General features: G+C 40.3%; 2 long non-coding RNA genes across 6 annotated transcripts; both read left to right on the top strand.

Annotated features, from left to right (window-relative positions):
* The first annotated feature begins 30,460 nt into the window (after nucleotides 1–30,460).
* On the top strand, nucleotides 30,461–91,249 carry LOC122226288. Of its 5 annotated transcripts, XR_006205556.1 has the most exons (11): nucleotides 30,461–30,717; nucleotides 35,702–35,792; nucleotides 36,464–36,542; nucleotides 37,844–37,977; nucleotides 59,561–59,667; nucleotides 61,706–61,823; nucleotides 63,127–63,273; nucleotides 64,600–64,711; nucleotides 69,907–70,036; nucleotides 88,094–88,225; nucleotides 90,751–91,249. It is a non-coding gene; the product is annotated as an uncharacterized LOC122226288 (long non-coding RNA). The 5 variants fall into 5 exon arrangements; XR_006205555.1 differs by lacking the exon at nucleotides 59,561–59,667; XR_006205559.1 differs by lacking the exons at nucleotides 59,561–59,667; nucleotides 61,706–61,823.
* Nucleotides 91,250–102,360: 11,111 nt separating this feature from the next.
* On the top strand, nucleotides 102,361–126,838 carry LOC122226289. The gene is made up of 5 exons (XR_006205560.1): nucleotides 102,361–102,494; nucleotides 105,275–105,321; nucleotides 105,402–105,505; nucleotides 121,045–121,113; nucleotides 126,132–126,838. It is a non-coding gene; the product is annotated as an uncharacterized LOC122226289 (long non-coding RNA).
* The last annotated feature ends 17,341 nt before the right edge of the window (nucleotides 126,839–144,179 follow it).

Here is a 144,179-nt window from a genome sequence, read left to right as displayed (position 1 = left end):
TTGGCAAGTTCTTTATAGATTTTCAGTACTAACCCTTTGTTCAACATGTCATTTGCAAATATTTTCTCCCATTCTGTCAGTTGCCTTTTAGTTTTGGTGATTGTTTCCTTTGTTGTGCAGAAGCTTTTTATCTTGATGAGGTCCTACAGCAACTTCTTACTTGACATGTTTCCAGAGGCAAGGGAAATAAAAGCAAAAATATCTTTTATTTAAGGTAATATATCCAAAATGTTGTCATTTCAACATCTGATCAATGTAAAAATTATTAATGAAATATTTTACATTCTTTTTTGGTATTAAATCTTTAAAAAAATCCAGTGTGTACATCTCATTTCAGAGTAGCCATATTTCAAACGTTCAATAGCCACCTGTGGCTACTTAGGGCTACCTTACCAGACAGCATTACCAGTACCTTACCAGTACTAAGACATTGGCTTTCCAGTGTTACTTCAAGGACTGTCACTGTGAAACTTGCACAGACCTCGGGAGAGTTGAGAAATGTAAATTGAGTTTAGTGCATTTAAATGATGCTCCTTTAGAGAAAGCAGGAAAAGACCTCTCTGACCTCAGCCGTAGCAATCTCTTACTCGGCACATCCCCAAAGGCAAGGGAATTAAAAGCAAAAGTGAATTACTGGGACCTTATGAAGATAAAAAGCTTCTGCACAGCAAAGGAAACAACCAACAAAACTAAAAGGCAACCAACGGAATGGGAAAAGATATTTGCAAATGACACATCGGACAAAGGGCTAGTATCCAAAATCTATAAAGAGCTCATCAAACTCCACACCCGAAAAACAAATAACCCAGTGAAGAAATGGGCAGAAAACATGAATAGACACTTCTCTAAAGAAGACATCCGGATGGCCAACAGGCACATGAAAAGATGTTCAACGTCGCTCCTTATCAGGGAAATACAAATCAAAACCACACTCAGATACCACCTCACGCCAGTCAGAGTGGCCAAAATGAAGAAATCAGGAGACTATAGATGCTGGAGAGGATGTGGAGAAACAGGAACCCTCTTGCACTGTTGGTGGGAATGCAAATTGGTGCAGCCGCTCTGGAAAGCAGTGTGGAGGTTCCTCAGAAAATTAAAAATAGACCTACCCTATGACCCAGCAATAGCACTGCTAGGAATTTATCCAAGGGATACAGGAGTACTGATGCATAGGGGCACCTGTACCCCAATGTTTATAGCGGCACTCTCAACAATAGCCAAATTATGGAAAGAGCCTAAATGTCCATCAACTGATGAATGGATAAAGAAATTGTGGTTTATATACACAATGGAATACTACGTGGCAATGAGAAAAAATGAAATATGGCCTTTTGTAGCAACATGGATGGAACTGGAGAGTGTGATGCTAAGTGAAATAAGCCATACAGAGAAAGACAGATACCATATGGTTTCACTCTTATGTGGATCCTGAGAAACATAACAGAAACCCATGGGGGAGGGGAAGGAAAAAAAAAAAAAAAAAAAAGAGGTTAGAGTGGGAGAGAGCCAAAGCATAAGAGACTGTTAAAAACTGAGAACAAACTGAGGGTTGATGGGGGGTGGGAGGGAGGGCAGGGTGGGTGATGGGTATTGAGGAGGGCACCTTTTGGGATGAGCACTGGGTGTTGTATGGAAACCAATTTGACAGTAAATTTCATATATTAAAAAATAAAAAAAAATAAATAAATAAATGATGCTCCTTTATTCCGAGATTTCCTTTCCTCCTATTTGCCGTTGAAATGGCCTCTCTTCAGTCCTACTGAATTAGCAACTCTGCTAGGGGGGCCCACCGGATCTGCGTCTTAATAACCCTCGAGGTGTTTTGATGCATGCTAAAGTTTGAAAATCATTGCTTTAATGGAATGATGACAAAATAAAGGGTAGGTTTTAATTATTTTTTATAACTGTAATTGGCAAAACAAGAAATTGGCAACTTTATGATAGTCCCTCAATTAAAACATGTATTTTTTGTTAGTTCATGGAATCTGAAAGTCAGAAACCAATGTACTGGAGGTCAGTTAAATAATATTTTGTGCTGCTGTGGATAATAAATAGTTCAAAATTAGGAAGAGGCCAGGAAAATGATTGTGTATATAAGCATACAAATGAGTCCCAGAAAGTCAATGCTTGATTCTCATTAGTAACACCTTCATGCAATTACTGCTGGAAAATAAATACACTCACTAAACAACACTTACTAAGAAAATACACATTTCCTATGCAAAATAGTGAAATTAGAAGAAAAATCCCATAAATATTGATGATCTCATTCTCTCCTTCTCTAGTAATTAGTCAGTATTTGGCTTTTATTGCAACAAAAATTGTTCTACAAAAATTATAATATCTGATCCTTAAAAAATCAGGACACAAAACATTTACCAATTGTATATTTCCTTTTACAAACCTTACTAAATAAAGCATAGTGTTAGCATATTATATTTGGTTCCTGCAGCCAACTGAGGGCTGGGAGAATATTGAAATGAAATAGAGTAGGTGAAATATGAAAAATAATGGAAGGAATTAAGCATGAATAATTAGACAAGTAGAACCAAAAGAAAATCTAATAACCTTCAGAAACATGGACATATGCTCAGGAGACTCAGAATCTCAGACCTGGGCTCAGTTTCTGTCTCTATATTTGATGTTAATCATTCTATTCTAAGGCTCAATTTTCTTAAATATACATGAATTGCAATGGCATATTATATCAAGACTGTTGATTAGTGAACCAATGTGTTTTTTTTTTTTTTTTTTTTTGTAACCCAATGTTCTTAAAATTTTTTAGATCCCTGAGGAAAATGGGAAAATGGGCTTAAGAAGTCCAAAGCATTATTATTTCCCTTTTACAAGAAGTTCCTGTTAGGCCTAATCCAGAGGAAATTCAGGGATATAAAGAGAAAAGATGAGATAAAAATGACCGGTTCTATTGTTCTCTATGAATAAGGTACCTACCTCTACTTAATGCTAAAATTAGAAATCTCCTTTGTAGTTTGGAGGTCTAATAGGCCTCTGGGTTTGGTGCGTGGGTCTGTTTTTAGACTTTAAAGCTGAAGCCAAGTGGATCTTTATTCCTTTGGAGACCATAAAGCTGTGCTGTCCAGTGTGTAGTCACAAGCCACATGGGGCCGTTGAGCACTTGAAATGAGGCTAGTCCTAAAGCATAAGAGACTCTTAAAAACTGAGAACAAACTGAGGGTTGATGGGGGGTGGGAGGGAGGGGAGGGTGGGTGATGGGTATTGAGGAGGGCACCTTTTGGGATGAGCACTGGGTGTTGTATGGAAACCAATTTGACAATAAATTTCATATATTGAAAAAAATTAAAAAAAATTAAAAAAAAAAAGAAATGAGGCTAGTCCTGATAGAGATGTGTTTTAAGTGTAAAATACACACTGAATTTTGAAAATTTAGTATGAAAAAGAATGTCAAGTGTCTCATTAATAACTTTAAAAATATTGATCAGATGTTGAAATGAGGCTACTGCAAGTTTAAAATTACATCTTTGGCCTATGCTATATTTCTATTGGACAGCACTGCCATAGAATGATATTTCTTGAGTATTATGAGTGCTGTTAAGAATTTAAGGGATATGCCATAATTTTCTACCATGCTTTGAGTGACTGAAAACCTACACTGTTTAACTGAAACCTGTTACTAAATATAGAGGGGTTGTGCATAAGATAGAAAGCTCAGGTTGTGGGACTCCCTTTTACAGGTGTGAAAGAAAAAACTGAAATAATTATTCTTCTAATTCAGGAAAAAAATAGTTTTGTCTGAAAAATTCAGATAATCAAGGCAAATGTCAAATGTTTTTAATCTCATTTTTTACTATAAGATATAGTGGCATACAAAAGAATGTATGAAAATGTATGTGTACAGTTTAAATTCTTTTTTTTATATTTTATTTTATTTTGAGAGAGAGATAGAAAGCAAGTGGGGGAGGGGCCGAGAGAGTGGGAGACAGAATCCCAAGCAGGCTCTGTGCTGTCAGTGCAGAGCCCGACGTGGGGCTCAAACTCATGAACCGTGAGATCATGGCCCTGAGCTGAAGTCAAGAGTCAGACACTTAACCGACTAAGCCAACCCGGTGCCCACCCTTATCTGTGTACAGTTTGAAGAAAACTAGAACAGATTCCTCTATATCTAGCACCCAGTCTGAGAAATAGAACATTACCGTAACCTAGAAATACCCATGGTGTCCTGCTTCTCCTCTGGCAGTATCTGCAATTCTGACTTTGTTAATCCTTTCCTTGCTTTTCTTTGTGGTCACCACTGACTATTTATATGTTCCCTGAACATTATATTGTTGAGTTCATACCATTTAAAAATTTTACATAAGTAAAAACATACCATACAGATTCTTCTGTGTCTTGCTTCTTTAAACGTTTTATTTATTTTTGAGATCCATTCGTGAGGGTTTGTAGCTGTAGTAAACTAATTTTTATTGCTGTATGGCATTTGATTATAAAAGTGTACCACAACTTACTGATTTCGTCTGCTGAATATATTGAAGTTGTTTTCCAGTTTTCACTGCAATAAACAATGCTGTTGTACATATCCTTCTACATGTCTCCTACACACCTACAGATGTCTCTAGGATACACACTTCCGAGTGTGAACATGAGATCATAGAGTACATATGCATGCTTAATTTTACTAGGAAATGCCTAGCTATTTTCCAAAAGCATACCAATTTCCTTTCTTGCCAGCAGAGTATGAACATTCTTATTCTCATTCTTGTAAAGGGCTGGAACAGTTTTGGAACAGTCTTCCTGGTTTGAAATTCCATGATTTGCAAGGAAGGAACACCTTTTCTTGTGTTTATGGGCTATTTGTGCTCCATTATTCTATTTGGTTGTTTGTCATTCTTGCTGATTTGTAGAAATTTTAATATATATTTTGCATTATGATGCTTAATGTGTTACAGTTTTCTTCTCTCAGTTGGGCTTGTCTTTTCACCTTTTATAATGCTTTTCAATCAACAGAAGACATTAATTTCCATGCAGTGAGTATTTTCCTTTAGATTTTGAACTTTTTATGTCTAGTTTAAGACTTCTCCCTACTTGAGACCATAAAGATGTTTGACTACATTGTCTTCTAAAAGGTTTATAGAGTTATCGAGTTACCTTTCACATTTAAGTTTTTAACTTACCTGGAACTGATTTTTATTTATGTATGAAGTAGGAGTTTAATTGTTTCATACTGATAACAAACTGCTCCACCACTATTTACTGAAAAAAATCCATCATTTTGCACTGATCTGCACTAGCACCTCTGTCATATATTAAATGGCAGTTTATGTGCGGTTTGTTTCTGGACTCTTCATGCTGTTGCATTGGTCTAAGATTCTAACCCCCCTGGATTCTTAAAAATTATATGCCACATTGTATAGCTCTCATTCATTAAAGTCTTCTTTAGTATCTGTCAATAAAAATTTGCACTTTTTCCCTTAAAGATCTTGCACATCCATTGTTAGATTTATTTCTAAGCATGTTGTAGTTTTTTTTTATTTTTTATTTTTTATTTTTTTAAATTTTTTTTTTTCAACGTTTTTTATTTTTATTTTTGGGACAGAGAGAGACAGAGCATGAACGGGGGAGGGGCAGAGAGAGAGGGAGACACAGAATCGGAAACAGGCTCCAGGCTCCGAGCCATCAGCCCAGAGAGCCTGACGCGGGGCTCGAACTCACGGACCGCGAGATCGTGACCTGGCTGAAGTCGGACGCTTAACCGACTGCGCCACCCAGGCGCCCTGCATGTTGTAGTTTTGATGCTGTGAGAAATGACACATTTAAAATTTTTTTTCTGCCTATTACTGGTATATAGAAATACAATAGAATTTGCATAATGGTTTTACATTTAGCATATACACTGAATTTTTTATTTTTATAGCTTGTATTTGTAGACAGTCACATCATTTTCAAATAATGAGAGATTTGTTTTTTCTTTCTGAATCCTTATACCTTACTTCTTTTTCTTGCTTTATTGGTCTGGTCTGGACCTCCAATTTAATTTTGCACAGAAGTGGGGAAAGTAGGTAAACTTACCTTATTCGTGATCTTAAGTGGAATGCTTTGAAAAAAATTTTAAATTGAATATGTTGTTTGCTATAATTTTGAAGGTAGATATTCTGTATCAGATTAAGGGAATTCATTTTAATTCATGATTTACTAAACAATTTTACTATTTAGGAATATTGAATTTATCATGTGCATTTTATGCATTTGTTGAGATAGTCATAGTTTTCTCCTTCTATAGATTAATGTAGCCAATAACATTACTTATTTTTCCTTTTTTAATTCATTTTTATTCCTGAATAAAACCACTTGCTCATTTGTGTGTGTGTGTATTTTTTTTTATTATTAAATTTTTTTTTAAAACATTTATTATTGAGAGACAGAGACAGAGCATGAGCATGGGATGGGCAGAGAGAGAGGGAGACACAGAGTCCCAAGCAGGCTCCAGGCTCTGAGCTGTCAGCACAGAGCCTGACGTGGGGCTCCAACTCATGAACCGTGAGATCATGAGCTGAGCTGAAGTCGGACGCTCAACTGACTGAGCCACCCAGGCACCCCGAGAACCAACTTTTGATAAATCTTTCATTTTCTATCTACTTAGTTTTCTCCTAGCTTTATTATTTCCTTTCTTATCTTTTCTTTGTTGTTTTTTTTTTTCTGTCCTTTTACAAACTTTTTAAGATAGGCATAGTTTTCATTTTTTTTTAGATTAAAAAAATTTTTAAAGTAGGGGCTCCTGCAGCGGCTCAGTCAGTTAAGGGTCCAACGTCAACTCAGGTCATGATCTCACGGTTCGTGAGTTTGAGCCCCATGTCGGGCCCTGTGCTGACAGCTCAGAGCCTGGAGCCTCCTTCAGATTCTTTATCTCCCTCTCCCTCTGCCCTTCACCTGCTTGTGCTCTGTTTCTCTCTCCCTCAAAAATAAATAAACATTAAAATTTTTTTTTACTTAAAAAAAACTTTAAATGTTTTATTCGGTTTTTGAGAGAGAGAGACAGAGACAGAGACAGACAGAGCATGAACAGGAGAGGGGCAGAGAGGGAGACACAGAATCTGAAGCAGGCTTCAGGCTCCAGGCTCCAAGCTGTCAGCACAGAGCCCAACATGGGGCTCAAACTCACGAACTGTGAGATCATGACCTGAGCTGAAGTCAGATGCTCAACTGACTGAGCCACCCAGATGCCCCCCCACACAAAAAATTTTTTTAAGTAATCTTTATACCCAACTTGGGGTTCAAACTTACAACCCCGAGATCAAGAGTCGCATTCTCTATGGACTGAGCCAGACAGGTGCTCCAGTTTTCATTATTTTTTAGCTTTTCTTATTTTCTATTTTAAGTTTAAAGCTGCATATTTTCCTCTAAGTTTCTTTAGCTCCATAATATAATAATTTGTATGTTACCAATATTTTGATATGTAATATTTTGTTTGTTATTCAGTTCTAAAGGTTTTCTGATGCCATTGTAATTTCTTCTTTGATCCTTGAGTAATTTAAAAGGTTGTTTCTTAATTTCCAAACATATAGGAATTTTTATAATTATGTGTTTTTGGTTGCAAATCCATGGGTTGGGGAATGTCATCTGTATGATACTATTTGGGGGGGGGGGTAGATTTGTTGAAACTTTTTTGAAAACAGCATTTGACTAAAATGTTTCAAGAAAGTTTGGAAAGAATGTACATTATGAGCCCTTAAGTGTAGTTTTCATATGTATTCATTAGTTTAAATTTATTCATTGTGTTGCTTAAGTTTTCTATAAAACTACTGATTTTTATGTTAATATCTCAACAGTCAGTTGTTGAGAAAGTGTGTTGAAATCTTTCAGTATGGTGGAGGATTTGTCAATTTTCCTTGCTTTGTGTATTTCAGGGCTTTAACTAGTTGTAGGCAACTCAGAATTGATATCTTCCAAGTGAATCAAATTTCCGACCATTATATAATTTTTGTTTTTGTGTCTAAAAAGTTTGTCTATAAATGTTTTCATCCATGGAACTGGCTACATCAGATTTCTTTTGTTTGGTATTTACCTTGCATATCCTTCTGTATCTTTTTACTTTTATATTCTCAGTCTGTGTTTTTCAGCTTTAACCATTTCCCTTATAAATAGCATAAAGAAAGATCTAAAAAAGTTTAGCATCTTTGTCTTTTAACTGAAGTAATTAATCTGCTTATATTTGATGTAATTTCAGAATATTTAGATTTATTTTTATTGTCTTCTACATTTCCATTTGTCCTACCTTTTCTATACTAATGTTCTGTATCTGATAATTTAAGAATTTGAAGTGTTTTGGGTTTGATTGTGCTAACTTTTGTTTCTGTTGGCTCTTACTCATTGCTTTGACTCCTTGTTTAGTAATTTTGACACTTACATTCTTGAATTTTCCTTGGAAAATTATCCACTGAGATTATTTGTATCCTAGAGTGAAAGAGACAATTTCCTACAAAGGATTTTCATTTGCCTTTGTTAGACACCCTGGGGCATTACTAGTCCAGGACCACTTTGAATAAAATCGACAGGTTTTATTTAGGTTGCTTCAAAAGTGAAAATTTGTTGTGCAAACTTGTGGGAGGGTAGTTTGTGGTTATAAATTGTCAGGATATAATTTCCGCCACTCTACTCACTGCCAAGTTTTGAGACTGCTAGTTTTCCATGCAATCTTTTCAGAGGGGTGGTGGAAATGGGTAGTTTATTTTAGTTCCCTCTTTCACTGAGTTTCTGTGTTTGGGCCCCAGTTTTATGAGGGTTCTAATATAACACACTCCGACGTGGGTGGTCCCAGGGTTTTGTTTTCTGTTTCCAGAGCACAAAAATCTGTGCTCAAGTTCATTGGGTTCAGCAAATGCTGTGAGGGTAGAGTTGATTGAGTAATGCCTTTCTAGATATTCCTTATTCTTTTGCTTTCATATGGATGCATTCAAGATGTTCTTATATTATATCCAGCATTTTTAGTCACTTCCAGGGAGGGTTGGTACTGATACTTAGTCTGATATGTTGCCAGAAATTCAATTATCTTTTTTTTTTTTTTAATTTTTTTTTTCAACGTTTTTTATTTATTTTTGGGACAGAGAGAGACAGAGCATGAACCGGGGAGGGGCAGAGAGAGAGGGAGACACAGAATCGGAAACAGGCTCCAGGCTCCGACCCATCAGGCCAGAGCCCGACGCGGGGCTCGAACTCACAGACCGCGAGATCGTGACCTGGCTGAAGTCGGACGCTTAACCGACTGCGCCACCCAGGCGCCCCTCAATTATCTTTTTTGAGTTAGAATTATGCAGATAAATTCTCACTTTTGATAAAGGTTTGCTTATCAATTATGGATTTGTGGAGGGTCATCTTGGTAGGTAGAGTTTACATAATCATTGACTCCCTTCATTCCTTGAACTTCCAGGTATAGCTGGCAAGGGAAGGAAAGGCAAGGGCAATTTAAAAAGACATGATATATAATTCCATACAGTTTGAGAGGAAAGTGTGGAGAGGAAACTATCAACCCTCTGCTTAATAAATATTAAATCATTTATGCTAGTCCTTCACCCATGTTATCTCACTATGATACTCTTATAAGGCAGACATAATTATGGATCATTTTACAGATGACATGGCAGCTAATATTAGTGTTTACTATGTGTTAGGTCATTGCCAAGTAACTTACATGTATTTTTTTCAATTAGCACCATTTTATAGATGAGGAGACAGAGGTTTAGAGAATTACTTGCTCAGTGTTACTCAGCCATGAACCAAATACCCGGAAAGTCCTTTTAGATAATGGTATTTGTACTATTCAGAATCTCACCTGCTTTGCCTCCTCATGTCTTCAACAGAATAGCACTAAAGTATTAACAACAACTAATACCTATTATGCACCAGATACTCTTCTAATGGCTTTATGTGTATTACTCATTTATTCCTAATAACAAATCTGTAGAGTGGGTCTTATTATCATCTTCATTCTAAAAATAAGGAAATTGGAGTTTAGAGAGTTTAAGTAACTTGCTCAAGGTCATACAACTAATAAATGAGGAAGTGGATATTTGAGCTCAGGTGATCTGTGCCCATTGTCTGTGCTCTTGAGTACCATGCTAGACTGCCTCTCAAAATGTGACCCAAGACTTTGAGAATGGAAAGGAGATTTTACTTTCCAAGAACATCAGTATTTCTTTTTTTTTTTTAATTTTTTTTTTCAACGTTTTTTTATTTATTTTTGGGACAGAGAGAGACAGAGCATGAACGGGGGAGGGGCAGAGAGAGAGAGGGAGACACAGAATCGGAAACAGGCTCCAGGCTCCGAGCCATCAGCCCAGAGCCTGACGCAGGGCTTGAACTCACGGACCGCGAGATCGTGACCTGGCTGAAGTCGGACGCTTAACCGACTGCGCCACCCAGGCGCCCCAGAACATCAGTATTTCTTGCTAACAAGTAGCCCAAACATATTCACTGCAATCAGGGGGTGATTAAATAAGTGAGAGGATAAGGAAAAGACTGGTATCATGTTTTAGAACTCTTGATCTGACAGTGAATTATGGAATGGGAAGGCCATCTGCCACTGCCAAGATTGATAACCAGTGAGAAAACTGTTGTGTTGGGGAGAACAAGTGCACAGAAATGAAGAGATCATTGGAGAAAAACAGTTCTCCTGAGACCCACTGTCAATTTCTTCTTGTACTTGCATTTAGCCAATTGAAAATTATCCAGTGAAACAGGAAAGAGTTACTGGAACTCTGGGGTATGTTACCAATCTTAGAAGTAGCATTCATAAGCTACTCTTTCATCCACTGAGACTGAGGGCCCAAAGAATTACCAATGGGTTAAAATATTTTGCAATCTGTTTATGACACTGTTAAATATAAGTGGTTCTGTTTGCCTGGCTTAAATACTCATTTACTTTGTGAGAGTGAGCAACTGGGAATTTTAGCATTCATGCTTTCAATTATTTTGGTTAAATTTTATACCAAAGGAAGAAATATAATGACTTGCTCTAGATAAAAAATTTATTTCTCCCCAAATAATAAACCCAAAACTTGAACCATAGAAGCCTTTTCTAGAGGAAACTGAAAGAGTATTTTTTCTTCCATAGTTGGCACTTTCATTTAGCCTTCCAGTAGATGTGATTAATATATAGGGGGATCTCAACTTGAGCCTGAGCTGGGGTTTGACTATGTGTGGATATGTCTGGTAGATGCATGGGACAACACCTTAAGGCTATATGAAAGGGGGGTGGGGAGCTACCCAGGGGGAGAACTCATTTTAAAGAAAGGAGGAGCCAGGCACACCTGGCCCAGTGATAGAGTTAATCTGCTTCCTGTGGGGGAACATGTTGCCTATAAAAGTCAAAACACAAACAAAACCTAAAATTCTTTTTTTTCTTCCCCATTTCTATTTATTTCTCTATTACATTTTTATTTTAATTTCAGTATTGTTAACATACAGCATTATATTAGTTTCAGGTGTACAATATAGTGAAAAACCTAAAATTCTGTATGGCTCAGTCACACAAACATCACTATGTTGGAACTTTTGAACAGGTTGTAATGTCAGTGTTCATCAACATCACGCAGGTGTTGGGCATCATCTAGATCCCACTGCACATCTCTGGTTCCTCTGGTGGCAGAAGAGCAGCAGTGTGGTCTGGCAGAGAGTGCAAGCCTGGTGACATGGCAGTCGTGCCTGGTGACATAGTAGTCTTACCTGATGACGTGGCAGTCGTGCCTGGTGACCTGAAAGTACCCGGCAGATGCCAGAGAGGACCACAGCAGATTCTCAGATTATTCATGAGCATGCCTGAGTTCCAGAAGCACCTGACTTTGCGGAACACTTGTACTTCCAGAAGCACTTGAGAAATTGTATAGGTTGTTGAGGTCCTGTCGGGTGGACTCAAGGACCATAGAATTTGAGTTCTAATCATTTGTGTGATTCCGTTTATATTCACAGGTTGATGAGGCCTGGGGGAGCTCAGGTTGCAGTCTTATTTCACAAGAAAATTTTTCAGCACAACTAGAGGCCACCAAACAGATACAGTCATGCTGCTGAGCATATGGATGCCATAGGATTTGTTATCCTTAAAGAGCTTTCTAAAATAGGCAAAGGTGATCAAAAGCTACAAACTTCCAGTTATAAGATAAGCAAGTTCGGGATGTCATGTACAGCATGGTGACTATAGTCCACAATACAGTATTGTATAGTAGAAAGCTGATGTTTACTTAAAAAGAAAAAGGGGGCTCCTCGCTGGCTCAGTTGGTAGAACATCCAGCTCTTGATCTTGGGGTTGTAAGCTTGAGCCCCATGTCGGACATAGAGATTTCTTTAAAAAAAAAAAAAAAAAGAAGTTGTGAAGAGAGTAGACCTTAAAAATTCTCCTTATGAAAAAATATTTGTAACTATGTAAGGTGATAGATGTTAACTAAACTATGGTGGTAATTATTTTGCAATATATACATGTATCAAATCATTATGTTGCACACCTAAAACTAATACAGTGGCATATGTCAGTTATATCTCAATAGAACTAGAAAAAAAGGGCTTTCTAAGCATGCATTAATTGACACATCACTGATTGGAAGTGTGGCATTGTTATATATATTCTTAGGCTTTGTGAGAATAGAATCAGAATATAAGAGTAAGTTAAAGACTTTATGTTAATGATCCTGTAATATTTGGATTTTATTACTTTTCATCTCATGTTGGGTAGAGAAGGCTTTGAGGAAGAAGGGCTAATCGTCAACAGTCAGAAAAAGAATTAATGGGATGCCTGGGTTGCTCAGTGGGTTGAGAGTCCAACTCTTGATTTGGGCTCAGGTCATGATCCCAGAGTGGTGGAATTGAGCCCTGCATGGGCCTCTGTGCTGAGTGTGGAGCCTGCTTAATATTCTCTCTCTTTCTCTTTCTCTCTTTCTCTTTGCCACTCTCTTTAATTTGTGCTCTCTCTCTCTCTAAATAAAAAGAAAAAGAAAAAGAATCAGTAGTTTTAAAATTTCCACTGATGAAATAGTTCTTTCCTTTAAAAATTTTTTTTTATGTTTTATTTATTTTTGAGACAGAGAGAGAGAGAGAGACAGAGAGTGAGCAGGGGAGGGGCAGAGAGAGAGGGAGACACAGAATCCTAAGCAGGGTCCAGGCTCTGAGCTGTCAGCACAGAGCCTGACCTGGGGCTTGAACTCACAGACTGCGAGATCATGACCTGAGCCGAAGTTGGATGCTTGCTGACTGAACCATTAATTTACAACTTTCAGGTCACCTAACAATCCTGAAGTTTAAAAACAAATTAAGAGGGGTGACTGGGTGACTCAGTAGGTTAAGCATTGACCTCAGCTCAGCTCATGATATCACACTTTGTAAATTCAAGCCCTGCATCGGGCTCTGTGCTGACAGCTCAGAGCCTGGAGTCTGCTTTGGATTCTGTGTCTCCCCCTCTCTTGGCTCCTCCCCCACTTCCACTCCCTGTCTCTCTCTCAAAAACAAATCAACATTAAAAAAATAATTAAAAAAATAAAAACAAGTTAAGAAGACTAAGTGTGAGATCAGAAAAAACCATGAATGTGCTTGACTGCAAAAACATACCATGTGACATTTTTTTGTTAATCTCTCTCCATATTCTTTTTTTAAAAATTTTTTTATTTACCTTTGAGACAGAGAGAGAGAGAGAGAGCACAAGAGAGAGCGGGGGAGGGGCAGAGAGTGGGAGATGCAGAATCCGAAGCAGGCTCCAGGCTCTGAGCTGTCAGCACAGAGCCCGACACAGGTCTCAAACTCGAGAACCCCAAGATCGTGACCTGAACCGAAGTGGGAGCTTACTTGACTGAGCCACCCAGGTGCCCCCTCCATATTCTTATTGTACGTCCATTGCTACTGCAGAAACAAAAGCTCTATAGGTGTGGTATAAACTTTTCTTAGTTATTAGTTTTTGTTAGTGAAATTAGAACATGTCTGATTTCTATTTAATTTTACTTGATTTTATTTGAGCTTTACATAATTACCCAGAGAAATTCTTGTGAGAGTGGACAGGAAGCTCTGGGTGGTCCAGAGGTGACCATTTCTTCTGGGGGAAGCAGGGGGCAGGGAGAAAGGCCACAGTCAATTTTAATGAAGACTGTGGGCAGGATTGGGTTAATCCTAGCCCCATCAGACACTGTAAATTTTTATTTCATTACCATTTGGGTTAACGACTGAAATAATAGAAATAGAAATTTTATGACAAAATGAAATTTACCTGTTGACTATTTTGGTGGAAAATGGAGAATAGACTGCTAATTTAGGAGACTCTGTCTTCATTATTATAAATCATTACAGTAACTTTATAGTCCTATTAGCATTTATGAAGTAGTTACAATGCTAGGATCTATGGCATGATGATTTGAGAACTTGGTGTAAGTCAAGGATGGGTCTGAACTCCGTGCCCTTCAAAAAATGTCACAGCAATATTGTGTAGTTTTCCTCTATTGTTTTTCTTGTTTTGTACTAGTAATTGCAATTTTGAAATGTTCTTGTATTGCATTACCATACTGACAGTGCTGATTGAAAGCTATGTTGGGAGTTTTGGGAAAGGTTTGGTAGAGGGAATGTACCTTTTCACTTTTCTACTTTATTCCACACAGATTTTTTGGGAAAAGCTCAAGAAAATTACCTACTTGGGTTTCTTTTTTTTCTTAAAAAATTTTTTTAACGTTTATTCATTTTTGAAAGACAGAGACAGAGTGCGAGCAGGGGAAGGGCAGAGAGAGAGAGGGAGACACAGAATCTGAAGCAGGCTCCAGGCTCCAAGCTGTCAGCACAGAGCCTGATGTGGGGCTCGAACCCATGAACCCTGAGATCATGACCTGAGCCGAAGTTGGACACTTAACCGACTAAGCCATCCAGCCGTCCCCCTATTTGGGTTTCTTTAATGTCTATAATCCTCTTTATTTGAAAAGTCTATGAAATATCTATACAACTGTAAACTGTTATTTATCAAGCCTTTATGTCCTGAATTAGAAGGCACTTCTCGATCTTCTTTTTCTCTGTTCCTGCATTTTATAGTCTTCAGCACTTGCTCCTTTATTTAAACAAACAAAAAAAACCCAGTTAAACAAAAAAAATTTCCCCTAATTTTCAAAGTAATACATGCTTATTAACATAACGGTGAAACACATCACCCGTAGTGCCATTTCCCAGCGATAAGAGCGATGACTTTGATTTCTTTCTTTCTAGACCGGTGTGGATGTACAACTTTTGGTTTTGTTTCTAAATATTGGTATTGTAAGGGATCTATGAGCAGGTACTGGCTCCCAACCGGTTCAGTGTTGTTTTATTAGAAATGGGTCTTACCTCTTAAAAACTGAAAACAAACTGAGGGTTGATGGGGGGTGGGTGTTGTGTGTTGGGGAAGGCACCTGTTGGGATGAGCCCTGGGTGTTGTATGGAAACCAATTTGACAATAAATTTCATATTTAAGAAAAATAAATCTGTAAAAAAAAAAAAGAAATGGGTCTTACATTTCATTGGTTTATTTACTTCTAAGACCTACTCAAAGAAGTGGAGTCTAATTATTATAGGCTCGTCTCCTTTCTTATGCTTAGGAAGATAAACCTGAACCAATAATAGGAATCAAAACATTCCTTTAGCCAAGTCATGCTGATACATAAAAGTTTTCTGTAATTTATTTACTGAAAGCAGAGCATTATAAACTAAAACATGTTCATTATGACTAATGGTCTTTTCCTAAGGCAAGATAATCACAACAGTATTCTTAAGGAAATTCTCTATATAATTGGGGTCAAGCTCATATATAGTTTTGTGTCTGTGTTTTCACTCAACGTTGCATTACCAGCATTTTTCATGTCACTAAGTGTTTTACAAAAACATTATTTTTAATGGCTTCATGAAATTTCATTGGATTGGGGATACCATCATTTACTTAACTATTTCTCTATTTTTGGATATTTTGGTTGTTTCCATGTTTAGAAACTTTTTTGCTTTTATAACACTGTGGGGAAAATACTTGTGTATAAACCTTTGACCTTATTTAAGACTATTTCCTTGAGAATATGTGCTTTAAGGATCTAATAACTTCTTAATTGGTCTCCATAACTTCAGAGTCTATTCTCCTGCCTACTGCTGCAAGACGAATTTTCCTCAGACATCAGTCACGTCACCCATCCCATGCTCAGCCCTCAATGACTTCTTGTTGCCTTCAGGAAAAATTCTGTGGATTCTTCAGCTTGGAGATTGGAGTACTTGACAGTCTTGTTCCTTCCAATTTCTATAACCTATGTACCCTAAGTAACTAGGCTCTGTGGGATGATTCTGCTCTTCCACAGCGCCCACCATGAGGACTTTCACTAATTATTTTATTTTTTTTATTCTTAATGTTCATTTATTTTTGAGACAGAGAGACAGAGTGCAAGTAGGGAGGGGCAGAGAGAGGGAGACACAAAATCCGAAGTGGGCTCCAGGCTCCAAGCTGTCAGCACAGAGCCTGCAGAGCCTGACGAGGGGCTTAAAGCCACTAGCCGTTAGATCATGACCTGAGCTGAAGTCGGATGCTTAACCAACTGAGCCACCCAGGTGCCCCTCATTAATTATTTTTAACTCTCTCCCTCCCTCCCTGTCTCAACCAAACATAAATTATAACTCCGACAGCTCCAATAATGTATGGGTTACATTGCCTGTCACAAAATATTTATCCTCAAATCTCTCAGTGCTGTCCCCAAAGGTTCTCTTCTTCCAATAAATCTCCTGCCCCCATCCCCAGCTTTTCTGGTTTTGCTAGTACTCGTGTGTGTGTGCATGTCCATGTATAAATGCATTGTGTAAGGTCTGAAAGGGCACATATGCCAAACTTTACCTATGAGAAAAGGCTCTGGGATAGAATTTATTGACAGGATTAAGGGAAACTTTCACTTTTTACTCTGTATACTTCTGTATGGTTTTGAAAATTTTTACAAGTGTTCATTTATTTTTAACTTAAAAGCAATAAAATTGTATATATTTGTTTAAAAAAAAAACCTTGCATGGTTATAAGCTATAATGGAGGTAGGGTTTATGAAATTGCTTTCTAAAGTTTTAAAGCTCAGGGCAAGTGCTAATGTGGTTCCATCCCTAGCTTTGTTCTGATCACCTAGGAAGCACTCTGTGCACACTTCAACTCCTACCTATCTTTCAAAGCCCAGTTCAGTCTTCAGCAAAGCCTGCTGAAACCCACAGTTGTCTCTACAAACTTAAATTCCTATGACATCGACTTCCTTGATCTTCAGTCTGGGGCATATGATGATGGATAAAGAAAGGTATGTTTAGCAGTAATCTAAACCATGAAAAAATGGTTCAGCATAGCTCTCTCTTCATGTTAACTCTTTTCTACAATTTTTTTTTTTGTGCTTCATATATAAAGGTTATTTATTTTTGCTTTTTGTGTTTAGTGAGGGGCAATGATTGCAAGTGCACTGACTTCTATGTGATGTAAATGTCACAAGTGCTTCCGGGATTTCTTCATCCAGAATATGAAGGGATTGAATATTAGGGATCTTCCAATGTATCTCTGGTTCAAAAAGATTCTGTTAGATGATATGATCTAACATCATCTGTTAGATGATGTGATTCTGTTAGATGATATGATCTTACCTGATAACTGGCTTAATTTGAAAATGGTTACTTTCTCTTAAAAAATGTCATTTCAAATCTTTTTATATGAAGAGATTAAATAGGACAATTCAAAGTAGTAATCTATTTGATAGGGTGGGAAGGACATTGAAATGCAAAACACCTGCATTTGAATCCTAACTCCACCATTACTAAATTCTGTTATTTTATTTATTTATTTATTTATTTATTTATTTATTTATTTATTATTTTTAACATTTATTCACCTTTGAGAGACAGACAGAGCACAGTGGGGGAGGGGCAGAGGGAGAGGGAGACACAGAATCTAAAGCAAGCTTCAGGCTCTAAACTGTCAGCACAGAGCCCGATACGGGGCTTGAACCCACGAACTGTGACATCATGACTTGAGCCAAAGTTGGACACTTAACCGACTGAGCCACCCAGGTGCCCCAAAATTCTGTTATTTTATTTATTTATTTTTAACGTTTATTTATTTTTGAGACAGAGAGAGACAGAGCATGAACGGGGGAGGGTCAGAGAGAGAGGGAGACACAGAATCTGAAACAGGCTCTAGGCTCTGAGCTGTCAGCACAGAGCCCGACGCGGGGCTTGAACTCATGGACCGCGAGATCATGACCTGAGCTGAAGTCGGACGCTTAATCGACTGAGCCACCCAGGTGCCCCAAAATTCTGTTATTTTAGACAAATCACTTGACTTCTTTAATCTCAGTTTCCTTATTTATAAAAATGAGGATAATAATCTTTATCTCCCTTAACTATCCATGTGAATGTACCCAAGACAATTCCTGATACACAGTATGCTCTCAGGAAACATTAGTTTCCTTTCTTTTTTCATTAGTAACTTTGATGTGTGAAAGGTGCATCGGGCTCTGTGCTGACAGCTCAGAGCTGGAGCCTGCTTCAGATTCTGTGTCTCCCTCTGTCTGCCCCTCCCTGCTCACACTCCATCTGGCTTTCTCTCAAAAATAAACAAACATTTTTTAAAAAAGCAGCAAATGCTACTTTATATATTTATGTATCTACAAAGGAAATTCAAAGAGAATGAAGTAGGTGCTTTAAAACTGAGGTCTGGAGAGGTGCCTGGCTGGCTCAGTCAGAAGAGCAGGCGTCTCTTGATCTTGGGGTTGTGAGGTTGAGCCCCATTTTGGGTGTAGAGATTACTAAAAAAAATAAATAAACTTAAAAACCCTGAGATGTGGTAAGTATGAATATGTGCACAAAGTTTGTGTAACCCTCCTCCAACTGTGTGCTGGAATTGCAGAGCTGCAACAGGCCTGCATATTATTTTCTTTCTTATAGGACTTTAGTCACAGGAGGGTTAGAAAAGTTGAATGCCTCTTTGATGTCATTAAATGAGTTGCTTAAGTAAGTCATATCAAATATGATAGTACCTCAAATACTTTCAGGACTGACATCTGCTGGACACAGTAGACACAATGCCTGTGGCCCACGATAGTTTAGGGACCCATGATATTTCTTTTAATTTCTTTTAAAATCAGAAGAACAGAGGTGCCTGAGTGGCTCAGTCAGTTAAGCGTCCGACTGGCGCAGGTCATGATCTCGTGGTCTGTGAGTTTGAGCCCCACTTTCGGTTCTGTGCTGACAGCTCGGAGCCTGGAGCCTGCTTCGGATTCTGTGTCTTCCTGTCTCTCTGCCCCTTCCTTGCTCGTGTTCTGCTTTCTCAAAAATAAAAATAAACATTAAAAAAATAAAATCAGAAGAACAAAATGAGCTTTTAGGTCAAAAACTATTTTAATATATAACATTAATATATACATCTTTATACCAATCAATTGAAAAATGTAATAAGTATGTATGTGTGTGTGTATAATGAAGGAAGGAGACCACAAAAGTCATAACATAGTCCTGGATGCTGTAATGAAGTTTTAGATTTTCTCCCAGGAAACACATCTTCTGAACAGGCTGAGTAGTGTTTGTCTATGCCATTTTCATCCTTTCCTGAGCTGCACCAGGAGAGGAGTCTCATTGGGGTGCTCAGAGACCCATTCTACTGCATGGGTCTTTCCGTTTTTATTCCTGCCCCATATGAAGGTAGGAGATAAACCAAACAGAAAAACAAAACAATAAAAACAGGTATTTATCCCAAGCCTCAGATTCTCCTAATATGAGGTTAGAATCTTAAGAACAGAATCTTCCTTCTTATCCCAGGTTTACATAAATTTAATATATAAAGTCTATGAATATTAGTAAATTTGTAAAGGAAGTTTTTGGGAAAAAATTCAACAACAAACACACACATATACACCAAGATTGATAATCTAATTTTGGCTGAATAAAAGAACATATGAACTGCTTACAAATAAGATACATAGAGTAGGACTGACCTTCTGAGATATGGAAAAGCAGATACTGTGAGAAGGAAGCTGTGTGGCATAATATCTCCTGCAGAGGACTCATGTAATGTAGGACGTTGGGTCAGTAAATGAGCTGGCCTCAACTCTGCCTTTTAAGAGATCTTTTGGCAGTAGTCAGTGGTGTTGTAATAGTGTTGTATGTTGATAGAGGGTAGCTTCACTTGTGGTGAGCATAGCATAATGTATAGAGTTGTTGAATCACTATGTTGTACCACTGAAACTAACGTTATAATGTTGTGTATCAATGGTACTTCAACTGAAAAAAATCATTATGCTGAATAAAAGAAACCAGATGTAAAAAAAGAGAAAGAAAAGGAGAAGGAAAAGAAAAGAAAAGGAAAAGGAAAGAAAAGAAAAGGAAAGAAAAGAAAGGAAAAGAAAAGAAATCTTGTGTTATTAAAGAGTGGGGCAAAGTGGAGACCAGTCACTGTAATTCTGTTTTTTTTTTTCCCCAAATATTATATTTTGTTTTTTTTTTTTTTTTAAGGCTATTTACTTATTTTGAGAGAGAGAGTGCAAAGGGAGGAGGAGTAGAGAGAGAATCTTATGCAAGCTCCACACTGTCATCACAGAGCTTGATGCGGGGTTCAATCCCACAAACCATGAGATCATGACCTAAGCCAAGATCAAGAGTCAGACACTCAACCTACTAAGCCATCCAGGCATCCACTGTCATTGTAATTCTAAGCCAACTGTTCCTGACAGTGTGGATCTGCGAGTCTGTCTTAATTTGAAAGGCAGCCTTATGTAAAGGGGACTTTAAGGTGGTTGGAGAGGAAAAGTAGAAACTGTTTTCTCTCACCACTGGGTTTATGACCTTCGCTTTTAGATTGATCATTTTGGTTAATAATAATTCATGCTAATAATAAGCAACATATCAGGAGCACTTACTATGTGCCAGACACCGAGCTGAACACTTCACATGGATTGACTCTTTAATCCTCACTGCAATCCTATCGGGTAGAAACTATTACCATTCCCATTTTACAGAAAGAAAAGGAGCTTAAGGAGGTTGAATGACTTATTGGAGTTGTCACAGCCAGCCAAGGGCTCTGATTGGACAACTGGAAACTGCATTCTAACCTCTGCCATTACCAGCACGGAACCCGTCTTTGCAGACTATATAATCAAGATGCAAGAGTGTTAGAGTTACGGGCTGAATTGTGCTCCTTTCCAAATTCACATATTGAAGATGTAAAGATTTCTTCACATGCCTAGTACCTAAGAATGTGACTTTATTTGGAAATAGCATCTTTTAGAGGTAATCAAATGAAAATGAGATCATTATAGTGGACTCTAATCCAGTATGACTGTTGTCTTTATCAAAAAAGGAAATTTGGACAGAGAGACTTCCATAGACATAAGATGATGTGAAGAGACAGGGAGAAAACAGCCATCTGCCTCCCAAGGAAAAGATGCCAGGAACAGATCCTTCTCTCACAGCCCTTAGAAGGAAACAACCTGCTAACACCTTGATTTTGGTCTTCTAGTTTCCAGAAAAGGATGCAATAAATTTCTGTTGTTTAATCCACTCAGTCTTTGTGTGGTGCATTTTTATGGCAACCCTGGAAGGCTGGTACAGGGGCTAAGACATCTTTTGTATGGACCAGTCCTACAAGAAGATAAGGTCCCAATGCTATTTTGGAGGGCCTGAGCAGACTTCTTATTTTCCTTGTAGGTAGAGAATAATCAAATATAAGTAACAGATATTTTTTTCAAGAATTTTGAACAAACTGAAAATAAATGTAGTCCAAGGATTTGGGGTTAATGGTGTAAGACCCCCCTGAATGGCTAATTCATGGCAAGTTAAGACTTGGTACACAGTAGAATTAAGTTGTCTTCTGTGCTTTCAAATAAATGACTTCTTTAACATAAGACATTATTATCCAAAATGAATTTTCAACTCAATCCAAATACTTAATGATGGTGGTAACAATGGTAGAGTCATTTGTGCTTAAGGACATTTGGACACCCTTGGGACCGAAAGAAATTAGACTGAGCTGAAGTGTTTTAATCACAATTAAAGATGTATCCAATGACACTTGGTTCAGATTTCATCAGATGCACAGTTATTTTGACATAAACAATTTAGTGGAAAATATGGTAGGATAAGAAGAAAAAGTTTTTTTAATTTTTCCAGGCAGATGAATTTAAAAAATTTCTTTGTAAGAGACTTTCTGCATTATAACTCATTTGCTCATATTCTTTGTGTATAAATAATTTATTTGCATGCTAACAAAGAGAGTGATTTATTTTTCCTAAATTTCTCCCCCTTCTTTCGTAGCACTGGATATCGTGCTCGCACTACTCTGTTGAGAAAGTCAGTCGTTTGTGTAACTGCCTTCCTGGCACAGTGACTGCCTAGAGAGCTCGCTTGGTTTCTTAGTGTTTCCTTAGAAGCCCTTATTTGATATTTATTTAATTCTGCTAATCTAGAGGCGCTTCAGCAAGCAAAAGTTATCCAGAAGATCAGCTGTTTCTTTCTTTGATGAATGCTTATTGTTTGTAAATGAAATTCATAGGTGAAAACAAATCCTTAAAAAATTATATACTATTATTAGATAATGTTTTTTTTTCAAAGGAAACCAGTGATCAGGAGGTATTTTCTCTTTGGTTGTGACTTGAAGACAGTTCAGACATATTTAACTGTAATTTTGGTAGCCACATTTGAGTAGGAAATAGTATACAAGACATTTCATTGCATATGGTAAGTGTATCAGAAATCTCTTTTGTGCCACCTCAGATGCTTTGCCTGTCTTGCTGGAGCTCTGGACGTCTCTCACTGCAGTTGCTGGGTGGTAACTGACTTGGTATGGCTCCAGGATCTAATAGATGGGAGGGTGCTGATGGGTAATTTATCTTTCTACCCCTTGATGGACTGTTCTGAGGAAAGCTTTCTCTATAGCTTATCCTGGGAGACTGTCTCTTTGTGAAGGGGCTAATTTTGAAAGACAATATCTTGCATTTGCTTCCCAGTCTTACCTGCCTCAGCTCTCTTTTCCGTTATCACCCTCACCTGGGATTCCATCTCCTTATGAAGCTTAGAATTTAAGCCTCAACCAGGCTCAATTTTCCAGGGCATTTATTCCAGGACTGTAAAAGTTCTGTAAGTGTTTAGTAAATTGAAATGAAGAAAAAATAGAGTCTGGGCTAAATGGGGGCTTTTGTTTAATCATTTTCATCTTTCTGTGCTTCAGAAGCACTTGGTCTGCACCTCTTGACCCAGTCACCTTGTGGATTAGTAGGGGTGGTGCCTGGAAAAAAAACAACCAACATATTAAAGTCTATTTCACTGATAGTAAGGGGTCTACCAGATGAATTGAAGAGAAGTTGCATTTCCAAAAGCCTGTTTTAATAAGGGAAGAGGAAGGGCAAATGATTCAGAGTGAGAATAGTCCAGACTGGGGGCCTGAAGCCCATCTTTCCTCAGAAACACAGTGTACTTCTAGATAAGTCATGGTTGCCTTCTCTAGGTGCTTTCCCTGTTAGAAAAACCCCTATGTCATTTCTGGCCTTCATTCTTCCTTAAGAAGAAAACGGAAGTGTTTCTCCAGTGTCTTTTCAATTTCATTGAATTTATGATTGATGTGTATATGAGACTTGAAAGACTGAAAATGTGAAGCTTCTGTTAAAAGGTCAAAAGGAAATTATTATTATTGTTATTTACCACTCTCTTGCCTTTAGTAACTGGGAATTGTTAGAAATTTCATAGTAACTAAGGGAAAATTGTTTCAGACATTCAAGATGTTAAAAAAAAAAAAGATACACAGCCTCTGTTGTTAGATAATGTTTTTTTTTCAAAGGAAACCAGTGATCAGGAGGTATTTTCTCTTTGGTTGTGACTTGAAGACAGTTCAGACATATTTAACTGTAATTTTGGTAGCCACATTTGAGTAGGAAATAGTATACAAGACATTTCATTGCATATGGTAAGTGTATCAGAAATCTCTTTTGTGCCACCTCAGATGCTTTGCCTGTCTTGCTGGAGCTCTGGACGTCTCTCACTGCAGTTGCTGGGTGGTAACTGACTTGGTATGGCTCCAGGATCTAATAGATGGGAGGGTGCTGATGGGTACCCATGTTGGTACCCAGGGCCAAGACCTTTGTGCTCTTGGGAAGAAATGTAGACATTATTATTACTTTTATTGCCATAACTGTTATTAATAATGAAGAGGATTGTTACAGAAATGAAAGTAAGGAGGCACCAGCTATGCTGACCTGTATGAAACCTTTTGCAATTTAATGAAAAAAGACAAGAAGAGATAACATTTAGAGTATTATCTATTTTTGTGTGTGTGTATGAAATTGGGGTCAAGCAACTATATCTGCAGGTAACATCTTTAAGGACTATGTAATCGATCAAATCCATAGTAAATGAGGAAAGTTCTAATTTTGTATAATTTGGCAACTGAAAAGTATGAAAAGGAAAGCTGTGTTGGGAACTTTAAAAAACTCCTGAAAGGTCTGCTTTTATCAAGATACATGTTGGGGAGGTTTATTATAAATCAACTGATCAGACCATGACTCATCTTCAGGGATGTTACTGGAAGTGGCTGTTTGGATCTTACCATCACTGGAGGTAATGCTTGATCTTGTCACTGACCATAAAGATGTTTCAAAAGCAGTGACATAAGCTGCACTCAGTAGAACCCACCAAGGCCACTGCAGCAGCAGTGTATTTAAGTGTTTAGTCCAGCAAAGACATGATGTTCATCTTGTCTTTACTTCTGCTGTAAGGGCAGACATGAAGAAACATTCATTTTGGCTAACATAAAGTCATTACAAATGAGGCAAGAGAGCAGTGGAGTGTAAAGCAAGCCGTCAGTCCCTATTAGTGGGAAAATTAAGAGAAGTTGTGGTGCTTCATGTTTGTGGATGTGGAAGGAACAGGATTCACATGTGCATTCATCGCCGCCATTTGTAGACTGGCACGAATCCTGGACTGGCACGGCTGACCTGGGGTGGGCGTGGGGATTGTGCTTCCAGGCTGCATCAATGTGGGGGGGGGGGCTTCTAAATGCCATATGTGGGGCAGAGAAGGAGTGTAAGCAATAGGTAACACTAACAGGTTTTGGGTTCAGATAGAGGAGAAAAAAAGTAGAGGAAATAAAATGTAAAGGCTGATCATCCAACCCAGACTCCTCTTCAGTGAAGAAATCCCTTTCATTGTGTCCTGAAAAAAACCACAGTCAATAGTATAGCGCAGGGGACCCTAATGTCAGTCTGGGGATTGGCTGCATCAGAATTTTCTAGGGAGCTTTAGAAATACACCGCCCAGATGTTCTGATTCACTGAAGTAGGATTTGGGATTCTGTATTTCAAAAAAATCTCTCCAAGGGATCCTTCTAGCCAGTCATGTTTGGGAATTCCTGAACTTTATTTAAGCACCAACAGTAACGCTGAGCTCATTACTATTTCGTTCCTGGTTGACTGATGTGATTATAAGTTGTTATCTTATTTCAAACCCAAATCTGCATCTTCAAAATTTTCACCCATTTTTTTAAATTCTTCCTGGAATTCTGGGAGTAATTTAAAAGTCTTGGGTCAAGTTGGAGAACTTGAATTTGTGATGGACCTCGTCATCATAGATTTATGATCTTAACCAGCAGCAAGGTAATATGGGAGCAAAGAATATGAATGATGAATCGACTCAGATATGGGGATTGGAAGATCAGCGAACTGAAGAATTTTAGGATGCTGGAGAGGGTAAAGTTGAAATGACCATACATTACCGGGGGACTGTTGAGGCCTTCAGAGCAAGTGTGGACTGGGTATGGGGAGCTGCCAAAGGACTAAGAGGTCAAAGGGTAGACTCTGCTGATGGGGGAGATTCAGTATAGGCTGGGCTGGTAGTTAACTAGCCTGCCACTGATTTCCCAGGCCTGGATGCAGTAGGTTCTCAATAGGTGTTTGTTGACTGACTGACGATGGCAAAAGGCAGATAGAGTAGAGAGGTGAGGATGGAAGAAGAAAGTGAGGAGACTGTATCAGAAAATAATTGACTAGAAATCTTAGAGGTGAAAAGTTCTTAGCGGTGGGAAAACCCAAGTTGGGGCTAAAGTGTGATGGAGTTGAAAGTGACAGCAGTTGAGAAAGGTTGTGGTTGTCATCATGGGTGATTCTGTTACTGAGAATTATGGCCAAAGATTGGGGAGAGTAACTGTCACTCAGATGTGAGCAAAGTGTTTGGAGATGATACAGACATGAAATAGAAATGGCAAAGGGCATGAGAAATGGCAGAGAGCATGAAGTGTGAGGGCCTGGCTCTGTCTTACGGGTGAGTTTGGGCATGTCCCACATCCATTCTGGACCTCTGTATTCTTTTGAGTTAATAACATCTTTTCTACCTCTCGTTCAGAGTTGTTGGAAGCTTATATGAGATACAGTGATAGGTTTGTAAAAGTCACTTTGAAAGGTTAGATGATCTCAAAGGACTGTCCTAGTTTTGAGATCATGCAACATAACTATTCCAGTTAATACAACATATCGATGTTATGATATGTGACAAAATATGTATGTATGATAAAGCTACAATTGAACTTGAAAGAAAAATATCTAAAACTAGTACTCTAGCACAAGTAGCCAAACAACAATTAAGCTAAATGACTTCTATCTCTGAAATTAATAGGTCAAGTTTGAGGAAGATGATTCTAATATTTCTTTTTCTTTCATCAAGCACCTGCTGGCACTTTTTGAAAGATCCAGAAATCTACATGTTGGACATGAATCTTGGGCTGCTGTTGCTGTAAATGCACCTTCCACAACTTGATTTTCTGTAATATCCATTACTCAGGTAAAACTATGTTGCAACTAAATGCTGCTTTGATGCTGATACTTCATTTTCAAATTTATCACAATTAGTTATAATTCTATAACTCTAATTTATAAATTCTAGTGAGTAGGCAGTTTTCCATAATGTTTCTTTACATCTCTCTCTCTCTTTTTTAAAAGTAAGCTCTATGCCCAATATGGGGCTTGAACTCACGACCTCCAGATCAAGAGTCGCATGCTCTACCAACTGAGCCAGCCAGGTGCCCCTATGTATCTCTTGAACCATGGCTCCTCTTTTGACTTTGGAATATTCAAAACTCAGCACCCAATCTAAGAGGAAGATTGCAGTTAAAAAGATGAGTCTATACAGTTCTTACATTGGCTTTACTTTCTACATTATTGTTTCTGCTGTGGAGCACAATCTCAAAGTCTCACGTATATCCAAAGTTGGATTCAGGTATGGTTTCTATTAAGTGGTCTCTTGCCCCTCATTTCTAACACAGTATTTGCAGCTAGTCCTTTAGGACGTTCAAAAGCTTAAAATATGTTCTTTTGGTAAAAGAAGGAGATATTCCCAGATTCATAGTGTTCTTCCTTGAAGTGTACTTGAGAGAAACTGGAAGTCCATTTCCAGGAGCCTAGTCTGTGGCAGAGGCATTATTTATGGCCTAAGAACATCATAAATACTGTAGGTTCTTTATATAAACCTTTCCTGAGTGGTGTTGGTTCTAAGAAGTAGAGGCTAGAGGTGAAGAGAGGAAAAACATTCTTCTGAGAAGGATGAGGTCACTGTTCCAGCATTTGGAAGGGTTTTTATCAATTTACAACTAACGCATGTCTAATGATAATTACCATGCACATGTATTACTCTTAGCAAAATAAGATAAAAAACAAGGGGCTGCGAGTTATTCCAAATTCTCTTGCTAAAGAAATAACAAATACAGAAAACTCAGGGGAACCTTGTACCTAACAGATGAACCTATTTGGTTCAGCTAGATTTCCCAGAACAGAACTGGGAGAACTGTTTTCTTTGCTTTGAATTACAGAGATTGAAAGTGGAATGATGTACATGGTGGCTTGCAGGAAAGGAGACTAACAAATGGAGAGATGGTTTTAGAACAGTAGAATGGGAATATTTTATATTACTTTGGCATTTTTCCTGGGCCCCCCATTGCTGTTATATGACTGCACCATTTCCTTATTCTGTTTTGCTCAAAGTTTTGCCTACTATATATTATGGATTAAATAGTGTCTCCCAAAAAGGATTTGTTGAAGTCCTAACCCCCAGGTCCTCAGCATATTTGGAAATAGGTTCTTTGTAGAGGTAACTGAGTTAAAATGAGATCATTAGACTGGGCCCTAATCCAATATGACAAATGTCCCTATGTAAAAGAAATTTGGACACAGAGATAGGCATGCATGGAGGGAAGATGATGTAAATCCACACAGGAGAAAATGGCTATGTGAAGATGGGGGCAGAAATTGGAGTTAGGAAGCCATAAGCCAAGGAATGCCTGGGGCCACCAGAGACTAGGAGAGCCATGGAACAGATTCTTCCTCATAGCTCTTAGAAGGAACCAATCCTGTTGACACTTTGATTTTGGACTTGCAGCCTTCAGAACTATGAGATGATAGGCCACTCAGTTTATGGTACCTTGTTATGGCAGCCCTAGGTAATTAATACACTCTACTTACACCAAACCTAGGAACTTTTCATGTTTCCTCCAGTCCTTTGCTGTCTATTGAGAAGTAAAATTTCAGACTCCCTAAAATGTCCTTAACTCTATCCTCCACCCAGTTTCCTCTGCACAGCTGTAGATGAATGGCAGGTAAATATAGTCCTCGTTGGGAGGATTCTTACTTGTCCAGAAAGGTTGAACTGTGTAAGTGACATGAATTGTAATGCAGATTACTTCATGTCAGGACCAGTAAAACCTTGAACCTTAAGCATCTCCCAGATAAAGGAATATTGACAGATCTTAACTATGGAGATGGTGTTGTGATAATAACCAATTCAACACAGAATATTGCTTTTTTCCAAGGAAGATTCAAGTAGGGAGTCAATAACATGAACTTTCACATCAGCTAGTCCAAGATGAAATACTAGCATGGGCATCGATTAATCAAGATGGTCTTGTCCCTTGTGTTCTTGTCTTGGGAAAGAACTTAGTTCAGTATCTTTAAGATTTATTCACCTTGTATTTGCACTGATCACATTCATTGAACTGCAGACTGGAGCCAAGAACTATATTTTGAAGCTGAGCTGGTGATAGGCAGTCTGTCTCAGTCCTTGGAGTAAATCCAGCCATCTTAAATATTGAAGTGTTACTTTATGATGCCCTGGAGACATTTTCATCATGCCATATTCTTTGTGATCTGCTGAGACCAACCACTGAATTTGAATGCTTTTCCAAGATAGGTAGATTCTCTCAGTAAAAGTTACTTAAAAAGCTGGTGTGAATGACTGATAGAAAAATACCTATCTGGACATTTAAGAAATATAAATAAAATATACCTGGTGGAAAGAAAAAATTATTTTGACTTAACACGTGTATAATTATGTCCATACCCATATTTGTACACAGATTTTCTTTGAGTCCAGTTTATGCACCTATAGAGAAAGGACTGGAGCTTTAAAAACTCATTTGCATGTTCATGAGTACTTTACTTTATATCGTCATGGTCCTTTACCAGTTAGATACTGTTAATTACCACTGCTACTACTCCTAACATTAGCATTTAGTGGGTATTTACTGAGTAACAGGCAATGTGATAATTGCTCTTTCTACATAGTCCCTTTTAATACCTTTGACAACCCTATGAAGTATATCTCTTTGTCTCCATTTTACAGACTAGGAAACCAAGTCTTAGCAATATTAAGTAGCTTTGACAAGGTCACACGGTGAGTGATGATGCAGGGATTAGAGATCCAGATCTTTCTGATCCCAAAGCTTGTATTCTTATCCACTTTGCACTTCAATCTCAAGTGTACTGTTAAGTACAAAACCTCTTTTGGTAAAGGCTCAACTCTGACAGTCCACTTTCAATTGGCAGAGATCAGTTCAGAGCTGACATGTGTACAAGGAAGTAGCAGGATGCCTCAGGGACTGAGTAATGCAAAAGCAGCACCAATGGAGAGAAAAGCCATTCCTGGCACTAAACAGCCAGCAACAGCACCTTTAAATAAACGTAATGGACACCATATGCTAACTAACTTGGATGTAAATTAGACAATAAAAAAAAAATTTTAAAAGGAAAAAAAGAAAAAGGAAACGTAATGGGGACTCAGTCCCTTGTGTATACCTCATGTAGCCATAGCCAGTGACTGAGAATCTTGTGTAATGAGTGTACAATTCAGGAGGTGACCATCCAATGCAACACTACAAGGGACAGGAACATTCAGAGTGTGCAGAACAGGTAGAGGAAGGCTAGAAAACTTGGGTGACTGAGAAGAAGAAATGGGTGGGGTGGAAATGGAAATAACTCTTGGCCAAGAAAAGGAATTATAAGAAACCCGTATGTATTTTAAAACATGGCCATGAGTCCTTTGATGCCCTTCTTATGAAGACATAGGGGTCTATGCCTCTTCTGTTGAATTGGGACAGGCTTGTGACTGCTTTGGCCAAAAGAATATTATGGAAGTGATGCTATGTCACTTCTGAGGCTAGGTCACAAAAGACATGGAACTTCTACCTCTCACTCTTGAGCCCTGAGACTCTAGGCAAGAAGTCCTATTACCCTGAAGCTGCCATACTGGCAGGGTCATGTTCAGGTGCTCTGGCTGATAGTCCCAGTGTTACAGCCACTTGCCTTCCCCTATAAGGTGCCAGACATGTGATTGAGGCCATCTGTCAGCTGAATGCAGCAGCATGATCACCATCAACATCATGTGGAATAGGTGAATCACCCAGCTGAGCCCAGCCCAAATTCCTGATAGACAAAATCACCAACAACAGATAAGTGGAATCCCTAAGTATGAATTCATAGTTTGTTAACCATTTCTATTCATTGACCTGGCAGAATAATTGCATGTGGAACTTTGGGGCAGATGTCGAACGATAGAGGTCTCCATTGTGAGTGGGATTATGAGATCTCAGCATATATGCAGTTTTATGGAATGACACTGGTTATATGGGAAAGCAATCTGCCTGGAGAAGGAATGGATTGTGAAGATTGTGTCTCAAGTACCGGGCTAGATCTTTGTGGTTTGGATTCTAGTTTTAGGTCTCCTACTGACACACTGCCAGAACTTGGGCAAGTTCTACGGCCTTGTTAATACTTGCTAATAATACCTGCTGTACTTACCACCTAGGGAACGAAATGTGGCCTTGAGAAAAACATGAGCTAGTATGTGTGAAAGTAATTTAAAAAATAGGAAGCGCTACAAAAATGTATTACTTCTTTGTTCATTTGTAGATCTTCACTGATACTGCTGCTCAGCCTTATTACACTGTATTCCCTACTCCTTGTACCTAGAATAGTACAAAGCTCAGAATAAGTGCTTAATGAATATTTGTTGTAAGGCTTCTTAGACTTAATGCTAGATAAGGCAGACTGGAGAAAATTTAGTTGGACACTAGTGCAGATTTTTTTTTTGTAATGTTTGTGGTATAAAAAACATTAGAGATAAACCATTCCCATCCATCTTAATTTTCTAATGCACTCAATAGAATACCATATGTTTGAGCTTGACAAATATTAGTAAAAAGTCGGATGAGATCTGTCATCCAGAGGTTGTAGTAGGTATAATACTTACCAGTTCTGCCTTAAAGTAGAAAGAAGCATGGTAGGAGAGAAGGATAAAAGGAAGACATCAAGAGGTGCATCATCTCAATGGTTAATAAGACAGCATTGTCCAGATGTTTATGGCCTGGAAACCAACCTGCTAGAAGCACTGAGTGTCCTTTACTGACAGGGAAATGCCTGCATGCCCTGAAGGGTTACACAGGAAGTTCCCAGGCTGGTACTGCCCTAGTTCAGTTAAACAATCACTGTGAGCCTCTTCTGTTCCAGACCCTGCTCTGGCTGCTCAGGAGTATAGACATGCCAAAGATGCGATCCCTTCCCGTGGGAGGCTTATAGTCTGATGCGAGGACGCTGCCTTCAAGTTGTTTGCGAACTTAGTCTGTGAAATGTTTCAGACGCCCTCCTTCCTCTGCCCAACACTTTCTTCCTTTTAGGATTTGGGAAATCTACTTGTAACAACAGAAAGCCACGGTGAAGATGCACAGATGTGGAAAGCCCTCCATGTCATTTTCTTTTTTTTTTTTTTTTTAATTTTTTAATGTTTATTTATTTTTGAGAGAGAGAGAGAGAGAGAGAGAAAGTGGGAGAGGGGCAGAGAGAGAGGGAGACACAGAAACCAAAGCAGGCTCCAGGCTCTGAGTTTTCAGCACAGAGCCCAATGTGGGGCTTAAACCCACAAACTGTGAGATCATGACCTGAGCCAAAGTCCGGCACTTAACTGACTGAGCCACCCAGGTGCCCCCCATGTCATTTTCTTAATCATTTTTGGCACGCAGTTCTTCCTTTATAAGGTAGAGATCATAGTTTCTTTACTATGTCTGGAGTAATTAAAACAAAACACCCAGAATGCATCTAGAACTCTGCTGACAATGTCAGCCAGGTTAAAAATATCTTTTTCATAATCTCTCTTTTTCTTTCAAAGGTATTAAAGCATTCTGTCTGCCCACACATTCTGTAACTTGTGCATCTTGAAGGTATTTATTTTATTTTTTTAATTTTTTTTTCAACGTTTTTTATTTATTTTTGGGACAGAGAGAGACAGAGCATGAACGGGGGAGGGGCAGAGAGAGAGGGAGACACAGAATCGGAAACAGGCTCCAGGCTCCGAGCCATCAGCCCAGAGCCTGACGCGGGGCTCGAACTCACAGACCGCGAGATCGTGACCTGGCTGAAGTCGGACGCTTAACCGACTGCGCCACCCAGGCGCCCCGAAGGTATTTGGTTTTTATACTCCCTATTAAGATGCAAAATTTCTAAGTCCAAAGGAGGCAGTGTAAGTAGTGGAAATGAGAAGAAGCCTTAAGCCATATAGACCTGAGTTTAAATACCAAATCTTCTGCTTTGCTGCCTTGGGAAAGTTATTTAACCTCTGTGAGCTTCAGTTGTTTCATTCATAAAATATCTTGGACGGTTGTTATAAGGCATACAAGTAATGTATGCAAAATGGTAGCCAGTCAATGAATGGTGGTTGTTGTTCATGAGCCACTACATCAGCTAATCGAAACTACCCTAGGGTAGGTGCTCTGGGAGGGAAGAGTCAACCAGAATAGTAAAGAGGGAGTAAAAGGAAGGTAGGAAGGCCTTCAAAATATTTCCTGAATCACAGTTTATTTAGAGCAGGGTATCCATGAATTTGGATGGGGAAAAAAAACCAGAAGTCTTTATTTACACTAAGCTCTAATTGAAATGTAACATTTTCTTTTATTATATATATAGCCAACAAACGCCAGCAATATTGGCAATATCTGTGAATCATCACCAAATTATATATATTTTATAACATATTACAGTTGTTGCAGGTATTTCAAAATATCATTTACACTAATTACTACTTTATATATTTTTAAGTGTTTATTTTTAGAAAGAGAGAGAGAGAGAGAGTGAGCAGGGGAGGGGCAGAGAGAGAGGGGGAGAAAGAATCCCAAGCAGGCTCCACTCTATCAGTGCAGAGCTCGACACAGGGCTCAATCCCATGAACTGCAAGATCATGACCTGAGCCGAAATCAAGAGCCTGATGCTTGGCTGACTGATCCATCCATGCACCCCATGACTACTTTAAAATTATGATAGATATTATTCCAGGATAATATGCTGATCCTGCTATTTAATACATTAATTAAAAAGCACATATATTACTATGTCACAAAATTGCATTTAAAAATATTTTGATAACAGTCTTTTAAGATATTTATCTGCTTTTGCAATGTTACTCATTTGTTTTATGTATTCTGAGAAGAGGTCTATGTAATCACCTCCCAAAGAATTGAAATGGGGATCCTAAAGAGATATTTGCACTCCCATGTTAATTGCAGTACTATACACAATAGCCAAGATATGGAAATAACCAAAATGTCTATTGGTGGATGAATGGATAAAGAAAATGTGGTATATTTATGCAACAGAATATTATTCAGCCTTAAAAAAGAAGAAAATCCTGCCATTTGAATTGAATGGATGGGTGGATTGGGAGGGCATTATGCTAAGTGAAATAAGCCAGAAACAGACAAATACTATATGATCTCACATGAGGAATATGAAATAGGGTTACAGAAGCAGAGGGTAGAATGTTGGGTAACAGAGGCTGGCAGTGGAGGAGACGGAAATGGGAGATGGTGGTCAAAAGGCACAAAGTTTTGGTTATGCAAGATGAAGAAGTCCTTGAGATCTACTGCACAGCATAATGCCTATAGCTAACAGTCCTGTACATACATCATACATCAAAATTCACTAAGAGGGTAGACCTTATGTTACATGTTCTTTTTAAGTGTATAATGCAATACAAATGTTCTTTTTAAGTGTATTGTACATGTAAACAATTTTGTTAAAAGGTATATCTCATGTTAAGTGTTACCACAATGAACAAAAAAGTATACAGCCACACTGGGGGGGGGGGGGGGGAAGAAGGATTCACCAGATGACCAAAGGGGCATGGGATGAAAATTTTTTAAATTTTGTCTAGAGCAAAAGCCAACTGGCTAGTGTAGCTAATCAGAGCCATCAGGAGTTTATCTCCTTTTCTGAGGTTTGTTGATAACAATAGACATTCTCATCATTCCAGCCTTCCATAAACAAAGCAAAGGGAATTGGAGATATCTCTACCTCTGCTTCTACATGTATCTATCTTTATCTATACATCTAAGTACTTTTTTCTTATCTTTACATCCAACAGTGGTCACTGTGGACAAAAAAAAAAAAAAAAAAGAGAAATGTGTCACTGGAATGCATTACAAACAAAGTTAAAAAGAAAGGTTGCATTCTGGAAAACAGTGAGGAACTTCCTCAAAAACCTAAAAATAGTAGTACCATGTGATCCAGTAATTCCACTTCTGGGGGTTTCCTCAAAGAAACTGAAAGCACTATTTGAAAAGACATATGCACCCCTGTGTTCATTGCAGCATTATTCATGATAGTCAAGATATGAAAGCAACCTAGATGTCCATTGATGAATGACTGGATAAAGATGTGGTGTATTTACATGATGGAATATTACATAGCCATTAAAAATAAGAAAATCTTGCAATTTAGGATAACGTGAACGGACCTAGAGGGTGCTATGTTAAGTGAAATAAGTCAGACGAAGACAAATACTGCATGATTTCACTTATATGTGGAATCTAAAAAACAAAGCAAACAAACAAATAACAAAAACCAGAAACAGACTCATAAATACAGAGAATAAATGGGTGGTTTCCAGAGGGGGAGGGGATGAGGGAATGGGAAAATAGGTGAAGGGGATTAAGAGGTACAAACTTCCAGTTATAAAATAAATAAGTCATGGGGATGACAAGTACAACATAAGAAATATAGTGAATGATATTGTAAGAATTTTGTATGGCCACAAATGGTGACTAGACTATGGCTATCATTTTGTAATGTCTGTAAATGTTGAACCACTATGTTGTATGCCTAAAACTAATATTAAATGTCAACTGTACTAAAATTAAAAAAAAAGAGACTAAAAAGAAAAGTTGCTACTTTGTTTGGCCTTGAATATCATATCTATCTCTTTTGAGTAGGAAGGAAATATTAAATTAGTCCAACGGGGAGATGGGGAACAGAATGAGTTCATTATATTTTTATGAAACAGTTGAGATATCCAGTCTGTTCTTCCTGGTCCCCTCATCTGTAAGATGGTCGAATTATTTAGGAAATATTTTGGGGACTTTATGCCCGGCTCCCAGTTTCTCCCTCTTCTTTTCTGTTTTTTTCAGGTGTGTTTTAATTTGTGGGGGCTGAAAAGGATACTGAACACTAGTGACCAAGGACTCTCAAATGCTATGACTGAGAAGGCAGTAAAGTAAGGTAGGGAGAGTGAGGTATGGAACTGGGTGCAGAGAGAGGGGGAAAGAGAAGATACCAAGAAAATTCACGAGCACTCTGACCTGGAAAGAACCAGCTTGACTACTGGCATCAGTCTTGTTTTTTGCTCATATACTCCATGAAAGAATTCTGCAAGGTTCTTTTTGAGTTGACATCTAAAATTTTTTATCATAAATTTAAGTAGTTGGAAAGTACATATTAGATAATGTCCTGAATATCATATCTGTGATTAAAATATATTTTCATCAAAACTTTGGAGCTGCAGATTTAGCTCATTAACTTTATGGAGAGTGTCCATCACATAAATTAATTGGCAAAGCTAGTCCTTATTGTCAAACTGTTCTGCCAAATTGGACTTGCTTTATGTCAGAAAAAAAATCTCACTTCATTTTTTAATTCAGAGAAGGGTGTTAGCATGCAACTCTTTGAAATCTTGCTCCTGAATTCTGACTCTTAAGAAGTGAAGGAAGAGCATCTCACACTCATTACATGCCAAATAAACTATAGAACATATAAAGTTAAAAAAAAAAAAAAAAGAGTGGAGGAAGAAAAGAAGGAAGTGAGGGGAAGGAAGAAGGAACAAAAGAGGCTCACAATGAGTTTTTCTCCTGCTTTCAATATGTTTCTGAATCTTTCTTGCCTTTCTCTCAAAGGACTGTCCCTCAGAAGGAAGCCATGGATGTTCTGACACCCCAGGACAACGCACCTGAGTAGGACCGTGGTGGGCGAAGGGTATGCTTTCCTTGCAAAGTAGAAAGAGAACTACTGGAGGAAAAAAGTCCTTGTGGCATGATCTTAGACAAATTAATTTCAGAAAAGAGGACTGAAGATTTAGCAGTTGATTCCCCAAAGTTATCGCTTCCCTTGGAAAGTCTTCATGCACCAGGGCAAGTGTACCTGTACCTCAACTTAAACACCCCTGAACTAGTTCAGCTCCATCACACTTATTGCAATTTGCCCCCAGTTCGTCTTGATATTAATGGTGGAGACCAGAACAATCTACTGATCCTGAACTCTTTCCACCACTACATCTGCCACTGCCCCAGCGTGCCTATCAGAATCGATATGGGTGGGTTCAAGCACTGTCGTCCCCTCCAATTAACCAAAGTTAGTGAATGATGATGATGATGATGATGATGATGTTGATGGTGATGATTTTTCTCTGTAAACTCCACATGGTAAACCAGCCTTTTTGGTTTCACAAAACATGAATGCCCTGACTCTTTCTTTCTTTCTTAAAAAAAACAACAAAACACTGCCTTTGTTCTTGTGATCCCGCTGAGAAGGAGGGGGAACTTGACTTCCCATTTCCACGCAGTCCTTGTCATTGAGCAGCAGTGGGGAGTAACACCCCTTCGAAACACAGGAGTCGTTTATGTTTGGCACGCTCAGAGGGAGAAAAGCTGAACAGATAGATCTCTTCCTTCAAGCCGTGCCTCTACACCCCACTGGAGTGGGAAGGGGAGGTCCCATCAGTGTGGTTGTTGGGCCAATTGCATTTTCCCCCATAGGCATGAATTTGCATGGAAATTGCTGCTTTGTGTTGGCAGGACTCTTCTAAACATTTCACCCAAAGAATTATACCCACCTTGGGAGTTTGCCCTCTGGGTTGTATCTCTGTTGGACCAGGAAAGTGAAATTTCTCCACAAGAAAGGGCTTGCCTCAGGAATTAGCAGCAGAACACTCCAGCAGATTTCATCTGTCTACTGCGTTGTCTGTGTCCGCGGCCTGAATGCTGGGGTGGTGTGGGGGTCGTGGGGCTGAAAGGTGGGTTAGGGTTTTGATCTTGCCTTAGGGACTGGAGGAAGTATTAAAGTATTTCCCCAAATTGTCCCCAACGGGCAGGCAAAGGTCCAGAATATGCTCCAGAGTTGCTGGAGGAGTGAAGTGGGAGGACAGTAGGAAAGAAATCCAGGCAAAATTGTGCAGTGGCCGCCCAGTCTCTCTTCTCAGGTTCATCGTCCCTTCCTTGTGGGGACTCCCACTGACTTCATGGCCCCTATCTTTCCTCACTTGCCTCTTGCTTTTTCAGGAAAATTCCTGACACCTGGTATCTACCCCTCAGGATGGACTGATGTTTGCTGATGCTTTTCCCTGGGGAACAGTCTCCCGCACTTCCATGGTGGAATGAAAAACTTGGCCTGAGGTTTTAGCCATCGTGAACAGGTAGGGAAGTTTTTCATTTTAATTGTATTTTTTTTTTTTTTTTTACTAAATCTTCAGCATATAGGTGATCACCTACTCTCTCTTGATGCAAGATTGGCCCTGTTTTTGACATCTTCTTTCTGTGAAATGGCCAGAACTCAGGACGAATCCAGGAAATGTGGGATGAAAACACCTCTCAGTGTTGGCATAGAGTTGCATTGCTGAGGTGCTAGGTAAATATCTGCAGAATTCCCTCAGAGAGCTTCCAGTCACAGTCATGGTTCCTCAGACAGGTTAGAACCCCCAGAAAGTCCAAAGGGCCTTCTGGAACCGCTGTCAGCTGACTCCAAAGAGAGAGGACTGGAATGTTAGCATGTTTACGTTTGTGGAGAGGAACTAGGGGGCCTCTGGGAAGTGGTTGAACAGGAGAAGCTGAAGCGACCCTTTCACCTCAAGAATTTAAAGAGAAAAAGACCACATATGTATGAGGCAATATCAAATAGGAATAAAAAATAAATTCAAGTATGAACCTTTGAAATATTAATACATCTAAAGTGGCTTCAGGAGACAGAGGAGTCTACTAGGTGGTTTTTAATGCCAGGTTTAAAAATTTTTACTCATTTTGATTTTCCATAAATTGCTATGTTTGATCCGGGGGGTTGGGTCTTTTTATATAATCATGAAGTGGAATTTTGCTAAAAGGACAGCATTAGCGAAGGGAGCAAGGGTTTGGATGGAAGGATTAGGATGATGTGAGCCAGCACAGAGGAGGAGAAGGCAGAGAAAAAGCAGTAAGAGCATGTAAAGAAAGAAGAAGCTGACCTTGATTTTTGGGCACCACGCAGGGGTTGCAAACTGTCAGTCTTTAGGTCACACCTGCGTGTCAAGGGCACATGTAGTTTAAAAATAGGTAAAGATTGCCAATAACATTTCAAAACTGGCAGACTTCACATGAAAATCTGGGTTTCTGAGTTCTCTGGGAAAATCAGAGGAGCTGGCAACACAGACCACAATCCTATGTGGTAATAAGTGGGGTAAACTGAGAAGTGGCTGGCTCTTTCTGCTGGGAAGGAACGCTACAGTTTGCAGGTGTACTCCTGATTGTCACACTCCAGATCACCTCACTCATTTACATCACCTGCTCTGCCTGTGTGGCACTTAGTTTGTAAGCTCTGGACTCAGACTGTCTTGGCTGGGGGAAGAGAGACTGGGCATTGCCTGGCTTCCCGAGGGAATTGCTGGTCTCTGCTGATGTTCCTGTTGACTCCTCTGGTCAAAGTCATCAATGTAAAGGACATCGACACTGGCTGCTCTGCCTTGCTTTCATCACGACCTGCCAGGCCAGGCTACCTTTTTCAAGCATAGCTCTGTAATACAGAACCTTGGGCTGGAGTCTCTGGAAGGCTGAGCCTTTAAATGAGGGAGGGTGTGGGCATGGGCTGTGTTGCTATGCAGTATGTAAACCAATTTTGGAGTCAGCCTCTAGGGCACTGGGTGGCCTGAGTCAACACCTGTTATTATAACTCCCCAAGTACCTCCCTCTGCTCGACACCCCTCGCCACCTTCTTTACATCTTCTATACTCCTGTGGTGTTGCTTTTCTTTCCATGTTTAGTCCATTAAATTATCATAATTAGGGACAAACTAATAAAATGCTAATGGGTACAGAAAAATAAGCAAATGGTACGTAACATCAGAGTAAGCAGTGAATAGTAATAGAGTATAAATGTCAGGGGTACTCTCTGCATTGACTGGAGAGGAAAGGCAGGAAAGATGTTCTGTTGAGCATTAAAGGGATGGAGTTGTAGTCATTTAGAAAAACATCTTCAAAAAAGAGGTCATAGTACAGTTGAGTTGGTCAAGGGCTGCTGCTGATGTCTATGGATCTGAGAAGGCAAAGAGTGTGCATCACAGTGGGGTGTTAGAAAGCTAGGAAGACGTGTCATGACATCTTGGAGGGCCCATGTGGACAGCAGCCATGAGCTCTGTTGGACACGCTTAAGATCAGAAACTGGAGGGGCATCTGGGTGGCTCAGTTAGTTAAGCATCCAACTCTTGATTTCTGCTCAGATCATGATCTCATGGTCCAGGTTCATGAATTCGAGCCCCATGTTGGGCTCTACGCTGACAGTGCTGAGCCTGCTTGAGATTCTTTCTCTCCTTGTCTCTCTGCCCCTTCCCCCACCTCAAAATAAATAAATAAACTTTTAAAAAAAGATCAGAAACTGGAAATGGCGCTTTAGGGAAAGGACTTTTCCAACTTAAATACAAATACTAAATTAATAATTTTTATAATAATTAATGTACCAATGAGGCTGTGAGATGAATAATTTTTCTGAACTTTAAATAGTTCCAGAAGTGCTGTGAAAGGCAAATATGTAAATTATGTAGTATTCCAAGAGAATAATGCATCTGAGAAATGCGTCTGAGAATACACAGATATGAATGAGGTGAAAACTCAGACCCACATGCCTTGTTTACTGAGACATTTTATTTTCACATTCATGATGCTATGAATTCCATTATTTGGAATTGTTCTTTATCTGTTTACTGAGGTAGAGTTGACACAAATGTTACATTAGTTTCAGGACATTATTATTGTTTTAAATGAATATATTCCTGTTCCTCTGCATAGTAAGACGCATTGGTCCTCCCTTACAGCAGAGGCTCATAATGGGTCAGGAGGCATTTCAGGAACTAAGATTACCCTGTCCAGGACACCCGAATTCAAATCCTGTCTTTACAATTTACTAGCTGTTAATCTTGGGGGATATTTATCTAAACACTCTAACCTAATTTCTCAAATGAAGATAACAATACATAGTACTTTGGGCTGCTGTGGAGGTTAAAGATAAATGTATAAACCACACAGTTTAATGTATGGGACCTAGTTAGTCTCAATAAATACTGACTTTTTATTATAATGGTAACAATTTGTGTTGCTATTCCAGAAACTGCTTTTGGAGGGTCCCAGATTCTCTTATGAGCCTATCAAGCTGTGTAGCATGAGACGAAGTGAGACTATGAGCACAGATGTGATTGTTGCCACCAATTTAATATCTTTTGACATCATGTCACCTTTGCAAAGCATTCATGACACTTATGTTTACTGAAGAACCCTAGTGGGTAAAGGTAGTGAAGGGAAAAGCAGAGATGGATATTTAGCACCAGGACTGCGATATCAAACAAGAGAGAAGACAGAGGCTCTTTGCAGCTCTCTAGGTGTACCTGGTAGAGAAGGAAGGCAGGAGAGAGCTGAGGTGCTGGGGGCTCCATGGTGGGACCCTGCTGATTGTGCTGGGGGAGTGGCAGCCTTGAATCCCTTACTGTGGTCTGAACTTCTACAGCCTAGAAGCTAAATAAGCCTAATTAGGCAAGCAGGCAAGCAACTTTTGCAACTGGGGGAGCTGGAAGGGAACCCATTGGCTGGGGGAGCTTTAAAAGAAAGAGACCAGGGAAGTGGCAGTAGCCTTGGCCGTGGCCAGCACTAGCTGTTTACATGTTCTCTTCTCCAGCATCAGTGGTGACTAGGGAAGGGCAGCAGGAGGAAACAGTCTAGAGTAATGACACCTGCTGGAGTCAGTGGCACCTGACCGCCCCCCAGTGAGAACGGCTCCAGCCCAGGGGGAGGGAGGTGCCGAGGTGTGCTCTGTGCTGGTGAAGGAGACTTCCCCAGGCTCCTTTGAACAGAAATTTCTTCTAATGGTAGTAGATTTTCTTCTAACCAAATTTCTTTGTGATTCATGTGGCCAATATGCTGCAAGTGGGGGAGTTGGTGTAGCTTATTAGGCAGTCTAAATTTCCTCAGCTTTCTGAATGGTGCTTAAAACGTGAAAATGCTGACCTGACCCGCTAAAAGAATCAAGTACAAGTATTAGAATGGACATACTTTTGAGATTTGTCGGGTACTGAGAGCTGTATTGGCTGGTCACCCCTCTCCTACTTTCCCTGCCTCCGTCTCCTCTGCTTCACTATAAATGCGGTGATGATTCCCACTTGTGAGTTCAGACTAGCTCCAGTACCTGGTCCAACTGGAGGGTGGGGGAGGGGAAAGAATATAATCTAGATTATTAAGAAACTCCCTCCCACCGGAAGCAGGTGTATCTCCACGGACTCACATTGAGGGGTGCAAAGTGTGACTTCTGGGCTTCTGTGTCCTTCTCTCCCAGGGTGTGCTTGTATGTTCTCAGTTTGTCCCAGCAAATTCATTCGCCACGCGTGTGCATCCTGAGCTGTGCTCTGAGGGCTGTCTAGTGTATCCCCTCCCATCCCCTCTGCTGCATCTGGCCACGGAACAGAAGACAAGGATGTGTCTGTGTGCACCTGGGCTCACTCCCTGCCCGGCCTGCGTTGGCAGTGGCTCTGCTCCTCCTTCAGGGGGCGCACCTTCTGTTTGGTGGCCCTCTCTTATAGCCACCCCGACAGCTCTCTATGTCAAAACCCCCTGAGAGACAATTCCCACAGGCTCCTTGCCCTTGACCCAGCAGGCCCAGTGTTAACTCCTCCCTCAGCCTCACTTGGCAGCACAGTGGGTCCCCGGTCAGGTTTCTTTAACCCCGTCCCCTCCGTTGAAAATAGTCTCTTCATGAAACTCTCCATTTCCCTTTCTTGCGTGCATCTCTTTTCTTCCAGGACCACGACTATCCATCACCTGAGCCCTGGGAGCCCTAGGTGTGGTTCCCCTAGCCACAGGGTTATCTGCCTCCACCGTCCCTGTCAGTCCAGGGGCTAGCTACCTAGTTGCTCTTCTGTAAACCAAAGACTGCTTGCCTGACCTGTGTGCAGTCCCTCCCCCAGGGTGTTGGCTGCTTGTGCAGAACTGTACAGACAGATCTCCTACAGCTGCCGCTGAAGCCCTCAGACCCCTAACACTCTATTGCCATCTGCTTCTCTAGAGGTTCCCTGCCCTGCAGATCAGATCAGACAGCCTCACACCCATCTCAGTGCCCTCATCATAAGGGCTGAGACCACTGCACCCGCTCCTCCGTTGCATGCCTCCCCCCCCTCCCCCAGCCTAGTCTAGCCCCCAGTCTGTCTTCTTCCATCCAACTATTTCTCCTGCCCCCTGCCCTCCCTTGTCTTAGTGAACCTGTGTCACCAATGGCATGAACCCTTCTCCCCTGAGCTGTGAAGGAGAGCTGTCTTCCAGAGGCTTCCCACTGAAATAACACAGGCAGAGTAAGAGCTTTGCTGCTGCAAAAAGTGACCTCTGAAACTGCCCTTGAATTTGGAATGAAGATTTAAGAGGCAGAGTTGAAGAGTTAAACTGTCTTTCTCAAAAATCTGAAGCATTTTCCAGGGAGAATACGCATATCATATTTTACATCACCTTGATTTGGTATAATAGTATGTGTTTCTGAAAATATTTTCCTGAAGTTTATAGAATGAAATAAAAATGTATAATGAATATAAAAGTATAAATGTGTACATATAGTAGTCTTTTAGAGTATACTGTTAATGTATATTTTCTCCTTATCCAAGTATGATTGTATGATTATGTGCTTTTAGTCAATGAAAGCTATCAGGGCAAACTATACTGTACCTTCTCAGCTAAGGAGCATTAGCTCACCACACTGCATCTGTGGTCAGCAAGGAACCCTCCACCTCCCTAACTTGAGTGGAGGGTATTCAGCAATGCCTGTGTTTACTTTGTGCCACTTAATCTAAAGAATATGTTTAATCTCTAATTGATGATATAAAGCCACCAAGGGATAGTTCTGGACTTGCTGCAAAGAAACACAACATCCTGGGTGTTTGTGATTGGAGGAAATGTCAAGTAAGTGGTTGGGAATGAACAGTCAGTTAGGGATGGGTGAGAGGCCTTTGCCATCTTGAGGAAACTCAAAAACATTCCTGTAGCCTGGGAGGGTCATCCAAAAATGATAGCCATGGTAGCTGGAAGAAACAAGGTAAGAGACTTCTCATGACTTGAAGGGGGTTGAAGAGAACGAAGGGAGGGTCTGTCTGTGGATGGTGACATTGGTATGTTATTCCTTATTCTATAAAGAGACTATGCTCTAAGCACCAGGTCCAGCGACTCTGCCTGTTTCTAGCATGGTACCCAACCTCTGTGCTAAAAAGACTCTAGGAACCATTTCTTTTCTGCTCTTTGTAACAGTTACCCTGAATATATTCTGGTAAATGAAACAAAGGGAAGAAATGGACTTTCTATCTAGAGCTAGCTACAGCTATGCAAAAGAGGCCAAACAATGCTAGCTACAGCTTTGCAAAAGAGGCCAAAATAAGCAGCTGTCATGCATTTATCAAATTCAGGACTCTCTCAAGTATTAAATCAATCCCATCAAAACAGTTTTATTGCTGATGGATGAATGGATTGAAGTAGATGTATAGCTTTAAAAGGGCTTGCCATTTGGAGTAGGAAACTTGCTGTGAGGCCCAGTGGCTTGGTGCCACTCTCTCAGAGCCCAACAGTATTTACTGAGTAGGTTCCAATTCTGTTGCTCCTGGGCTTACTTTTCTGAATTGTGCTATTTTAAGAGTATTCTATTTTCCAAGGACTTCAGATCAAATTCAGAACATTTCCGTAATTCCGGTGCATTGTAAATAGCCACGGTCATTCACTCAAAATCATTTCATGTCTAGGCCAGTGCTTACCCCAGGTTAGTTTTTTGGTGACTATAGCAGAAGGAATAGTATCTGGGTCTAATTGTATCATAAATTATTTTACTGTTTCTCTAATTAGCAATTTGACTCTGTAAACATGGTGACACAGTGGAGTCTCTCATTGTAATTATTGGTGAAATTAAAAAAAAATTTTAGTGTTTATTTATTTTTGAGAGAGAGAGAGAGAGAAAGGCAGAGAGAGAAGGAGACACAGAATCCAAAGCAGGCTTCAGGCTCTGAGCTTCCAGCACAGAGCCCAACGCGGGGCTCAAACTCACGAACCGTGAGACCATGACCTGAGCCGAGGTCAGACGATTAACTGACTGAGCTACCCAGGTGCCCCTATTGCTGAAATTTAAATGGAAGGCCCTGTTTTATGTATAAAGATAAGCAAAGCGTAAGTTGTGTTTCTTTCCCGGAAACAATGATGAGTTTACATTGATGTACTTATTTTCTTTCACCTGTCTTCATGCTGTGTAGTAAGTGGCTGGGGTTTGTGAATTCATCTGGGACACAGTGGCTCAACTAAGTCTAGCAGCTTCAAAGAGCCAGGCTCTGTTCCCTTGATTTCTTGGGTCTCTAGGAGTGTTTGTATTTCCAAGGGACCGGCAAACTGAGTAGTGAACAACAAGTGGGCAACAAGAAACCAACTGTCACCTGTATGGTCATCTGTATGGAACAGCTTCTCGTTAGACCACTACACCTTCAGTATCTTTAAAAGGACATTCAAAGGACTTTTCTGAGGAACTTTAATGTGGGAATTAATTTGTGAGAATGAGCAGAATTCCCCAGTATGAGAAGAATTCTCATAGCACATTTGTTCATTACGGAAGTGTTTCTTTTATTAGCTCAAAGAAACCAAAAGATTTGACCTCCCTACACTTGCTAATCACAGAAGCATGTTATTCAGAGTTGAGAATACTACAAAGTACTTGTCAGCTCCCTGAAGATAGGTAGAAGTGAGTGAATTTAAACAGAACAAGACAAGGGAAAGGGCTTTCTCATTGGAGAAATTGGTGGACGTTGAAATGAGCTACTTTTAGAAGACTATGGAATTTTTTTGGTTTAAAGACCTTTAAAAATAGGCATAGATCCCTATCGGTCTGTAGTTTATTTGATTTATAGACATAAAGGAATGGACTAGAGCAGTGCTTTTTTTTAAAGTTTGTTTGTTTATTTTTAGAGAGAGAGTGTGAGCAGGGCAGGGGCAGAGAGAGAGACGGAAAGAGAGAATCCCAAGAAGGCTCCGCACTGTCAGCGCAGAGCGACACGGAGCTCCATCCGACAACCCACAAGATCATGACCTGAGCCAGAATCAAAAGTCAGATGCTTAACCAGCTGAGCCACCCAGGTGCCCCTAGAGCAGTACTTTTCAACTTGTGCTCAGTGAAAGGTTTCTCAGGGTTGGGTGGGAGAAGGTCAAGTGGAGGCTGGGATGAGCTGGTCAGACACAGGCACATGCCTCTTCTGTGAGGCATGTGCTACTAAACCCAGAAGAGATACAATCTTCATCTAGTTATTTAGTTCCAAACTTTAAAGTCAGGCAAGGGATGATCAGGAAGCAAATATTAATGGCTATAAAGCATTGAAAATTCACTTTGGAATGAGAGCATTTCTTCTTTAAATATTGTGGCTAAGAGAACTCTCACCGAGTTTTAGTGTATGTACATTAGAGATCTCATACAAAGAGGTCACTGTGTGTGGCTTATAGTAGGAACTAAATAAATGTTGAATGAATGGGTGCAGAGGAAAGCAGATATAGCAAAACACATTTAGCTTATTTATTACTTGAATATTATTGGTAGAAGAAACATTGAACATATTTGTTGTGTAGAAAAGGGGTCAACATATCTTTTGTTCTGTAAGTATTCAGTTTTGTGGGTCACTCTATCAATGTTACAACTACTCATTTCTGCCACTGTAGCATGAAAACAGCTACAGCTACAGGTAATATGTAACTGAATGGACATGACCGTGTTCCAATAAAACATTATTTGGAAAAATGAGCATCATGTCAGAATTGTTGGGGGGCCGTAGTTCGGTGATCACTAGTGTGGAGCACAGATATGATCAAACCTCTCAGCTTCAAGGTATTTTGTGGGTAATGAATAAAAATATTAGGTGTTAGGGGTGCCTCATTGGTTCAGTCAGTTAAGCGTCCAACTCTTGATTTTGGCTCAGGTCATGATCTCACAGTTAGACAGAGCCCTGAGTTGGACTCTGTGCTGATAGCATGGAGCCTGCTTGAGATTCTCTTTCTTACTTTCTCTGCCTCTCCCTGATTATTGTGTGTGTGTGTGTGTGTGTGTGTGTGTGTTTGTGTGTGTTTGTGTGTGTGCACGCACACATGCACTGGCTCTCTCTTTCAAAATAAGTAAATAAACTTAAAAAAAGAATATTAGGTGTGAGTATCATCAATAATAGTGGCTTATTGTTTGAATCAACATTTTGTGTAAATTTCTATTTCAGGATAGCCGAATAGAAAGCAACTGCATGTATATGTGGACAAATGTTCATTTCATTTTGCTATCATTCAGCAAACTATTTCTTTCTCCTATTTAAGCTCCTGTAAGGTGCCTCTAATAATAGAATATTAGAAAAAAATATGTATTTAACAGAATAAAAAGTCTTATTTATGAAAAGCTTTGTGTGCCATAGATGCAGAATTTTTAACCTGTGGAATTGATTCCTTTTCTTTCTTTAAACAAAAATTTTTAAGCTTATTTATTTTGAAAGAGAGAGCACAAGTGGGGTGGGGCAGAGAGAGAGGAAGAGAGAATCCCAAGCAGGCCTTGCACCATCAGTGCAGAGCCTGACACTGGGCTTGAACTCATGAACTGTGAGATCATGACCTGAGTGAAAACCAAGAACCAGATGCTCAACTGACTGAGCCACCCAGGCACCCCTAATTCCCTTTCCTTAACACTGATAAAACCTTTCTTTAGGAAGGACCCAGTAGTAATGGAACCAGATAAAGTCAGTGTATTAATGGTAGGCAATCCAACATGACCAAATGCAAGATGTTGAACACAGCAGAAACAAAAATGGCTGACTCATAAATCGGCATGGATTTTGTAAATGTCTCATGTACTACAAAGCGACTCTCTTTATGGAAACCCTGACATATTTATTCTCGTCCTCTCTCTGTCTCTATCTCTGTCTGTCTTTTCACACACACACACACACACACACACACACACACAGAATTTTGTATAATTACTGGCACTTTTAAAATATTTTATTATTATGGCATCTCAATACTTACATTGATTACAATAATTGCATTAGTTCAAATCATTTCAAATTTGAACTACTTTATAAGAAGATTAGGACATTAATTGTTTTGGAATTAGAACAGTAAAAGGAAGCAATCTTTATGCAGGGTGGATTTACAATATAATACTAATTATCTCATTAACCTTACCTGTAGAACCATTAACATGGTCAAAAAAAATCCAGGAAAGTATAATATTTCAGTGCACAACATTTGTTAGAAAAACAATTTATAGCTAACTTGGAATAAATATCATTATGCAAATTCCTTTTTAAAAAATATCTGATAAGTAGCAAGAAGATAATTAATACAAACTTGCATGGTTGTATCTAGAAAATATCTGGAAATTTAGCAAACTTGGTCCTGGGATTTGTGTGGCCCTAAGTAAATATTTTAGCCTTTACCTCAGATTTTCCACTTATAATGCAGGGTGTCATTTTTTAGAATCACAAATGTAAGATAATGAGAAATTAGGTGAATTTATCTGACAATAAGCTTTTATTTTTATTTTGTGTTATTTTTACTAATAATGTTCCTGAAATTCAGATGAAATGATTTGTTTATGGTCTCATAGCTCACCGGAGCTTTAGGGGTGCTGGGGGTGCTTTTCTATGCCAGTGTGGCCTGACTTTGACAAGAATGGGGATTTCTTGGTGAAAGCAGGTGGTCCAGGCTGGGGTGGTGAGATCATTTACTCAATAGTCTCATCCGGCTTCCCTCTGGCTCCACCATCCCTACAGTTCTCCCTGAATTCAGCCTTCTCTGGCAGAGCTGGAGAGACAGCGGGGAGGTTCTGTCATAGCTGTTCATGTGAGGCTGGTGCCTTGGAGTCCATCTCAGAGAAACAGAAGCCGTTTCTGGCTTCTGTTCTGTAAAACAAGATGACGGTAAATAGGACGTTCTGGGAAACTGACGGTTCTGTTTCTTCCTTGTGTCTGGCACTGTGCTACAGCTCTCGGTTCTCACCAATTATGCATGCCCTGCACATTTTTTTAAAGGCTTAGACAAGAGCACAGCAACTTATGTTGTTCTCTAAGATAATGCACTTTCTTGGAGTAAAATCACCAGATTTTGGGTGAAGAGACCCGGTCCCAATTGTGGTTCTTCTACCCCAGATCTTCTATTATTTGCAGCCTTGGGCTCATCGCCTGGCCTCTGAGCCTCGCCTGTAAGGAGGGGATACTGCTATCTACCTTAAGGTATAGTGGTAACGAGAAAGAGAAATCCCAGCTCCACCATTTCTTAGTGGCAAGTGATGGAGGGAAAGTTACTCAACCTCTCAGTGCCTTGGTTTTCTCATCTATAAAATGAGGATAATTACATAATATCTACCTCATAGGGTTGTTGTGAAGATTGAGTCACTACATGTGAAACACTTAGAGCAATGCCTAGCACATAGCAAGCATCAATATATGTTAGCTATTCCAATTACAGTTATAATATAAAACTGCTTTGAATAAAAGAACTAAATTAACATAAATAATTATTAGTGCCCAAATAAGAGTTGGCTTTAAATGCATTTCTCAGAGTGTGGGAATCCATCGATACTTGGTAGAAAGGACTTGTTCCAAATATTACATTCTCTCCATTTTCCTTTTTGTTTCTTTTTATTGTGGCTGATTTTTCTTCTCCTTATCTTCAATTTCTCTTCCATACTCTGGGAAATGAAAAGTGATCTTGAAGGGAGAAGATGAAATTCTTTCTACTCCTCAGAAAAAAGAGGCTATAAAACTGCAATATAATAATGCTAACAATAAAAATAATATGTAGTCAAATCTGCAAGCAGCAAAAACAAACTCAGCTCGGCTTTGTTCTTTGGTGTGGCTGATGAAAGCCTGCAAGTTTGTTCAGTGAGTTGTAGGAAGCAGAGCACAATTCAGGTTGTAAGGCATCCCTGCAGTCCAGTAAAATTGTTGAGACTGGGTGGGGGAGGGCTTTATCAAATGTTTCTCTCCCATGTATTTGTAAGTTTGAAATGACACAGACTTATTAGGTAAATAGATTAAAAATGTGTTCCACTGTGAATGATCTATTGTGTGGGACAAATATTCTGCACATAGACTATTAGGATACTAATCTGAAGAGTGGGTGTTGTAAAGGCAGACAATGGTAAGGATGTGGGTTATGTGTTATTGAGGCAACTGGGTGGTGACTAGGAGGCATTTGAGTAGATTTCCTTTAAGTTCCTCATGTGCTTCTGTCTGATTTACACAGCTGGCTCCTTGGAGGGGGACTCTGCAGGACACTGCTAGCTATCTATAAATAACGAATGGTTCTACAGAGAGAAGAGGACTCTGAGACCACCAGATAGTGGTTGATATCCACTGCCGCCTCTACCCCAACCTGTCTATTTCTGTCTCATCTATTTCTGTCTATCCATTATCTATCTATCTATCTAACCATCAATCATCTGTTATCTGTCTATCCATATATATCAATCAATTATCTATTATCTATCACATTTATCTATCCATCTATTAACTATTTATGCATCCATCCATCATATGAATTATGTATGTATGTATGCATGTATGTATGAATCTATCTATCTGTCTATCTCTCTCTCTCTCTATCTATTACCCTTCCACTCATCTTTCCATCTATGATCTCAGATTAAATTGAATTCAAAGACACTGTTGCAGCGCACCTGGGTGGCTCAGTCATTAAGCATCTGACTTCGGCTCAGGTCATGACCTCACAGTTCATGAGTTCGAGTCCCACATTGGGTGACCTGGAGCCTCGCTTCAGGTGGGCATGAGCCCCGCTTCAGGTAAGCATGAACCCCACATCAGATTAAACACGAACCCTGTTTCGAGTGAGCCCCACTTCTCTCTCTTTCTGCTCCTTGCATACTGGTGCCCTTTCTCTCTCTCAAAAAACAGGACAAAACAAAACAAAAAACCAAGACACTGTTGCAGGAATTGTCAAGAATCCACATTAAGTGAGGGGATACTAAGTGTCTTTTTTTTTTAATATGCAATTTATTGTCAAATTGGTTTCCATACAACACCCAGTGCTCATCCCAAAAGGTGCCCTCCTCAATACCCATCACCCACCCTCCTCTCCCTCCCACCCCCCATCAACTCTCAGTTTGTTCTCAGTTTTTAAGAGTCTCTTATGCTTTGGCTCTCTCCCTCTCTAACTTCCTTTTTTTTTTTCTTCCCCTCCCCCATGGACTTCTGTTAAATTTCTCAGGATACTAAGTGTCTTAATCCACATTAAGGACAAACTGTGAAATGGGTTTAGACAGTCTCAGTGGACTGGAATATCAATAGTTTAGTGGAGAAATCCCTCATCTGCAAATTGAGAAAGTCCTCATTAAAGCTATGTGACTTAGCTGATAAGAACAATTTCAGAAATTATACTGAGTTTGAGCAATAGTATACATATTTAAATTCCCCCAAGAATGTGTATATGCAGAGAAGAGCAACAATGGCCTATTGTACCCATAATCTGTGCATTAAGGAGCCCCTCAGTGCACGTTTACACAGCAGACCATGGCCTGACTTCAGTGGCAATGAGCTGTGGACTGAACACTCATTGAGGGCTCCCAGGCACTTTCCCTTGCTTGGTAGTAATAGTGCCAGTGGAACCGTTACATGTACTTAGGATCCTAGTGTAACAAGCAGGATGAAATGAATGCATTTCTGCCTTTACTGCTACAAAGTTGTTATTTTTTCCTTTAAAGACTCATTTCTATTGGCATTAACTAAACACAAGAATTCCCAGAAATCTAACTTGAAAATGAGAGTTGAAATCTATGTGAACAGTGTTATTCAGAATTGAGTCATGTTATAATATACTATATATCATGTATTGTCAAATATTGCTTTGGTCTGCAGACATAATTAATATAATCCAGCCATTAATAGTATGATATATGATCCAGGGACCTTAAATATAACAAAATGCAACTAATATTTATCTCTAATGTGCTATAATCTTTATTCACATCACAAAGCATTAACAAAGGGTATATTCTTTAATGCTACACTCCCAAGGGTTTATTTGGACTTTTTTTCTGGTTTAATTAGCTTATTCATTTTAATTAGAGTACAGTGCAACATTTACATGGTGTTTAATCTGAAAGCTAATCCTGTTTTCTTAAAAGATTAAGTACAGTAATAAATATAAAATAATGGTGGCTGTATCTCATAGGACTGGTACTTTGGCTACATGAACATCTTCTACTGGAAATTGAAGAAACATAGATTTTCTCTAGTATTCTTTCGTTAAGACATAAATGCCACAAGAATGGTTTTCGAACTAATTAAGAGCTTCCACAAAAGCCAGATTCCTACCCTGCCCCCTGACTCATGGATGGTCATACTTTTTGGATTTGAGGAGGAACTCCCATCTTACAGCCTGTATTCATGTGTTTAAGCTTTTCTTTCATGCCCCCGCTGAAATTCTCCCCTCTCATGCCCAGTGCATCAGTGCATCCTGATGAGGGAATCAGACCTTTTTATAGAGACAAGCATGTTTGGCACTGGCATTCTTCCCCAGCCCAGCTCCTGCCTTTGCCTTTGGCAAATTCGTCACCCATGTGCGCAACCTGTATAGTGAGCACCCTGTCCCTCAGTTCCTTGATCTCCACATCGATAATGACCTTCTCTTCCACTCGGAAGTCACTCATTTCCATGGTCACACTCTAGACTCGCCATGGCCATAGACTGCACTGCTTTGAAGTCCCTTACTCAAACGTGCTACTCTTCAACCCCTACTCCTTCTCTTTCCTGCTTCTGCTACAGCAGTACGTGGCTAAGACTTCTAGTCCATCAACTTCTCCACTTCCTCCTATCTTTAGTTTCTTCCCAATCTGCTTAAATTTCATGGTCATTTCAACCTCTTTCTTGCAAAGGCCGTTGGTCCCCTTGCCTGACTCATTCTGTAATAAAACTATATTGGATGACCCCAGTCATTCACTCACCTTCCCGGTGTCCATTCCCAAACAAAATCTTTCCCATCACTGTTCAAATGTGCGTTTGTAACCCCTGCTTAAAAGAGCTCTCCCTTAGCTTCACCTTCTCATCAATGGCCTCTTTCATAGTGAAGAGTCTGAGAAGACTTGTACATACATAATTATTTCACTTCCTCACTTCTTATCTGCTCTCTGTCCAGTTCCAATTTGGTTTCACCCTCACCTCCCCACCAAAATTCATCTTACTAAGGTTGTCAATCACTTTCATGTTATCAAATTTAATTGACACTTTTTAGTCTGCAGACCATCCTACCTTACAGCAGCATTTGTCAGAACTGTCAATTACTGCCATTTTGAAACACTTTTTCTTTTGGCTTCAGCAACACATTTAACTTCTACTCCCTCCTTTCTTTCCAACTCTATTTTGGGAGCTTCTCCTCTTCTTCTCTCCGAACTCTATGTAGAATATCTCAGAAATTGGTCCCGGGCTCTCTTTTTTTCTCAGATTCTTGAGAAATTTCATTCAAAAGATCCTAAAGATCAAAAGACCCATCTATTTGGAAAACACAAGTCCACAGAAAGACTTGTACATAAATGTTCGTAGCAGCTTCGTTCACAGTAGCCCCAAACTGGAAACAACCCCAAAGTCCATCAATGGGTAAATGGATAAACAAATGTGTTATTTATATAATGGAATACTACTCAGCAACAAAAAAGAATGAAAAACTGCCACACACACCATGGATGAGTCTCAAATGCATTATGCTAAGTAAAAGAAGGCTGAATAAAGAGTATATACTAGATGATTCCATTTATTTAAAATTTTAGAGAATGCAAGCTGATCTGTAGTGACAGAAAGCCAATCAGCATTGCTTGAGGCTGTGGGCAGAGGGAGGGATGGACTGCAAAAGAGCATAGGGAAACCTTTTGGGGTGATGGAAATGTTTTGTATCTTTATTGTGCAGTGGTTTCATAGAGGTATACAGTAGTCAAAACTCAGGAAATTGAGCACATTAAATAGGTGCAATTTGTTATAAGTTATACCTCAATAAGGTTGACTAAAATCTATCTGCTGACAAGGCTTGCATTTCTGTCTATAAACACAGATCTCTCTTATGAGCTTCAGACTGTGGATCCAAGTATTCATGTGATATCATAATTTTTATATTTCATAGGCATTTCAGACTCAAGTATAAACCTGAACCCCCAGGGTGCCTGGTTAGCTCAGTCAGTTAAGCGTTCAACTCATGATTTCAGCTCAGGTCATGATCTCACAGTTCACGAAATTGAGCCCTGTGTCATACTATCAGTGTGGAACCTGCTTGGGATTCTCTCTTTCCCTCACTCTCTGCCCTTCCCCTGCTCATGTGCTCTTTCTCTCTCCCAAAATTAATAAATGAACTTGGAAAAAAAGTAAAATAAAACTGAACTCTGGATTTATTCTCCCACAGGCTTCCCCACCAACACCTAGATAAATTGCTATCTTAAGGAGACCTCAAAATACAGTGGCTTAAATTAAATAGGATTTTATTTCTGTCTCCTAGGACAATCTAGAGATAGGGGAACCATTGCCTGTAGTGTGACTCTACCTTCCTAATCCCAAGACTCCATTTCCGGTTCTAAGCGTGCTCCAGTTCTCTTCCTGTCCCAGCCAGCAAGGGCAGGGAAAGGGTCAAAGAAACACTTGCACGTTTCTTTTTCAGAGGCATAACTTAGAAGTGTCAAATGGCCATACTTCACAACAAAGGAGGTTGGGAAACATTATCTTTATGAGATTATATATATGTTCAGCTAAAATTTTATTTCTGTGGTAGAGGGCAGAACTAATGTCAAGAAACAGCTTCTGGCTTCCTTGAGGGCATGTGGAGACCTGGGCAAATATGTTTTTGTGGGACTCCATCTATTTATGCAATTTGATTAAAAATGTGTTGCAAAATCCACGGCCTATGTGAAGTTAAGTGATTTGTTCATGGATATTTAGATATACAATGGGTATAGTATAGAAGAGATACTTACATATTTGTGTATTGTCTAATCAGTGTACATGTCTAAGCATCTCTTTATGTTCTTTATTGTTAATTGCGTTATTCCTGGCTGATTTCATATTTCCCATGCAATAAAAAAGTAGAAATACTGTTATTACAATGACATGGCTTTCCATAACTTTTTGCATTGAAATAGTATACATCTTATTGTTGCGGCAGTAACTAATACCATTTATTTTAATGCTGGTTATATCGCTACTCATGATATGACATCATCTACCTTGCCACCCTTGAATACTGCCTTCCAATGATCTCAGATTGTCCTGTGCTTCCTTGATGACTACAAATGTAAGTCTTACCCAGAGTATGTGGGAAAAGGCAGTTATTTTCTTGTAGTTTAAAATTTGTCATTCTTAAATTTATGGCATAAATGTGGAACAACACATCTTCCAACCATGCCTTTTCTTGAATTCTTCAGGTTGGAATCACTGCATTCATAGAATGTGATCTCTTACAGTGTTGACTGCATGTCTGTAGGGCACAGGGATGAAGGATCCATGGGCAGAGAGGAGCAGTCTATTTGCAAAAGGAATGTCCGTTCTTCATCCAGCACAGTTTAAGATTGACCTGAGACAGTATGGTATCACCACATCCATTGAGGGCAAGAGAAGGCATTGCCTGGAAGGGTGTATTGACATTGGGGAGCAATGGTCTTGAAAGCCCTCAGAGGGGATACACACTCCTCTGGCCTTGAGATGTCTTTTTTTCCTGCCCTCCTTGGTGCAGGCCCTGGGATGCAGGCTGCTTTCCTCTGCAAAAGCAACCAGCAGCTACATTTCACCCTGCTGTTCTTTTCTCCAGAAGATAGCTATAGAGTGAGATATGGTGTTCTTAACCTACTGACTCCCAGCTGACTTTGAGTTTAAGCATCCAGTACCCTTAATGAGAAAGGTATGGGATAACAAGAGGAAGGTGTAAGCTTTCAGAAAAAAGTTGCTGAGTTCTCATGGTCATGGTTCCTAGGATAGATACTGTTCCTTTAGAGTACTGTAACTGGAAGGACTTTTGGACTATTACTCTCAGTTTTAATTTCTTTTTTTTTTTTAATTAATTTATTTTGAGAGAGACAGAGACAGTGCGAGTGGGGGAGGGGCAGAGAGAGAGGAGACAGAGAATCCCAAGCAGGCTTCGTGCTGCCAGTACAGAGCCCAAAGCAGGGCTTGAACCCACGAAACTGTGAGATCATGACCTGAGATGAAACTAAGAGTCAGACTCAACAGACTGAAACACCCAGGCCCCCGTTAGTTTTAATTTCTAAAATTACTTACTCTTAATTTAATTTCTTTTTTTTTAAATATATGTTTATTTATTTTTTGAGAGAGAGAGACAGAACATGACAGGGGAGGGGCAGAGAGAGATGGAGACACAGAATCTGAAGGAGGCTCCAGGCTCTGAGGTGTCAGCACAGAGCCTGATGCAGGGCTCGAACTCATGAACTGTGAGATCATGGCTTGAGCTGAAGCCAGATGCTTAACTGACTGAGCCACTCAGATGCCCCTCTTAATTTAATTTCTAAAGGTGAAGTTTCTCAAATCACTCTAAATGCAGAAGGCTTCTTAGCTTCTTAGGAAGTACTGTCCAGGCCTGGCCAACCAGTCTAGGCAGAATCAAAGTTGTCGTTTTATCTCTAGTGAACAGAGGCCCATAACACCACCTGTCCCTATTTTCCATTGGTGGGTGGCCTTATATAGTTTTTTTTTAACTTTTAATTTTTTAATTAAAAAAATTGTAATTCCAGTACAGTTAACATACAGTGTTATGTTAGTTTCCGGTGTACAATATAGTGATTCAACAATTCCATACATCACCCAGTGCCCATCACAACAAGTGTACTCCTTAATCTCCGTCACCTATTTCATCCATTCCCCCCCCCCTCCCCCCCGCACCTCCCCTCTGGTAGCTGTCACTGCAATAAGACTGATGAAATCTATTATCTGTTACATTTTATAATCATCATGGGAGAGTGATGATTTACTCCAATTTTAAAGATGAGCAAAACGATATGCAGAAAGATTAAATAATTTTCCAAAGTGTTTCTACCTCTAAAGAACTCAGTGTTTGTATCTCAGTTGTTTTCTGAAAGGGAATAAAACACAGTGTATGCATCTGACTCTGATGTCACCTGAGAAACTGGTTTGGAGAAATTTTGATGAGCCAGTGCCAGATTGCTGTCTCATAGGGTACTTGTTCTTGGAGGTTGTAAGCTGCAAGAGGAAATATACCTCCTTAGGAGATTCAGCTGGACACAGCCTGGCCATCTGCTCTCTTGGCAGGGGCTGACATAGGCTGCCTTTATGAATAAGGGAGATGGAGCAGGGCATGTCACCGGCCAACAGTGCTGCTGGCACTGAGGCATGGAGGCAGACAAACTCCTAGTCTGGTTGACTGCTGTCAACATCTTAGAGTCCATGGAGTTGACCTACTGAAAATTGTAGGTCTGGAAGGAAAGGGATGAAGGGGAGTCTTGATTAGCAGTACAGCTCCAATGGTGGAAGGAGACCCTATTTTAGCCAAACGCCTCTGCTGGGTATCATGCTAGGTGCTGCGGTTAGAGCAATAAACAAGAGAGTATAGTGGGATAGCAAGACATTAAGTATACACTGATGCACATAATTATTTGATTACAATTGTGATAAACTCTATGATAAAAAGTAGAGTGTTCTTTGATAGCATATAGTGGGGAGGTCTGAGTCTGGGTGTGGGGTGGGTTTCAGGGAAGTCTTTCCTTGAGAAAGTGACATCTATAACAAACCCAATGGGTTGTTTGTAGCACACCTTATAGATTGTTTACCAAATATCCAATTTCTGTTTCCTCTTCTTTCCTTGAAGGACTACCATCCTCCATTTTAATTTTTATGTATCCAACTTCCTCTATCCAGCCATGTTCTTCAGGGAAGATGGCCTCAGAATATGGGTCTTGATTGATCTGAGTTAATAATGATTGTTTTGCCATTGATTAGTTTAGGTATGTGTTAAGTTAGGTATGTGCTAAATTTAGGTATGTGTTAAGTTAGAGCCTAGAGGCAACCCTTTCTTCCTCTGAATGTTGTCATGTCTGGTGACCTTGAGTGAAGCTTACTTGAGGACAAATCCCACTCACCAAAGGCAGAGCAAGAAGTTGGAAAGAATCTTGGTTCTTAGCTTTCTGAGCTCAATAAATCAACTGTGGAGCACCCCTAGCTTTAGATTTTTTGAAGTGTTTCTCAGTATGTGAACCAGCTGAGTTCGAGTTTCTGTTATTTACACCTCAAAAGATAACAAGAATTATCTAGGTGATGAGTGTGAGTGGGAAGACCACTCCAGACAGAAAAACAATGCGTGTATGCCCTGAAGTAAAAATGGAAAGTAGTTCCATGTGGCTGAAGAGCAGTGAGCGAGGAGGAGTGGAATAAGATGAAGCTGGAGAGTTGGCAGAGGTCAGATCATGCCACTGTCCTTCTTGGACATTACCTAATAATTTATATTTGAGCTCCTTACAGGCATATCCAGGTTTATAATTCTTTTTTTTAATGACTCCAACAGAATGCTGAATGAATCTTACTTTTACTTCTGTATAGTGGAGAGTGGGAATACTTATATACCTTGATGGTTTACAATATGAATGAAATTCACTTGTAATTGCTCAGTTCTCTAAATTACTTGGCTTATGTAACTATAGCTTGAAGTGGTTTCTATATTGTAGCTCCTGACCTGTTGTCTGGTGGGACTGCCTGAAGGTTACCCAGTCTCAGTGGCCTTGAATTGGATCTTCAACATATAAGCATTTGGGGCAATACTTCAGAGAGTAGTTACTCTGGTTGTGTTTGTTATTATGAAGCTGGAGATATTCAAATTCTTTGGTCTAGGGATCTGAGGGAGAATCTGGGAATTCTATCAAGTAATGATGAATAAGTCCATTGGCTCTTGCAGAAGAGTTCCCTTGTGATCTCAGCAGGTGGGAGAGGCTCAGAGGAGTAGTAGGTCCAAATATATATCTACTGAGGGTACAGGCTCTAAGAAGCTAAATTATTAGACAAGAAACCTGCCTGCTCAGCTCAAGCTTGCCCATCGTCTTTGACTTTTCTGCACTTGTGGGGTGTTTGCTTATTTCTTACCAGGCTCCTCTGGCTATCTGCTGGCAGGGGAGCCTTCTCTGGATGTTAGCCTATAAGATTTGGGCCCTGGATTCCAAAAGCTCGGGCTTTGGAAGCAGATGCCACCTAACAGCTGTGTGAACTTGAGCACATTATATTTACTCATCTATAAGATGGTAATGATGATAGAACTTAGCTCCTAGAAATGTTGTGAAAATCAAAGTAAGTAATCTATGATGAGGGCTTAGCACAGTGCAGATATTCAGTCTATGATATTAATTACTAAACTCACGATTGCTAGTCATTTCTACCATCAGTATTTGTGGGTTGGGTCCTGATCCTCCAATGAACACAGTATGGAGGACCTTATCACCTCTGCCATTGTCTCGGTTAATACAGTGCCACAATACAACGGTTTACTGAGCTATGTCTTAGGCCCTGTGAAGCAACAACAACAACAACAACAACAACAACAACAACAAATTCTACAGCTTTCAGTGTTCACAAGCCAGAAGGAATACTTTGGCTTCACCATTTATTTCTCACAGTAAGATCTAATCCAAGAATATGATTGTTATTGTGAGTCTGAATTTTAAAAACTAGGGCTGTAAAAATCTTTTAAAAAGTTTCCTGGTAAAAACAGTATTTTGATTTGCGCTCTTTGATAGATATGTTGAACCACCTAAATCTACAGATTCATTACAAGTGCCACTTCATATTCAGAGAGAGTGATTTTTTTCTCCCTTTATGTGGACCCCTCTGGGATGTCTCCAGCGTAAGTACCGCTCTGAGCAAACCATGCTTTGCAAAGTCAGTTATTTGTTTTACTTCTGCCAGAATATTGAAAGTTTGCCTGGCGAACATTCCCTGAAATCAAAATGACTTATTATCAGGCTTCCTTTGCTTTTGATCCTGCTGCAGGATGGTGTGTTTTCCTAATGATGCAGAATCTCTCGTTAAGTTCAGGAAACAGGATATAAGGATAAGTCAATTGACTCAATTTATGGACATAATAAAATGGTCCCTATTACCTTCAGCAGTCAAGGCAAGACAAGGTGAAACACAGTGTTGTAAAGTTATTATGACAAAATAGTTTAGTATTTACCTGACCAAATAAAGTGAAAATACTGCATTTATTTTTGAAGCGGCATTTCAGACATTATGACCGAAAATTAATAGTGGTAGACGATCATTTATCCTGTCGCACTGGGATATTGCAGAGTTCACTCAAAGCCAGGAATATCTGCTATTAAATCATGGCAAACTAAAAAAAAATTTTTTTGAAGTATTTCCTTGTGTCTGCTCTATGTCTACTGTTGGCCCCACTGAGCCAGTGTTAACAGCTAAGGCATTTCTTTTTCCATCTTGTAATATAATTAAAAACAAATTTAGAAGCAGAATAGATGTTTTGTATGTTAGAGCCCTGTTAGTTTTGGGGAAGGCATTGGCAATGCACACAGCTGTTCCTGACAATTATAAACTCAGAAAAGAAAAAAAGAGAGGACAGAAACCAAATTGACCAAATATGGTTGCTTTTATCTTCCAGTGGGAAGCAAGTCTTTGGGGTGGCCACAGGAAGAATAGATGTATATCAAGTATTTTTAATCTGCTTTACGTTAAAAAACGATGGACATAAGGCTTAAGGGGTATAGAAAGTTTTAAGTAAAGATACCCAAGGGGTACGTAGGATATTAGTAGCTTATGAAAATACTTGAGGTTTGGACTAAATTTCAGTTTACTTCTGGTTTTTAGTTAATTTCTAGACTCTGGAGTCTAAAGTAATTTTGTTTCTAAATTAAAATGGGACTGTGACTCTAAGTTGGGTAAGCAAGACTGTTGACATCGAGCAAACATGAAAAACTCCTAAGTTTTATTTTGAATTAGTAATAATCTGTTTGCATGGGTCTATTGTGAGTTGCAGAGTGACCAGCAATAAGATGCTTCAAGTCTTTGCTAGCTATCACTGGTATTAGGCCTATCCTTGACTATGAAATTGCACCTGGCCATGCTCTCTTCCTTCTCCCCCGCTCTCAATCCATCTTAGCCTGCATGGCTTTGTTTTTAAATTTTTAATTGTTCTATTTGTTCTATCTCCTTCTAACATTCTGCATAATTTATTTTTTATGTTTAGTATTAATTGTTTGCCTTCCCCCACCCCCCCCCTCCACTCTGCCATGTAAAGCCTGGGTCTTTTGTTTTGTTTTGTTTTTCAGTAGGCCGCACGCCCAACGTGAGGTTTGAACTCATGACCCTAAGATCAACAGTCACACCCTACTGACTTAGCCAGCCCTGTACTCCCAAGCCTAGATCTTTGATTTATTCACCAATTTATTTTGAGCATCCAGAGCAATGCCTGGAACATAGTAGGTGCTCAATAAATATTTTTGAGTGACTGAATCATATCCTTCTTTTGCCTAAAACATGATAATCATTTTCATTGGCTTTGTGATAAAGTGTAGCTTCTTTATGTGGCATGTACAATCGAGATCCAGTTTAAATGTCCAAATATATTTCTTTCCACTTTTCTCCTGAATGGTTCCAGCTGTACCAAACTATGGCCTACCTTGCTTGTGGGCTTTTGCACATGCTGATTCTTTTGCTTGGATTTCTCTTTGTCCTCTTCCTGAATAACTGATCAGGTTTTGGGGACTCAGTTTAGATTTTTTTTTTCCCTAAGAAGCCTTGCCAGGCCTTCCAAGTCTGGGTTAGGAGCCCCTCCTATATATTCTGCCCTTATCATAGCAGGTTTATATGATATTGATTGCCATGGACTAACCATCTTTCTTTTTTCTCCTTTAACTTGTCAACTCTAGGGAGCAAGAGCCAGACCTACCTTGTTCATAGTTTTCTTCATATGAAATGCATTGCTTAGCACCTTGTAGGAGCTTCATTGTATATATGTGGAATCAATGAATCAACATAAAAGGAAGGGTATGTAACTCAGACATCAGCTCTGACCATCCTACTCAGAAAGATCTGTGGAAGACTGGCTCAATGCCCTTGTCTCAGGCATTTTGACTGTTTCTCAGGGCTTATCACCTCCAGCCCCAATTTCCTTTTTGTCCCTTAATTTACGATGGTGCAGTGGTTAAGCATGTGGTCCTGCAGCTCCATCATCTAAGCTAAAATCCTACCCTTGCCATGCTGTGCTGATGATGAGATCAGAGGAATGCAAGAAGAAACTCATCCTCCCTGATCTTCCTTGGGTTGATCATCCTTTCAAGGATAGAATGAAGATTAGCTCTAGAAATGTATCACATTCAGCAGTTGACACCAGATTAAAAAAAAAAAAAAGTGTATCAAAAGGTTTCCCTTCGTTTGAGGAATTCAAGGCATTCTTGTGTTATGTGGGAGGAAATCATGCTTGATCCAATTTCCTGAATGTATTTGTGTGTGGCTCTAGTCTATCCCAAACGGAATATTGTTGACAGTAGAGAGGTATGGAAAGGGGTTCCTGTTATCAGTCAAATGAAGGTATTAAACACAGAAAAAAAGTCCTCCGTGTTATAGTTGAACCCTGTGTATCTTTTTAAAAAATGAACATTTCTGCATTTGTTTATTTATTTGAGAGTGAGAGATAGGGAGAGTGCACGAGCAAGGAAGAGGGGCAAAGGGAGAGAGAGAGAGAGAGGCTCTTAAGCAGGTTCCACATTCAGCGCGGAGCCCAATGTGGGGCTTGATCCCATGACCCTGGGATCATGACCTGAGACAAAGTCAAGAGTTGGACTCTCAACCGACTGAGCCACCCAGGTGCCCCAACATCTGCATTTAAATTATATTGTGTTTCTTTGTACTGTTAACAATTCATCAGAACTGGATTTTTTTCCTCATCTGAACATAAAATAAAAATTTAAAGAGTATTGGGATGCAAGCTTACATGCACGAACATACAGACATAGGCATACACAAAATTAAAATTGTGTTTGAGGGTATTAGAGTCATGTGCATTCCTGGTTAGACAGTTCCAATTCAGCTGGAGAAAAAAGAAAAGGTTTTGGTCTGTGACGGTTTTACTTTGCAAATTCAGAATGCTAAATGATATCAACACAAAAAGTCTTCTTTGAGCTCTTCTTTTTGTTATGTGAGAACAAATACATATTTTATGAAAAAATAAAAAATAATAAAAAGTATTGTGATGTCAAGCACTTTAACATACATAGCAGAGAAACCGATGTGGGTGTTTTGAGTTTCAGAGGACATTTAAATATGACTTTTCATACTTTGTTCTTTACAGATAAAACTTTGGCGTTGATAAAATAAGAGCAACAGCAAATCCCACCCCCGCCGTTTACTGGCCTGTTAACTTCTCTCTGCCTGAATTTCCTCAACTGCTAAGTAGGAAGGATCGTGATAATCACAGCATGTACCTCGAGATACCTTGGTAAGGATTCAATTCATTTGTACTTGGGAAGTACAGAGAGTCTAAGACATAGTAGGTCTCAGTAAGTCTTAGCCCTCCTGATCAACTACATACACAAGGCTGTTGCATTTAGCAGGGTCTGCAGTGAAGTTTGACAGGTCCCATGGTTACCTCACAGCAGAGAAATGAGGCATCCCTTTTGGGAAAAGTCCTCTCCTCCCTCCCGCCATCAGGATCTCTCCCCAGTGCACTCTCCAGCAGAGAGCTCTGGCCTTTGGCTCTCTTGCCAGCCCTTCCCTTCCTCCCCTGTGCCTTTGCTTTTCCACGGTCCACACCTCTGCATTTCTCTGTGCCATGGCGGCTGGAAATGCCCCCTTCTTCCCTCTGTCTCTTGCAGCAAACGTAAGCTCTCCTCTGCCTCAGGCGGACTTCCAGACTGGATCGACACCCTCTATGTGCTCATTCCAATGACTGGGCCGTCTCCAGCGTTAGCAGATGCTCATTCTTCCTTGAACACGGCCATTTTCCTTCAGAGGCAGCTGTGGTTTTAAATGGCAGATTGCTTTTCTTCATTACAAGTAGAAGGAAAAAATAACGATAAATACCTTAATGGGTGTGTGTGTGTGTGTGTGTGTGTGTGTGTGTGACAAGTAATCACATTGTTTGTGAAGCAGAAAACACTAACCAGTCCCAAGCTTTTGCTTTTAAGTCAATGCAGTACCCTTTTGTGTGAACAGGCCTGGTGGAGGCCTTTTACTCTAGAGAAGCATCCTTTTGCTTTCCTCTCAGAAGTCCTGCCTAAGTGCTGTGTTGGAAGCAGCCACATTAGCAGCGTTGAGCTGCTGCAACATTGTAAATGCCAGCAAATAAAAGTGTCAGCAGCCTGGCTGTGGGAGGCTGGCAGGGCCCGGAGTTTAGTGCTGTTCTGTCCAGATCGGCCTTTCAAAGGGGGCTGGTTCATATCCAGCCCACACGAGTAGTGATTCAAAGTTATTTCCTACTGATGGCTCTTCCTGACCCCAGGAAAAGGTGTTTGGAGTTCTCCAGCCGCAGCCCACCAGGCAGGAGGAGAGCCTAGTCAGCTTGAACCGCCCTCTCTCTGCAAGAGACGGCTCCATTCTAGTTAATTGGTGGCATTTCGAGTGGTTGGTGGAAGCTTCCCTACCCCCGCCTATACTGATAACAGAATTTTTGTATCACTTCTGATGGGACCCATAATCACAGGAAAAATATAAGCAGACTTGTTTTCTTTTCACCACTGGATGTATTTATTTACAAAGAGGGACTTTAAACCACCAGAGACACATATCACTTATGGGTAGTAAAACTCTTCCCCGTGATTCACAGATTTCTCGGGCTGTGCTTCCTGCAACATGGAGGGTCTGTAACAGCACAGTGCTCATAAGGGAACTTCAGCCATGTCTGTCTTGGGCCATCGCACAGATGATTCCTGCATTTGGTGAGTTGGCAAAAGCAAATAGTGTTTTAGGCCTACGGGTACATTTTACATTTGCATTTGAGAGGAAAATGCAGCTTTGGGCCTTGGAATTGACTGTGTAAAAGAAAATGCTTGTTGTGTGTAGTGAATATTCAGTGGCCTGGCTTTCAAAGCTCGTCTGTCCACCGACAGCAGGATCCTGGCTGTCTAGCCAGGAAGGTTTCTCCAAGGTGAGGTCTTAGGAGAGGAGGAAAACAGAGCCCCCTGTTGCCTAACACTCTTTGTAATGGGCATGTTAAAGTCTTGGGAAACCACAGCCAGCCATTTCAAACATGTTTTGAAGGCATGGGAAAATGCCACAGATCATTAATAAATGAAGGAAACAAGCATGATGTCAAATATACAAGTATGATCTTAAACCCTGTGAAACAATGGGTGTTAGACATACACCAAAATGCCCATAGTTGGTGGCAAGCTTGGGCATCTATTTCAGTCTTGTGTCTATTAATAATATCCAGTGATTTCCAGGCTTTCCATAGTGAGCATATATCACTTTTTAAATCTGCATAAAATAAGTGTTTATTTAAAAAATAAAGTGTAACACCCTACTCCCATCAGTGATGGTTTTAAAGGTTTTAATTTTACAATGAGGCAAAATCTATTATTACTCTCTTTTATTATTCTCTGTTGGAAGGTAAAATGGCCCCAGCCTACTTTATCCATCTCTTGTGATTACTGTGTCTATGTTCACCTCGAAAATAATGACGTTTTACCTATGCCCTGGGTTAGTGTATTTGTGATAGATGCTAACTTTCGGGGGGCAAGTCAGAACCACTTGGTTTTAGCTTTGATGTGAAAACTTTCACGTTTTCATTTTAGAGCAAAGTGATAAAATTCTGTAAACTAAAATTGCAGCACACACACATACAGCACATATATCTACATATAAACATTTGCCAGCGACGGGGCACATGGGTGGCTCAGTCGGTTAGGTGTCCCGACTTTGGCCTAGGTCATGATCTTGCCGTTCCTGAGTTCGAGCCCCGCATCAGTCTCTGGCTGACAGTGTGGAGTCTGCTTGGGATTCTCCCTCTCTTTCTCTTTCTGCCCCTCCCCTGCTCTCTTTTTCTCTCTCTCTCTCAAAAATAAATAAATAAACCTAAAAAAAGAAGTTGCATAATGGTGGAAGGTAGACTATGATAAGTTAAAGATGAATATTGTAGGGGCGCCTGGGTGGCTTAGTCAGTTGGGTGTCCAACTTCAGCTCAGGTCATGATCTCACAGTCTGTGAGTGGGAGCCCTGCATCTGGCCCTGTGCTGACAGCTTGGAGCCTGGAGCCTGCTTTGGATTCTCTGTCTCCCTATCTCTCTGCCCCTCCCCCATTCATGCTCTGTCTCTCTTTCTCTGTCAAAAATAAACATTAAAAAAATTTAAAAATTTGCCACTGTTATTATTGTTATAATAAAATCTTATTTTAAAAAGTAATCAGGTAATTAGATAGCCTAAGTTGCCAAGCTTTTATTTCATTTCATTTCATTTTCTTTATTTTTTTGCCAAGATTTGGTTTTTGATATTTGACTATTATAGGGAGAAAAGGAAAATTTCTTTATGGGATAGCTCCAATCTATTTCCTTTCTTTATTAAAGTAACAGTGGCATATATGTTTTTAATGGGTGTTTTACAAGATATAACCTTAGGTTATATCTATTCTGCCTATTCTCATGAGCCTTTCATATTTACATTTATGTTCTCAAATAGAAATTCTAGAAGTGTATTTTGAGGAATAAATAGTTCCATGACGTATTTTTGATAAAAGGATTCTGTGCCTCAAAAGTTTTAGAAACACTATGTACTATGTCACTTTCAACTCTATTCTCAACTCATAGACTCACATTAAATGTTTTTGAAATGTTCTGCAACTAAGAAATCCCTTAAACTCTGTTTAAAACAGTATTTCTCAAATGTATCCAACCAGGATATTCAGAAGTACTGCTTTCAAAGCACTACATGAGCCCACATCATCAAAGAAATATTAACTGACTTTCTTTTGCTGTTCTGAAAAAGAAGCAGGAGAAAAGACAAATAAAATGAGCAGAATTTTCTATAAAAATAACTCAAGAAGGGTTTTATGCTTAAGTCATAATCCTCTGCCCCTAGCCCTTTGATTAACTGCAGAGTCCCTCAGCTTCTCAAGGGACTGTAGCAGCCATTGCTTAAATTCAGGTCACAGAAACACTAGAAGCCAGAGTGTAGTTCTTTCTGGCCATCTCTGATAATTTTGATTTATCCCCTAACTTTAGGGTAATGATTGTAGTAGCTGCATGTTGATCTATTTGGTGTAGACTGTTACCATGACCACCACCCAGCTCCCGCCCCCAACCCCAACACCATCCTTTCAGCTTCATGTCTTTCTTGTTTCTTGACCCCAAAGTGACTGCATGAGTGCTAGAAGTCTCCTTTTGACACCTCTTGTCCTCCCAACCCTATTACGTGGGTTGGCCAATGGATCTGCATTCTAACAGGTACATGCATGGTCTGCAAAAGAATGGCTTTAAGCTTCTTAGCGGCAAAACTTTGAAAGTATCGTGCCTTTGAGAATGTCCATGAAGTCTTCCGGGCCTAGTTTGTCTGTGATATTTATAGTTTTCAAGGGCTGTGGCTATGTTTGTTTGTGCAGTGCCTAATGTATCGGAATCTTTCATTATTATCTCTTGGTGCTTTTGAAATTAGTTTTTGCACTTATTGAAGGATGGGCAAATCCGTAAACAAAGAGAAGTGGTTGGGATGTCATAGCTGTTTTATAAAAGGTATCCATGACAAGGCTAATTGATTCAGGGGACTTCATTTTCAATAAAGGAACAGAGATTAGTTTACTGTCGATCTTAATTATTCCATCCATCAACCATTTGTTGCCCGGGGCAACTGGCATCATCTTTGCTGCTTGCTAATTTTAGCTCATTTTACTTAGTGAGGCTTGGTTCTTTTGTTTCGTTTTTGTGGATTTGGATGAGGAAAGAAGGACCTGACATTTCTATGGGTGAAATTCTAAGCTGTGCTATGCTGAATTCACCAACAGACATTTCTGTTTTTAAGCACTTGATTGAAATTCATATACTGTAGGTGTTTGTGGATGTATGTGCAGATGTACAGATGAACCCATAAATAAACGTAAATAACATGAACCTGTAAGTGAACATCATCTAACCTACTTGCAAACAAGCCAAAAGTGAAGAGAAAACATAATTACCATCGCCAGAGGATATTTGGTCAAAGTCTCAAAAGAGTACTGAAGTTCTGGCTCTTGGAATTTAAATCTGCCTAGTGTTCTCTAGTTATTATTTTTAAATTAGTTTTTGGTTTTGTTCTGCTGAACCCCAAGTACTATTTCACCTTCCTGCACATCTCCCCAATGGATTCTGTTCCTTCATGTACCCTTGCTCTGTCTGCCTCTGCATTGCACTCTCTTTCTGGACTGCTTTGAATATGTGCAATTTGGATAGAAGGGCATTCTACCTGGATCCATAATGGAAAGAAGAGAAGCAAAAGACAGGAATTTGCACAGATAAGACAAAATAAAATGCTTTTAGAAAAAGAGCAATTTTGGGCGCCTGGGTGGCTCAGTTAGTTAAGTGACCAACTTTGGCTCAGGTCATGATCTCATGCTTCATGAGTTCGAGCCCTGCGTCAGGCTCTGTGCTGAGAGCTCAGAGCCTGGAGTCTTCTTCGGATTCTGTGTCTCTGTCTCTTTCTGCCCACCCCTCCTCATGCTCTGTCTGTCTCTCTCTCAAAAATAAATATTTAAAAAAAGAAAAAAAAAAAAAAAAGAACAACTACACGGCTAAAAATGCTGTGCACATATATTGTGAATGCAACATCATAAAACTTGTTTAAATACTGCATTTAGATTTTCATTTGTCCGGAAGGTAACTTGACTTATTTGGAGTTTTATGTTGGGGCTCAGTCACAACTGCTTGGTACCTGCTATTCCTTCTCATTGTTTTACATTCTCATCATATGACTATACTGGGTAAATGCAATCATACCTATGCAGTTTTCTAGGATAACCAGATGAAATTCATAACAACCTAATCCAACACATTTAACTGATTACTCTTCCCTTTTTTGCAGCATAGCAGTTAGCATAATAGTCCCCAGGTCACATAAACAGCTCCTGTCTTTGTCAGATATCCTGTTTGCAAGGAACAGAAATCCACTTAAGGAAGGTTAAGTCAAAGTAGTGCTGATTAAAATGGTATAGCGTTAATCTCATGGAACCCAGTTATGGGAAACGTAGCTGGGCTTTTTGGGAACTAGAAAGCCATCAGGAAGCCACTCTCAATCTTTCTGGTTCTCTATTTGGGCCTAAATATTTTTGCATCTATGCTTTCCTTTTATGCTATTCTCTTCTGTGGTGGACAAGCTTTCTTAGCAAGACTCTCAGGTTTTTCTCCTTCAAAATTTATGCATGCACAGAGTCTGGCCACCACTTGTGATGATCTCATGATTTCAGGCCTAAGACCATCAAATGGACTCTCACTGACTTTTCATTTCTCCTCTTCAAAAAAATTTTTTTAATGTTTATTTATTTTTGAGAGAGAGAAAGAGAGAGAGCGTGAGTGGAGGAGGGGGGAGGGACAAAGAAGGAGACAAAGAATCTGAAGCAGGCTCCAGGCTCTGAGCTGTCGGCACAGAGCCCAACGCGGAGCTGGAACTCAGGAACTGTGAGATCATGACCTGAGCCGAAGTCTAGACACTTAACTGACTGAGCTACCCTGGCGTCCCTATTTCTCCTCTTCAAATGAGGGATAATTATTGATCTGTTCCAGCAGACTAATGCTTCATGAAGGCAGGAGTCATAACTGTTTTGCTCATCAGTGTATTCTCATTGCCTAGCACAGTTTATGACATGTGAACTGGTGAGTAAATCTTAACTCCAATATCTGGATCTCCTGATGTTGTCTCCTATATTTTCATCTGTTGTCTCCTATATTTTCTGTTGTCTTCGATATTTTCATCTCTTGGGTTGACTAAATGGTCTCCTATTGAGTGCTGAACATGGCATATGAAAAATTGAAGAGATCGTTTGGAGTCCTGGATATTATCATCCCCCAGAGAGGATATACTTTCGCTGCTGATGCTTGGACAAAACTAACAGGATAGAGGCTAATTACCTTAATCCAATTTGAGATTGAGCTAATTCAAATTTGTGTTTCAGTCTTTACAGAGACTATTTCTAGTTATTGGTTCACAACCTCCTCGGAAGCTTCCTGGGTATAATCTGAAACCAGCTCCCTTATGCTGAGGGCAGAGAGAGGGGGAAGAAAGAAGCAGACCACTCCAGACTGGTAGGTGGCAGGTTCAAATAAGAAGAGAACTTATGAGGCTCGTCTCGGTGGCTGCAAGAGGAGTGCATCTCCACACCTCTCTGCCCAATCTGAAAAGTTTATGCCGAAGCCTTAACTGGGTTCTGTCATGTAGACTATCCAGATGGTCTCAACACCACATCACTGTCTCAAGGCTGTATCCTTGGGGAAGCTTCTGAGAATGGGGAAGGCAGCAGTGGGTACATTCCAAGGACCAGGGTGGGGGGTAAGGAGCCTCTGAATGCCCAGATCCAGCTCAGGGGACATGTGGTGGGCATGTGCTCTTGATGATCTCCCCCAGTACTAGTAAGCTCTTACTCTTAGGGTGTCATCCTTCAGTGATTCCAGTGGAAAGTTTAGGGGTGTTTCCAGGACCTTATTCTTGGTGGGCCCGGAACTCTGATGTGGGTGTGTGTGTGTGTGTGTATGTGTGTGTGTCAGTAGCAGAAAACTGAAAGCAGAAAGCTCTTCTCAGCTTTCCAGTCTCTTGGCCACTATTTAAAATGTCTCACGGAGAAAAGTGTTATTGAATGTCAGGCTAATGTGTGCGTGCTTTCTTTTCCTGCTCTCTAGGATCTTAGATCTCAGGTCTTGCTACCTTGGTGGCTATTTTACTTTAATTTTTTTGGTTTAATATTTTATTTTATTTTTATTTTATTTTATTTTATTTTATTTTATTTTATTTTATTTTATTTTATGTCTTAATTTTTTGAGACAGAGAGAGAGAGTGGGAGCAAGCACATACAAGCAGGGGAGGAGCAGAGAGAGAGGAAGAAAGAGAATCCCAAGCAGGATCTGCACTGTTAGCGTGGAGCCTGATGCAGAGCTAGATCCCATGGACCATGGGATAAGGACCTGACTAGAAGAAATCAAGAGTCAGAGGCTCAACTGATTGGGCCACCCAGGTGCCCCATGGTTTGGTATTTTAACTTGTTTGGCTGTTCTTGGTGAGAGGGTTGGTTAGATACAAGTCTGTTCTATCATAGCCAGAAGTGGGAAGCAAATATTGAGTAAATGAATAATATATCCTAGAGAAGGAATCTGATGGGCCTATCTTGGATTAGAAGTTTCCATTCATTTAATCAACTGTGGCCAGAGGGGAGCGATAATGTAGGACTCAGAGAGCACCATTGCTCCCAGCCAGCCGGCTGACCCAGGGAGGAGTGGGACAGGGCACTTATTGTCAAAGATGTCTGCCTCAGTGATCATCATCATCATCATCATCACTCTTATTAATTAATGCCTCATTTTTTACACTTTATGATTTATAAAACTCTGCAATCTGGATTTTCTCCTCTGCTTTCATTACTCTAGGGTCTGTCATTAGTATCTATGTTAACATTCACTCTAATACTCTACAGCATGTATCTTCCCTCATTTTTACCACTGTCATCAACAACCCACCTAAAACTGAGTGTTATGGATCTTATAAGACCAGTTTTCCATTGTTCCCAGCATTGTCTCTTTCCTCTTGCCTCTCCCACCCCCAAACTTCCTGATGCCCCAGGGCTGGGATAGCCCGTGTTTGGTCATTATACCACTTCTCTCTCTGTCCTCTTCAACACTTTCCACTCCTTGTGTGCTGAGCTCCTGAACAGCTAATATGTGTTTCTGTGCCTCAAGCCAAGTGTCCAAGAGGGCTGGAGGGTTTGAGGACAATGCATGATAACTGAATAGCAGGGCAGAAAGAAGGACCAATAACAATATAAGTTTCAATATAAATTTAGTAAGAGGCCCCACCAGTTACCTCTCTTACCTAGAATATATTGCTTGGGGTTTCCTGAACAAAGACTCTAAATAAAAATACCTAGGCGAACTTGTGGGTTGACGGGAACATATCCATTTTTGCTTGACTGACAGGTTAGAAACAAGCAATAACTCTGGGGAAGAGGTGCTTCATTGGGGGAAAAGAGGAGGAAGGCAATGAGTAAAAAAAAACCAACTTTTTGTTTTTGTTTGTTTGTTTTCTATTTTGCATCATCAGTTTTGGTTTGGCTTATCTGAGTCTGGACAAATTGAAGCTATATTCCACAATACTTTTTTTCCTATATGGCTTCTTAAATTGGTCACTTAAACATAGCAACAACATTATCATTATCATAAGAACTAACACCTACTGAGAACTTACCATGTTCTCAATGTGCATTATCACTCAATTCTTACTACAACTTTATGACGTAGGCATTATCACTGACATGTTTATAGATGACCAATCTGATGTTAGAAAGGGTGAGTAATTTTCCCAAAATTACATAAAGCTTAGAAAGTGACCAATATTTGAATTCTGGGGCCCTGACTTCAGAACCCTCATTTTGCTGCACTATGTACATATAATACAGATTTAAATGTTTACTTTTTTGAATTTCCACATAGTAAGAAAAATACATGGGAGAGTACAATTTTCTGTAGGAAAGGGACTATACAGTAAAAGGTTAAATTAGTATTTCTGCCTTTGAGTATTTACTAAACTGCTGTAACAAAATGTAATGTTCAGTCAAAATAGATGATAGATGCCAATCTCTATTTCATACAATAACCTACGGGAAGGCAGGGGTCCAGTATCATCTGGGGATTGAGACTCTATTCTCCTGTTACTTCTGTTCCCAAAGTGTTGCTCATGTCTGCCTGGTTGAAGCTGGCATCATGTCCACATCCTAGCAATGGGAAGGGGAGAGAGAAGGGTGTATATTCAGACTTCTTAAAATGCCAAGAGCTGGAAGTTGCACACATCCCTTCTGCTCATGTCCTGTTTGTAAGAACTTAGTCACGTGACTACACACAGCTGCAAAGGAGGCTGAGAGATATAGTCTCTATCTGGTTGGGTTTGTGCCTGGCCAGAACCTAATAGGGCATCTACCTCTAAAAGGGAGAAGGAGAAGATAAATACTGGGGGACAGTCTGGCTGATTTCTCTGACTGATTTCCAAACTAGTAACACAAATGATGATATATTTATGAGTTTGGAATTTTTAAAGTTAGCTGGCATTGGTTATAAGTGATTCTTTTCGGGGTGCCAGGGTGGCTCATTCGGTTAAGTGTCTGACATCAGCTCAGGTCATGATCTCGCGGTTGGTGAGTTCAAGCCCCACGTCGGGCTCTGTGCTGACAGCTCGGAGCCTGGAGCCTACTTCAGATTCTGTGTCTCCATCTCTCTCTGCCCTTCTGCTCACGCTCTGTCTCTCAAAAATAAATAAATGTTAAAAAAAAACTTAAAAAAAATAAGTGATTCTTTTCCTTATTTTAGATAAGACTATCCAGTCTTGGATACAATCAAGATAATCTGTATAATACTCTAACTCAAAGCAAATTCCATAGTCTAAATTATATTAAAACCAGAAGAGATTACAGGCCATTGTTTTACTGCAAAAGAGATTATAAATACCATTAAGATAAGCTTCACTTTATAACTAAAGGATATTTATGGGCGCACTTGTATAGGGCAACTGACTAGATATTTGGAAACAGCTTACAGGGATTAATTATAAACATGCTATCCCTTCTCTATTTGATTTGTAAAATAAGATTGATGGGTGTACACGCAGAACAAAAGGGGATTTAATAACAGAGATCAGCCTCACACCAAGTAGGCGGTCTGATTTAAAACAAACACAGCACATCAACAAGCTCATGACTCTTAAGCCTCTAGGCTTGATTAGCATCTTTGGGTAAATTAAGATTTCTTAAGCCCCCTGTGGGGGCCCAGTCACCTGAGTGACTCACAGCCCAGGCAAGATGATGACATCTAGGACTGCAGTTTTTATTTCCAAAGAATGTTTGCTTTGGAAATTTCTGTGCGTGGGTGTTTATGAAAATTCACCATTTTCACATATCCCACGTATCATGTAAAAGGAAATGCCCTTTTGGGTGCAGTGAGCCCACGAGTTACTGCCGCTTCCCATTATTTGGTGTAGCTTGATCTCTGAAGTCAGGGCTTGTTTGTTTTGGAGTTGCACATTCTCTTTTTTCTCACACAGTTTCATGGTCTTGCTTGCTTGAAGCGATCGTTAGTTTTAGTTCATGGACCAGGAAGGAGCTTCTCCAGGGATGGGCACTCAAATCATAGAACATGAAGCTATAAACATCTCCCATAGCACAGTCCAGCAATGGATGGACAGACGAGAGAACTGAGCCCTGGGAGGTTAGGGGCTTCATCATGGTTTCCTGGCTACCGCGGGACATTTGGGTCCAGGACCTATGTCCCTAGACTCCTAACCTAGTGCTCTTTGATGACCATTGGCATTTATTAATTGTGAATCTTAGGCAATTTGGGAATTTAATAAAAGTTCTCTGAAGTCCTATCTCTTTGTTTAAAATCCATTTTAGAGTCTAACAATGTTTGGATTCTCTAGCAAATTAGGCATTTCCTGGCACAGGTAGAGTCTGTCCCAAGGGCCAGGAAGGTCTCACCTTGACCTACTAAGATTTTGTCCAAATCTTATCTATATCCAGTCGTTGTAATTGTGTGTATGTATGTTCAGCACATTAATTTGTTAATGCTAAGCATTAGAATATCCTCAGTTTTTGGAACTATTTTGCATAATAATTTTGTTTTAATAAAATAGGAGTCTGGACAATTGAATGCTGTGGGGGGGGTCTCATGATTTTATATATATATATATATATATTTTTACATTTGTTCATTTTTGAGAGACAGAGAGAGACAGAGCATGAGCTGGGGAGGGGCAGACAGAGAGGGAGGCACAGAACCTGAAGCCGGCTCCAGGTTCTGAGCTGTCAGCACAGAGCCCGATGCGGGGCTCGAATACACAAACCGTGGGATCATGACCTGAGCTGAAGTCAGACGCTTAACTGACTAAGCCATCCAGGCGCCCAGGGGTCTTAAGCTTTTTAAGAGATGTTTGGGGTGTTGCCATGTGTAGGCACAGAGTTAAAGCTGAGCAAACATTCGTTGAACTGAGTTTGAGTTGAGTTTGAATCAGAGAATTAAAGCTCTACTTGATTGCTTTGCTGTTGATTTCATTTCTGGTGAAAATCAGCAGAGTCTAGCAGAAAGGGCATAGGAGCTGATGTGAGGACATTGACACCCAGCACTGACTCTGTTTGTGAGTTGTGTGGCCCTCAGGCAGTCATTTACGCTTCCAAACCTCAGTTTTCTCATCTGCGATGTGGGGAGAAGATCACTTCATAGCAGGGCTGTGAGGCAAGGTTATGTCTTCAAGTGAGATGATATTTGTGAAAGTCTTTTAACTTGGGAGGCACTATTCAAATGTGAAGCACATTGGTTTTTGTTATTGTTGTAGTAGCTTTATTGCTGTATCAGTTCATTTGTAGTTGATTTCCAGTTTAGTGGCGGTGTTCTCGTATGTTAGGTTTTTGCATGCTAGATGGAAACAGTGTCGGGCTGATTATAAGGAAGTGTTTGGCCCATACATTCAGATGGGGACCTGAGAACCAGACATCCAGCAGCACACCAGCAGATCCAGAATATCTTTGTCAATTGATGGGATACCTTCTTTGGGTACCCCCCAACCTGCTGGGGGAGGCCACTCAGCAGCTTCAGATCTCCCCAGGAAGTAAGCAAGGATGAGCTGTATCTGACCAGCAACACACTCCTCTGGTCTCTAGGGTATTTGTTCTCTGCAAATCGCCTTCATCTCCTGAAGTCTACAAGGCCATAGTAAGATGGCCAAGAAGGCAAATACTGTCTTTGAGCAGTCACAGGAAGTCTCTGAGCAGTCACAGGGACTTCCCTGTCTTCTGCACATGCATGACATTGCCAGTATGAAACCCTCATCTTGCCTTGGTTTTGTCTTATTGTCTTCTTCCTCCTCTCCTCTCCTTCTCATCCTCCCCTTCCACTTCCCCTTCCCCTTTCTCGCCTTCTTTTTCTCCTTTTTCTTCTCTTCCTCCCCCTTTTCTCCTCCTCCTCCTCCCCTTCTTCCCCCTCCCCCTCCTCCTCTTCCTCCTCTTTCTCCTCCTCCTTCTCTTCCTCCCCCTCCCCCTCCTCCTCTTCCTCTTCTTCTTCTTCTTCTTCTTCTTCTTCTTCTTCTTCCCTTCCTCCCCCTCCTCTTCTCCTTCCTCCTTCTCCTTCTTCTTCTCCTCCTCTGCCTCTTCTTCCTTCTTTGCTTTCTTCTGGCAATGAAATCCTACAAACACAAAAATCTGGGAACTTTTGTCCCAGACATAAAATGCTGCTTCCAATAGTTATTCACTTCCTTCTTGGAGCTGTACCTTTGTGAGGATTTTTATGTTGCTTCTGCTGATCAAGATGGGGAGAAAATCTTAGCAGAGGCCTGGCAAGGAAACTGCACATGCAGAAGTTTGTAGGTCATTAAGTCCTTGGAAATCCAAGTACCTGAGGGATTCATTTTGTGAGGCACTGAGACAGGAGAGGGCAAAGGGTCAAACAGGTTGGCCTTGTAAGCCAATGGCAGGAGTTTGCGGGTGTCCCAGTGGGCAGTAGGGAGCCACAGAAGTGTGTTAAGCAAAAGAATGACATGACAAGATCAGGTTTGTATTTGACCCCCCTACTCCTTCTTGGAACCTTTGCTTGGAGGGCCACAGAGCTCCTGTGTCTCTGCATGTGGGAACCAGAGAAGTGATATCTGAAGGCTTATGTTCCAGAAGAATAGACTAGTGGAAAAGAAGGGTAAGTGATTTCCTCCATAGGGAGAAATAATAAAGAGGTACATTATTTTTGGCTTTATGGCAGCAGAGAAGATTAAGTACTCTGAAGTCAGAAGTGCTTGTTGTCAGGGCCTGGTGTGAGGGGGCCATGCCCAAAAGTCTTCCACAACCTTACCATGGTCACATACATGCTGCTCCCACTGACTGGGGCCTACACACTGTTTGAACAAGTTCAATTTTTTTTTTTTTAATTTAAGAGAGAGAGAGAGCAGGGGAGAGGGCAGAGGGAGAGAGAGGGGGTGAGTAGAGAGAGCAGGAGAGAGGGCAGAGGGAGAGAGAGAGAGAGAGAGAGAGAGAGAGAGAGAGAGAATCTTTAGTAGGTTCCACGCTCACTGTGCAGCCCAACATGGGGCTGGATCCCATGACCCTGGGATCATGACCTGAGCCGAAATCAAGAGTCTGGATGTTCAACTGACTGAGCCAGCCAGGTGCCCCAGAACAAGTTCGACTCTGATCAGCCCTGACCAGATCCATCTCCAGCCAGCCTGTACTTTCTCTGGTTTGGAAGGAATGGAGCACAGCAAGCTAACTTCCATTGGAGCAAAGTTGTCCCTAAAATCAAAGGAAATTATACTAAGGTGGCATGGTTACCAAGAGAAATCACTGTGTGATCAGAAGTTGTCCTACCTCGTAGGTCAACATTCTTGGCCTCTCAAGACAGACACAGCTTTGGGCACAGAATAGAGTTTGCTGGTTTACATGTGGGCATGTTGGTAATTCTGTAACAAACCTGAGTCACCAAGACCCATCCTGAAAATTATCATGTGAACAGGCTCTGTGTAATTCGAGGCACAAACTCCACAAGAAATGGGGTGATTTGAACTACTCTTTGACAAACTTATTTAATACAATTAGGATATTTTGGCAAACTATACCATGAGGAATTAACATCTTAACCTACAAATTGGAGTAGGACTGGAAGGAGCCAAAGATGTCCTTGAATGATTTTACAATTTTGCCCGGGTCTGGCCCTGGTCTCTTCTATCCTGAGAACAATTGGGAAGCAGCTTTCCTTTTGGAAAACCAGACATGAGGTAGGGGTGTGCGTGCATGCGTGTGTGTGTGTGTGTGTGTCCCTTTTCCTCTCTGACTGATTTCACCCAGAACACAGGGACTGCTTTCGTCACACACAGTTAGTAAAAAGACAGAGCAGTGCCTAGTCTGCAGGGCTGGCCGATTGGTGTGCTGTACTGTCTCAAGAATTGCTTTCAATTTTCATTTCTTCAAAGAGCAGCCTAGGACCCAAAGTGAGAGTGACAGAGAGACCGGGAACTTCTCTCGCTTTCGGGGGTGTCCACTGGCAACAGAATGACCTGCCTTTTAAGCAAATCAGCTAATGCTTTGACATGATAGGCTGGCATCTGTGAGGGATGCATGGAGGACATTCTCATATTGATGGAAGATGAGCTCAGAAGGCTGCTAAAGTCCCCTCTAATTGTAGGGTTCTGCACTCTGGGGAAAGAGGGGGGCAGGGAGATGAGATGGGAGGGAGGGGGGAGGAGAAGGATGAGGAGGGAGAGGGAGAGAGAAACAATTGCTTCCTGTCCTAACTGTAAATATGCCAGTTGAAGTGTAGAGAGATTATCATTGCAACTATTGTGTGAAGCCTGACTTAATTTCCTTTTGATTTTTTCTTTCCCCCTCCCTCTATTTTGTCCTTTTCTTCTCTCAGTTTGCTGCTGGTACTGCTTCTCTTTTTACTTCTCATTTTCCTTTCAGAAGAAACTGGTAAATAGAAGTTTTTCCCAATCTAGTACAATGCTACTGGGAAAAAAAAATCAAGAGTTTATTTTATCTGGGGATTTTGGAAACACTGACTCTAATAGAAACCATGAGAATGTGTGGCAGAACAGAATTGTAAAACGTTCAGTCAGTTACACAAGTATTTTAAAACGGATGGTTCTGAGGGGTGATTTGATTAGGTAAATTACCCTTGTAAAAGAGTAACTTAATCTGTGAGACACTCCCCCAGCAGAAAATTCATACTGCCCTGGTTTAAAATAATTTCTTCACAAATTGCACTTAAAAATAATTGGAAATTTTAAAAAAGCAAATCTAATTTTTCAATAAAAAATCAACTTTTAAAATTCCTCCCTGGTGGTCCAGTATTATTAAATATTCTTCTGGATTTTTTTTATCTTGCTTTATTGGAAGGAGAAAAACAATTATCTGTAAACGTAATTTTTAATGCATGGTAATAAAAATAAATGGCATAGTTCTGCCGCAGTTCACCTAAATCTTCTTCCCTGGTGGTCTAGTGGTATTAAATAATCGGTACCACATGTATTCATCATTTGCTGACAGCAAAAGAAAAACTTTGGCATTTTATTGTCTAAAGAAACAGGCATGATGTTATTTAGGCTTCTGGGGTGACTTTGCTGATGGTCTGTGAAGAAAACATTTTCCTTGCTGGTTGGGGCTGTGCTTTTTGTTAATTTACATGGCAATTAGTACAGAACCAGAGACAGGCACTCTTTACAAGGTTGACTTGAGTTCCTCTTGCAGGTTGCCCTGAGAATTTTCTAGCTTTTTTTCTGCATTAACTGGGGCAATGAAAATGTATTATATATGGTTAACTCTGTGTTAGGTGGTAAACTATTGCAATTGGGTAGAGCCAGAAAATGGGTGTTGGAAAAGGTACAGTTTTATTTGCACTGGTGTTGAAGGTGAATTGTTAGCAATCAATCTCAGGAGAACACCTCAACTCTGGTTCCTTGCACCTACTCCCTTAACTTGGATGAGGCTGAATTCATTGCTCCTTATTTCAGACTTGAAAATTGATTAATATTTCTGTAGTGTGTATCAGAAACGATGCCTTGTTTGCTTTTATGAAAAAAGGTAGACTTATAAAAGCTAAGGTAAGAAAGTAAAGTCAGTGCCCTTCCTGGTATATGTAATAAATCCGGTGGTTGTCTGGAGCACCAGAAAACACATTGGTTGTCTGAAGTTCCCAGGTGTGATCTGTGCGTCAGGTTTTAGAAGGTACGATGAAAGACAAAGCGATCTCATTTGCACATCTATTCATTTATACATATTTATTGCAAAAGCAATAACGTGACTTCTCCCTTAGAAATACGTACCTTACATAACTGAAGTGATCGGTAAAAAGTAGAGGCATGATGGTTATGGATATTGCTAGGTGTAATGAGGCAATTTTGTTCCCCGATGCATCAATAGAGAGAAAATGGAGGTCCCACACCAGTGTGTCTTCTATTGTTATTTCTGATGAGGCAGCACCATGTCAGAGCAATAAACTTCCAGACAGTGTTGAGTTCAAATCCTACCACCATGCCTCATTAGCTGTGTTGTATCAAACAACTTAATTAAAATGCTTAAGCCTTAACCTCTTCACTTATAAAATAAGAACACCTTACTGGGCTCTATAAGGATTGAGTGATCTCTTAGGACAATGGCTAGCACATGGTAAGTGTTCAGTATTTTCTAGCTTAAAAAAAGAAAAAGAAATTTACAGAGTGAATTACCACTTTTCATGTTTTGGGGGGAATTTGTTCCCTTGAATTAAAAAAATTCTTCTCCGGGGGCGCCTGTGTGGCTCAGTCGGTTAAGCGTCCGACTTCAGCTCAGGTCATGATCTCACGGTCTATGAGTTCAAGCCCCGTATCGGGCTCTGTGCTGACAGCTCAGAGCCTGGAGCCTGCTTCGGATTCTGTGTCTCCCTCTCTCTCTGACCCTCCCCCATTCATGCTCTGTCTCTCTCTGTCTCAAAAATAAATAAACATTAAAAAAAAATTAAAAAAAAATTCTTCTCCAAAACTACTCAATCTTGGGTCATTCCACAAAAATGAGATCTTTTTTAAAAGGGAGATAACAACCTTATAAATTCATAACCCTATATGGCTCCAAATCTAGAAAAAGCATCACTCCCCAAGCCCATTTTCCTTAGAAGCTCCCCAAACTGCCTTCAGAGCTGTTTTATTTGGACTGCCTTAAGCCCTAGAAAGGGCAGAATGTGAACATTCGATGTTGTCCCAAATGTCCAGAACTTGCCATACTCCAAAGAGTCTATAAACAAGAAGTACTTGTTAGATTGTCATGAGATGCAACTTTGATTTCACTGTTTCAGGAAGGTATGATGATAACTCAAGGAATTCAAACCAAAGTTGCACAACAGATTTCACTTTACCAGAGTCTCAACACTTTCCCGTCCCTGAATTGGACATGGTATGTGTGGGGGTGCATCTTCTCGAGAAGTCCAAGCACGTGAGCCGTAGACATTTTCTCTCCTCAAAGGGTTTCTCCCACACCAGCGGTATAAAACAATTAATTTTGACTCTGATAGAAATCTCCAGTTTGTAATTGAAAACATGTGTGCTGGGATTGTGGCGTTGTTGCTGCCAAGCTGTGTGTGGCAGGAGTGAATCTCCGCTGAGCTCCAAAACATTCCTGATTTTATGACAAGTCTCTCCATTGGAGTCCTTATTAGTAGGTTTTATGTAGGTGGCTTTTTCGTGATCGGCTGGAGAGGAGAAAACTTTTTGTAAAAGCTTGGAAAGCTGCATTAAAGCCTTGGAGGAAACAGGTTTTAATTTTGTGGTGTTTTGATTTTAGATGATACTTGATGCTGTGGTTTTACCTTTCAACGTCTCCCTTCATCGATGCTAGCAGCATCCCTGCACTTGTGGGGGAAACTCCCTCACAATGTAGCAATTACTGATTTATGTTCCAGTGATGAGAATGTGTTTTATTGTGGTCATAATATTTGTTCAATTTAACTACTATGTACTGGAAAGTATCATAAAAACTTTTCCTCTGATCAAATGTTATGAGACAAAGGATCATAAGCTGCTGTTGATCCATGCACTGTACTCCCATGGTATCTGTGTTCATGCCACTGTGAAGAGAGGACAGGCTACAGTCCTGTAAATTTCTGTGTCCTCCTACCCAATCTTAAAGTCAATCCCCAATATAGGTCGTTTGAGCATTTCTGATACGTTCTTGTCATCAGTCGGGCCCCTTTTCAAGACTATCATCTATTCCTTTATAAAAAAGTTGAGAAAGAATCTTCATTTCTCATGGCCAGATCTCAAATTCCCATTAATCTTTCCCCAGACAGTCTCTTTTGGAAGTTGTGAATTCCACTGTGTTTTGCTGTTAACATTTGAACCTTAGGCTCCTACATAGTCTATGATCATTGCTAAAGAAAAGGAAAACACAAAAAAGACCCTTCTTATCTTTTATTTCGATCTATTATTATTAGGGGCAATGTGGAACCTCTACTAAGTAGGCAGGGCTATTTCCCTGATGCGAGGTCACCACACAAGTTCTAGGGAAAGGGCTTTATATCTGTCCTCTGTACTGCTACTGACAGAGGAGTCTTCCCTGGTTGGTCTTCTCCAGCAGTTCTCCGTACCCTTCGGAGTCAAGTCTATACACCCTCAGTGATCTAGCCCCTGGTTATGTCTTTATGCCCATCTCTAGGAATGCCCCACCTCACTCTCACCCTCTGTTTTACCCACTACTCTATCCTTCAGTCATAGGAAACGACTTGGATTCTCCAGTGGATTTACCATGTCATGTTCTTCGAGGCCAGCATCTTCTATGAAGTCTTTCCTGCTGCCCCAATGGGGCATGGAAATGTCATAGCATTTCCATAGCATTCAGTGTGGACCAATGGAGCTGGACAGGTGAGGGAATATACTAGATAGTGCAATGGAACCACCACAAGAGGATTCTAGATGCTGATTCTGATCCATTGCAATGTGAAATCAAACAAGAAATGATTTTTTCATGGCTCTTTACATCTCCTGATAGGATGAAAAGAACATTTTTTTGTCTATGCTTTGTTCCCTCTTTCACTGAGGACAGTGCTGACGCCAGCCTGTTTCTCAGCAGACTCTGCCAGAGGAAGTCCCAGGACTGAAGGAGAAGAGTAGAAACTATTTTAATGTGTAGTTGTTGGACAGCCCTTTGTTCCTTTTCCTCTGCAAAATGTGGTGACTTGTGTGGTGGGTATAGCGGAGGACTCCTTCATCGTTTAGCCCCAGGTAAAGGGAGAAGCAGAGATGCAGACAGGGATGGGACATGGTCAGCGGCTGGGGTTCCTCCCAGGGAATAATCTGTATTCATCTTTTGAGACCATGTTGGTATTTCGATTCATAAGTGGAAGAGTTTACAAATTCGACCCCGCTATAGATTTTAAATGCCATTTTTATTGAAACACTAATAATTCATTATACTTTAAAAATGAATCATTGAACTTCTGATAACTTAATTTGTAATCATTAGGTCTGATAGTCATGGAGGGATTAGGGAAGGGAGTAGGAAGATAGGTTGAGGCAGGGTGGCACTGTGGTAAATCAGTGGGCTCTGGAGACCGGCTGTGTGGCCCTAGGCAAGTTACTTAGTCTCTCTGTGGCTCAGTCTTCTCATCTGTGAAAATGGGGAATAATAAAAGTACCTACCTTACAGAGTTGTTACTGGGAATCATTGTGTCAGTAGTAAAGTGCGCATGTCAGCGCCTGACGCATAGCTTATATCTCCTGAGTACTTGCTATGATATGTTGGTCACTTATTTCTTTTAAAATAGAAGCTGTCAGCTTCGAATACCTCTAAAGAGATAGCAGCCTCGCCTGTTTACTTGCCTTTCTCCCCACTAGACTCTGAGTTCCTTTAGCCATCTTCGTATCCCTAGCCCTTAGCCTGCAGGAGACACCCATAATTATTTCTTGAATGAATTAATGAGCAAATGGTAGTGAGCTACTGCTTCTTCTTTCTTTCTCCTTCATCATGGAAGAATGAAAAAGGAGCGTGAATTCTGCCACGGTGTATGATTACTCTCTGGGGTTGTCTGACCACAGCAATTAAGAATTCACAAAGATGATTAATCTTACACAGCTGTGCTAGTAAAATAACTTTGATAGGCTCATTGAACGGGAATTTCCCTAAAGGGTCATAGAAGCCATCTCCCTGCTTTTGGGCAGGTGGTTCTAATATAATGCAGAAATGTTAGCTGTGTACTATTTCTAATAAATCTCCAAAAGAGAGAATTACTTATCTTCCTTGATGCTAATATATAATAATTTAGTGGCCTATATCTCTTATATAGGAACTGCATTGGGTAGTTTTAAAGGCATTAAAGATTTAGGTGAGGTACAATGAAAATGGATGTCAGATTTTGGAATGAATTCTCATTCAAGTGGCTGTTTTTCCTACATTAGAGATTCTTTGAAAATAAAGTGACTAAGTATCAATACTATGTGGCCTACTTGGCATTGTATCTAATGAGAGGTCCGTTGATACACCAAGTGATTTTCCTTTGTGAGGTCTTTATCAAGTGCCTTCTGTGTAGTAGGCATCTGCTTGGGGCCGGGATATAGTAGTGCATACTGTACACATGGTCCCTGTCCTCTTGGAGCTTGTACTCTAATGGTAAAGTTAGAGTCTGAGCAAGCAATTAAGAGGGCACTGAGTGTTTTTAAAGAAGATCTTGGTCTCTCGCGGTCCGTGAGTTCGAGCCCCGCGTCAGGCTCCGGGCTGATGGCTCGGAGCCTGGAGCCTGTTTCCGATTCTGTGTCTCCCTCTCTCTCTGCCCCTCCCCCGTTCATGCTCTGTCTCTCTCTGTCCCAAAAATAAATAAAAAAAAAAAAAAAAAACGTTGAAAAAAAAAAAAGAAAAAAAAAATTTTTTTAAAAAAAAGAAGATCTTGGTCAAGGGATCTTTCTGGGGGAGTGACCTTTAAGGAATGAAAAAGGTAGAAATTCACTCAGACGAGGATGGAGAAGTAGGTAGGGGCTAGATCATGCCAGGACTTACAGGTCACGTGTGGTGACTTTGAACCATGTCAGCTTACCTAAGCTGTATCATGTTTCCCAGAAATCCTTTCCTTGTATCGCTCTGGCTTAGTGTAGGTCATAAGAGACATGTAGCAGACTTGGAGGGCAGAAGTGAAGCATAAGCCACACTTTTCGTGTTCTGAAGGTTGGTGCAGGGCTCCATGTGCTATGGCAGGTTGTGTGTTGAGATCTGCCAGCTCACCCCACTGGTGTGGGGCAGCCCCCACCAGATCTCTTCCTTCAGCTTCCTCAAGCGCTGGCCAAGTACGTGTTCAGCTCCATGGCTAAAGTTGAGGTTGGGGTTGGTGAGTGACACATGGGTTCCAGTTTGTCCTCGCAGTTTCCAGTTGTCCTGAGATCCCAGTTCATCCTCAACGTTTCCAATGTGTCCTTGCTCTTGTCCACATCTGGCTGGCCTTCTGATCACCAGTCTGGTTGATCTATGATAACTGCTGGCTCAGAACTGGAAGCAGAGGCAATGGTTAACACAGACTGCTCCATCAGCTCCCACAATTGTGTAGTGTCTACACCCTGTGATGAATCTCTTTCTTTATCATGGTGATTCTTCTTGTTTGATCACATGCCGACTGATACATCATAAGAAGGATTTTGGTGTTTATCCCAAGAGCAATGGTGACTATTGAAAGGTTCTAAGCTGGATCAGAATTTTTTCTATTCTTTCTGCAGCATGAAGACTGGCTTAGAGCGGGGGTGGTTAGGACAAGGACAGATATGAGGAGATCTATGGATAGAGAATGCCAATGTTAGCCAATAAACAAGTTTGTTTGTTAGTTTGTTTTTTTCTCTCCGTGGCCCAGAATTAGGTTACTTCTCCAGCTCTTTCACAATTTGGTAAGTCCCCATGGCTGGGTCTTGAACAAGGAATGAAAATGGATGAGATGTTTGCCTTTTCAATGCTTGGCAACTCTTTATGCTCTCTCTCTTCCCCGATCTGCTAGCCAGAAGCAGAAGACCCAGTAGAGGACTCAAAAGCCCTAGAAGATGGTGGAGCCATAGGATAGCAAGAGTCTGGGTCCCTGGACAACAGTTTGCAACAGGAGGTCCAGCACCAACTCTCATTGAACTTTGCTGGTTGGAGAAATACATTTTTATTGTGTTCAATCACCCAGATTTTGCGCTTGTTTGCTAAAGTAGCAAGCATTATTTAACCTAAGTAATATAGAATGTGGACAATAGATAATCATGGAATAAGGTACTGGCAATGGAAATAGAGATATTTAGAAGGTAGAATTAGTAGTTCCTGGTGGTCGATTAGATGGAGTGGTGTTAGAGAAGGACACGTTAATCATTAGACAAGAATGTGTCCAGCGTTCCTAGGTTGAATAGCAGGGTGAATACAGTGAACTAAGTGAACTTGATATTGGCTTGACCAATAGCTTGTAATGTCTCATGATCCATATGGCATTTTGTGTTGTTTTTTCCTTCTACTTCTTAAAGCATCTCTAAGATTATATTACAAAGTCTTATCTCTATCAATTTCTAATTTTTAGATATAGGGGTCAGCCTGCAAAAGAGGAAAGGTGGTTATCATCGATCTTGCTAGGTCATCTTCCTCATTTTTGTCCTCATCCGGGCCTCTTAATGAAAGACAAAGGTGATATAAAATGAACATCCCCAGGCACATTTTTTTGTGTGGGTTTTCATGGATTGCAGTTGCCAAGAGGTGCTGAGGCTGCTTCTCAGGGAAAGATGATTGCTAGCCTCTACTGTCCAACCAATATTCATGTCTTGGAGGATATTGACAATTAAAATGGACAACAGTGATTCTTCATTTCCTTTGGCTTTGGATATCGGCCCCTTGGAGGGGTGTTAATACCTATGGCCAAATGGGAATTTATTGATATCAGTTTTTATAAGTCACCTACCAAATTTGGGTGCAAACCAGTAATCCAGAGGTGGGAGACATAATACGCCATCATTAGTCTCTAGATCCACAATCTTCATTTCCTCTGCTTGCCTTCCTTTCCTTTCTCTGGATAACAATGAATTGTTAGGCTGGTCTAAGTGTGCTGATTTGTTCACTCATTCATTCAACCAGTAATCTGTTCCAGGTAATGAACAGAGTACTGGGGATGCAAACCCCAACAGGTCGGAGGTCCTATGTTACAGGAGTTATATTTTAGTGAAATTATAGAAAAATGATTAGGCAGTTTTAGTCCAGAGTGGTAAGTTCTATGGAAACGTGTAGGAAGGAAACCAAACCCAATCTTAAGGAATCAGGAAGGCTTCCAGAGGAGTGGCAGAGAAGGGGTCATGAGGGGAGCGGAGGAAGGAAGGAAACGCTTTTACTAAGGGGAAGTGTGTTGGACGGGAGCAATTTCTTGATCTTACACTGGTGATCTTTGCGAGGCACTGTCCACCACAAGAGAGAGGATTCCTTAGAGCTGCTCTACACTGTTCACAGAAGACTCTGTTTCAAGGAAACTGGGAGATAGGGAATGTCTTCAGCTTGTTCCTCCTTTGGGATTTGTTTGGGGTGTGAGTCTTCCAATATTTTAATCTAAATTTGTCTCTGGTTGTGTGTACACATCTTCCTACTTCTTTTACTCCTTCTAATATCGTCAGACTGCAGAAAAAGACCCCGATGAACTAGATAGGGTAAGGTCCTGGGACTGGATTCAAACATACATTATTTTCATTCTTCTACAAGTGCCTGGTTATGATGTGAGGGAGACAATGCTTAAAAACACAAAGGTAAATGGACCTACAATTTTAGGCACCAACATACAGGGGCAAATGTGCCTGAAAATGATAGTTCAAGAAACATGGCTCCTGATGTATGTATGCAGCTGTGATTGGCAAGAACATGATTGTCAATGTGGGAAAAAGCTGAAGTAACCTGGAATACACAATATATAAAACTTCCCTGGGATCTCCAAGGAATGCTCAGGTGATTCAGATGCAGAGGTCCACGGAACACGATTTTAGAAAATGGTGCTCTAAAGAAAATCAGCTTAAAACGAGAGGTTTAATTTCTTTTTTTCCCCAAAGCTCCATGGAATTGTTTTCCATTCGTTTTTGGCTCTTCCTGAAGACATTTCCACATGATGACATAGGGAGAGCACATTTGCAAATCACATTCAGGGTGGTGAGAGATAATGAAATTGAAGTGTCAGCAGTTTGCAAAAGGAAGCTTTCTTTTTTTTCCCCTCCCAAGCCCTGTTATTACCTTATTCGATTTGCACTTTATTTTGAAGCACATATATAGAAATAAGCAAATTATTAATTCAAGCTTGTCTTCAATTTTGTGCTTGGCCTGCAAACCTCTAACATCTCCCCTAGTTCCCCAGGCGGACTGCTGAAGGCTTGGTGATAGGCTGAGGCGGGCATATTCATTATTCAATATGAGCTGCAAGCAATTTGATATTTCATGTGAGCATGTGGCAGAGCTGAGGGCGGGGGGGGGGGGGAAGTGTCATTCAGGGGAACATGGTCTAGGCTACTACCATTTTCATGTTTAGCTGAAGGCTTAACATTAGCTGTGCTCACATGTTTCAAGGATAAGGATAATTCCATCGAGAATCATGGCTGCAACCAGGTGTTTTTGTCTCTGTGACATGTCCTATTTCTCTGTGCAGGGAGCACTTCTTGAGCCAGGCCATATGCTCAGCATCACGGGAGCTTCATGTGTTCCGTCTGGAGCACTGGGAATAATGAGATCCTGAACCGCAAAGGGCAGAGTCCCTGGAAAGCAGCCATACTTGGTGGAGGTGGGGAATGCTCATGGTCCCCAGTTCCTGAAGCCTGGGAAGCAGTTCTATATGATGTCTGCATTGTCTGTCCACACCTCCATTCCCAGGGTGGGCATACACACTGCTTGAAGGAGTCCTGGGCCTTCTTAGTCCCCCGTATAGGAGAATTGGGCCCTGCAGTCTTCCTTCTGCACACATCAAAAAATGTCTTTTCTTTTGCTTAAGAAGGTTACCACCATGCTTTAAGATCATAGAGATTTAGAATGGAAAGATCATTAGAGTTCACTTTTTTTTAATGTTTATTTATTTATTTTGAGAGAGAGAGAGAGAGAGCAAGTGGGGGAGGGGCAGAGAGAGAGGGAGACACAGAATCAGAAGGAGGCTCTGTGACTCGATCTTACCAACTGTGAAATCACGACCTAAGCCAAAATCAAGTCGGATGCTTAACTGACTGAGCTACTCAGGCACCCCAAATTCACTTGTTTTAATGCCCTCATTTTTACCTATGTGCAATCTTGATATTAGAGAGATTAGGTGATTTGTCTGGGGACACACAGCTAGTTAGATATAACCTGGGGACCAGACCCCAGATATCTGGAATCTCAGTTGAGTGCTCTTTCTACTAAGACACCAAATACTTAGAACAGCGCCTAGAACGCAGAGGGAACTAAATTTATGTGTGCCGAGATGAAAGTGTTTTTTGAAAACTGTAACGTTCTCCTGAAATGTTCGGTCCAGCACATGTTCATTTTCAAAACCTTTCCACCATGTCGACAAAAGTTCTGAAAAATGCCCGCTGGGCTATCTGAGAGAGCTGGTCTGCAGCTTTTGGAGTTCTGGAGACTGGATGCACACCCCTCCACCACCCAACCCCCTTTCCCTGGTGTTTCGTGGCGGGATGGCTCAGTCTGCCATGGCTGATCTGTTAACTGAGTAGTATCAATGGTCACTTTGGGATGAGCACAGTCTGTGTGTTTGGAATAAATAATGAGTAAAATGGTATTGGGTTATCAGGGACAATAATAATGAAAAAGCCTGGGCTGCCCTCACCCCATTTAGGCACTAAGTGGCTTCCTTAAGCAACAGACCTGCAGCTGATGGTCTCGGCGGCCTCCTTGTGGCCGACTAACGTGTCCGGTTAGTTGACAGACGAGGACACTCAGGGCACAGAGCACAACTGAGGAGTATGGGAGACGACAGGTTTCAGCTGAGGTGCTGGGCAAATGAGCACAAGGCCCCGTTAGGGCACCTTGTGAAGTTAGAAGTGAAGTTAGAGACATGAAGAGGGAGAAATAGGAACATCAGGGCAATGTGAAGAAGCTACTGACATCTCATTCTGTATTTGCTTTCGCTTTAGTTTGTACACACACATGCGTGTACACACTGTTGAGTTTATGGTCACACTCCAGGTGTGACTTTAAAGTAGTAGTTTTCCCATGTGATCTGGGAAACCTGGAGGTCCTGAGACCTTTCCAGGGAGTCTGTCAGATCAGAACTACTTTCATCGTAATATTAGGATATTACCGGTCTTTCTCACTTTCATTTTCTCAGAGTGTTTTCCAGAACGCACAACATATGACACACAGCAGATTAAATGTGGGAGGAGGTATGAAAATCTGGTAGTTTGCTATTAGCCCATGTATTGAAGGGATTTGCAAAGATGCAAAACCATGCCATTATTCTTACTACATTTTGTTTTGCTCTGAAAATGTAGTCATTTTTATTTAAAAGTATGTTATTTATATTAACATGTAGTGGGTTTATTATCATTCTGAAACGAATCAACAAACATTTTAGACATTTCTCAGTTTTAATTTCTAATATGGTAAACATCAATGGCTAGAACTCACATAAACAAAAGTTCTCTGGAGTCCTCTGCAATTGTAATAGTCTTTTTTAAAAAATGTTTATCTTGAGAGAGAGAGAGAACATGTGCTCGAGTGGAGGAGGGGCAGAGAGAAAGGGGGAGAGAGAGAATCCCAAGCAGGCTCCACACTGTCAGTACAGAGCCCCAAACGTGGGACTCCATTTCACAAACCATGAGCTCATGGCCTGAGATGAAATCAATAGTTGGACATTTAATCGACTGAGCCACCTAGGTGCCCCTTGAAGCCTTGTTTTTGATCCATAATGTGTGATCCTTCTCGATAACCTACATTGCTAATCAAACCGGGCTTCAAGTGACTTTGGATTCTTTGTGCAATCAAAATCCATCGTTCGAGGTACCAACATCTGCAACCGATGAGGTTATATCAAAAGGATATGCCTGAGTTCAGAATGCAGATCCTCAGTATCATGGAAATTAAGTAGCTTTCAACGATTCTGCTTCAAGGGAGATATGTGTATTAAGAATGTTTAAGTCCTGGCATTTTTGTTAAAACTTGATCTCTTATTACTTTATAGTTTTATCTCACAAAGCTCAAAACCATACTACACATACACCAAGTTGCTATCAAGCAGAGTGCTTATTTGTATACTAAAATAAGACCTTATGTGTTGTCAAATACCTTTTTGATTGGGTAATGTCTTTATTTTGTTTTCAGTGCTCTGTGCTAATCCTCAGAAACGGATACGTACAAGTGAATGCCTTGCTCCACTGAGGTCTCACATCCTCCCATCCCCCACCATGGAGCAGGAAGCCTGTTGGTGCTACTTTTAAAAGGGTGCATTATTTTTGTGTGTGTTCACAGGAACCTGTCTAGTGATTATATTTTAGAACAATTTGCACATTTTCTAGGAAAGAAAAAAATTGGTGTAGTGTTTTGCAAAGCTCTTAGGAAAGAGACATCTCAGCGTTTCCCATTAGAATCACCTTTCACTAGGCTGTGTGGCATCCTTTGCAGGTGAATCGCTCAGGGCAGTTTTGGTGGTGCACACAACAGGACTGAAGGGTTAAAAGGCAAATCAGAACTCTGATCGGTGGAGGTTTACCTTTTCTGTCCTCTAGAGATACGGGGTATTGATCTAGTTCTGCTGCAAAGCTCTTTGCTTTATCACTGAATTTTAAACAGAAAGCATCTTGAAGTGCAGAGGCTGGTGAATTACTAGGAGCAGAGGTATTTTCACAAACATCAAGGATAGGCAGGCTTTGGAGTATTATCTAATGTTAGTGCTTTTTTTTTTTTTTTTTTTTAAATGGGAAACTGCATTGGTTGATAGATTATAAACTGCCTCTCCCACCTATTTACCCCACTTCTCTTGACTTTTCCACTTCTCCATTCCAATCTCTGGTACTTGTGACTTACTTAATGTGTTCCTTTCTGGAGACTCTGGGGAATAATCTCTTTCCTTGACTTTCCCAGCTCTTAGAGACTGCCCACATTCCTGGACTTGTGGCCCTCTCCTTCATTTTCTTTTCTTTTTTTTTTAATTAATTTTTAATGTTTATTTATTTTTGCAAGTGGGGGAAGGGCAGAGAGAGAGGAGACAGAGGATCCCATGTGGGCTTTAACAGCAGGGAGCCCAATACGGTGCTGGAAACCATGAACTGTGAGTCCACAATCTGAGCTGAAGTCGAAGGTTCAACCAACTGAGATGCTCAGGTGCACCCACCCCTGCCCCCCTTCATTTTCAGTCACAATGTTGCATCTCTCAGCTCATCTTCTCTGATCATACTCCCTCTCACTGACTAGGGACAGGTCTTCTGCTTTTGGGGACTTGTGATCACATTGAGCCCACTTGAATAATTCAGGATAATCTCATCTCAAGGCCCTTAACTTTAATCACATCTGCAAAGTCCTTTATGCCAAGTAGGATAACATGTCCATGGGCCCAGGGGATAAGGGTATGGACATCTGTGATGGGCCATTATTCTGCCTACCACACACATGGAACCTGGCTGAGTGTGCCAGCATCCCTATGAACGAAAAGCATCTCTTCTCAGAGAGATGCCCCTGTGTCCAAATGAACCAAATGTCATGCTGAATTAGTGACTTTACTCAGTAAGTATTTATTAAGCCCGTTGAACACTCAGTATTTGTTGAGATTAGCATTCCTTTCCTAAAGTAATGTTATATATTTCTTTTAAAAAGTTTTTTTAATGTTTATTTATTTTTGAGAGAGAGAGAGAGAGAGAGAGAGAGAGAGAGAGAGAGGGGGGGGAGGGGCAGAGAGAAAGGGAGACACAGAATCCAAAGCAGGCTCCAGGCTCTGAGCCGTCAGCACAGAGCCCGACGCGGGGCTTGAACCCAAGAACCGTAAGATCATGACCTAAGCTGAAGTCGGACGCTTAACTGACTGAGCCACCCAGGCGCCCCAAACTATATATTTCTTTAGCCCAGTTTTAGGTTTACAGAAAAATTGAAGAGAAAGTACAGAGAGTTCCCATATATTCCCTCTCCTCTGATTTTCCCTTAGTATTGGCATCTTGCACTGGTGTGGCCCATTTCTTACAACTGACGAATCAGTACTGATACATTAACTAAAGTGCATAGCTTACATTAGGCTTCGCTTTATGTTGTGTAGTTTAGAGGTTTTGCCAAATGTATAATGTCCTATATCAGCCATTTCAGTATCATACAGAATAGTTTCACTGCCCCCAAAACTGTTTCATCTGTTTCATCTGTTCCTTCTGTCCCCCTGTCCTCCAGCTCTTGATAGCCACTGATCCTTTTACTTTGTAGAATACCTGGGCCTTTTTCAGAGTGTCATACAGTTGGAGTCATAGTATGTAGCCTCTTCAGACTGGCTTCTTTCACTGCATAATATACATCTAAGTTTCCTCCATGTCTTTTCGTGACTTGACAGCTCATTTCATTTCATCACTGAATAATATCTACTTGTACAGATGCACTGCAGTTTATTTACTTTTCACCTAATGACAGAACATCTTGGTTGCTTTCGATTGTTGGCAATCAATAAGACTACAATTAATATCTGCATGCAGGTTTTGGTGGGGACATAGTTTTTATCTCATTCAGGTAAATATCTAGGAATGCAATCACTGGATCATATAGTAAGACTATATGGAGCCTTGTAAGAAACTGCCAAAAGATCAGTGTCTGTCTTTGTTTCTTTCTTTGTTTCTTTCTTTGTTTCTTTCTTTGTTTCTTTCTTTCTTTCTTTCTTTCTTTCTTTCAAATATTTTTAATGTTTATTTATTTTTGAGAGACAGAGAGAGACAGCACGAGCTGGGAAGGGGCAGAGAGAAAGACACAGAATCAGAAGCAGGCTCCAGGCTCTGAGCTGTCAGCACAGAGCCTGAGGCAGGGCTTAAACCCACAGACTGTGAGATCATGACCTGAGCCAAAGTCAGACACTTAACCAACTGAGCCCACCCAGGCGCCCCATCAGTGTTTTCAATTTGGAACTTCAGAGTAATTGAGGAAGGTTGAGCTGGCAGTGTCCTGGGCCTGCTTCTAAAACCTAGACCAGAGAAGTACTGTTTTTATGAACTTTACATATTGAAGTTCTGAGTAAGATGCATTTACAAAAGAATGATGCAGCTGGAAAGTAATTTGAACGCTTTTGAAAATCTGATGTGCCATTACAGATGTCCTTTCCTCCCACCTTCTCCTCCACTGTTCACCTTGCTTGGGAGCCCCAAAGGTGACTTGTATTATAACAGGGCGTAGTTAGATCCCTCCTTACAGAATCAGTGACTTTGAGGGTCACACTGCCAGGTCTGATCACACTGGTGAGAAGGCACACAAACTTTCTCTCCTGGAGAAAGATAACACTGCAGTCTGGAAACGATGAAATTATTGTCCTAACAATAACATATGAGAGTGCTCTGCAGAAGAACATAACTCCCTAAGGGCTTACAGCTATGCAGCTATTTGTCTAGATAAATACACACACCACATGCCACCTACTCGTGTACACTCCACTGATGACTGATATGCACAGCCTTAATGGACTCTTTTATGCTGCTACGGAGACTGTGTCTTAGTAGTTGGCAGGGTGACCGCAGCGTGGGTTTGAATTCCAGTTCTACCACTAACTTCCTGTATGACTTTAGGAAAATGATTTATCCTCTGTAAGCCTCAGTTTCCCCATCCATAAAATGGAAGTAATAGTAGTATCTACCTTGTAGGGTTGTTGTGTGGATATGATGAGACGATGTGTGTAAAGCCCAGTTCCTAGCACCATAGTAAGTCTTCAGTAAGTGCTGGATATACAGAAACCACTATTCTTCTTAAACCCCTACTTTTTGGTAGGAGAGGCCATTCCCCACCCCCACCCCCGCCCCTCCCAGTGAAATCCCAGAGGCAGAATTAAGTAAGGATGGTGTTTAGTACCCTTCATTTATCCCCCTCAAGAATCCCTTTCATCCTGGCAATTGGGTCTATTTAATTCCCATCCTCCACCTGCCCCACCTTCCCAGCTCAGTCTGTCCAATATTTTAGTTCTATCCCTGACTCCAGGCAGATGGTTTTAAGGAGTCTGAGGACATGTGCTCATTGATCTGGTGTGGTCGGCTTTTGCATCTGGTCTCATTCTGAGCGGACGGCTCAGCTTTTCTGTGGCTGAGTCCTGACATGTGTGCCTCTTCATCATTGATATATATTTTCTTCCCAGCATTTTATTTCCTGAGTAGATTTCTGCCTCTGAACTCAAGTTCTCTCCATATTTGAATCATCAAAAACTCACCCCCTGCTAACCACCTCCACTCCCGACCCCGCACTGAATGCCTGTCATTCAGCTGGAAGCTGATTGCCTCCCCTGCCTTGTCCCAGATTACACCACTTGGCACTTGTGCTGGTAGTTCTTTGTGCCTCTCGGCCTGGGCCGGACAAGGCTTCAGCTTCACTTTGCAAGATGTCATCCCTCTTAGCTCAGCTCCATTTTTGCGGCTCCCAGACTTTGCTGTCTCTTGCAATGTACATGCCGGGCAGTGACTCTGACCCTTTCTCAGTCTGACATATCCCACTGTGGTCAGAGGCCTGGATCTGTTACTAGGACCTGAGCTACTGGCTATAGACCCCGGTGTTACAGAAAGGCATACCCTGATATATCTTGGAAATTGGTCCAAGATGTAAATTGTGATGTAAGGAGCAAATTATTCAGGTCTTTGGCAAGAAACAGATGGCGTATTCAAGATGGATAACTGAGGAGAGATTAATAAATGGACTATTTAAGTGTGGGGGTAGGGTTTATAAAAAGCAATATAGTGCAGAACTGCTGGGTTAATCCCAGGAGAGAGCTATGCCACCACTATGCCTTGGTGGAGGAAGGGGAAAAGTGGTAACCAGAACTGGGAGGGAGACAGAGTGTGCATCATGGGGAGAGGGCTACTTGGCAAGGACTGGGGTCTTCAACTGAGGCAGGCAGCCCACCCAAAGCCACCATGCTGGGAAGCAGTCAATAAAATAAATACCTTTATATCATTCTCCCCTTCCCTCTGACCTGCTGATATTCCCATTGGCCGAACCCGCCTGGAAGCCTGAGAGCAAGGAAGCTCATTGATCCAGTTCACACAGGTTACCCAGAGTTGTGAGGACAGTGGGACCTGGCGAGGCAAACAGAAACAAGGGGTCACCAAGCTATGCATGATATCTGGCCGTGTATGGCTGTGTTCTTTGTGTACGTGGAGCCCAATTATGTCATTGTAGTGTTAAGGACATTCTACACCTTCTCAGTGACCTTATGGTTTACACTGTCTATGACCACTGACTACAACTCAGGCAGAGTTGTATGAGGTTATAGATCTAGGACTTTCACGATAATAGCAATGCTGTTTTGAACCTATATTTTTTTGTGATGGGTCACAAGAAATGACACCTTAGAAATGATGCACTGAGGATGGAAAGAGAATCTATTGTTTTATTTATGATTATTAAGTAAATTCCATGGGCTGAGTCACAGTACTCCAAAAAAAAAAGCTCATTTCTTCAACCTCCATAATTCATAATTTTATGCTCTTGTAGAAGTATAAAATCTCTATTAATAAATTCTAGAATGTGCTGCTTGAAAAAGAATCAAATGGGTCCAAAAAAATCTAGGATGTCAAGATAGGCAAAAGGAGGTTATTCACACCAATAAATGTTTCTCACCTCTCAAAGTGATTGAGTATATGTTCCTTTAAAGTAGCAGAATCACAACAATTGAACATGAAATATGATGATTCAAGGATGCACCTTGAGTAAAGAAAAGTAAATTAATATTAATAATACTTGTAATGGAGGTGCCTGGGTGTCTTAGTCAGTTAACATACAACTCTTGATTTTGGCTCAGGTCAGGATCTCATGGTTGGTGAGATCAAGCCCCAAGTCATCGAGCCTGCTTGGGATTCTCTTTCTTCTTCTCTCTCTCCCCTCCCCTGCTTTGTCTCTGTCTCTGTCTCTGTCTCTCTTTCAAAATAAATAAACAATAAAAATAATAATACTTGTAATAATAAGTAATATTTAGAAGTAGCAATAACTTCATCGATTCTGTGGTTGGAAGGGTCCTTGAGGATATGTGGTACATCTACTCAGCTAACTCCTGAATCCTCTCTTCTGTACCCTCCTAAAGGGTTATACAAGGTTTTACAACCACCTTGGTCTATGTAGACGTCCACTGACATTATTTCCTCAACCAACAACAGTTGTCATGGTTCAGATAAACATAATCTTAATCTATCATAATAATGTGGCTAATTGCATTATAACTGTCTATTATTGAAACAGAAATTTACTAGTGGTTTTAAAATAATCAATCAGATTTGAACTGAGCCCTCATCTGCATCAAATCGTTCTAACTGGGGGCAAATGACAGGGTCGAGATGAAATTAAGATAAATTCTGAAAGAGACCTGGAGAGAGGGAGGGGCCTAACATCTCTTTGTGGATAGGCAGGGACCTGGATACTTGGATGCCCATTGTACAGATGCCATGAAAGGCCCCCTAAGGGTGAGTATGATGCTCAAGGTTGTAGAGTTGCTGAGTTGGAACTTGAACTCAGAGTGCCCTTCTCTAAGTCAGGATTCTAAAGGGACTGTGAAGAGAATGTGAAGAGAGAATCTTCCCCTGGCTGGGTTGGGAGTGTACTTTGCAGAGTGTCCTTCTGCTACTTGGCGTTAATGTGAGGGCTCTACTTAATACAGGGAAAATGGAAGCGATCATTGCTCAACATCGGTCTGGTGGGGAAAGTGGGTGATGGGCATTGAGGAGGGCACCTGTTGGGATGAGCACTGGGTGTTGTATGGAAACCAATTTGACAATAAATTATATATAAAAAATAAATAAAATCTGTGACCTGATATGGGGGAAAGAAAAAAACAACACATGTCAGACTGGGTTTAAGGGACGGCCAGGGTTCATTCTCATTTCAAGGGAAGGAAAGGAAAGACCTTTATATGCACCTATAAATCCTGCCTTTTACAATTGCCTAATGGAATGAAGAAGTTAAAAGTAACCAATGCCATTTTCTTACTGGATACAATTAGCTGATCAAATATGTCATCTTGCAGATTCAGCTGATTGAATTGAAGCTAGCATCCTGTTTAGCAAAATAAAATCGTGGTGAATGTAACTGATTCTTTTCTTCCGTTTTTGTGAATATCATGGCTTTCGCCTTTTCTAGTAATTAATCCTCTCAAGCTCCCATTTTAACTTGTCAAAAGTAGGCCCAGTTTTGGAGAAGGAGCTTAGTTAGTAGATCATTTGATGATCCCCAGCAGACAAGCTGCTGCTCATCTGTGGCCTGGGCAGGGGTGCCTGGATGGCTCCACTGTTTGAGCATCCAACTCTTGATTTCAGCTCAGGTCATGATCTCATGGTTTGTGGGTTCAAGCCCCACACTAGACTCTGCTTTTACAGCATAGAGTCTGCTTGGGATTCTCTCTCCCTCTGTCTCTGGTCCTTCCTTGCTCTCTCTGTTTCTTTCTCTCAGAAAAAAAAAAAAAAAAATTGCTAGGGCAGATTACTCGACTGCCCTCTGCCCTCTAGAATTTCCAGTGTTCTGTGGAACACATCCAAGAATCTGTATTTTTAACAAGTTCTCCAGATAATTTTGAAAGTCCTCTAGGTTTGGGGGCTAATGATCAAAGATTATGTTTCTAGAGACTTGAAATTCTAAGTATAATTTTCTCCCTAGCCTTTAACAGTCCTCTGAAAAAACGTAAAAATCCTGGCTAAGTTAATACTGAAGGCTTTTCATCTTGTAGGGGTGAGCTGTGGGGCTGGGGAGGTGAGGCAGCTGAGAGAGAGTGGGGGTAGGAGGCAGAGGACGATGGTGGTGGTAAGGCCTGAGGAATGAAGACTCAGGAATCAAAGGGTCTGGAGTGGGGGTGGGTGGGGGAGAATAAAAGAGAGACTTGGTGTGTTGGACAAACGTGTTCAGGGCCAGCTCTGGGTGAATGAACACAGCTCGTAACCTTTGCTCTCCTACTTCCTTTGAGATGAAGATGATAATAGTAAGTGGGGTAGAGGGTTGTTATGTTTTCAGAATTTATATGGTATTGTGGTTTTTATCCTCTTCTCAACCCAAGAAACCACACGAAATTGAGCAGTTACGTAAACTAACCAGTAGGTCTGAGTACTGAACACAGTTTTAGAATTTATTAGATGTGAAAATATCTGACTTCGCCGTGAGGGGGCCACTTCGGCAAGTAGATGGTGGAAAGCTGAATGTTCCGGTTTGTTAGTCCTGTATTTTTCTTAAGGCTGAAGAAAGTAAATACACAATAATTGAGCATCTTCTGCGGACCTACGGGGAGTAGAGTCCTCACGTGATGTGTGGTGGGAGAAGTGGAGTCCTGGGTTCCTGTGGAACTCCTCAGTGCCACCCGAGCTGGGGCTGTGAAGATGAATGTCGCCCCAGCACTGCCCATCCACCTGTGTGTGGCCAACAGCCCCAAAGCCCAACAACGAGCACTTCAGTCAATTGAAAAATACTGTCATTTGAAAAGAACTACTGGTACTTCTTGCTCAAGAATTAGAAAGAAAAAGGACCCCATTTTCACAAGTAGTTCAGCAATTTTTAGGTTGTCTGAGATTTTCTCCCCAAGCTTTAAGGCATTAGCTTCTCCTTGAATCGTGCCTTTTCCCTTTTTCTTAAGACTATGACATGTTAAACTGTGATTTACTCATCTCTGTAATTAGATGCAGTGATTAGAATCCTCTTTATCTTACTCTGCAGTTTTCCTTTATGGGGAATTATGAAAGAATAATAGGTAAAAAGTTCAGAATGGGGGAAAGAATAAACAGAATGCTGAATGGTAAAAGGAGACAGAATGCTGAATGGATAATAAAATATTTAGTGCTTTTCAATTAACTGTTCTCACGATTAGTACACTAGTATATTATATCATAAAAATCATGTCTATTAATTTTTTGCAGCCATTATCTTGACTGTGATTTACTCCCCTCAAATCATTAACAATGCCATTAAAAAGGTGGATGGAGATGAACGTCCTGGATAGAGTTCAGGGATGTAATGGGATTATTGTTCAGGGTCATGGAGAGATTGAAGACCAGCGAATAGAAGGAAGGGGGTCAGAGAGTGTGGAGTTGGTGAGGGGAGAGAGTAGAGGAAGAAGGTGCAGAGCCCCAGGGTTTGAGAGACAGCCGCCCACTTGGTGCCAGAGTTGGGGAGGAGTGCCTTAGATGAGGCGATGTTGTCATCACCCCTGGAAGATGCAGGCTGAGGGAGCCCAGTGACTGGAAGAGCATGGGCTTTCCTTCCTGTGGAATTTCACACGCACAGAGAGGAGAAGATAAATATGTGTGTGTACAAGAGTCCCCAGGGTCCCATCGGAGGCAATGGAGCGTTCTTGTTCCAGGTTATGCCGGTGGTTTGAGAGCAGCATTTCCATCCAGCCAAAGAAAGGGCCATGACTCTTCATAAATAGTTCTCTTCTTGGGAAAATGAGATAAGCTGTAGAATCAGAAAAGTGTTAGTCAAGTAGACCAGGGAAGACTGAGGCTCTGTGGACTTGTACTACAGCTGTGCATTTTGAGAAGTTTGCTCGTGGGAACACCTGTCCATTGTTTTCTTTACCTGCCTGGGTGTCTACCTTCAAGTAATCAGTTAATCAATATTCAGTTTATCAGTCTGTTCTTGGTTCTGCATCTTTAGAGTCTTGAAATATCTTTTGGCTATATTTAAAGATAGGAATTTTATTACTATAAAATACAATGTTTTCAAGATTTTATTCTTTTTTAGTTCACACCCCCTCCTGCCCACCCCCCCCCCCAAACTTATCACTAGCACCTTGGACAATCACAAGGCCTTTGTGAATATAGAATCTATTTTAATTCAGGGTCTGAAATTCTAATTTTCTATCTGGGCTGCTTGGAGTGTACATTGGAGATGGGCCAGAGTCTCCTTTATATTTATATCGTGTGAGTCAGTGGTAGAGGCCAGAGTCAGAAGCCTCTGGTTTTTAAATTTTAAATGTTTTTTTTCCAAGTGGTTTGACCACAAGACATGTCCTCCTAAAGCAAGTTAATCTGTCATAATTTCATAAGCAGGAAATTGGGACTGACTAGTCAATCAGACAGCATTTTTAGTAGCTTAGTAGTATACTTATGAGTTAATATCATTTAGAAGTTGTTCATTATAACTAGGAAACAACATTTCTCTAACAGCCATGGAAGGTAGTATAGCTGGTCATGGTCTGATCTTGAAAGATGTCACTGAAACCTCACGAAATCTTGAAAACAAAGTTTAATAACAATATTTTATTTTATATATATATATATATATATATATATATATATATATATATATATCTTAATGTTTATTTTTTGAGAGAGCGCAACTGGAGGAGGGGCAGAGAGGGGGGGATAGAGCATCTGAAGTGGGCTCCACACGGACAGGCTGACAGCAGCCAGCCAGATGTGGGGCTCAAACTCATGAATCGTGAGATTATGACCCAAGCCAAAGTCAGATGCTCAACCTACTGAGCCACCGGGTGCCCTGATTATGACAGTTTAGATCCCAGAGTTCAGGTCTCACATTTTTTTAGATTACTGTCTTCTTAATTCCCATTATGAGATTTTATGTATAAATATATAATAATTTGTTATATATTTAAATGTATAATTTATATTTTATGATAGATAAAATTATATCATAAACAATATATATTTTGTAAATGTTATAGATAAATATAAAAAAATATTTATATTTATAGATAAATATAAATAAATATAGATAAATAGATAAATATAAATATAAATATAGATAAAATTATATCATAAACAATATATATTTTGTAAATGTTATAGATAAATATATCCTATATGAGTAGGATATATTATCCACTGTGTGTGTGTATGTATATATATATATATATTTTATACATACATATATATATTTTTTATATATACATATATATATATATATATATATATATATATATATATATATATATGAACAAGCTCATAATAAAAACCTGTGTGTCAAATTTCTAGATATATAAGCCTTAGTGAGACCTAGCACCTTTTTACTAGAACTAGGCACTCTGGGATCATCTTTATCACCTCCTCCCCTGTTCTCTGCTCCCTCCTCTTTTTTTTCTTTTTTTTTCTTCTCTTTTCTCCTTCCCCCTCCACTTCCTGCTTCTTTTTTTCTCTGGTGCAATTAAAACAAATCTCAAGAGCTAACTCTGCACCTCAGAGCTTCCCTGGCATTACTGAATGTTGCATGGCCAGCTCAAAAATCTAACGCATCATTCCAACTAGTGTAACTTCCCAAACATGCGGCTACATGCTCCAAGGCAATGCTTAGCTGTTGTTAGCGTGCTGCCTCTGAACATTAAGTATGCCAAATCCATGGTGTCTGTAGCTGTGAGGACGTGCCCAGAGATGCTACCAGTAGTCTGCTGTGATAAGCAGTCTTATTATATACTCTTGGCCCATAATGGTGACAGGTGACATTTTGCCTAAACAGTGTCAGGGGTAATCCATCACTGGTTACCCCTAATCACTATGTGCCTTTCTATGGGGATCATGTCCTTTCAATACCATTCAGAACGTGCCTTAGCTAATGTAATTTCTGGCTCTGAGATATATCAGGGGAGACAAAGTCTAGATCACTCACCATCGGAAACCAGAGGAGCGTATTTTGCATTAGCAAAACGTGGATGCTTACGTAGCTGTCACCTAACATAGGTCTCCAGTGTGGTCCCATTTACATGTCTACTATAATTGCTCTATGTTCTCATATTCTCAGCTTTAAATCATCAATAAAAAATGAATTAAATAACACTGTTTTCTTTTAGCCCGGGGTGCACTGCCCAAATCACCCCTCAGAACAAACACTGCCCTTCACCCTGCTGTCCAGACTTTTGGCCCCTGACCCATCACAGACAAGTCCCTCAACAGGAATTGCCCTTGACTGAAGGCAGTTTCCTTACTGAGGTTAGTCCCCAACTCTGGAGGTGGGGAGGGTGAGGGAAGCTCACATTCAACGATGGGTGGCTAGAGAGGGTTCAAAGGTCTGGCCCCCTCACCTCCACTGGGATGACTCTGTAAGTTTATCCCAGTCACAGAGCTTCCTATAGGACCAGCTGATGCCCTGTGTGTCTTGAGGCTGCGCTTGCAAAGCAAGCACACACTAATACTATTTGTTGGGGTCACGTGGCAGGAGGCTTATGGAAATTACAGAGGACCCCTCAGCCCTGAGCCGTCTTTGAAATGGCCATGCTTGTGATATGGGAAGATATTATTTTTATAGAAATTGGGAACTGAACCAAGTTTCTTATTACCACAGCATCTGCAGGTTGTTCTTTATCGGAAGCCACCAGTCCCTTCCCAACCACCTGAAAACACTTATCTGAGGCTATTTTCATGGCGTAACTGGTCCTGGTGGTAGAGTTAGTGCTACCATTTCTACCGTCATTACCATCCTGTTCTCCCACCCCAGGGGGACGGAGCCCCAGAGTAACTGAAATGGGCCTTTCTCTGAGAGGTTGGTGATTTCTTCGGCAGCCTGCCTGGCTTGTGACATGGGAGCTTTCAGCATGGCGAGGAAGGGGAGAGGAGGGGCTGGAGGTGGCAGGTACAGATAGGTAGTCTGCCAGGAGCGGAGTTCAGAGATTTAGATCTTAGCCCGGCGTTGCTGCGTGGGCCTTGGCAAGCACTCCTCATTTTATCACACAGCACTCTACCTCCGTTTCTATAACCTCCTGCAGCCTTCCTCCCAAGCAGCGTGGGAAGACAAAAACAGCTGTGCACGTTAGCAGCTTCAGCTGTTCCCACAGCAGCGCTACGCTGCAATATCCCAGGGGTCATCAAATATTTAGGAGGATGTTGCAGACCTTTGTATCGTGGCCAGAAATGCCATGTGCTCAGGTCTGGATTCCACTGGGTTCTTGTTCGCGTTAGCAGAAACTCGTGATGAAAAGGAAATGGCTCTTTTACCAAATTGTACCGCACTATAAGATCAACTGTGTCTTCATGCTCACCAGATACAGCTACAGCTTTTCAGTTTCTTGTTAGAGAAAATAACTAAGCGAGAACAATACTGGAATCAGAGTCTGTCCCAGATGCAAAACACTTTAGAATATTTATTTCTCATTATAATCTATTCATTAAATGTCATAGCCTGGCCCTCTGGGGAGAGTCACATACTACAACCCGTACTGGAGACGAGGTTGTGTATTTAAAGTCGGCCTTGGCTGATAAACGTGGAAAACTACAAGCTGCCTGAAAATTCCCTGGTGATGGTTGATGCTGGAGAATGCAGCTGGGGATGCTGAGAAGTATGTGCTATTACAGCAAAGTGTGGTCTAAATTTCCACTAAATATTTCCTTTCATATGTGTGACTTCTTTGGGGGAGAGATATATAGCTCTTGTAATCAGGGACTAGAATACCCACTTTGGTAAAATTTGTTCTCAATTTAAAGTTGTTTTCTTTTTTTCTTAACACAGCTAAAATGGCTTTAGAGTTTTGTCTTTTTCTGGATGACTGCAAAGCCAATTTTTAGAGACCTGCATTGTAGCTTAATATTATGTCATTGGTTCAGTGTCAGCCAATGGGAAGATTAAGTGGATTTCCATATCCATAATGGCCATCTTCAGTCCAGTTCTAGTCAACATTTCCTTAATGACTGGAATGATGGAATAGGAATCTGTTCATTAATTTTGCCAATAAAAACAACTGGTGGGTGGCTTGTGTTTTAGACAGCCAGTCTTGAACTGTATTAAACAAAGAAGAAATGGATGATTAAAAACCATAGAAGTTTAGAGAGTGGTTACTAGGTAGTATTAGGGAGAACCACTAAATTGCATAGCACAAAAGGGTACCTAGTTCCTGGGACATAGGCATTGTAGGCAATGACCTGAAAGCCATAACAGACCCCAAACCATAGCAAATGGAAAATCAAGATGTATATCTTGAAATAACCAAGTTAGCGTCTACAATTCCAACACTGGGTCTTTTGACTGCTTCCTGGTTATGAAACATTTACTCTGCACTGGAGGTGGTGAAAATGGATCCCTTTGCAATTTTGATGAAGGCTGGTGTTGACTTTACAAAATCCAGATTGCAAAAAGCCCTGGTGTAATGGTTTCAGTGGGAAGAAAGGACCTAACTAGATATATGGATTTAGAGTAGAAAGCTGTCAACGCTCTCAATTGAGTCAAAAGATTCAGTTCCTGGCTCAGATTTGATTTAACTGGCTAAGTGACCTTGAACAAGTCCCCCAACATCTTGGGTCCTCTATTTCTTAGCCTGGAAATGAGGAGTTGCATTAGTACAGAGATTCTCAATCTGTGGTCCTTAGAGAGTAACGGGAGACTGAACCATTTTCAGTGCTTAGAAGACCTAAAGAAATAGTCTATTTCCTAATAAGGAGGCCATATAGACTATTATTTAATTAACCCTGATGATAGATGAAAACTTTTGAAACATGAGTACACATAGGAAAAATAATAAAAGTCTTTTTCTTGGTAATCAAAAGGCAGGAAGCATTTCAGTCTCTAAACTAAGGCTTATGATGACCCTGGTTCCCAATATAACTGAGAAACCCTGAAGACACTGCATTTGTATTGCATGAAGAGGGAGCCAGGGAAACATCTCTCGGGGGCAGGCTGGCTTTGGGTGCAAGATTAGAAGGAAGGCAGGGGGTATCACTAATACTAGCTATGTGACAGCCACTTATCTAAATGCATTATTTCATTTAATCCTCAAAACCAGGTACTGTTAATATCCCACCTTGAAGATGAGGAATCTGAAGCACAAAGGTAACACTTACTAAACTCTTTAAATGGTAGTTATTATTACTAACCATCTGGATTGTTCCCAGTGGCCATTAATCCCACAGAAATGAGAGGGGCTGGATAAAGAGAAGAAAAAAAAGGCTTCTCATCTTCAGGCTTCTTCAAGGAGAAAATTTATGGTCTCTGGACTAGAGGACCTATGTTCCAGGTAAGCCTCTGTGTGATCTTGGGTGAGTCATTTTACCTTTCTGAATCCTAATTTCACACCATACTGCAAGATTATTGGGAAGACATAGAATAATGTATCTGCAAGTGCTTTTGGAACCTAGGAGGTGATACACACGTGGGAGAATGAGGGATACCTGCCTCAGTGGAACTGCTCCCCAGTAGCATCAGTCATTCACTTAACAAACATTCATGGTATGCTCATTATGTGAAAGTAGAAGATTAGGTAACCCTTATCTCCTGTGTTGAGATGAAAAAGTGGTTAGTGGTTCTGTAGCTCTATTCCTTGCCCAGGTATTCTTGCTATGATATAATATCTTTAGATAGCAATGTGTACCAAATTTGCAGTAACCCAGTGTCCTGCAGTTAGTTCATGGTCTTAGTTGGCGAGTGTCAACATTTCCCTGCTTATACCCCATTACCTCCCAATGATGTGTGTTGTCATTGCTGCTTAGTGTTCAGCATCAATTTGTGACCTGCGGCCGATTTTATTCCATTCTTAGAGCTTATCATTCCCCTCCAGAAAATGAGATCAAATACTTCACATGACTGAGATCAAGACCAGTAAAAAGGTTTTGATGTCTCCCCGGGAGGTGGGGTGGGCAGAGTCATTTGTCTATGCAGTTTCCTGTTCGTGCACAACCACCAGACGGGTGCGGAGAGGCATGCATTCATCTTGATAGGTGGATGTTGTTTCTGGTTGTGTGATAAGAGTGGATAGGATGGGAAGGCAAACCGTTCTCAGCCTTACACATGGAGAACATGGTCTGGTTTCAAATGAAATGCCCTCAGCTTTCTGCTGTGATAAATTATATCCATATAATGTCACCATCTCTCAGGTCATAGGTGATAAACTAATCAATGCTGTCTCAGTAGTGGAAACTCTATATTGAGCTCGGAATCCAGAAGTCTCTTGCTGGAAATAGAAAACCTTATTAAGGGCTCTTTTTCTACAGTAGGCCATGGATAGCTGGTATGTCATGCCAGACTGGCATGTCCAAGATCGGCTGGAGAGCGGGCTCTGGAGATGCTGGGATGTGATCATTCAGGGACAAAAAGGTTTAGTTTTAAAAAGGAGAACTCAGAGTGCCTGGGTGGCTCAGTCGGTTAACCATCCGACTCTTGATTTCGGCTAAGGTCATGATCTCACGGTTCTTGGGTTCAAGCCCCACATAGGGCTCTGTGCTGACAGAGTGGAGCCTGCTTGGGATTCTCTGTCTCTCCCTCTCTCTCTCTACCCCTCCCCTGCTCATTCTCTCTCTCTCTCTCTCTCTCAAAATAAATAAATAAACTTAAAAAAATATAAAAAGGAGAACTGAAAATAGAGACCACAAAGATCCAATGACTTTGAACATAAGTGCCTTTAAATTGAATGTAAATGTTAAAAGAAAATACAAATAAATATTCACCATTGAGTGGTTTACAAAGAGTGAACTCTTAACTGGGTGGGTTGAGAGGGAGCTGAGAACACACAACGTGAGTATTTTTGTATTTTAACCTTTATGTTCATGATAGCATCTTGTGATTTTCTTTTAAATATATATTTTATTGCGGATCTTAAGTACTTAGCTTACTTACTAAGTAGTTAACTAGAAGTATTTCTTTTATTTTTTTGCATTTTTTATTGAAGTGTGGTTGATATATGTTATTATATTGGTTTCAGGTGTACAATATAGTGATTTCACAATTATGTACATTACAAAATACTCACCACGATAAGTATAGTTACCATTGTCACCATACAGTGTTATTATAATATTATTGATTATATTCTCCATGCTGTACTTTTCATTTTTGTGACGTATTTATTTGTAACTGGAAGTTTTTACCCCTTGATCCCCTTCACCTATTTTGCCTATCCTACCATCCTCCTGCCCTCTGGCAACCACCAGTTTGTTCTCTGTATGTATGAATCTATTCCTGTTTGTTTGTTTGTTCAGTTGTTTTTTAGAATCCACGTATAAGTGGAATCATATGGTAGTTGTCTTCTTCTTTCTGACTTATTTTACTTGACATAGTACCCTCTAGGTCCACCCATGTTGTTACAAATGACAAGACTTCATTTCTTTTTTATGGCTAAGTAGTAATACTCCATTATACATATATACCACGTCTTCTTTATCCCTTCATTTATCCGTGGACACTTAGGTTGCTTTCATATCTTGGTTATAGCAAATAATGCTAACACTTATCTTTTCAAATTAGCGTTTTTGTTTTCTTTGGGTAAAAACCTCATAGTAGGGTTATAGGATGATATGGCATTTCTATTTTTAATTTTTTGAGCAAACTCCATACTGTTTTCCACAGTGGCTGCCCCAATTTACATTCCCACCAACAGCGCATAGGGTTCATTTTTCTACATCCTTGCCAATATTTGTTATCTTCTGATTTTTTGATAATAGCAAAAATACTGCTATTGCCTATTAATATCCATGGAACTTAGAGAAACATTCTATTCTCTACTCCTTTCAATATCCATAGCATCGTGTATGTGTCCTATTATGAAACTTTAAAATTTTGTAATTATTTCCATGGTTGTCATATTTCTTAGTGGAGAATGTATCTTTTAAAAAGGTTTTTTTTTAAATGTTTATTTATGTTAGAGAGAGAGCGAGAGGGAGAGGGAGAGCACCAGAGAGAGAGGGAGACAGAATCCAAAGCAGGCTCTAGGCTCTGAGCTGTTAGCACAGAGCTCGAGGCAGGGCTTGAACTCAAGAACTGTGAGATCATGACCCCCACTGAGCTGCCCAGGGGCCGCTAGTGGAGAATGTATCTTAATGCACGTGTGAGAGTTTTGGATCTATATGAGAGACCCAATTTTGCATTATGGTTCTGACAAGATGCAGGACCTTGGGCAACTCACTTTACCTTTCCCCAAGCCTCTGTCTCTTCTGATAAAAAGTGGGTAATAATATGTATCTCCAACTCTTGAAAGAAAGAAATAATACAGTATCTGTTAAAGCACCTGGCACAGGGCCCAAAAGATATTGTTTCTTTTTTACATCTATTTTTCTTAGCTTCTTAAGTTGTAGAACCAAGTTTTGTGTTTCCTGTAATTCATCATAGAATATTTATTGGGTACTCAAAAATACTATTAAATGAGAGAATCTATTCTATGTTAATACCAAAGACATAAAAATGTCACTTTCTTGCCTTTTTAACTTACCTTTATTCTGGGGCAGTTGATTATTTTCCCTTGATAATTCTGTTTTACAACTTATATCTCTCTTCTGCACAAAGTAACATTTGATAGGTACTGCTACAGGGAGGATTAGTTGCTCGTCCAGTTATGAATCTCATTTAAGTTTATACTGCCTTGTTACTTTGGCTCAAGCCAATTCCAAATCTGTAGAGAAAGAGTAATGCTATATATATACATCCTTTAGCAAAATTGTTCTTTATGACAATTATATTCTTGATGGGAAGATAGGCAAAAATATTTGCCCAATGAATGACTAAGTTTATGCAGTAAGTTCCTGTGAGAGCCCTGTTCCATTTTCCCAGGCTTCGTTGTTCTCGGTAACCATTGTCTCTTGCCATTAACAATCTCTTTAAATGATGTATGGGGGCTGGGGAAAAAAAGGAATAGGGCATGAAAATATTCTGAAGAATTTTTTCAGAAAGAGTTAGGCTAACAGGCCAAGAACCTTGGCATTAGTTTGGCTCTTAAAGGTCTAAAGAAGAGATGCACATCAGCAAACATCATGGGTGAGAAATTAATCATAAGGCTATGTGGGAGTGCTGAGCAGCTCCAGGAACCCTCTGGGCACTTATACAGTTGCTTCGTATCCCAGTGGTAATGTCACCGGAGTTCAGCAGGACTTTCCCTAGTCTTGGGAACCTGCTTCCTTCTCAATCATCTGACATTTATCCTGCCTAAGAAGTGGGCTCTGATTGGATATGTTTGCCATTATACAACAGCTTTCCTGGAGGGCACAGTTTTCTAGAAGTTGTCCGGAGTTGTTTGGTGTCTCCAGTGTCTGCCATATTCTCTGACTTGAGAATAATCACTTTGGAAATGGGAATAGGGATTTGGGAGCCTTGTAGGTGGTTGGAGCCATGAAAAGGGAATAGTATGAACAGAGGCAAAAATTGCTGCATGGAGCATGTTTGGGGGGACATCAAACAGTTCATGTTGGTTAGTGAAGTGTTTCTCAGTTAGGGGTCTGTGAACTTCTAAGGGGCCATGAAGGTGTTGTTAGGGAAGCTGTGAGTTCTCTTTATGCATTAATATAACTTTAGTTTAATTGCAATAATAGCCCTAAAATAATGAACATAAGCATGTATTTGACCAGCGATGTGGCCACCTTATATATAATCTGCACTGAGCAGTGTATACCATATTCATGGTGGTGTGAGTTTAATTAGAACATCATGATTGAACACACAAAATTGATGTTATTTGAATTTTATTGGTTTTGTAAGATTATTTGCATTTAATTCATAAATAATTTTTGGTTTGTAGTGGTTTAAAAGCTAAGAGAATGGGGTGCCTGGGTTGCTCAGTGGGTTGAGCATCCAACTTCAGCTCAGGTCATGATCTCATGGTTTGTGAGTTTGAGCCCTGTATTGGGCTTGCAGCTGTCAGTGCGGAACCTGCTTCAGATCCTCTGTCTGTCTTTCTCTCTCTCTCTCTCTGCACCTCTCCCACTCATACACTCTCTCTCTCTCTCACACACACACACACACACACACAAAACATTAAAAAACTTAATTTAAAAAAGTAAAATCTATGAGCATAAGGAGGTTTTTTATTTTTACTTTTTACTAAGTTTTTGTTCACATTTGATAACATTGTAATGAAATGATTTAATTCAACACTGGGCACCTGAAAGAATATATTAAATGGGTCCATGTTCATTAAGAGTGCACTTATCATGATGAGCACTGGGTGATGGATGTATGGAATTGTTGAATATAGTACAATATAGTGATATTGTACACCTGAAACTAATTAACACTGTATGTTCAGTATACTGGAATTTTAAAAAGGGTCCATATTTTACTCATATTTGAGAAACAATTGGCTAGAGTAGGAGTTGGCAAACTCTGTGAAGAGTCGGATAGTAAATATTTTAGGATTTGCAGACCAAGAGGCAGAACTGAGGGCATTATATTGGTGCTTATATAATAAAAAAGCAAATTTCCAGATTAAAAAAATTTTTTTAATTAAACAAAATTTAAGTTTATTTATTTGGAGAGAGAGAGAATGAGAGAGCATGAGTGGGGTAGGGGCAGAGAGAGACAGAGGGAGAGAGAATTCCAAGCAGGCTCCACACTGTTGGTGCAGAGCCAATGTGAGGCTCAAACTCATGAACCATGAGATCATGACCTAAGCTGAAATCAAGAGTCGGATGCTTAACCTACTGAGCCACCCTCATGCCCCTCCACAGGGTTTTTTTTTTTTTTTTAATTGATGAAATACAAACACCAATGCTGTTGCTACTGCTGCTGATAATGATGGTAATAATATCTGAATACATTTTATTTTTTTTTTATTTTTTTATTTTTTGGTAATACAGGCCTACTAATGAAAAGAATGAAATTTCTCTTTTGGGGAGGATAACATCTCATTTAATTGGGGTCCAAAGTTAGTGTTCCCTGTCATCAAATAGATTATAAACATTCATCTGTAAAAACAATTGTGAGCTTGCATGTTGTACAGAAACAGCCAGCAGGCCAGATTTGACCTATGGGCCAAGTTTGTTGACATCTGAGTAAAGTATAAGGTATGTGTTGTGGGTGGAGAAATTTAGTCAACCTCTCCACACTTATTTTGTCTTCTGGAAGCTCTTCTATAAACTGGGGGCATTAAAAGTAGCAACCTTTATGGGATATTGTAAAGATTAAGTGTGATGATTCATAAGAAGTACGTTGATCCCTGTCTTATCATCATCCTTACATTTCAGAGAATATTTTATACTTACTTTGGAAAGTAATATAGGTCACTGGAGGATTTTGAACAGGAAATAAGCAACACTGGAGCTGCACTTTGGAAGAGTCATCTGGCAACAGCATGAGGGATGGATCAAGGCTGGGGCGAGGAGGACAGCGAGGACATCAAGGAGGACAGCGAGGAGGCAGCTAAAATAGCTCTCAATCCTATCATGGCTTCTTGATACTTTTATCCATGTCGGTTTTATCTACCCCAAGTGAGGGGCTGTGGGGGGAAGAAACTAATTGTGGTAGACAGAGTAATGGTTCCAAAGATGCCCTTACTGTAATCTATGAAACCTGTGAATATGTTACCTTACATGGAAAAAGAGACTTTACTGATGTGATTAAAGTTAAGTACCTTGAGATGGGGAGAATGTCCTGGATTATTAGGCCCAGTCTAGACACATGAGTCCTTAAAATCAGAGAAACTTTCCTTGCTGTAGAAAACCAGAGGTAGCAATGTGAGAAAGTCTTGGCCCACCATTGCTGGCTTTGAAGATGGAGGAAGGGGACCATGAGCCAAGGAAGGTAAGCAGCTTCTAGATGCCAGAAAAGGCAAGGAAATGCATTTTCCCTAAGAGCTCCCTAGAAAGGAATATAGTCCTGCCAATACCTTGATGTTAACCCTGTGGGATTTGTGTTGGATATCTGAACTATAGAACTATAAGATAATAAATAAATTTATGTTGTTTAAGCCACTGACTTTGTGGTAAGTTGTTATGGCAGCAATAGAAAACTAATACACCAATACTATCCAGTTACACATGATAATAAGAAAGTACAATGAAAGACAATTCCAGTAAGTCTAAATATTTTAATATAATTTATTGTCAAATTGGCTTACATACAACACCCAGTGCTCATCCCAGCAAGTGCCCTCTTCAATGCCTATCACCCATTTTCCCCTCTCCCCCTCTCCCCCACTCTCCCATCCACCCTCAGTTTGTTCTCTGTATTTAAGAGTCTCTTGTGGTTTGCCTCCCTCCCTCTCTGTTTGTAATTATTTATTTCCTCTTCCCTTCCCCCATGGTCTTCTGTTAAGTTTCTCAAGATCCACATATGAGTGAAAACACATGATATCTGTCCTTCTCTGACTGACTCAAATAAGTCTAAATATTATGTTGCATTCCAAGCACTTTCCTTCTTTTGGAACATAAAGATTATTTTTTTTATGAAGATAGTTTTTCTTGACCCCAGTGAATAAATGACAAACCAATATTTAAGAATATTTGTTTGAAAGGCACCAAATATTGGCATACATGAGATCTCAGCTTGGAAACATGTGGAGGTCTACCTAAGGTTGATTCAATAAATTCTACCAGTACTTCATGAGTACTTTATTCCAGGTGGGGCTTTCAAAAATGGTTATTTTATAGTCCCTGCTAACAAACTAGTGATCCATGAATGAATATGAGTAAGGATATGAACCAGGTATTACAAACTGAATTCCTAAATGTTCCTAGGAAGTGTGGATGGTGCTATAGCAGCTGACATTCTTGCAGATGACCCCAGTGCTTGGTCTTGAAGGATGAGCAGGAGTGATTGGAGGAGGAAAGATCCAAGGGTAGTCAAGCAGGGGTACTCAGTGCATAGTGGGATGAGTTTGCAGAGTCCTAGGCAGTCTTGGAGAGCTCTGACAATGAGCTGGCCATCTTGGAGCTTTCTCTTTCTCCTTTAGCCGTCACAGTTCTGTGGAGTTGAGTGAAAAAGAGGAGAGACGTCTGGGCAAAAGGTCTTATTCTCTAAATCTTGCATCTTGACTTAACAAGCTGCTTGGCCTGTCCCGCACTCTTTTCTTCCCACATTGGTCCATTCGACATTTAGAAAAATTGGAAAAAAACTATTATCTGTAGAATAGCAGCAAACGTGTTTTTCCCCCTGTCCTGTAGAGAGAAGGAATATTTAATTAGTCTACCTGTGGACCTAATAAACAACGGGGAGTTATCTCAAGAGGGGGGAGAATTGAGGATAGAGTAAACTGAATGATACTTATACATATTCCACAAACTGACTGACAGAGTTAGGCCCGAGATGGTGTGGAGGTATGTCAGCACTTGGGGGAAATAGGGAAATTAATGAGGCAGAGATGGAAGGACAGATCATCTGGATGGGGGATGGTGAGGGCCTTCGTTAACCTTGAAATTTGCTTCAGGGGAAGGCATGTCCTGGAGGTTTCTTACCCAAGACTGTGAATCCCAGACTTTGAGCGGTGGAGAAATTGCTAACCATGATAACTCATTCATTGTTGCATCTCTTAGCTGAATCGGTACTCATAACTCATAAAGCTGCCTCATAGCAGTTTGCACATAAGTCAGACACATAGCTCACAAGATAGCTTCTGGTGCTTTCAGGTTTCTGCAGGGTCTGGTTGGAGTCTACCTGGTTCCTGAGCAAATCCTACTTTAGTAACAACAAAATTCGATTAATCATCATCGTCGTCATCGTCATCATCATCATCGGTAGCAGCAGCAACAGACACCCAACATTTCTCAAACAAAGAATAGTTTACAAATACGTTCATGTGTGGGGAACCATTTGCTCTTCTTCAACTGCCTTCTACGGCCAGGCGGGGTATGTAAGAATGTTATCAGGACACTGAGCCACTACCTGGTGTAGATCAATGCAAACTGTGATGTCGTGTTCACTATACCCTTAAATGAAACCTATACCTGAGGAATCCTTTCTCGAGATGGGCTCAGATATTATGGATATGAGAGGAAGTCTGCTGGCCTGGAGCATGAAAACAGCAAGAATTGAAATATATAAGCAGAGAGAAGAATTCTGTACGTTAGTGTTATGTTTCTGAGTTTCTCCTGGGACGAGGGTGATTCATTATATAAACAGGGATGAGATCACATGGGCCGATCAGGATCTACAATAAATCTTGAGACAACTCTGGGAAGGGTACTCTGTGGTGTTAGCAATCAAATGTGAGGAGACCACACCATCCCCTTCTTAAGTATCAACGGCAACAAAGTGAAAGCACACAGGTGTCTGATTTGTTCTTTCTAATTCGCTATGATGACTTGGGGAAGTGTGGCTGCCAAGTGCCGGCTCCTAGTGTGCATAAAGGCAGTGATTTCATGAGAACTATCAAAAGATTAAAAAATGCAAAGACGAAGGATGACAAGAAAGATGAACTGAACTAAAGTAATTAGGTAAGTATCTGTGAGTAACAGAAGCCTCAGGATGGTTGTCCCGAGTTTTTGCTGTAAAGTACTTGTCTGCAATATTTTAAGGACTTAGTAGAATTTTATTTTAAAGCCATGACATTAGCACAGTTAAGCCAATCAATGTTTTTTAATAGCCTTTTAAAGGTGCCTTTTTAATTGTGCTCTGTGGGAGGGAAAGGCACATGGAGACTGGAAAAACATCTAAAAATGGCTTAGTCAGATCTTTCAAAACTATTTGCAAGTGCAAATTTCTGGCTTGGTTTGATTGCTGTAGAAGTGGGGTTAAAGTGCGAGATCTAAAGGGCTTATTCCCCAGCGAAAAAACAAAGACTTAGCTCTTGTGTACATTCATTCGGCTTGGCCCCAGAGCAAAAATATTTAGAATCTGCACCATTTTCCCTTTAGAGATGCAAGAGAGTTGCGGTTTCTCTTAGAGGAGAAATAGCTCTACGCGGAATTTTTCCTGCCCACATTGGGGCCCAGGAGGGCCAGAGAACACTCATGTTGCTCCTTCTAGCAGTCCTCTGACCTCCTGAATGTTTGCCAGTGATCGCTTCAGTTTTTTATAGTTAGAATGTGCCTAACATCTGGATGAATAGCAAAAAGTACTGTTAACTTTCCAACTTGCTATTTGGCGCAATGCCCACGTTATTGGCAGAACCATCATAGTTCATTCCCCTTTCTTCATAGCTTAGTTTTGTGTGATGCTTTGTTGTTTAAAAAATGCTTTCATATATATTATCCTGTTGGGAGCCCATGATAGTCATGTGATACAAGGAAGCTATTATTAGTTTCTGTTTTATAAATGTAGAAACTAAAGCTTGGAAATATGGAGAGGTCTATCCAAGGTCGGTTAAACAAATTCAACCAGCATTTCATGAGTACTGTAGAATGCTTTATATATCCCAGAGGGCTTTCAAAAATGATTATTTTATAGTTCCTGCAAACAAACTAGAAGCCACATATCTACCATATCTCACTTCTTCTCCAGTGCTATTTCTATGAAATTACATTGTCTCTTGCATGGCATGTGGACTTCTCTGAAGAATTTACTTAAAAAAATTTTTTTTAATTTTTTCGTTTATTTCCTTGAGTTTTACTGAGATATAATTGATATACAGCACTGTAAAAGTTTAGCATGTATACCATAATGACTTGACTTACATATATTGTGTAATGATTACATTAGCAAGATATAAAAAAAGAAAAAGAAAAAAATGGATTTTTCCTTGTGATGATAACTCAGAATTTACTTTCTTAATAATTTTCACATATACCATATTGATAATTATATTAAATTTATTTTATTTTTTTAATTTAAATTTTTTAAAATTTCCGTCCAAGTTAGTTAGCATATAGTGCAACAATGATTTCAGAAGTAGATTCCTTAATGCCCCTACCCATTTAGCCCACCCCCTCTCCCACAACCCCTCCAGTAAACCCTCTGAACCCTCTGTTTGTTCTTCATATTTAAGAGTCTCTTATGTTTTGTCCCCATCCCTGTTTTTATATTATTTTTGCTTCCCTTCCCTTATGTTCATCTGTTTTGTATCTTAAATTCCTCATATGAGTCAAGTCATATGATATTTGTCTTTCTCTGACTAATTTCGCTTAGCATAATACCCTCTAGTTCCACCCACATAGTTGCAAATGCAAGATTTCATTCTTTTTGATTGCCGAGTAATACTCTATTGTATATATACCACATCTTCTTTACCCATTCATCCATCGATGGACATTTGGGCTCTTCCCATACTTTGGCTATTGTTGATAGTGCTGCTATAAACATTGGGGTGCATGTGCCCCTTCGAATCAGCATTTTTGTATCCTTTAGATAAACACCTAGTAGTGCAATTGCTGGGTTGTAAGGTAGTTCTATTTTTAATTTTTTGAGGACCCTCCATACTGTTTGGAGGGAATGCAAGCTGGCTGCCCCAGTTTGCATTCCCACCAACAGTGCAAAAGGGTTCCCCTTTCTCTGCATCCTTGCCAACATCTGTTGCTTCCTGAGTTGTTAATGTTAGCCATTCTGACAGGTGTCAGGTGGTATCTCATTGTAGTTTTGATTTGTATTTCCCTGATGATGAGTGATGTTGAGCATTTTTTCATGTGTTGGATGGCCATCTGGATGTCTTCTTTGGAGAAGTGTCTATTCATGTCTTTTGCCCATTTCTTCACTGGATGATTTGTTTTTTGGGCGTTGAGTTTGATAAGTTCTTTATAGATTTTGGATACTAGCTCTTTATCTGATATGTTGTTTGCAAATATCTTCTCTCATTCTGTCGTTTGCCTTTTAGTTTTGCTGATTGTTTCCTTCGCTGTGCAGAAGTTTTTATTTTGATGAGGTCCCAATAGTTCATTTTTGCTTTTGTTTCCCTTGCCTCCAGACACGTGTTGAGTAAGAAGTTGCTGCGGCTAATGTCAAAGAGGTTTTTGCCTGCTTTCTCTGCAAGGGTTTTTTTGATGGCTTCCTGTTTTACAGTTAGGTCTTTCATCCATTTTGAGTTTATTTTTGTGTATGGTGTACAAAAGTGGTCCGGGTTATTTTTCTGCATGTCACTGTCCAGTTTTCCCAGTACCACTTGCTGAAGAGACTGTCTTTATTCCATTGGATATTCTTTCCTGCTTTGTCAAAGATTAGTTGGCCATACATTTGTGTGTCCATTTCTGGGCTCTCTATTCTGCTCCATTGATTTGAGTGTCTGTTTTTGTGCCAGTACCATACTGTCTTGATGATTACAGCTTTGTAATACAGCTTGAAGTCTGACTTCTTTAAAATTTTTCAATCCAAGTATTTGTTGATTTGGAGTTGCGACATAATGACAGAGTGTGGTATAGATAATTTGGGGAAATGAATTAACCAATAGAAAAGATTATCTGGTCTTGCTTTTTTTTTTTTTGGATTAGTTTTAGAAAGAAGAGTGATTTGGGGTATTTGTTTTTCTGTGCATTTCACTGCAGTGTTCATCACAGTACTACGTGCTGCTGCATTGACCCGCTATGATCAGTTCCAACAAGAGGCCACGAATATACGTACAAAATGGAAGAAACTGAACAAGGTGGAGAGATGGGTTGGAGAAGAGGGGAAGTGCCTCTGGGCCACCATGGCTATCTGTGACCAGGCAGGCACTACACCAGTACATTTTAATGCCTTTGTATTTGGCCTTACACTTGGCTAGTCCTATTAGTAAGTGACATGCTTGATGGTTTGTTGTTTTCCTTAATTTCCTAAAGAAAAGGTCTCTGAAAACTCTAAACTTTTCTGAGTGAAACTAAAAGAAACAGTCCCCTCACTCCCCCATCACACTCCCACCCACCCGCCCTGCCTGCATTTCTCAGTTTTGACTGAGGGTCCTGGATGAAAAGTTTGTATGACGCAGAAAGTAGGGGGATTATCAGGGATGGTGCTGTATTGAAACCAAGGAAAGGATGTATTCTAGGGCAGAACAATGTGGAGTAGTCTCACAGAGCTGAATTGGCACACTAGCTCTGCTGTGAGATCCTGAAGCACTTAAACCTTGTGAGACTCATTTTCCTTACAGTAACATTGATCTAATTATGCCTATTTTAATTGGCTGTTTAAAGGTTTACATGAAATAACATATCTGTGAAGGGTCAAGAGGACTGTGTGGTATACAGCAGGTACTCAGTCATGGTAGCAGCTACTTCTACTACTCTTGTCACCCGCACTGCCACTAGAGCCATCAGGTTGGAGAAAGCAAGAAACCAGGTTAGCTCTTGTCTGCCACTTTTCCATTCTCTTGGATCCTATTATTGGGGATAGAAAGGGCAAGAGTTCTCTCAACAAAACCAGTTAGAAACCCATGACTCCATTGTTTTAGCTAAAGAAGTCAGTCCTGCAAAGATTTTACCAATAGTATTTTAAAACTGCTTTGGTCTGGGAGGCTACACCAGGCACTAGAATTCTGATTCTAGGTATGTTCCCAACTGCAATTCAACTGTTCAGCCACTGTGATGACATGTCTTAGTTTTCTGAACTTCAGTTTGCCTTTTGCTAAATGAGACTGGAACTAGATCTCAATCCAATCAAATTGGTAGAAATGTTTGAATTACAAAGGCCAAATAGCAAAGGATTTCTTGTGTATTTCTTCTGCTCTCTTGTCTCCCACTTTTGCCACAAACACACACATTCCATCGCTCTTTTTACAATAAAGGTTTTGATACAATGAAGACACAATTGGGGAGCCCATGCGTCCATTTGTTCACTTACTCAAGGACCCTTTCTGAGCACTTATTACACGTCAGGCATTGACCTATTTAGGGAAGTGCTTGGGCTCCCCCAGGCATTGTAATGGAGGGTGCATGAATCACAGCTTCATATATGATCTGGCAGCATAAGAACTTTGTAAGTGGAAACAGTGGGTCAGGAAGCAAGGAGGCAAAGTCAGTCTCTGCACAATGAGAGACTGAGCTTGGAATGGTGCACTGTGATCTGGGAACCTCATTATTAGCAAGTTGGAGACACACTGGAGAGTGTTCAGAGAAAAGCCACAAGGATGATAAACGGGCGGAAAGACTGATTTATGAAGACTTACACAACAAAATATGTATTCTTGGATCAACAAAGACTTCAGAAGAAAGTGATCACTATCAACAACTCTCTGAAGGTTGTGAATTCCCCAGAGGCACCCCAGAGGTGTTTGCCTGATATGTGAAATGTGACAAGGAATCAGAAGATGGCAAATTTAACCTGTGGATCAGGGAAAAACGAGAAATATAAATCTATCCAGGCCTTATTGATGGGAAGTAGCTTCCAAGGGCAATATCCTTAATCTGTTTTATCTCCTATATACATTTATGCAGTTGTAATTATGCAAATCATTTGTTGTTTCTTTATGTTCAGGGGTTTTATGTGTGTTTCCTATTTACACACACCTTCCCTGAAGATGTCAAGAATGAAATATTTGATTTTTTTTTTTTGTAACCTTCCACTTCAAAGGCTTAAAGATAAAAGCAGTTGAGTTATGGACAAATTGTTTTTTTAAACCAAAGTTTGCATGCTTAACCTTTGTTGAAAGTCGTTGTCATAATGTGAATTTTATTCCTATGAAAAGCCAGATGGGTGACTCTTTACAAAACTATCCCTCAGTGACCTGATCAACAGTTTTACGCACACGCACACACACACACACACACACACGCATACACATGATACACCATAAAGCTTTCAAAGGATATAAAATCAATTTAAGGGCAGAATCCAATCCCATGCAATTTTATGTATTCGGGACTCCTGTGAGCACAGCAATTTTAGCTATGGGATAGAGGTGCAATACTTCAAGAAAACAGCCCAAGTGAGACCTGGACCTAAGGTTTGGGCCACAGAAACCCTCTAAAGAGCTGGGTCCTATGGACTGGCAGGGCTATTTGCTCTCAGCATTGCTCACGTCAGTGTCAGGACATGGAACTGGGTCCAATAGAAGACTAACATTACATCTATTAAAATACTTTTTGGTCTCACAACCCTGGTTTCCACTGATGATCCAACTGGTTCCTGGGTGGTGAGTCTATGTCTGGATCAGGGCTGGGGTCGAGCACACAGCCAAGCTAAAACTGTGGGCTTGGTCCATCTCCCTGGCCACCACAGTGGTTGGCTCAGGGGCAGGCCTGCGACCTGAGCTGGGACTCAAGGACATTTTCTAAGATGGTACAGCCCAGATCTTCTCTTCATGGCCAGGGCAGCATGAAGATATGAAAGCTGGAACTGCTGGGGTAAATTTTGCTGTCGTGATGGGGGCCGGCCCGAGAAGGAGGCCTGTGCACGGACCCATGCAAAGCCAGAGGAAAATCACGGGGGTAGAGCCAGAGTCCTGCTGACAAAATCCTATCTGGCTGCCTATATCTGCTCTTTTCAGTTATTAGCATTAATAAATGCCCTTTCATTGTTAACTGCTTTTGACCTGGGCTTTGGTGCCTTGTGGCATAAAGAATCCCAATTACTATTTGAATAAGGGACCAGGTTGTATGGTAGAGGTCATGATTTCTAAGTGTGGAGGAGAGAAGGTCCATGTGAGCTGGGAGATAGTTACAGCCGTCGTTGCAGGGTGGGGAGGAGGGAATAGAAGGCAGGAGGTAACTAACAGTTGAGTGTCTCCTAGGTTCCAGACATTGGGACTAGTCCTCACAGTCCACACCCACAACCAAACTGTTCTTTTTGTCTCCTTATCCTATTTTGTAAGTGAGAAAACTAAGGCTTGGACTAGTGGAGCAACTTGTTCCAGTCAAGTGGGGGAGACATAAAGATTTGATGAACCTGTGCTCTTCTCACGGCTCCTCACTCTTTCAAGCCTACAGCTTGGGTTCCGGATACCTGTGTGTCAGTCCCAGTTCTAGGTGTTCAGCCTTGGACAAGTCACCCATGTTCTCTGTGCCTTCGTTTCCTCCCACGTAGCATGGTGATGATGATGCCCGCCTCTCAGAAGCATTCTGGAGCTTCATGTGTGGGAAGCCCTTGTGAGAGGTGAGTGTGAGGCATTATTCTTACTGGGGAAAGCTTCAGGGAGGAAATAACACCTAGCCTGGGGACAGTAGTAGGGGTGGGTTTCTGTGGGGAGTTAGCAGGGGAAGGATGAACCGAACAGATCGGCTGAGGCAAAGGCGTGGAACACAACTGAACTTTGGTCATTTGTGCAAAAGAAAAGAAACCACGCCAGCAGCTCCTGATGTGAAGCTTTGGGGAATAAGTTCCAGGGCAGTGTTTCTTTATTTGTTTGTTTATTTGTTCATTTATCTTTCCAGTTATTCAAGGAGAAATATACTCTCATAACTCCATTAACTTTCTTCCTCTTGCCTAAGTGCTAGTAGTCTACTGAAGTCACTCAATATGTGTAATTTCCCTAGCTTCTGTATCCCATGTGGCTTTCCTTCTCTCCTTGACACTTTCATCCTTATTTAATTATATAGATATTTATATATCAATAAATATTAATAAATATATCTCATTATGTGTATTTGTACATAAACATATATTTAATTAAAAATAAAAAAATATTTTAACCTTTTGATCTCCTTCACTGATTTCTCTTACCTCCCATCTCTGACAACCATCAATTTTTTTTTTCTGTGAGTTTATTTATTTTTATTTTTTTATATTCCACATCTAGTGGAGATCATACAGTATTGGTCTTTGTCTGACTTATTTAACTTAGCATAATGCCCTTAAGATCCATGCATGTTGTCACAAATGGCAAGATTTCATTCTTTTTTAATGGCTGAATAATATTTCATTGTGTGTGCATATATATACACACACACATAACATATATACCCATATGTATATATACACACATATATACATATATACTATATATACATACTATATATACATACATGTGTGTAGATAGACATATATGTCTATAGATAGATACACATTAAATTTTCCTTATCCATTCATCCTTTGATGGCCACTTAGGTTGTTACATATCTTGGCTATTGTAAATAATGCTGCAGTGAACATGGGGCTGTGTATATCTTTTCAAGTTAGTGTTTTCATTTTCTCCAGATAAATGCCCAGAAGTGGAATTGCTGGATCACATGGTAGTTGTATTTTTAATATTTTGAGGAACTTCCATACTGTTTACCATTGTGACTATGCTAATTTACATTCTCACCAACAGTACACAAAGGTTCCCTTTTTTCCACATTCTTGCCAACACTTGTTATCGCTTGTCTTTTTGATTCTAACTGGTGTGAGGTGACATCTTATTATGGTTTTGATTTGCATTTCCCTGATGACTGACGATGTTGAGCATCTTTTCATGTGTCTGTTGGCCTTCTGTATGTCTCCTTTGGAAAAATGTCTAATCAGATCTTATGCTCATTTAAAAAAATTTTTTTTAACATATATTTATTTTTGAGAGAGAGAGAGAGAGAGAGAGAGCGAGAGAGCACATGCAGGGGAGAAGGAGAGAGAGAGGGAAACACAGAATCCCAAGCAGGCTCTAGGCTCTGAGCTGTCATCACAGAGCATGATGCAGGGCTCAAGCTCACAAACCATGAGATCATGACCTGAGCTGAAGTCGGATGCTTAACCGACTGAACCACCCAGGCACCCCTCTTCTGCTCATTTTTAAATTGCATTGTTTGTTTTTTGCTATTGAGATGTATGAGTTCTTTAGATATTTTGGATATTAACCCCTTACCAGATATATGACTTGGAGATAATTTCTCCCATTTAATAGGTTGCCTTTTTATTTTGTTGGTGGTTTCTTTTGCTGTGCAGAAACTTTTTTGTTTGATGTAGTCTCACTATTTACTCTTGCTTTTGTTGCTTCGACTTTTGGTGTCAGATTAAAAAAATCATCTTCAAGACCTATGTCAAGGAGCTTCTGCCTATGTTTTTTTCTGGGAGTTTATGGTTTCAGGTCTTACATTCAAGTCTTTAATCCATTTTGAGTTAACTCTTTTGTGCGTATGTTATAAGATAGTAATTGGTTTCATTCTTTTGTCTATGGCCGTCCAGTTTTCTCAACACCATTTATTGAAGAGACTGTATTTCCCCATTGTGTATTCTTGGCTCCTTTGTTGTAAATTAATTGACCATGTATGCATGAGTTTATTTCTGGGCTCTCTATACTGCTCCATTGATCTAAGTGTCTGTTATGCCAATATCATAATGTTTTAATTATTATAGCTCTGTAATAGGATTTGAAATAAGGGAACATGATGCCTGAAGCTTTCTTCTTTCTCAAGGCTGCTTTGGTTATTCAGGGTCTTTATCTTTATCTCATATGTACTATATATTTTTATATTTTATTTATTTAAATTAAAAAAAATGTTTATTTACTTTTGAGAGAGAGACAGAGTGCAAGCAGGGGAGGGGCAGGGAGAGAGGAAGACACAGAATCCAAAGCAGGCTCCAGGCTCTGAGCTGTCAGCACAGCTGACATGAACCATGAGATCATGACCTGAACCAGAGTCAAACACTTAACTGACCGAGCCACCCAGGCGTCCCTATATTTTATTTATTTAGTTTGTCCCTCTGTTTCTTCCATTGGACTATAAGCTCCCCAAGGGCAAGGATTCCCCCTACCCCAACCCATTTTGTTTGCAGTTATATCCCAGTACCTTGAACAGTGTCTGGCACATAGTAGATATGCAATAAATATTTGTTGAATCAAAGAACCATTTTTATATCTATCCTATCTGTGGTGGGCCATACATGGATATCATCTGAAAGAGAATCCTCCTTTCCACTGATCTTCTCACACAAAGAGTTTAAGAATTGTCAAGAAACATTTCTCTCCTCATCCTGTCAGTCCATCTAGCTCCATCTTAGAAGAGGATGCGTCTCCTTTTTATGGATCCTCTTTCACTTCTCCTCACAATCCCATTGACCTATTTCTAACCCTCTGTCTTTTCCTGCCCGGGTGCTTTCATCTTGGAGGGTTTCTATCAGTGTTTTTGAGGTCCTGTCCTTCTATCTTTCAAAGTCTTCAGAGTGTCACATCTACAAGACAAACTTTCCCCCCTGCTAATGCTGATCTTCTTCTCTTGGAGCCTAACTTTGATGTACCAACGTATTCTCAAAGTCTCTTTTTCTTGGCTCCTTTCAAAGGCAACTTCCTTTCAAGGAGAGGATGAAGAAGACCAGGAAAGAAGGGACAAAATGAAAAAAAGAACACTTCACCCTGTCTTACATGTATTCCCAATTCCTTAATTAAGAGAGGAGATAAAAATTGAACTCTTGATTTGTCTTAATTGGGCTGAGAAAGCATATCTGGCAACAGACCTATTATTGGAATCACTAATTTTATTTCTCTCACTTTTACCTTCCTTTTGATTTAATGATACCTATACTAAATAATGGACAGAGATACACTGGAATATTTCTACTGGTGCAATGGCTAAAATATTACATCAAACAAACAAAATACCTATTTATATCTACTCTGCTCATATTTCTTATACTAGGTAAAACCTTGTTAATTTTACTGATTTATTTTTACTAGGTGACTCACAGGTTCGCATCAAGTCTTTTTTAATTAAAATATCTATTTTGGGCAAATGAAAACATACAATCAAGAAGGTGGTCTTAATTGAAGAATAGCTGAAAGTAAATCAGTAAAGCAGCAAACTCACTGTTTTGTGTATTTATTTATTCCAATCCCTTACAATTTCAGTTGGAAATTTCAAAGAACCATAGAGTAAGAGATGGGCAATGCTATTAAGTCACAGTATCTATTCTTTGCCAGGATTCTCTCTTTTTTTAAAAAAATATAATTTATTGTGAAGTTAGCTAGCATGCAGTGTGTACAGTGTGCTGTTGGTTTCGGGAGTAGATTCCCGTGATCCATTGCTTTCATACAACACCCAGTGCTCATCCCAACAGGTGCTCTCCTCAATGCCCATCACCCATTTTCCCCTCTCCTCCCCCTCCAATCAACCCTCAGTTTGTTCTCTGTATTTAAGAGTCTCTTATGGTTTGCCTCCCTTTCTGTTTGTAACTATTTTTTCCCCTTCCCTTCTCCTATGGTCTTCTGTTAAATTTCTCAAATTCTACATGAGTGAAAACATATGATATCTGTCTTTCTCTGACTGACTTATTTCACTTAGCGTAATACCCTCCAGTTCCATCCACATTGTTGCAAATGGCAAGATTTCATTCTTTCTCATTGCCAAGTAGTATTCCATTGTATATATAAACCACATCTTTATCCATTCATCAGTTGATGAACATGGGCTCTTTCCATAATTTGGCTATTGTTGATAGCATGCAGCTCCTGTCTTGATGCCTTTTCTGCTCTGGATAAAGTTAACAGATAGTTCCTATGTGGCATTTAGGCTAGATCCTTCCATGTGGGAGTGGAAAAACACCCATTTCTAGGCATCTGCTTTGTGGCCAAGGTGTTCTGACTTGGCGATTCTTCCTGGGGGCCAAGGTTGCCGGTGTGGTTTCAGGGTTCCCTTGGTGAAAGAGAGCCTGGTGTCACGCTTTGGTCAGCAATAAACCACCATGTGATAAACAAGGTGATGTGATGATTCTGTTCACTCCTTGGTGCTGCCAAACCTGGGGCAAATCTCACCAGTGCAGGCTTCCTGGAAGACATTTAGTGTTTCCTGCTTCTGGCTGGAAACCCGGAGGATGCCAACAATGAAAAATAACAGGGTGAAGAGACGTGCTCAGTTGACATGTGATGGTGATTTTAGGAGAAGATATTTCATCTGGGGGTTGATTTTGGTTTTAAATTGACCATTAATCTTGCTTTATGACTTTTAGAAAGAAAAGGGATATTTTTCGATCATATTTTTATTCATGTGTGCTTCATGCCATTGTATTGATTTCCAGTTGGAAGTTTAATTGTTAAGGATATCCTTTCTTTCCTATTTGCCACATTGTGCCAGTATTAATTCTTAAACTTCAGGAAAAGATGTCTGTAAAAGCAGAAGACTGAACTCAGATGCAAAGCAGGGTCTTTGAAGATCAACTGGAGTACAGAGTTTAAAATGCTAATTTAATTATTATTATTTGTATTTCAGGAGAATCAAATGCCAAGCAGCAAAGGCCAAGAAGGTCAAAGTGATATATTCAAGTTCAAAAAGCGGGAGGCTGCAAGAATGGTGGGGTCATGGTGCTTTCAGGCAGAGAAATACCAACGAGCCCGATGTTTTATTTGTTTGTTTGCTTTTGTTTTGTTTTGTTTTGTTTTGTTTTGTTTTGCTTTGAGTAACAAGTCAACCAAAAATGTGGTGGTTTACAACAAAAATAGTTATTATTTCACAGTTTCAATGGGTCAGGAATGTGGGCTTGCCTTAGCTGGGTCCTGTTTTAGGGACTCTCCCAGGCTGTAGTAAAGGTGTGGTACAGGTACCTCAAGTCTCAAGTGCAAAAGGATCTGCCTCCAAGCTCACTCATGTGGGTGTTGGTAAGATTCAGTTCCTCATAGGTGGCTGCATTGAGGACCTCAGTTCCTTGCTGGCTGTTGGCCGGAGGCCCTTTCTGAGTTCCTTGTCCCATGGGCCTCTCCATAGGGCAGCTCACAACATGGCAGCTGGTTTCTATAAGAGAGAGCAAGCAAGAGTGAGCAAGATGGAAGCTGCAATCTTTTAAAACCTAATTTCAGAAGTGACATCCTATCCCTTTTGTTTGTTGAAAGCAAGGCACTTGATCCAGCTCACACTCAAGGGGAGGGACATACACAGGGTTCTGGAATATCGGAAGGTAAGGATCATTGCCGCCATCTTAGAATTCTGCCCTATACTTAGCATATGCTACATAATAATGAAAAATAAAGAAGAGTACAATTCCAATGGGATATTTGAGAAATTATGTTTAGGTATATTTTATCTATTTGCATATTTATATTTTTGTGTCAATATGTGCATACAAAGTATACAATGTGATCATATACTTAGGTAGAGCCAGCCAGGTTTTCTTTTTTTTTTAATTTTATTTTTTCTTTTTTAAAATTTACATCCAAATTAGTTAGCATATAGTGAAACAATGATTTCAGAAGTAGATTCCTTAATGCCCCTTACCCATTTAGCCCATCCCCCCTCCCACAACCCCTCCTGTAACCCTCAGTTTGTTCTCCATACTTATGAGTCTCTTCTGTTTTGTCCCCCTCCCTGTTTTTATATTATTTTTGTTTCCCTTCCCTTATGTTCATCTGTTCTGTGTCTTAAAGTCCTCATATGAGTGAAGTCATATGGTTTTTGTCTTTCTCTGACTAATTTCACTGAGCATAATACCTCCAGTTCCATTCATGTAGTTGCAAATGGCAAGATTTCATTCTTTTTGATTGCCGCCTAATACTCCATTGTACATATATACTACATCTTCTTTATACATTCATCCATCAATGGCCATTTGTGCTCTTTCCATACTTTGGCTACTGTTGATAGTGCTGCTATAAACATGGGGGTGCATGTGTCCCTGCGAAACAGCACACCTGTATCCTGTGGATAAATGCCTAGTAGTGCAATTGCTGGGTCGTAGGGTAGTTTATTTTTAGCTTTTTGAGGAACCTCCATACTGTTTTCCAGAGTGGCTGCACCAGCTTGCATTCCCTACAACAATGCAAAAGTGATCCTCTTTCTTCGCAACCTTGCTAACATCTATTGTTGCCTGAGTTGTTAATGTTAGCCATTCTGACAGGTGTGAGATGGTATCTCATTGTGGTTTTGATTTGTATCTCCCTGATGATGAGTGATGTTGAGCATTTTTTCATGTGTTGGCCATCTGGATGTCTTCTTTGGAGAAGTGTCTATTCATGTCTTTTGCCCATTTCTTCACTGGTTGGTTTGTTTTTTGGGTGTTGAGTTTGATCAGTTCTTTATAGATTTTGGATACTAACCCTTTATCTGATATGTCATTTGCAAATATCTTCTCGCATTCTGTTGGTTGCCTTTTAGTTTTGCTGATTGTTTCCTTCGCTGTGCAGAAGCTTTTTATTTTGCTGAAGTCCCAGTAGTTCATTTTTCCTTTTGTTTCCCTTGCCTCCAGAGATGTGTTGAATAAGAAGTTGCTACGGCCAAGATCAAAGAGGTTTTTGCCTGCTTTCTCCTCGAGGATTTTGATGGCTTCCTGTCTTACATTGAGGTCTTTCTTCCATTTTGAGTTTATTTTTGTGTATGCCATAAGAAACGGTCCAGGTTCATTCTTCTGCATATCACTGTCCAGTTTTCCCAGCACCACTTGCTGAAGAGACTGTCTTTATTCCATTGGATACTCTTTCCTGCTTTGTCAAAGATTAGTTGGCCATACGTTTGTGGGTCCATTTCTTGGCTCTGTATTCTGTTCCATTGATCTGAGTGTCTGTTCTTGTGCCAGTACCATACTGTGTTGATGATTACAGCTTTGTAGTATAGCTTGAAGTCTGGGATTGTGATGCCTCCTGGTTTGGTTTTCTTTTTCAAGATTGCTTTGGCTATTCAGGGTCTTTTCTGGTTCCATACAAATTTTAGAATTATTTGTTCTAGCTCTGTGAAGAATGCTGGTGTTAGTTTGATAGGTATTGCATTGAATATGTAGATTGCTTTGGGTAGTATTGACATTTTAACAATATTTGTTCTTCCTATCCAGGAGCATGGAATCTTTTTCCATTTTTTTGTGTCTTCAATTTCTTTCATAAGCTTTCTATAGTTTTCAGCGTATAGACTTTTCACCTCTTTGGCTAGATTTATTCCTAGGTATTTTATGGTTTTTGGTGCAACTGTAAGTGGGATCGATTCCTTGCTTTCTCTTTCTATTGCTTCATTGTTGGTGTATAGGAATGCAACTGATTTCTGTGCGTTGATTTTATGTCCTGCAACTTTGCTGAATTCATGAATCAATTCTAGCAGTTTTTTGGTGGAATCTTTTGGGTTTTCCATATAGAGTATCATGTCATCTGCGAAGAGTGAAAGTTTGACCTCCTCCTGGCCGATTTGGATGCCTTTTATTTCTTTGTGTTGTCTGACTGCAGAGGCTAAGACTTCCAATACTATGTTGATAACAGTGGCGAGAGTGGACATCCCTGTCTTGTTCCTGACCTTAGGGGGAACGCTGTCAGTTTTTCCCCATTGAGGAGGATATTAGCATTGGGTCATACATATATGGCTTTTATGGTCTTGAGGTATGCTCCTTCTATCCCTACTTTCTTGCGGGTTTTTATCAAGAAAGGATGCTGTATTTTGTCAAATGCTTTCTCTGCATCTATTAAGAGGATCATATGGTTCTTGTCCTTTCTTTTATTGATGTGATGAATCACATTAATTGTTTTGGGGATGTTGAACGAGCCCTGCATCCCAGGTATAAATACCACGTGGTGAATAATTTCCTTAATGTATTGTTGGATCCAGTTGGCTAATATCTTGTTGAGGATTTTTGCATCCATGTTCATCAGGGAAATTGGTCTATAGCTCTCCTTTTTAGTGGGGTCTCTGGTTTTGGAATCAAGGTAATGCTGGCTTCATACAGTTTGGAAGTTTTCCTTCCATTTCTATTTGTTGGAACAGCTTCAAGAGAATAGGTGTTAACTCTTCCTTAACCAGAACCAGTTTCTGGTTTCATTGATCTGTTCTGTTTTTTTTTGGTTTCGATAGCATTAATTTCTGCTCTAATCTTTATTATTTCCTGTCTTCTGCTGGTTTTGGGTTTTATTTGCTGTTCTTTTTCCAGCTCCTTAAGGCATAAGGTTAGGTTGTGTATCTGAGATCTTTCTTCCTTCTTTAGGAAAGACTGGATTGCTATATACTTTCCTCTTATGACCGCCTTTGCTGCATCCCAGATGTTTTGGGTTGTGGTGTTATCATTTTCATTGACTTCCATATACTTTTTCATTTCCTCTTTAACTTCTTGGTTAGCCCATTCATTCTTTAGTAGGATGTTCTTCAGTCTCCAAGTATTTGTTACCTTTCCAAATTTTTTCTTGTGGTTGATTTCGAGTTTCATAGCATTGTGGTCTGAAAATATGCATGCTATGATCTTGATCTTTTTCTACGTACTTAGGGCTGATTTGTGTCCCAGTATATGGTCTATTCTAGAGAATGTTCCATGTGCACTGGAGAAGAATGTATATTCTGCTGCTTTAGGATGAAATGTTCTGAATATATCTGTTAAGTCCATCTGGTCCAGTGTGTCATTCAAAGCCATTGTTTCCTTGTTTATTTTTTGATTAGATGATCTGTCCATTGCTGTGAGTGGGGTGTTGAAGTCTCCTACTATTATGGTATTACTATCAATGAGTAAAATAGAATTTGAAAAAATATACACAAAAGTAAAGAAAATAGTAGAAAAAAATTAAAGAAAAATATTTTTAATAAAAATTAAAAATAAATATGATTTTTTTCTTTTTCTGTATTCAAGAAAAAGAAAAGAAACTAAAAAGAGAAAAGAGATAAAAAAAGAAAAAAGGAAATAGTTTGAAAATTTGAAAAAGTGAATACACTGTAGTAGACTAAAATAAAATGGTGGAAGTAAAATAGAATTTGAAAAAATTTACATAAAAGCAAAAAATATAGTAAAAAAATTAAAGAAAAATATTTATAATAGAAATTGAAAGTAAAAATGAAGTTTTTCTCTTTCTGCATTCAAGAAAAAGAAAAGAAACAAAAAAGAGAAAAAAAGAAAAAGAAAGAAAGAAAGGAAATCATTTGAAAATTTGAAAAGGTGAATACACTGAAGTGGACTAAAATAAAATGATGGAAGTAAAATAGAATTTGAAAAAATTTGCACAAAAGTAAAAAATATAGTAATAAAAATTAAATAAAAATATTTTTAATAAAAATTGAAAATAAAAATGAATTTTTTCTCTTTCTGTATTTAAGAAAAAAGAAGTGTAAAAGAGAAAAAAAAGAAAAAAAATAGAAAGAAAATTGAATAGATGGACCTGCTAACAGATTGAAGTAGGACTAAAATTACTTTGTTTTCCCCTAGAAGTCAGTCTCCGTAACGCTTTATAGTCCATAAACTAAGCCGGCGGTGAGACTTGTGTTCTTGAAGAGCGAAGTTGGCCCAGTTGGGTGGGGCTCAGTGTAACAGCTCTGCTCTCCACTAGATGGCGCTGCTAGCCTACTGGGGTGGATTGTTGCAGAGCTCGTAGGTGCGTATGCGCATGCGCGGTAATGGTGAAAATGGCGCCATCCAGCTACCCAGTCTGCTCTTCCCTGTCAGCAATCGCACACCTGTCCTCTGTCTTCAGCTTTCGTCCACTCCCCGCTTTTTCACTCTCCGTGACCAGGCCCCAGGCAGAACCTCTGTCCTGAGTTTTGTCTCAGATGCGGCTGTTTTCCCCGGCCCCTTACTTCTGAAAGACTGCGGCTTTGACCTGTTCCGCCCCTCTGTGGAGGGTCTCACCGAGCAATGGCCGAATGAGCAATGGCCGAATGTCGGCTGCACCCAGGGACGCTTGCTGGACCCTGCTGCTGCCAATGCCCAGAGACTGTGGCCAGGTGCCAGCCCGCCCCAGAAAAAGTTCGCGAGATAGTGTAGCAGCAGCGTTTCAGGGATTATGGAAAATCACAACACACATCTGGCACCAGGCTTCACCCTTACCGACCTTGTTCCAGCACCAGCGAATGCAGCCGTTTTCTGGGGTCTGCTGGGATCAGGTGGCTTCAACAGTCTCTACCAAATGTCCTTCCAGCAGTGGAACCGCTTTTCCCCATGTGGCCTGAGAACCTCCTGGACCCCACTCTGTTCCTGGGGATTTGCCCTTCCCACCAGAGCACCGCCAGGTAATGAGCTGCGGAGTTGCAGCCTTTGTGTTCCCCTTGTTTACAGTCTTAGTGGAATTTAAACCCTCTCCTTTCTCCTTTCTCCCTTTTTAGTTTAGTCCCTGTGGCTGCTGTTTCCAATTTTCCACTTTCTCTCCAGCTGCTCTTGGGGAGGGGTGCTGTTCTCGTATTCTCCCCCGCTCCCCAGTCTCCATCCTCTCTCTGCCCGCAAAGCGGTTCCCTACCTTCCGCGGCTTCTTGCTCCCCAAATTCACCTCTCTGCGCCGTGTACCTGCTGAATTCTGTGGTTCAGGTTGTGCAGATTATTGTGTTAATCCTCCAATCAGTTTTCTAGGTGTGTAGGATTGTTTAGTGTTGGTCTGGCTGTATTTCATGGATGCGAGACACACAAAAAACTTCCATGCTGTTCTGCCATCTTGGCTTCTCCCGCCAGCCAGTTTTTTAAGACTGATGACTGAAAACATTATCCACCTGCATCTCTGAAGCATACTTGAATCTGGATAAAGGCTTGGATCTGCCAAATGACCTATTCCTCTATAAATCCTGGAATAACTGCTGGTCCTTTTTAATTTTCCTGTCCTTAAAAAAAAATTTTTTTTAAGTAGGTTCCACGCCCAACATGGGTCTACAACTTATGATCCTGACATCAAGAGTCACATGCTCTACTGACTGTGCCAGCCAGGTGCCCCTAATTTTTTTCTTTCTAATTTTACAATATGCTTTGACTATCTTGTTGAAACCATGGGGCTCTATTTCTGAAATCCTCACTTTTATTTATTTATTTATAACATTAAAAAAAATTTTTTTTAATTAATTTTTGAGGGAGAGAGAGAGAGTGTGAGTGGGGGAGGGACAGAGAGAGAGAGGAAGACACACAATCTGAAGCAGGCTCCAGGTTCTGAGCTGTCAGCACAGAGCCCGATGCAGGGCTTGAACTTAGGAACTGTAAGATAATGACCTGAGCTGAAGTCAGACAGGCTCCCCTCTGAAATCCTCATTGTTAAATAATTCTCTGCAAATATGCTTCCCGCCCCCCCCACCCCCCATAAATAGAATGAAAGACTTGACTTGTGAATTCTTGCTTATGAACTCAGGTCTTAGCAATATTACATGTAATATCATGGAAAGATGTTTCATTTGAGAAACAAGTGGTCCCATTGAATATTAAGACGTTTTTCCAATTGGACAGTAATTCATAAGGGGAGCTGGCCTGGAATCTATAACTTTTATTATGGAAAGGTGACTGAAAAATAGGTGCTTACAGTTAGGTGCTTATGGATAACCATGATGACCACTGTATGAATAACAATAGATCACTGTAAATGAGGTTGAGACTCGGTGTCTCTGGGCAGTTGGGTAATATTTAGGTACTCCCCTCCCACCCCCAGGCATTAGGTGGATTAAAAACCATTGGTCCCAATGGCACCCATTGATCATGGGTACGCATTGCTTCAGGGATGAACTGGGGCTGCTTCTGGACAAAGTATTTTTTTTCTCTAACTCTGGTGTCTGTGAGGTGGCCTACCTAATTTAGGTGTTCTAGACCTTCCTGGACTCACCATGAGAATGACATCAAAGGTCCTGAGTCTGACTGGTTGTTGAGGGTACAGAGGAGAGGAGCACCTGGTGTAGCACTGGCAGAGGTAACACTAGTCCGGAAGGAGCAATTTGCATGTCCAAGTCTGTCCAACTCTAGATGAAGGTATAAGAATGATTAGTTTGTGTGTGTGTGTGTGTGTGTGTGTGTGTGTGTGTGTGTGTATAGCTCTAAAGGGCAAACTTATAACTAACAGGCCAAAGTTATTAGAAGGAGAATTTCCACACTACACGCAGAGGTTTCTAACAGTTGAAAGTGTTAAAAAGGAATGGGCCACCTAGTAATGTAGTCACTGGAGTCTGAAAGGCTGTTCATGAGTCAGGGCTGTTGTATGGAAGGGTAGTGGACAATCATGAGGGGGAGTGGGAAAAATGAATTCTAGAATGGGTGGAAGGGCAGGGAACTGGGCCTACAGATGTTTTATTAGTGGAGTTCAGAAAGAAAACCTGGAAAAACGAGGCTGGTGTTAGGAGGGAATGGGATAAAGACCACCTGTGTGTGGGGCTTGAGAATATATTGGATACGTATGATCTTTCCCAAATCTTGCCTTGTAATATTTTGACTTTCTAACTCTAAGAATCTGTGAAAGAATACGTATTCCTGGTGGATTTGTAAAACCACCCAAATCCAACAGGCCCTATTCTTAGTTTCCGAGACCACCTTTCAGATGCACTCTCTTGATACAGTTATTTGAAGATCTACTGACTTTGTTTCATTATTGGAACTTTTCTAGTGACTTTAATGTGGGGGAGGGGGAAGAAGGAATGACAACAACAAAAACGAAAGCCACAACAGCATGATTTATTACAGGACATATTTCTCAGAAGAGACAAAAACAGCATCAATGAAGAGCAATCATAGGAGGGTCACAGTTGTCGCAGAATCACCTGAGCAATTCATGGAGGTTGGCTTCATATAAATAGCTGCAGAAAAGCAGTTAAATGATTTTCTTCATGCTCTTTGGGGGAGACTGTGTCTAATCTGATGCAGTTGCTCCAAAGGAGCGCTGTTAATGACATCTACACCAAATATCAGTTCAATAAATTGCTTCCCTTCATTAATCTGAGTGTCAGTGTCTGCATTAATGGCGTTTGCACAGCAGAAGGTCTCAGGGAGAGATAATAAGGACGTGCTTTTAGTAACATGTGAGGGTGGCTTCGTAAAAACAAGCAAATATATAGCTTGTCCTTTGACTCTGGTAAATCAAAATCACTTCATTTATTCATTTTTTCACTCCACAATTACTCTTTGAGTGACTACTGTGTGCCTGGCACTGTGTGAGGTCCTGAGGTCCTTACATTCATGAACAGAAGTCTTTGGGGAACTTAGTCAGTGGGAGACAGAAATCATCCCCCACGTATATGATGAACTGGGATGAGAGCTATGAAGGAAAAGTACAGATTTCTTTGAAAGAGTGTAACAGGAAACATAGAGATTGACTGTTTTTCTAGAAAAACCTGGGCTTCAGGCTGGAAGAGCTTGTAATATTATATGGGTGATGGTGGCTGTCTGTGGGAGTCTAGATAGAAATGAATTCTATGTTTCCATCAGCATAACATCTCAGCGGGACTGTTTCAAGAAAGTGGAAATTTCCTTGTATCGACTATTGAATAACAGAGTTCTGGCTACAGCCTATGGGTAACAATGACCATTTGTGTAAATAACATTAAGTCACTATAAATGACACAGTGTCTCTGGGCAGTTGGATAATATTTAGGCACTCCCCTCATATCTCCATGCCTTAGGTGGATTAAAAACTACCAGTCCCTATGGTGCCCACTGACTATGGATGTGCATTGCTTCAGGGATGAACCTGGTTTGCCTTTAGACAGAGTATTTTTCCCTCCTCTGGTAGCTGTGAGGTGATTCACTTGATTCAGGTGTTGTAGGGCTTCCCAGACTCACTCTGAGAATGACATCAAGGTCCTGAATCTGACTGGTTGTCAGTGGTTGCAGAGGAGAGGAGCAGTCTGGCTTAGAATGAGCTGCAGTAATGCTGGTCCAGAAGGAGCAACTTGCATGTTCAAGAAAATGCCACTCACTGGTGGGAATGTCATAGCACCTGGAGAGCTCATAACATAGCATAAGAATATGCCTATACCATTTCTGCCTCTGTCCCATTTAGTGAGGGAGTCATTATCATGTGTTGTCATGTGACTTGAATGTAGAATCATCAGCATGCTCGTCCTCATGACTATATTTATTGAAATCTTGTATGTCAGGCACTATTTTAAATTCTATCAATTATCTATCTAAGATCTCACTTCATTCTCACAGTTGATCCCCAAAATGTAACTTCCAAACACTGGAGTTTTCACATCCAACCTCATTATCAATGAGAAGATATCTTCTAGTTTCTAAAAGAAAGGAGTTAATAATTTTAAATACAAGGTGTCCTCTCCCCACCCCCACCCCCCGACCTGTCCACCTGTCTCTTTAGAATGTTATCCAGAATTTGACTGCCATATTTGACTTCAAGGGCAGAGTAGTTTGAGGGCAATCTGCTATGTTCTTTCAGTCCACAGATCCTTGGTTGCATAATATATATATGTCTTCCAACAGTGTTCTGAGGTTGTAGGGACTGTAAGCTTCATGAGAACAGACATTTCATCCACTTTTCAGTGCTTTTCCTCCACTCACTAGAAAATGCTTGGTATGTAGTAGGGGCTTAGTAAATATTCTCTGATCAAAAGGAGATACTTTGTTGAACTCCAAAAGGAAAAATCTAGGCTTTCTAGTTAAAACTGCTTCTGAGTCACTGTGTAATGTTGGGCAGGTCCCCTAATATTTCTAATTTACCCCTTGGTTTGGTGAGAGATGAAATAGTGGTTGGAAGCCTCATGGAGCGGAGAAGGTAAATGTTTGCTTAAGAACTAAATATTTTTCATTGATTCATTGAAGGTAAGTGAAACAAGCAAAAGTCACCAAGTGACCTTAATGTTTTGGTATGTGTTCATCTGTGTTTTACTATAACGCATGTCACCCGAAAAGCTGTATGCCCTAAATCTTGCTCTGCTTCACATTCGCGTTGATGGTGGTGAAGATAAGGGATGTCGTCAAGGCATTTGTGCACATGCTTGGTATCTTTCAGCTTAGCAAGTACTAGCTTGGAATCCTCAGTGCCAAAAAGATGTCATCAGCCCCCACTATTTTATGAGCCTCTTAAAAGGGTGAGTACCCAGGAATGATACTCAAGCAGTTTGTCAGGGCACTGTGCTATACCTACCTTGAGGAGCTGCTTCTTGGACCGAAATCAAATTGCCACGGCTCCACACAGCCGACGGAGGTTTTAATATCAGTCCAGTCCATCACCCACAGAGAACACTATTAATAACCAGGTAAAAGCCTTTGTGTATAAGCCGATTCCATTTACAGTTATATCATGTCAGGCGGATGTCAGTGTCCTATCTTGTCTTAGTCATAATGATGGCTAATATGATCCATACAGGATAATAGATGGGGTGGGAAGGATTACGGAGTTAAAAATCAATCAGGGCTTCTCATACATTTCTATGCTTTTGTGGCTGGTTAAATCATCAAAGTCTGAAGATTGATTTTTTTGCTTTAGTAATCAATCCTTCACAATCTGTTACCTTTTCCCTCCTCCTTCTCCCAACCTACTGTTGTTTTTTTTTTTTTTTTTTGTTTTGTTTTGTTTTTAACATGTAGACAAGAGTTAAAGTCTTCTCTGGATAAATACAGAGATGCACTCTGCCCCAGAGGGAAGATTTATCACATTTTGAAGGCAGAGCTGAAAAGTTGTGCATGCTACTGTACTGGACAGGCAAGATATGGGGATTGATAAGTATGAAGTAGTTTGTTTGTTTTTTTTTTTTTCCAGAAATAAGTCATTTATACTTGGGTATTTGGCATTTTATTTTCATCAGCTAAAGCAGAGGCTCAGTTTATATCATCAAAGGAAATCTGAGCATAACATTTATACAGTGAGACAGATCAGCATGAAACACTGGCATCCTCAAACACTGAACAGCAACAGGCCAGGTCTCCTTGGCTTGGAGATATATGATACATATGTATGTGCATATTCACCAAGGTTCCAACATTCAACAATAAGAGTGCTAATTTGATACAGAAAAACTCAAAGGGGAAGCCATATATCTGTTATTACTGAGAAGTCAGAACTTTTTGGACAAAAACTATAAAGATTCAGGCAATTGTCTCAGAGCAGACTGACAGCCTTAAGTAGGTACATGGGGAGTAATTAGGGGAAAGAGTGGGACATTGAGATGGACAAGAAGTGGGACGGGAACCCTGTGATGGCCCCATCTGGGAGGAGAGCCAGTGTGTCCACACAACTTGTGACATGGAGGTACTATTACTTGTACAGCAGTTGGTGTCAGAGAAATCCAACATGGAGTAACAGTGTTCCATAGGTGTAGGAACATAGGAACCCGAAGGAGCCATTCATCCATTCACTAACCATAATGTTTCATAAAACAGCCACTCTGCTGGGACCAGCAGATACACATGGACATCCTCAAGAAGCTCACTGCCTTGTGGGGAAAAGAATATTAGCAAATAATTTGGCTAATTGTGGAGATTAACACAATTGATGGGTGCAAGAGACCTGGCATTCTGAGCAGTGGGGCAGGCAGGAACCATGCATCCTCATTTACTCTGTATGGACCAATATTTCCCTCTGGTCAACAGTGAATCCTGACAGGAGGTTGGAGAGTGAGGTAAATATATTTATTTCCTCAAGGGCCTTCAAAAGTGGGGCCATAGCCAGACCTAGGCTATGCCCCCACTTAGGTCTTACTAGCATAACGTGACTGTGCCCCCTGCCCAAAAGTCAGAGCTTCTCTTGAGGCACCCATCTTTGCATATTTCCTCCTTCTGGGTTCCAGTAGCCTTCCTTCCCACTCCTTTTGAGCCTTTGGGTTAGCAGCCACAAGCTATTACACTATCCCTTGTGGTTTCTTTATACTCAATCCACACATTTGTGAATTGTCACTTATTAAACTTCCCTCAAATTATCTTGATTTTGGCACTGCTTCTTGCTGTGACCCAGCCTGATACATATCTCAATTTCATCTCTCCCTCTCCATCTCCTCTACCATCACCTAATCCCTCAAGTTTACCACACCAACCTCCTAATTTACTCACTGATTTCATTCTTGTGTTCCTACAGCCTACACACTACACAGCAGCCAAAACAGTTTTTTAAAAACAGAAATCAGATCATGACAATCTCCTGCTTAAAACCCTACTTAAACACTTGAAGACCAGGACTTTTGTAAAGTTCTACGTTCTTACCCAATTTAGGATGCCCTTCATGAAATAAATCTTTCTTTCCACTCTGACCTTCTCTATGACCACTTTCTGCCTCAGAACTGTGTTGTTCTAACCACCCTGGCCTTCCCTGATCACTCAAGTACTTTGATGGTTTTCTTCCCTAAACATCAAATGCCTGCCCCTTCTACCATCTATTCTCAGAGAGGTCATGCATGACCACCAACTATAGTGGTTAACCAGTCATTTTCTATGACATCAACTTTTTTTAATTTTCTGCATAGCTTCCTGCCTAACTGCTTCCCTCCCTTTATCTTCTATCTCTCTATCCATCCATCCATCCATTCATCCATTCATGTATCTATCTATTTACTTGTCTATCCATCCTCCCACTAGAATGTAAACTCTATTGGCATAGGGGACTTCTCTCCCATGTTCTGTACTGTATCTCTACCACATCACACAGTACCTGATACATAGTAGGCCCTCAATAAATATTTATTGAATTAATGAATGAGCAGATCAGAGAACCATGTCCTAGAAGGAATAGAGAATGAACCAAGTTTCTAAGGCAGAGAGTCAAGCAGGAAAAATAGAATCATTGGACTCCTAGAACTGTAGAACTTGTTAGGACCAGATAGAAACGACTTTGTGGAATGGGGTCATGTGTAATGATCAGATGAGAATTCCAAGGTTGTGATAGGGTTGGAGTTTTTCATCTTCTGTGTGTGTGTCCCATGAACCCCTTTGGAAGTTTGTCTGATGAAGCCAAAAAACCCTTTCTCAGAAAAATACTTTTAATTCATAAAATAAAATGTCTAGAATTACAAGGAAAACCAGTTATATTGAAACATAGTTATCAAAGTATTCTAAAAATTATGATATAGTAATTTTTAAGTAGAGGAAGTAACAAATCTTCCTCTACTTATGATGAGGTTACCTCCAGATAAATCCTTTATAAATGGAAAATATCTATGTAAAAAATGCTCTTAATACACCTAACCTACCAAACATCATAGTTTAGCCTAGCCTACCTTAAATGTGCTCAGAACACTTATGTTAGCCTACAGTTGGGCAGAATTCTCTAACACAAAGCCTATTTTATAATAAAGTATTGACTATCTCATGTAGTTGATTTAATACTCTACTGAAAATGAAAAACAGAATGGTTGTACGGGTACAGAGTGGTTTTAGGGTGTGTCAGTTGTTTATCCCCCCACGATGGTGGGGCTGACTGGGAGCTGGGGCTGCTGCTGCCCAGAATCACAAGAGAGTATCTTATTGCATATTGGTAGTCCTGGAAAAGATCAAAATTCTAAGTTTGAAGTTTGGTTTCTAATGAATGCATATCTTTTACACACTGTCATGGAGTTGAAAAATTGTGAGTTGAACCGTTGTTAAGTTGGGGACCATCTGTATATGCTTTATTAACAGATAATAAAATCTAGCAATGTGTCTGATAACCACCAGAATTTTGATGTAGTGATGAATGTAGATGGTATTTTGAGATAGGTACATCAACAATAATGGAGATATGAAAATATATCTGATTTCTTTAAGTCCCGTATGTGCTAATTCTGCTCTGGATTGTTGTCTACATTCACAACCTAAGGAAATACTGAGTTTAGTGAAGATAATTTTTTTCTCACCCAAGTTCACAGACATCCTGAAGTCCATCCATTGACCCTTGGGAGACTGTTTGGAAGCTTAATGGGTCTGGGCTTGGAGGTAAAAGTCCAAGTAGCTTCTCTAAGGATGGCTGGGGGCTGGCAGAGACATGTGCTGCTGTCAAAACATGGCTTTATGAGAGCAAGCATGGCCTGAATGACCCCAGCATGGTCAGAGATGGTGAACCTCAGAAGAGCTGAGGACCTAAGGATACTTCCTTGAACCAGATCCAAACTGTGATCCTTTTAAAGACTGAATTTCTCTGTTGGAATCATGAAAGAGAATACCTTCTTGTGTGATGGTTAGGGTTCCTGCTTCCCAGTGATTGAAGAAACAGTTTAAGGAAAAGGCTTCACATGATATCTCTGTGTTTCTCTGGGTTCATTTTTATTTCCATACACATCAACACTGGGAAATGAAATCCTGTGGTTCTGCAAGACATTCCACACATATTTGCCATAAAAAAATCCTCCTTTAAGAGTGTTTTAGAATAAGGCATTGAAACTCTACCATTAAATGGAGAATGCCTAAGCACTTACAGATGGGGTACCTTAGGTTCATTCATTACATTTATTATCTATAGACTCTCCCCAAGGTAGTTTCTTCTCTAACCACATTGGTTTGGGATGTGCAAACTATGTCTGTAACTGATCAGAGTTGGAGATGCTGCCACTTGCCCCACTTAGGAGGTGGTTCACTTGAATGTGCCCCCTGCTCCTGGCTATAAGGAGACAAACCTAGAGCAAGACAGACTTGCAAAATATAGACTTGTGGATTATTACTTGTCTTGTTAATTATCAAGCAGAGAGCTTTAATAGAATGCAAATTTCTATTATATGAAATGCCTGCAAATAATGGAGGTTCTTTGCCATGTATTTTGTGGAACGTGACACAGAAGTCTACAGCTTGGAAAAGCACGAATTTGGCCCATGATAAGATTGTTTTGATCTGGTCAAAAGAACAGAAGAATTTAAATCTAGGCACGGAGTGATTCAAAGGGCCATAGAACCTTCATGTCTGCTGGACCAAAGAGTTGTTTGGTGTGCAAAGCTTAGAAATACTTCAAGGCTTTCTTCTTGCATGCTGCCTACCCACTTGTCCTATGGTAGGAGGGTTTTCCAGGGGTAACTAATTCTAATGCTTTGTGACAGATCTTGGCTTTGTGGCAGGTTTTCAAGTGGATTTGAAAGGCTTTGGGTTGTTGAAATAATTCACTACAATGTAGCTTGACATGTGACATCTTATTTTATTAAGCAGAGAAAGTGGAATGGAAATCAAGAGCATGAAACATTCTTTGCTAAAATAAATCAGCAATAATTCCCTATAGGTTTGAAGTAGAAGTGAGGTTTAGTCTTATATGCCCGCCCTTATGACATCTGACAATCAGATTGAAACCAGGTGTAACCTGTATCACCATAGTCTGTCCCTTCCAACCACTTCCTGGTTTTTGGAGCTACTATATAGGATTCTGATAAGTAGCACATGCTCTCCCAGTAGGGACTTATGAAAATATTTAATAGAAATCATGAAAGCATGTAAGAAGGGCAAAAACCCCACTTTTTGGTTTGAATTTACAACGTGGAGTGCTGAGAGCTTGTTGCTCATGGGAAAGATTCTTTTTCATCCCGTCTACTCCAACCCAGCTGATTGTTGTGTGTGCCCGATGGCCTCCCGGCCATAGTTCTCTGAGAGGGTCAGATTGAAACACATTAGGACTAACTAGGATTCAATCTCCTTGACAGGAAGTCACAGCCAACCCTGGTCTTCTTAGCCAGCACCACTTTGTTTCCATTCCTAAGTCAAATGCTTATAACCCTTTAAGCCTAAACTTTTACGAGTAATTAGCAGTTGAATCTTCTCTGGGCTCAGTTCTCTTACCCATTTTCTCAACCAACTTCCCTTTGAAATCAACAACTAGGCTTATTGATTTAATTTAGTCTAATTTAATTTTAATTGATGACTAGCAGTTGCTTTCACTGGATGTTTAAATTGGGAAAGTCCCAACAAAGTAAACTAATAGATTTTGGTATTTTATAAATGTTTACCTGTAAAATGCTAAGTCTAGTTGTGCCTATAGAGGAAATAGCCTTCTTTAACATTTAGAAAGCATAAGAATCAAGCAAATGATTCATCAGAAACAATAGGATACTCACCTTCAACCCTATGAGTGCCATTCACTGTCTAAAGCCCTATCCTTCGTATTGAGAAGTGACAGTTTTAAGAATAATTGCCCACCAGCCACTGTACTGAACATTCAATCACCTTGGAGCCAACTCAGAGGGAGGGCAGTTTTGTCAGGGGAGTGGGGTTCTGACAGCAAAAATTTTATTCCTTTTTGATTGCTCAAAGGAACAGTCACCCCACCCACCATGTACAGAGAAGTCCGGGCCTTGATACTATTTTAAGAAAAAATGATTAGCTTCTGTCTTGCTCTGAAAACTTTAGCCCATGTAGTTCCCATGGACTTTCAGGACTTAGGAACCATCTGAGGACTGACTTGCATGTTGACGCCTTTGGGAAATGTTATGGTCAGAACTGACCAACATTAGCTCATGTTTTAAATTCTGTTTGGCTCCCCCCACTTCCATTCTGAGTTCTAATGTCTTTTCATCCTGGCCAGAAGCTGCAGCTATTTTTCTCCATGCTTGACCTAGCCATTTATCCCACTTTCTTTTGGCAGAAGAATAGAAAACAACATTTGCAGCATCCCTAAATTAATTATACTTTTCTCAAGCTAAAGAACTGTGACAGAGCCACAAAACAGCAACTGAAAACTAATTCCTTAAAAGAATATGAAAAAAGGAAGTTGTATAAGATAGGGTAATTAATCTTGCAATAAAAATAATTGTTTACAGTTAAAATTAATGTAACATGCATTCCTCAGCAGATAATAAATTATGGACTTTCTCATTAGCATTTGAATTGATTTCCTCTAATTTCTGAGGAGCACATGAGCATGTGACTAGATTAAGTTTAATTGGACTACAGCTGGTGCTGATTGTATGCACATGGGGTGGGGGCTTTGCGGAGTGATTGGCTGTCTCTGCATTTTGTTTCCATTGTCTTTCTCTTTCTCCACTGCTTTTTCCCCACAGGTAGGAAGATTGAAAATGCTAGGGTCTTAAAATAGAATTAACTGAGGGAAGACTGTGGTTTTGGATAATATTAGGCAATGAGCTCCTACCAAGAACGATTATGCTATAACATACGATTATCATATCATATAATCGTTACTACCATCTTCTCATCATTATATAATTATTATTTTGTCAACAGCGAACTTACTGAGCATTTGCCACGCGTTGGCACTTATTCTTCACCGAGCATTATTGGACGTGTCATTATTCTTCCAAAGAAATGATACAGTTTAGGCCCAATGCTACGAGGGTGTGTCTGATGAGAGTTGAAAAATTAAGAACAGAAGAATAATTGTAGGTTTTTAGTCCTACAACAAGATGTTTTCTCTTCAAATAAGTTTCTCACTTAAATCAAGGAGAACTATTTTAGAGCAATTTGAAAACTAAGCTCCTCCAGAGGATTTCATGGGACCTTGGTGGTACAAAGCTTTGGGTCTTTCTCACTTGAGTGGGGACTTAAGTCCTTTTGCTTTCTTGATACACAGGAAAAGTTTGCAAGTAGAGTTTTTTTCAGCAGAAGACGAAATAATTTTAGATGAATTTAATGGCTTCTGGGTTGGATGTTAGCACCTGTGCTTAGCTCAGGGTTCTAGTTTCCCCACCCCTTATCCTACAGTCATTTCCATGGCAGTTCCCAGGACTCTGCACTCCTTGAGGATGGCACCCACACCAGGTGAGATAAATAAACACGCCAAACTCTAGGTATTATCTGTG

The sequence above is a fragment of the Panthera leo genome, chromosome C1, assembly GCF_018350215.1.
Source record: "Panthera leo isolate Ple1 chromosome C1, P.leo_Ple1_pat1.1, whole genome shotgun sequence".
Classification (NCBI taxonomy): domain Eukaryota; kingdom Metazoa; phylum Chordata; class Mammalia; order Carnivora; family Felidae; genus Panthera; species Panthera leo.
The sequence above is the reverse complement of the archived record's forward strand: the minus strand, read 5'-3'. Positions and strand labels throughout refer to the sequence as shown.